General features: G+C 37.3%; 2 protein-coding genes across 2 annotated transcripts in view; both read right to left on the bottom strand.

Moving 5' to 3' along the window:
- Window positions 1–66,383: 66,383 nt before the first annotated feature.
- AK2_3 (Adenylate kinase 2, mitochondrial) lies at window positions 66,384–120,778 on the bottom strand (the record flags this gene model as incomplete). The annotated part of the gene is made up of 12 exons (XM_051219536.1): window positions 66,384–66,520; window positions 71,240–71,386; window positions 76,193–76,481; window positions 79,403–79,533; window positions 82,077–82,282; window positions 96,232–96,560; window positions 108,423–108,553; window positions 110,295–110,426; window positions 112,023–112,329; window positions 114,681–114,811; window positions 116,663–116,878; window positions 120,628–120,778. 12 exons carry the CDS (start codon window positions 120,776–120,778, stop codon window positions 66,384–66,386), a joined length of 2,307 nt encoding a protein of 768 aa, XP_051064859.1.
- A 14,685-nt stretch (window positions 120,779–135,463) lies between these two features.
- Window positions 135,464–144,179, bottom strand: part of MS3_00011123 (uncharacterized protein) — a gene marked incomplete at both ends in the record, with an annotated part of 41,473 nt that continues 32,757 nt past the window's right edge. Inside the window, 3 exons of the mRNA XM_051219535.1 lie at window positions 135,464–135,501; window positions 142,659–142,850; window positions 143,925–144,179. The exon at window positions 143,925–144,179 is cut by the window's right edge and continues 19 nt beyond it. Coding sequence (XP_051064858.1) covers window positions 135,464–135,501; window positions 142,659–142,850; window positions 143,925–144,179 — 485 coding nt within the window. The remainder of the gene's footprint in view (window positions 135,502–142,658; window positions 142,851–143,924) is intronic.

The raw sequence follows: 144,179 nt of genomic DNA, 5'->3' as shown, positions 1-144,179 counted from the left end.
GGCTACAAGTGGGATCCAGGATTCGGGTTTCGTCCTATTTGGGATTAGTCAGCTGGATTTGCCTGCATCTCTAAGTTAATGTTCATTATCAACACGTTATCTACTTAACAAATGAGTTCAGATAGTCACTCACTTATGTACCCTTTTCAGAAATGATCATCTTTCTGGAATAATATACTAAGCACTTAAAACAAACAGCACTACATTCAAATCCCTATGTGAACATCATCAAGGGTTAAGATACAATTCAAATGGAGTTTATCAATTGTTTTCCCGTATTAATTGAAGTTAACATAACATTTTAGGGTATCAAGAAACGACTACTTTGAAGTAGTATGTTAAACACTAATGTTTTTATGGTTTACGATATTATATGACCATTGTCGACTGTCATCAATAATATTTATCTCACATCTGATATCCATGGGTTATAGTTTCTCACTAAAACTCCATGAAAGTACGTGTTCATAACTAGGCATTTATATTATATAATTCTATGTGGACTTCAGATGTATTCTACTGTAAACTTGTGTATCTTTTCACTCATGTGACGCTTACTAACTAATCACCATATGTTTGTTTGCTTTTCAGTTTGAACCATGGGCATCTTAGTGGCTTCCTTTCTCAAGTTTAAGCAATAAAACAGTAAATATTAGATTGCTATCCATTGTATCCTCTGTATATTCGGTATCCAGTAGGTGTAATACTACGCTACTCAGATAACGGTAACATTCTTGTTTCAGAGAATGTAAATTTGAAGTCATCTTCAATTTTTATTCATGCCATTTTGATAAAAACACGTTTTTTTACTTTATATATTTTCATTCTGATAGGAGATTGAGCTCTATATTTCTTCATTAACTTCAAAAGGTAGCTGTTCCCAAGAAGCAATATCATTCTTGTTTTGTTTAATTTGTTGAATCAAATTGACTACATGAAATATACTATACTGAACTAAATAATCATTATCAGCTGCTATAGCTGACAAAATATGTATGAATTGTACACACTGCGATTGACTAATACTTTTTTACAAGAAGGTGTATCCAACTTCCAGCCGAGGAGGAAATTAAGAAAAGTCGCTGGAAATGAATAGGATAAACATTACGGAAATCATGAAATTGCATCACAAGGCAAGCGCCAATTTGGAATCCTGAAATGAAACGGAAAAGAGAAAGACCAGAGAGCACACTACGTTGAAACAGATATGAAAAGGATGAATATCAACTAGTGGGAATAACCCAGAACGGGGTTGAGTGGAGAGTGCTGGTGGATGGCCTTTACATTTCCACAAGGTGTAACAGGCTCGAATATATAAGTAAGGTGTATCTCGCAGAAGCTCAATATATCGACATATAATTCATAATGGTCGAATATTGCAAAACACTGAATAACTAATCAACATGTTTGAGTCATATGATGTACGTCTGTATAAAAGATCTGTCAAAAACATTTCAAAACCCACTATAAATTCTATAAATAAAAACTTAAAAATGTCATTTATTCATTTGGTTATTTTTAACACATGAACATTGGTACAAGAGGAGATCAAATACATACGCGCCACACACTATCAATGAGGCCAGTAGCAGTTATTATTGATTTGTGTGAGGGTACTCAAACCGAGGCAGGTGATGCTCATAGGTGTCCATACCCACAACCTTCGACCTAAAGATCTAATCCACAACTCAATGGAGGAATGTAAGGAGATGTAGTCTCATGGTAGCCGGTGACCAATAATTGGTTCATATGCCATTTGTTTTCTTAGGATCCTGGAGCCCAAGTACATCACTGGTTTGGAATCAGGGCTTTCCAACTCCCTAACCTGGTTAAAACACCGAACATTCGATTTTCGTCCTCTCAATTTCGTAAACAACACCATCTCCGCGAGAAGGCAGTAAGTAGGATATCCCTGCTAGTGGCTGTATACACGTTGCCATGAGAGAGCATTACAAGAGAGAAATTCGACTCTTTCTAATCTAGGCTGTATCAGGGTATTTAAGCGCTAAAATTTAACATTTTCTTCTTATTTCTTCATTTGAACATCAGACATTGAAAATTGAATATTTTATATGAAAATCAATAAACGAACTTTATATGAGCCTAAATAATGAATTTGTTCAGATTTGAAAACATCAGAAATTTGTTTTCAATTTTCTATTTTCTATCATTATGTATTTCATTTCATTGTTTATTTCATGGTTTATAGTCATGATTAACTTAAACTAATCATATTGTCATTATACTTATATGACTTATGTAGAATGTAAAAAGAATAAAATTATTTCGATTTTAACATACACTAAACCACTGAGCCGGCATCTAACGGTGTTAATGTTTAACTTTAACTAATCCACGAAATTGAGTGACACATCCACCATTGTCTTCAGTGAGTTACTCTATCCCAACAGACCTGGTTGAACTCCACTGGTCACTACTTTTCACTAGAACTCCAGGATGTTCACTAGTGAGCATCTGTTACGTGGTCGCGCGCGAAATCAGTAGGTCCTTGGTTTGAATATCGCAGGGGGCGAGGTCGTGGATACTCACTGCTGAGGAGTCCCACAATAGAACAAAACGGCCGTCCAGTGCTTCAGGTTTTCCATGGTGGTGTAGCTTCAATTGACTCACGATTTCAATCTGTGAAATAGAAGAATCATTGAAATTCATAGATCTACGTCATTAGAAATCAGAAAGTACATTTCTATAGCTATATCAAGGACCACTGAAATGACATCTAATTGTATGCATTTTATTCATTATTTCAAATGAAAATAGGATAGGAGAGAAATGTGACGAAAGTTTTGACGTTTCTGTCTGAATTTTCTAGTATTAAGTGATTTATTACGTTATAATATTTCTACATGAAGAGTACGAGTACATACACTTAACTCAATTAGACAGCCATTGAAAATCTTGGAATACTGGACGGCTGTCTCACTTTAGCATGGAATTTCTCACAATTTGAAATCCTGAATCAAGAAACCGAACCGTAAGCCTATCGTCTAACGTATGAACACTGAGTCTCTAGACTACTGAGACAAGATACGACAATGTACTGAAGATACTACTCAACCGTTCCCTTTTGTCTTTGGTGGGTACCTCAATCGTAACATATTATATTTGCCACGTTCTAGTCGTTCTATATTTAGTCATGAGTATTTATGCATAACCGATATCACATTAGCAGTGCTCAAACATGGCTAACCTATCTTTATTTTTATACTAAGGACATCATTTGTCTATGCGGTTGAATAGAGTTCCAAACAAGGCTCTTTTCTTTAGCTTATTAGACTGCTACGATTGAGCAAGTACCTATTTACCTAAACGTTGACTTCAATAGCGATGAAATATCTCAGAACATTGATTTTAGCTTAAGGTCAATATTATACAAATCTTGCTCAATAGCTCGACTGGTCACTCTATATTCAACGAAATGCTCATTGATAGAACCAACAGTGAATAAATTCCCACCTTGTACGAATCTAGATCTAAATTTTGATACCAAAATAACAGCATAACATTGGTAGATATGATGTCAAGTCACTAAGAGTAATCTGTACATTTGAACTCGATAGTTAGAATTCATTGAACACTAAGCGATTAAACAAATCTGACAATCATCACTACTTAGTAAACAGTCCATTGTTAATAACAGTTTAATGGTCTAGAGGTTGGGTAATCGTGCACGAGACCGAAAGCAAAAATATCATGCATTGTCATAGTGTGAATATATGCTACTGATGTTGACAAATATAAGTAGTATGTCACATTAATTGAAGATCAATTATCTGAAAGTAGAAGATTATATATAACTCTCTACTACTCTTTTTCATTTCCATTCATTTTCTGTGAATGGATTAATGACAAATTATTCAAAAGTATCTCTTTCATTCATAATTTATGAATAAATTAACTTCAAATTAATCATTGAATTAGAAATCACTTACGGGGTATTTTCTTTTTGTTTATTTCATTCAATGTCCATATACCGATTTGTATCGAGAAAAGCTTCTCTTCACTGATCGTTAATCATAACGTTAGCCTTGGTCGATAGGATTCAATCTACTTTAAGAAGGAAATGATACATCTGATATTGATCACCATCCAGTGATCAGTCAGTACTACATGTGGTCAGTCGCGACTAAGATAGCTTAGTGGTAAAGTCTCTGACTATGAAGCTGAGTGACACGGGATTGAATCCGAAAGAGAACACCAGTTTCCTCAAGATTACAGGTGCACCTTGCTGACGAGTGCCGAATAACACGTAACATCAGTCCAGGGTATCCTGTTGACTCCCTCAAACCACCATCTTATCCCAACTTATTACACGCAATGTCGATTCATCTACACTAGTAGCCACATTGCGATTCGGTCGATAGCATTTGATCTGTACTAAGAACGACCTGAAATACATGACATTGATCACCACTGAGTGATCAATCAATTGGAAATATAAGCCTTTTGTCTTGAAAAGCTGCCTTAATTAAATAGAAATATGGAAAGGATTGTCATGTATATTACAATATATTACTTTTTACTAACTTTTTCTGAATTTCATTATCAAACGATTAGAATGTGGTCTAAGTGAATGTCGTATGTGAAGCAGATAACACATGCCATCTAAGGACGTTGACATAATCTTATGAAATGATCGGCTTTAGAAGTGATTAAATTGTTTCACACCCTGGAATGGTTAGTTCAAAAGCATTGGAAAACTACTGAGTATTAGTCAATGTGACATGGGTGGGGGTAAAGTTGACTAACGAGTCTGAATGAATTCTTCGTTTTAGTACAAGTAGATTAGATGTCAATGAAATAATAATTAAGATTATGATATCGTGGATTGGTTGACTTCAAACTCCAACACTGTTGGATGTCGATTCAGTCGTCTAAACTTTTAGAGTTTACGCTCAAAACTGAAGGTATTGGGTTCGAATCCCGCATGAGAGAGTGCAAACGAGCACTGCTGTAGAGTTCCAAGTTTTTAATGATGGTCCAAGATTGATCGGTTCATGGTTCTTGGTTTATGGCCTATGCTCCTCCTATGCTCAAGCTAAACTTATAAATTGTGAAATGAATTTTGATGAAATACGCTGAATAACATTTTGTATTCACATCTGTAACGTTTTTACCTTTCAATCATTCTCATGTAGTAGGATTTCCCGATTTTCCATTTTTTCAATAAAACAAATAAACGATTTAGAGGGTTTCCCAAAAAATATGCGCTACATTATTTATTTATTTATTTAAACACTGAGACATTGTTACAAGGGGTCACCGAAAGATATGCGAGACACAAATCATTCGATTTGAGTAAGAGCTTGGAGACTACTCGCATGCTTAAACGAAACAAGCGGTTTTCGTAGGGCGCCGCAACCCGAGCTTTTAACCTAAAGGTGTAATCCACAAATCAGTAGAGCAAAGTAAGGAGATACTGTCCCATGGTAGCCGGTGACCAACTATTGGTTCATACGCTTTTCGTTCCTTCAGGATCCGGGAGCCCAAGTGCACGGTTAGTTTGAAATCAGTGTCTTTCAACTCCTCTAAGTGGATCCCCAATATATACACGAACTCGTTTAAAGTGCCAGATATTCACTCTTTGTTCTCTTAACTTCATCAACAACATCCTTGTCTCTAGAAGTGAATTAATAGGACTTTCGTGTTTTCAATTATTTTCAGTCATGTTTTTTTTACCTTATTTGCTAGATTTAAATAATAAATTGAACATAGAAACAGAAGAATATGATGTCCAATTTCCCTTCCATCCCCCAAGATAAACAAAATAACAAAATTCAATGATTGACAATCATGGAGATGATTATGATTAGGATCAATGTGTTCAATTGTTTGTTACTTTATTTAGTTTTATATGGTACACAAAAAATTCTAACATGCAATTACTTCTTTCATTGAATAAAATACTAAAACAAACCAAACTCAATTATGAATAGACTACAATCCGTTTCATTTAAATATACAAAAGTTGTATGATGTAACATTGGTCAATTCAATGTTGAATATTTCGTTATATGGATGTCATTAGAATTCTTTTCGGAAAAGAGAATATTCATAAACTTCAAGGTTCTTGAGATGAGTTAAGGTGAATCCTAGAGTGATATTGATTAGGTCTGTGTTCCAGATAGGATCGGAATCAGACAAGACTGATTACTTTGTGCCTTCTTGTTTCTTCTGATAGTCGACTGGATAATAAATATCTCTATATGTGAGAGGAAACATGGAATACAATGAACTGCTCGGGATGAATTAGAGGATTTGAACTTCGCAGATGATCTGGCCTTTCTTACATATACACACAAGCAGATGAAGTGGACTAGTGCAGAAGCAGTTTCTGCATCAGTAGACCTCAACATACATAAGGGAAAAAGCAAGATCCTCAAATGTAACATGGAGAACACCGGTTCAATCACACTTTATGGAGCAAATCTGAATGATGTGGAATCTTTCACTTAACTTCAAAGCCTCATTGATGAACAAGGAGGATCGGATACAGAAGTACATGCGAGGACTGACAAATCAAGGGCAGTATTCCTACAATTAAAGAACTTATGAAACTCAAAACAACTGTTAATCAATATCAAATTTAAAATCTTCATTAAGTTCGTCAACACAGTTTCACTGTATGGAGCTGATTGTTGTAGAACTACCAAAATCATAACCGAAAACGTACGTGTTGTTAGACCATTGTCCAATTAAGATATTCAATAACCGTTGACCGAACACGATCAACAACAGCCAGCTGATGGAGAGAACAAATCAGCTTCCATCTGAAGAGGAAATTTAGAAGAGACTGTTGAGATCGATAGAACATACATTACAGAAACTAACAAACAGTATCATGAAAAACAAACTTGGAATTCTGAGAGGAAATGCAAAAAAGGAGGGTTAAAGAACACGTTGAGTCGGGAATTGGAAGTAGATATGAAAAGGATGAATAACAACTAGAAATAATCGTCCAGGACGGAGTTTGATTGTGAAAGCCTATGCTCCTTTATGAAGGGTAACAGACGTGAGTAAGTAAGATCATATTTCATGTATTACAAAACTAAGGTAATTTCAGATAATTTACTGAATGATTAATATTTATGATGGTTTTATTTCGATGCTATTAGTGTTAGTTCATTAGAGTATTTGTTAATAAACTTCGATAAAATGGATTCAAATCGATTGAAGTGTGAAGTTTGTTAAAATTAAGGACAGATTTTCCTGCAAATAGACATCAGATAAACTATGGTTTTATGCTAGTTCTCATTAGGACAACTCAATAATCTCAATTTATAAGTCTTCACCGGCTTACATTCACGTCGTTGCTGAGGTAGTTCATACTTCACATACATATACGTGATGCTAGGATCATTCAGTTAAAATCATTAGGTTCGTATTTTCAATTTAAAGCAATTTGGGATATCAAACTACAATCATTCATTATGTTTGAAACGGAATTGCCTAATTACGTAATTACCTCATAGAATTACATAACGCGATTACTTTGATTGCAAATGAACTGAAATGTAGTGTTTTCACATAAATTTCTGACTTGTGGTAGGAGTAATAATAATATTAGTTTTAAGTGTAAAGGATATGAAAATCATTGAGTTTTAATGAAATCATGAATAGACGTAATTTAGACAACTCTTAGAAAGCTGGGAGTCTTTTGTTTTGCGCATCCACAAACCCAACGACGGGAATGAAATTCATCAGCCTAGGTCTCATATGCGAATATCTAACCTCTAGACTACCGTATAGGTATAACTTCAATCAATCAGACAATATCGTACAATCATCTTCCATTGACTTCGGTGGACTTTTTCAACCAATCATCTCAACAAAATAATTCAGCAATATCCACAACATCATACTGGTAATTATCATGTGTTCATCTGTGACTAGCTACAAGGTTAATTTTCAGGTGTTCTATTGTGAATACGAGATCAAAGGGATGAAATCGTGTTGAGAGTGAGTAAGGTATCAGCAGAAAACAACAGAAGTTGATATTGTCATTTCGTGAGCTACTTTAGATAGATTCTGGGTAAGTGGTCAAGAGTTCTCGTACTACGACGAAACAGTAATCCAGTGTTTCAAGGCTTTCGATAGTAGTGTAACTCAGATCGACTTGTTAATTCGACTATTAAAATAATTTACTAGTCAATCAGTAATGGTCGTTATTTTCAACATTATCAGTTTACTGGTTGTGGAGATTGTTTAGTTTTTGATTGAGATCATGAACTGATTGATGGTAGACCACCATTGAAAACCTGGAAGCACTGGACCGCCGTTACACCCTATTGCGGGAATCCTCAAAAGCGGATCCACAACCTCACCCCTGCGAGATTCGAACCCAGGACCTACTGGTTTCGCGCGCGAGCACCTAACCACTAGACCACTGAGCCGGCACCCAATGGTGTATGTATCTAACCTCAACCAATCCACGAAGTCGCGCGACCATCTTCCATTGTACTGAAGTAGACAACTGTTTCTACCCGACACGGATTAGCTCCACTGGTCACAGCTTCCCATCAGATCCGGCGAGCGGGATCGTTGATGCGCACTGCTGAGGAGTCCCACAATAAGACGAAACGGCTGTCCAGTGCTTCCACGTTTTCAATGGTGGTCTAACATCAATAGGTTCATGATCTCAATCAAAAATTTCTTATATTAATCGGAAGTTCATAATTTTCTTTATCCCTTATAATAACAGTTTTCATTTTGATCTGATTTTTCAAGCAAACTCAGATAAAGAAATATTATGATCTAATTGAAATCTATGATTGTATTTATTAAATCATATGTTCATTACATAAACCAATAGGTAGATCAGAAGCGTTTTAATTATAGATGATTTCCCTTGTGTTATATATATGTATAAAGTCAACATATGAGAATTTAGCTCGTTTAAAAACATCCTGAAACAGGAAATGTCAACGGTTACACTAACAATTGGAAGTTAACTGATTGATCGTGTTGACTAGTTCACTTATTATGAAAAGTTTTTGATCTTTAGTTGGTTGATTTCAAGTCACAGATTTAGAAAGTTTCATTTGTCAACTTACTTCACTATTAGTGTGTTGAACATGCCCTTCTTCCAACAAAATGACAAATATCATGCACAGAAATTCGTCCTGTGTTAATTTATTAATTCAAAACATGACTATTTAAAAGAAGGAAGATATCCTTACGTTACTAATATTTGATCCCAGATACCTTTGAACAATTCCTCACATATGTCGGAACCATAAAGATGATTAATGAAGTAGTGGATCTTTATTGACCTGGAGTGGTTATGACATGTATGTAGTAAACTTCAACGTCACTTAGCTTCATGCTCGTTATTTTCTGGTTTAGGAAAGAAAACCAAGATCGGTCTAGTCAAGATATGAGACTGACCCGTGAATTAACTGACTCGTGAGTTAGACTATGTCAATAGATTCATACTACTTGACTGGTGTCTGCACTGTTATCATAATTATGGATTGAAAATGATCGATGACAAAATTTAGCATAGATCTCAATCATACAGATTCATTTTGATATTCGCCTTGACATTTTCATCGAAATGTGTTGATGTAGTATATCAACTGTAAATTGTAAACAACTGAAGTATTATTGTTAAACTATTTTTGTTTGACTCTCTTTAGTTCAGTATACTATCCCTTTCTGATAAAGTTGTCATCTGATCATAAAAGAGTTGAATGAACTATGAAGATTTAGTGGTATCTGTTTGACAAAAAGAAAATGTTTTAAAAAAGCTTTTTTACATTTACAAATTTTAGTTTTGTATATATGTTACCTATATAGTTATATGCCTACTACTGACGAGACATACGATGTGACGAAACAACCATCTAATACTTTTTGCTTTTCAATATATTATCTCAAGATTGAAACAGATTTGTGATGAATGCAATCAAATCTCTATAAAAAAACCCGCCTTTTTTACGATTAAACACTCAATTGATCTATTCAACTTATCTCGATAACATTTGTTTAGATTGAATGAATTCAATTTGTAAAGAGAAAAACGAATATCAATCGGTAAGATGTTTTTATATAAAAGAAAATAAAAACGTGCCCGCTAACCAGAATCTTATCAAACAAACAAAAAAACACGAACAGACTAACAATAGACAGTTTGTAAACAGAAAAAAGTTCCACAATACTGATTAGCAGTACAAATGGTTTCTTTGATGTTGGTTTTCCTCTCTCATTAGTTCTTTTATCTTCTATTATTCCTTCATATAATCTACTGTGATAAGAGATGTATATTGTTTAATTAAGCAAATAGATAACTACTTATTAGATAAACATATTTTTGAATAAAAATGCAAATATATTTATGATGGGTTTCGTGGAGATTGTAGTAATTTCAATGGTTAAGATCATGAGTCAGTTGAAGCTAGACCACCATAGAAAACCTAGAAGCACTGGACGGCCATTTCGTCCCATTGTGAGACTAGTGGATTTCAACCAGGTCTGCTGTAAGATAGTAACTCGATGGTCTGGTGGTTAAGTCCTCGCACGCGATACCAGTAGGTCCTGGGTTCGAATCTCGCAGGAGGCGAGGTCGTGGACACGCACCGCTGAGGATTACCATAATAGAACGAAACGGCGGTCCAGTGCTCCCAGGTTTTCCATGGTGGTCTAGCTATATATTTATGTACTAACATTACTTAGTCTGGTTAATGTTTTTGTAGCAAGGTTGTTTTCTACGCGATAGTTATGCTGACTCCATAAACAGTCCTCCTCGTTTACTGAGGCTTGGAACCAGCAGTAGACCTAGAAGAGCTACAAGAGTAGTGAAGCATTTATGTGAGGATTATATGAATTATTATATGTATATTAACATGACTTTGATGGTCTTCTTTGGCAGGCAAGAGAAAAATAAATTATAAGCTAATTAGTCAATTCTAACACTTTGATGTGTATTCCTGATGTTGACATATATAAGTAGTATTTGTCATCAATCGAAAGTGAAATGCCTGGTGGTAGAAAGTTAGGAAGATCAAAGAGTGAATGATTGATGTAGAAACAAAAGAACAGTGAAGTCTGAGATGATTGATTGACATTGTGCAAATGAAGTATTAACTGTATGGTTCTCAGGTTTCACTAAGTTGTTCTGTAATTTTGTGTTTAAACAGATTCAAGTGTCCCCATTTGCGTTATTCTTTACTACAACACTAGTTGATGGTAAAGTTTATATATTAAACTTAATTATACTACCGTAGATAAACTAGGAATCATTCGACCATTATTTTTTCCTGATATAGAACCTCTTATAAATGGATATCCCACTGGGAGTCGGACTAAGGACATTCAGTTTTCGTTACAAAATGGTAACATTTTAGATCGCTGGATTCGGTAACATTCCAATGATCATGACTTATGTTTTAGTTCCGGAATTGGCTGCCCAAATTAGTCACTAGTGAGCATATAATTACTATGAATAGTAGAAATGTTTGTTTTTTGTAATCACAGCATTGATATTCGTTAGACAATCATTAAAAAAACCCGTAGGAAATGAATAGCTGAAGAGTTTTATAGGTTGACGAAACATCCATCAAATAAATTTTGGTTTCCAATGGTTGTTTAACTAGAATTAGGTTAGGAATGTAAACTATGAAGTTCATTAAGGTTGATAGACATTAATTTAGTCTGTTAATGAAAGAGAATTGACTATTAGGCTAAATTTTCATTTGTGATGTAAATTATGAATTCAACAATGTCCATCAACTTAGTGTACTACAAATGGACCAGGCTCTTTTATAACAATAAATATAAATATTTGACAACAATGAACTACTATAATATCTATAAGTAATATTTCTGATGAACTGATATCATTTCGGATAGGAAACTATATAGTCATTTCACCCCCAGTATGAAACATTTTAATGATGAACACCCAGCAACTAAGTTTATCGCGGTAACTAAATAACCTGGGTTGGTGTTAAGTGGTTTACATTTATGACATCAGTCAATTCATTTTAGTGTGTGACCATATTCTGTTGTTACCTGTCTTACACTAAACATGGTTTATAAGCTGATCACTCCGATGTATAATTGTCCATTGATTTGACTCTTTTCAGGGTTATGGGCGTACATTGTGGAGTGTTTGTTTTCACAGTTGAATTCTCTTAAAAATCAACTTCAAAAGAATGAAAAATAATAAAAAGTTTCAGTTGATCGTTTTCTTTTTTTGTAACCAAATTAACTTCTAAGCAAAGATGGATAGTAACTAACAGTGGAATCCAGAACGCGCGTTTCACCCTATTTAGGACTCGTCAGCTGGATGTATCTGCATCTCAAAGTTGATTTCCACTCCGAGACTTGAACCTATAATGTTCGCTTCAAATGCCAACAAGAATGTTAAATGTATCGAAGCGTTCAAGTCACCTGATTGAGATACACGCAAAACCGAAGTTTCCAAAACAACGATTTGTCTACAATAGCGGTTCTTTATTTAATAATAAACAAAATCTTGTTAAAAACCTCAACTTGTGAGGTGTCTGGGAGGTTTAAAAGCGTCCTTCACGTACGAAGAAAAGGTTTACTGTAACAGTAACATAAAGGATAATTATAACATACGATAGTACAAAGTGCAACTGATAGGTGTGTCTAGATTTGATAACAGTTTACGAACAACCGAAACCAGAACCAAGAGCAAACTGCAGTGTCAGTTATTATGGCAAGCCCATATACCTTATTCTGGCTTTCGGACGTCCCATTTTATTCATTCTCCTTGAGTCATATTTTGAGCTTGTCAATTATTCGCTTATCAGTCTTGACTGTTTTTATATGAGCGTATATGTGTGTGCCCTTCTTATTTCATTAATCACATGTCTGTAGCTTTATTTTGTCTGCCTATAAATATTGAGTAACGCTTGACTAAAATGGAGTTGGCTTCCCAGTCATCTTCCATACGTGTCAAAATTGTTTTTTTGTGCTTCATTCGCTTTATGTACGAAATATATGTATTCTCAAGTCAATCCTCGTTATTCGACTTATTTAATTCCGTTATTGGATAACGCGATTTAAGTCGACGATGATTTACGAGAAAAGGCGATAACAAACATCCATACGCTCTAAATAGGAGTCAGATTCACGGGCCACTAAAAACAATATGGAAACTGTTGCGTTTAGGCAAATGCACAAAACTGTGGATAACTGCTACAGTAATTAAAGTACAGTGATTATAATGATAAATGCAATGATTAGTACAATAAACGTTAAAGATATATGTGAACATTTCAGAACGTTACAGCACGATTTGCGTTACAACATTAGTTTGAAAATTGTTAGGAATACAACTACTTACTGAATGTAAATAAGTAGTACAAAAGATTGGAAAGTGAACGAGTAGGAACAATGTAAGACAAACTTAACAAAGAGACTGATCAATTGCAGTCCTAAACAACAATGAGAAGATACAGTCAAACAATTCCAATTGAAATAAATTAATTTGTAGCATCAAAACAATTCACCCATGAGGTCATGAGGAAAACTGGCGCAGGGAAACAACTCACTATCGGTTACCCTAATTAGTAAGACATGAAAATAATGAGGAAAAATGTAATAATACATTGATCATCTTAGCAATTTAGGGGATATACATGACAGACACTTTGTCGATGTCACTTTTTCGCATTTGGAGTAATTTGTATTGTAGATGATGTTCGACCTAAAAGCTTAACAATTAAACCACTCAGCATAGAAAGCACCAATCCAACGAAATCAATACCTATCTGCTGGTAGTGCTTCTGCATTGCATTATTGAAGTTTTAATTTATTTAATTTTGACCCAGGGACTCAAAGCATTTGCATTCGCCACAAAAACAATCGGTTTAGCTGTGCGGTGCGTGAATAATGAAGCAGTTAATTAACCACCAGACATATTCATTAATAATAATGCATGCGTTATTCGCGACAATATATATGACCACTGTAAAGAATTCCTAGAATAAAGTATCTAAAGTAAAACAAACTTTGATTTGTGGATATCCGAAAACGTTTTTTATTAATTTGAAATTGATCGATGACTTTTTACGATTAATCTTACTTCCGTAATATGCTTTCCTAGTCATAAAATATATCAGAGTGCAAACTGAGATTGTAGAACATAATGTTATTATTCCAAACCAAGATCCTGATGATAATGATACAAAATGAGATTATTTGAGTTTTATAAACAGAGATAGATGGTGATAGGCAGTGGAATCCATGACGCGCATTTCATCATAATCGAGACTCGTCAGCTGGATGAACCTGCATCCCATATTTAAGAAAATTTCACTCAGTACCAACTAAATAACTGCACTGTGTTTGAACGGAGTTCATGTTCTGTAATAAAGACTGTAACGATTATGACATATAATTCAGAATTGATATGATCACATTTACTAAGATAATAAATAATGCATATCAATGAATGCAACTCCGCCTGAAGTCCCTCCGGGGGCTACTGCCGGTCCCAAGCCCAGATAAACGAGGAGGGTTGGGCATGGGGTTAGCGTCCCCATCCCGTAGAAAACTAACTCGCTAAAAAAACGCTAACCAGAAAAAATTATTCAAACCTTTTAAACTCTGCCCTGGGAGTCAGAAGGTCTTCATTTAGAAGAATTATGACGCCTCATGATGAAAGCCGAATCCCTTCAGACGTTACGAGGCCGATGGCCCTTCTGACAACCAGAGCGACTATTTATTTAGGTACATGGAATATTCGTACAATGTGGGACACCGGAAGAGCCTTCCAAATTGCTGCAGAAATGAGAAGATACAACCTAGAGGTACTTGGGATCAGTGAAACACATTGGACACAAGTTGGACAACAACGACTAACTACAGGAGAGCTCCTGTTATACTCCGGCCATGAAGAAGAAAATGCACCACATACACAAGGAGTGGCATTGATGCTGTCCAAACAAGCGCAAAATGCGCTTATAGGATGGGAATCTCATGGACCAAGGATCATCAAAGCCTCCTTCGAAACAAAGAAAGAGGGCATTTCAATGAACATCATCCAATGCTATGCGCCTACCAACGACTACAATGATGAAGTTAAAGATCAATTCTACAATAGGCTGCAGTCAATCGTCGAGAAGTGCCCAACAAAGGACCTGACCATTCTGATGGGAGATTTCAACGCCAAGGTTGGGACGGACAACACTGGATATGAAGACATCATGGGACGACGCGGACTGGGAGAAAGAAACGAAAATGGTGAGAGATTTGCAAACCTATGTGCCTTCAATAAGCTGGTCATAGGCGGCACCATATTCTCACATAAACGCATTCACAAAACCAAAAGGACTTCACCGGATCACACCACGCAAAATCAAATCGACCATATTTGCATCAACAAAACGTTCAGGAGGTCTATAGAGGACGTGAGAACCAAGAGAGGAGCTGAAATAGCATCAGATCATCACTTGCTGATCGCCAAGATGAAATTGAAACTCAAGAAGTACTGGAAAACGGGACGGATAATCTCTCAAAAGTTCAATACGGCCTTTCTCCAGGATACTAACAAACTCAACAAATTGAAGATAGTCCTCAGCAACAAGTTCCAGGTCTTTCATGATCTCCTCAATGAAGAAGGAACTACTGTGAAGAGCAACTGGAAGAGGATCAAAGAGGCAATCACTTCAACATGTCATGAGGTCCTGGGTCACAAGAAGCACCATCACAAGGAATGGATCACTGTTGATACACTGGATAAGATTCAAGAAAGAAGAAACAAGAAGGCAGCGATCAATACCAGCTGAACAAGAGCAGAAAAACCAAGGCACAAACTGAATACACGGAAATAAACAAACAAGTGAAGAGGAGTATCAGAACCGACAACGTAAATATGTGGAAGATTTAGCAACGACGGCGGAAAATGCTGTATGAAAAGAAGGAAACATGAAACAACTGTATGACACGACAAAGAAACTCTCTGGAAATCGCCGCAAACCAGAACGACCAGTGAAAAGCAAGGAAGGCAAGGTAATCACCAACATCGATGAACAACGAAACAGGTGGGTAGAACACTTTAAAGAACTCTTGAATCGACCAGCTCCAGCACCAACGGACCTCCCAACCAATGTTGGCCCACCAACAATTGAAGAAATCAGCATGGCCATCAGACAAATCAAGAGTGGCAAAGCAGCAGGACTGGACAACATCCCAGCAGAGGCACTAATAGCAGACGTAGCGGCAACTACACGGATACTCCACATTCTCTTCAATAAGATTTGGGATGGAGAACAAGTACCAACAGACTGGAAAGAAGGACTACTGATCAAAATACCGGAGAAAGGCGATCTCAGCAAGTGTGATAACTACAGGGGCATCGCTCTTCTCTCAATACCGGGAATAGTCTTCAACGGGGTATTGATAAACAGGATGAAGGACTGCGTAGACGCCCAATTTCGTGACCAACAGGCAGGATTCCGTAAGGATAGATCGTGTACAGATCAAATCGCAACTCTACAGATCATTATGGAACAATCAATTGAATGGAACTCATCACTCTACATCAACTTCATTGACTACGAAAAGGCATTTGATAGCGTGGACAGAACAACACTATGGAAACTTCTTCGACACTACGGCGTGCCTCAGAAGATAGTCAATATCATACAGAACTCATATGATGGATTACACTGCAGAACCATGCATGGAGGACAGTTGACAAAGTCGTTCGAAGTGAAGACCGGTGTTAGGCAAAGTTGCTTACTCTCACCCTTTCTCTTTCTCCTGGTGACTGACTGGATCATGAGGACGTCAACGTCTGAAGGGAAGCGCAGGATACAATGGACATCTAAGATGCAGTTGGATGATCTAGACTTCGCAGACGATCTGGCCCTTCTATTCCAAACGCAACAGCAGATGCAGGAGAAGATAAATAGTGTTGCATCAGCCTCAGCAGCAGTAGGTCTCAACATACACAAAGGGAAAAGCAATATTCTCCGATACAACACAGCGTGCACCAATCCAATCACAATTGACTGAGAAGATTTGGAAGATGTAAAAACCTTTACATATTCGTGCAGCATCATTGATGAACAGGGTGGATCTGATGCAGATGTGAAGGCGCGGATCGGCAAAGCAAGAGCAGCATATTTACAACTGAAGAACATCTGGAGCTCAAAGCAACTGTCATCCAACATCAGGGTCAAGATTTTCAATACAAATGTCAAGACAGTTCTACTGTATGGGGCAGAAACCTGGAGAACTACAAAAGCCATCATCCAGAAAATTAAGGTGTTTATTAACAGTTGTCTACGCAAAATACTTCAGATCCATTGGCCGGACACTATTAGCAACAACCTACTGTGGGAGAGAACAAACCAGATCACAGTGGAGGAAGAAATCAGGAAGAAGCGCTGGAAGTGGATAGGACACACATTGTGAAAAGCACCTAACTGCGTCACAAGGCAAGCCCTCACATGGAATCCTGAATGGCAAAGGAAAAGAGGAAGACCAAAGAACACATTACGCCGAGAATTGGAGATAGACATGAGAAAAATGAACAAGAATTGGATGGAACTATCAAGAAGTCCCAGGACAGAGTGGATTGGAGAATGCTGGTCAGCGGCCTATGCTCCATTGGGAGTAACAGGCGTAAGTAAGTAAGTAAGTAATCAATGAATGCAAAATTTCTAGTAGCGTACACGCAAATACACAAGGATCAGTAATGATAGTTCTGAACAGATTGTTTACGTTTCACTCATGATCAAAATATAACAGCAGATTTCTCGAATCTAATCTTTTTCTGCACAACATGCAATACATGGGTTTCATTTATACCGTGAACGGTGATATGTTTTGTCTTCTTATTTCAGTTACATCTGACATACAGACCTCGTAACTTCCAAAGAATTTCTACTTTCACCATGAGAAGTCATGATTCTTTTAAATAAAGATTTTGCATAATTCCTAGCACTGAATTAATATGGTTTAAATGATATTTTTAGATCAGAAGATTTTAAACATAGTTATATATGAACAATGATGAACATTCTCATCTGTTACCATGGAAATAATTGAAGATGGTGTGATTTGTGAATTAAGAAGGTCACTTCATGAAGGTCAGAATGACTTGTAGTGAGGTTCCACGTTTTTATCAATATAATAATACTAATAATAATGGTGATAATAATAACAACGTTGTGTGAATATAATATGTAATAAAACGAGTATAGTCAAGGTAATTACGATGAAAAGAATCAATGTGGATTAGAAAAGAGATAATCACAAAGAGAATTGGGATAATAGGTTTATCACATGCATTTCAGGTGTCTGATGATTCAGTCGTGGACCACGGTAAACATGGAGGCTGGATATACCTCTTCTGGATATATTATTTCGGTTTTCAGGAGTTGATCCAGATGACTTCAGTTATGTTGAGTACTCGTAGTCTAGCTCCTGTTATGTCCCCATATAAATCGAGCTTTTGACTCAGACTTTCTTTACTGACCATGTCAGATGTGGATTTTCTCAAATTAACTCTAAAATTACTTGATTGAGAATGTAATATTATAAGCTCATCTATAGATATTTGGTGATGGAATAGTTTAACAGGAAAATGCATGGAAGTATCATTGTTTGGAGTAGCAATAGGAATAACTGCAGTAGAAACGAAATGACTATACTGAGTTACACAGATGAACAATGAATGATGATGTCTGATCACTGTGGTGGAGTTGAATTACCTGTGTTCCAATAGAGAAACCAAACACTTGGCACATAGAACATATAAGAGACCATCTTTATGGGGAAACTAATCAACAAGTCAGTTCAAAAATACAACATCATCAACATCAACCATGTGAGTAACAGATTTTCTCTCAATAATTTCAATATTTGATCACAGTTTGCAATGTTGAATATGTAGTGACATACTTGTATCAAGAGAACGCGATGGGTTTAATAGAAGTAATCATTATTATAACCAACTGTACGAGTGATTGTTTTACTGTGCTCGTTTGTTTGCAAAAGATAGCCATATTACTAGTACTCTATTGATTGTGAACTTGAACGGTTTCGGTTACGTTCGGTAACCATGCTCGTACTCCTTTGCCACGATCTCGGTATCCTTTTGATACCACGAGGTCGCTAAAATATGCATCTCGACAACAGCCATCAACTGCCTTCTGATATTTGGCTTAAAGGGGATTTTAGCGGTCAACTGGCACATAGTCCTATTCAAGTGGTGTTCATAGTCAACCGCGTCTCAGCACCACGATACAAATATCATTTTATCAAGTAAATCGTTACGTGACCGTCAGAAATCAAGTAACTGGAAAGACAGTTATTGATAATCAACATAATGAATGTTACACTTATATTTCAAGTTGAATTCATTTGTTCAAAACAAAAACCGAAATGTATACTTCTGTTAGATGAAATACAAAGAAAAACATGTGTAATAAATCATCAAGGAGATTGGTGTTTGATGACATGAATTATTGAATTGTGATTCATTGTTTTTTATTTTCATAGTTTACATTCTTAAGACTGAAAGGCTGAGTGAACAATAACATGTAAAGAAGAGCTGTGATTGAGTCCCGAATTGTAGCGAAATATAGATTGTTCTATATTTATCAGAATTTCTCCAGTTAGCATAAGTCATCAATGGGAAAAACGAGTAAGGTGGAATGAAAAATCATACAGCTGTGGTGTATACTACTTCTGTCTGTCGATATAAGTAGTTTGTAACACCGATCGGAAGTGGAAAACCTGACAGCAGAAGGCTACGAAGATCGAGTTGAAGAGAATATAAGGGAAAAAAGAGAGTGTGGACTGGAAGAATCATGCAGAATGTGATGAACAAATGATGGAAATTCGCAAATGAAGGATTCAATGCAATGGTTGTGATATTTTATCAAGGCTGCCAAATGCCTTGTTATGGCCCAGAGTGTATGTATGAATGTATGGAAATAGTTAACTATTTTAGCATTCCTAAGTTACTGTCTCAATCAATATTCATTGAATCGTAGATAAAGCGGCTTCATGAAGTTAATTATCACGAACACTTGTCAATCGCCTCGTTACACCAAACTTATTTCATACAAACACCACAAACCTGTATATCGTATGCATTGAGGAATAAGATTTCCAAAGAATTGACAATTCTGTCTGATTCTGCCCATGGAATATTAAATAACATCAACTTCTATCATTTCTGTAATATCCAATAAAATATTCAAAGTAATATTGATTACTTCTTCCTCAATCTCAGTGTAAACAACGTGTTTGTCTAATGAACAACAGCATATTTGTGTTGACCTCTCTTGTTTATAGAATCAGCCATGATTATACTTTGTTATCATTGATCACCTCATTACATCTCATCAATCAAATAATATGGTATTCTTTATTCTGTATCGCTTTCTAATAACATGTTGTTTATTTGGCCGATAATCACCTACATACAAAAATCAAAGATGAGTGATATTCTCATTTTACCCATTTTTACTTCTTTTCTAAACAGAAGATGAAGTGAAAACAAATTTCATGGTTGTCGATTCATAGAAGATCTTGCTGCAGCTATGAATGAACACTGTAACCATTCACCAATTAATTTCAAATGAATCTAGTGCTCGTTTTCTCATGAAATCATCCAGTTTCACGTCCGTGATTTATCAATCTATGAAACGTCCATTAATAAATTCTATTTTTTAAAACTAGACTAGTTATCTCGTCCTGTGTATATTGTTGAAGGAGACTGTGGAGGATAATCGTGATTAACTAATCCACAGCACGTTCTGTGTATCTTTCAATACCATTCACTGTGACGGATAAACTAATCATTAGCCGATACTCTAGATAAACACATTTGACTATTAACCAAATGTATGCTTTCATCGAGCATTAAATAAGGTTGGATATCATAGTTTATTGGAAGCAATCGAATTCTATATGTGGCTGGATTTCAATTCGACAGAATTAAAGTGGATCACCCCAAAAAGAAGCATTCTTATTACAGATGTTGGGGACGTTAGATCCCCACAACTCACCAGGAAAATGACGTCATTCTCTAATTTTATTTAGAAAATTTGTATATCTTTGTTTTCGCGCCAAGAGCGCTCTTGCCACCTTCATGCCGTATTTGGGAAATATCTTAAATGCTATTAGTCCGTTGCGTCTTTTAGTATGCTATTTGGTTACTCTCCTCGGGGACGATTTTGTGCTGTATATATACGTTTTGATTTGTGTTGATTGTTATCGCTCGTTTCTGGCTGTTTGCAGAATGCTTGGACTTCTTCCTCTAGTTAACGGAGCTGGGGCGCATCAGAATATATAGCTTATTGATCTTTGGTCACTGAGTCTTTGTTCTCGATCGCAGATTCAGTGAACTCGTAATAGCTTCAAACCTAGCAACAGAAGACTGCAGTTAACACGAAACTGCATTGACTAGACAGTTCACATAAATGTTTATTTAAGTTACCCCTGTAGCTTGTCTCAGGTTATTGCCGATCATATTTCCAAGTAAATGAGAAGGGTTTAATATGAAGTCAGCATTTCTATAGTTCAGAATGCGACGTCGTTAAAATTATGCTGACCACAATAAACAAATTATAGCATACGAACTGTGACCTGGAATTAATAGAATGTTCTTGCACCACAACTGTGATGCTTCATGACAAAGCCGAGAATATTTCAACGTCAAAAGACCAACTCCTTTCTAATAACCAGAACAACGCCTAATTAATGTAGATACATGAAATGTCCGGACAATGTGTGAGACCAGGAGGACCATTCAATCATTTTGTAAATGAAGAAGTGCAACTTGACAGTGCTCAATATCAGCAAAACCCATTGGACACAACTTAGGCAAATGGTTTGGATTCGGTAGAGATGCTAATGTACTGTATTTACGATGAAGAAGGTGCTCCACACACTCAAATGTTTGCTCTGATGCAATGTAAAAAAGCATCTCAAGCACTTGTGCGATTGGAATCTCATGAACCCATGAACACCAAAGCATCCTCCGAAACAAAGAAGTAGGGAACCACAATGAATGTTACTCAATGTTATGCACACAACGGTGATAGCAACGACAACTATAAAGATCGAGTTTTTGAGGTTGCGCAACCGATCATGGATAAGATCTCGGCAAGAGACCTGATCATCCTCATTGGAGACCTAAACGCCGAAGTAGCAATGTATAACACTGGGTTTGAAAATATCATGGGAGGACACTGACTGACTGGAAGAAAGAAATGATAGGGAGAGATTTGTAAATCCATGTGCAGTCAACAAATTATTTATAGACAGCACAACATCCCCCCACAAATGCATTCACAGAGCTACACGGGTCTCACCGGATCATACTACATAGAACCAGACAGATCATATTTGCATCAGTGAAAGTAGCTGGATAAATAGGAGGGTTGACATGGCTTCAAATCACCACCCAATTGTGGCCAAGATGAAACTGAAGTTGAGGAAGCAATGGACAACTGGATAAACGGCATTACGAAGGTTCAATACGGTCTTTGTTCAAGGTGCTGACAGACTCAACGAATTCAAGATAGCTTTCATTAACAGGTTATAAGGCCTACAATATCCACCCATAGGAGAATAATCGACTGTGGAGGACATATGGAAAGGAAACAAACAAGCACTAACTTCGATGTTTCGGTTGGTTCTGGGACGCAACAAGCATCATCATAATCAATGAGTTTCTAATGAAAACCTGGACAAGATTCAATATAAAAGGAACAAGGAGAAAACAATCAAAAACAGCCAAACAATAACATAGGAAATCAAGGCCCGAGCTGAATACACTGAAACAAAGCAGCAAGTGAAGAGGAGCATTACAGCCAACGAGCAAAAGTACGTGGAAGACTCTGTAACGAGAGCAGATAAAGCTGTAGCTGAAGGAAACATGAAACAACTATACGAAACGACAAACAAACTGGCAGGAACATATAGTAAACCAGATGACCGATAAAGGACAAAGTAGTAAAGTCAGTCAATGAGATTCAAGATCAGAGGAATAGATGGGTGGAATACTTCCAGCAATTCTTGGATAGACCTGCTTCGTTGAGTCCACCGGAGATCGAAGCAGCACACACTGACCTTCTTATATATGTCACTCCCGTTAATGAAACAAAGACCTCTGAACTGTGAGCATTTAGGAATATGATTTAATAATTCGCGAATTCTGTTCAATTCACCGCATTGAATACAACATAACACCAAGTTCTATTATTTCTCTTTAATATCAGTGTAAACAACGTGTTGATTTTGTTTCTGTTGAAATCAGTTGTTTATAGAAACAGTAATGATCATACTTTGTTGTCAACTATCACCTCATTCCATCTCGTAATCAGATAATATGGCATTGTCTATACTCTATTCTGTTTAGTGGGTGTAATATAAACCTTAGTTAGAATAAAATATTTCGATTCCTGATAATCTGTTCATGTGACTGACAAAATGATTAGAATTCTCATGTTATAGGAGATTACTACTTCCCTTAAGGAAATCAAGTGAAAACAATCACTGTTGTGTTATTTATAAAATTCTTGGGTCGTATGTAGTTATCGTATGTTTTTCAACTGCGTATCAGAGATCTGCATTATTGTATGATAACTTCGAAGCTGGCCAAACATAGGTATCAGACATATAGGTATCACATTGTATTTTAGCTGTTTGCTCATTCATTTCGTTTGGAATCAGCAAGTGAAACCAAGATCTCCAATACTTTAACTCTCTTCACTTACGGGAGGCTGGACGCTAATTTATTTCTTTTATCGATAAAGATTTGTGCATATGTCGTTTGATCCTAGATGAAAAATAACTGACTGTCTTCAGGAGTTACGGCAACTGAAACAGTGATCGCCAAAAAGCAGAGGGATCGATTCCTCATATATTTATAATAAATCCACAAGAGCATTTAAAATTTCTATTCATTTTACTACACGTTCGAAAGCGCAAGCATATTGAGGGAGCTAAGCGTATCCTCAAGAACGATGGACACATGATGCGTGATCTATTCCCTGATCATCTTTTCCATATGTCATACTGAGTCAACTCTGTCTAATTGTGGAATAAAAAAGCTTATCATCTTCCTCATTGTATCGATCCTGTCTTTTACCGTCAAGTAATGCAACTACGTATCGTTTGAATTTTCATAAGACATGTTTATAAAAATGAATAAATCGATGTGTAGGTGAAGGAGAAAAGTAGGCAGAGAGAAATCACAACAATAAAAATGTGCTGTAATTTTCTAAAATAGAACAGACTTACTCAATTCGTACGTCAAATATCATGGCTTGTTATTGTCGTTAGTAATGTTCAATTTTAATCAAAAATGTTTACAGGATGAAGAACGTGTACTGAGAATGGTGATAATATCAATCCACAACAAAAATAATCATAATCCATAAGAACAATCGAAATAGAAATGTAGTACGTTGAGTTTCGAATTTAGATCGTACCGTGGAGATCGGCGTTACATTCTCATCTATGCCTCATCAATTCTGTCGTTCAAAATATTCGAGATAAATCTTAAGGTTTCTTATGTCACTGGTCTAAATGACTGTTATTAAATGACTATCTGAGGTGTATGAATTTCAGAAATGCAATACGAAATATTGACTACAGTCTGACATTGTTCAGAACACTTCACGAAGCCACAATTACGCTAAGCGAATTCGAGAACAAATACAAATGCTGTCGAATGACAGCGAGCAAATTTAAACGTACCGTAAAAGCTTCAAGGAAAGTAATTTTTCTAGTTTCAATATTCAGTGAAACATATTCATTAAATGTAACTAGTCCGAAGAAATGCCCATTAAGAGAAACATCATGAATAAATGAATGTTGGTTAAGATGTCTCTGTTCTCCTTCAGACGAGTTTGATCCTGTTCGAATACATAAACGGAAGATTGAAAAGTAAAGAATATAAGCAGAGTAAATGCGTTTAACAAAGAAAAGTTGGCTTCAGTGGAATGGGATAATTATGATTCATTTTATATCTAGGAGATCTAAAGTACGGATAGAAAGCAACGTTGTGGCAAAACGTCAATAAAAAGATGACACTTCAGGAAAATGTATTACTTTTCTTCAATAATCAAGATTCCCATTGTGAAGATTAGAATAACACATATAAGCGAACAATATCGTTTTCAATTAGATCGTCATCAGGCTTTACTCTAATATACATGAATATTTATACGAAAATGTGAAACCAATCATGGTCATTTGAGTCGATAATGACAATGAAATAGAATAAGTCAGTGCACATAATAGGTAAAAGTAAAATTTGATAATTGGAAGACAGGTGTATGGATAGTAGTAAGAATAATGAATTACGATAACAATAGTCTTATCAATAGACATTGAATAATTATCACAAAATATTGAAATCATTACGTAATGAGTAGTGTGTAAATAATGAGATAGCACTTTTACCCATTATGTGCGGTGACGTTATCTATTTCATTGTGATTATGGACTAAAATTACCTTGAGGAGTGCACAAATGTATCATTCTGGTATTTCGGACGTCAGCAATGCTATGCAAATATCCCTGATTTTCTTAGGATGCCTGAACTTGCCTGTCCATAAAGTCAAAATACAAACGGTCAAGTCATCTGGAGTAGAGAGAAGAGAAACGACGCTGAGTGGAGATAGCTGGTAAGCCAACTCATTTTAAGCCAGGCGTTACGCGATATTTATGGGCAGTCAAAATAAACTACAGACATGTGATGAGACATGGGATATGAAGTGTACACACATATACGCTCATATAAAAACAGTCAAGACTGATAAGCGAATAATTACCAGGGTGAAAATATGACTGGAGTAGAATGAATAGATTGTGCTGTCCGAAAGTTAAAACAAAGTATATGGGCTTCACATAACAACTGACAATACACAGTCAAGTCTTCTAGATCTTCTCTTCCATAAACCTCATACTCCTCTACATTGCTTAAGATGTCTATCTTGATTAGCAGTACGTATCTTGACAAAAACAACAGTTACATCAGACAATAATTCGTTTGAAACAAAAAAAGATTAGTAAGTGAATTTGATTACAGACTCCATAATAATCAGGTCATACTACTCCTTATATCTAAAGACTGAAACTATGCATCGTTGTGAAATAATCAATAGCCAGACATTCCTCATTTGTGCACTTTTAAATTTCTCACTAATAATCTGGTGAAATGTCAAAAGACTGCTTGCCATATATATATTCTGTACAACGTATAGGTTGAAGTTATGATTAAAAGTACAACTGCAGTTTAATTAATCTGCTTTGACTTAAGCATGAGTGACACATCTCACCACATGGGAGAAATCAACGACAAGAAGTGAGATATGCGATGACTTTTGATCAATAATTGATGTTCATACAAGCGAAGATGGAGAGGGCACCCGAAATTGTCCAATGTAGTGATTTTCACAATTGACACAATCTATTTTGTAGATGATACTTGATTATTATTCGTTTGCCATTTCATCTTTTGATGTGCATAGTATTTGTTGTAGTGATATTGTTGTTTTGTGTGCTACGCCTATTCTTAAAGGCTTCAACACTATCGTTGTTGTTTCAGTATGTGGTCCATCTACATTAGAATATTAAGATACAAACAATTCTCTATCTGGCACAATGATAAATGATTGTAGGAAACAAAATGATTAAATATAAGTTTTACTTAAAAGAGCAGGTCAGTTACGATATGTTTTGAACTTGTTTGATTGATGACTACTTTTGTGTTTTCCACTCAATGCGTTTGACGCATATAAACATTAACGTACCGATGTTCTACATTGTAGCAACAGCATGACTTATCAACCAACACCGTTCAAGGACGGACATGACATCATGTCTGATTTTTCAACTAGTCTCCAATCTGGCTGACTCCATATATTAGTACACTCTAGTTTGATGTGAAGTTGTTGTCGAGTTTCCTTGCATGAAGTCATGTGATTATCTAACATTTGATTATCAAGCTTGATATTCTATTCACATATGAAGAGATCAATCTGCCATTCAAACTACGTTTAACTACGTTTACAGTCTGATTTACGGTTATCACCAAAGTATCTTGTATCAGCCTTCACTTACCGATGAATGAATAAATTTAAGGCAAACATTCAAAAATGACTAGCTATAGATATAACATGATCCGTTCATTATTTTACTGTTAATTTACTAATAACATTTAAGTATTCGGTGTTACTTTTATTCAAAGTGATATGTAAATTAATTGAATCATATATCAATAAAACAAGATTATTGAGTATAGCGACTCACGTGCTAATGGGTTTATTTTCATTTAACCCAGTTAAGCCCTTTTGTTAACTTATTTAGCGGACAAAGTCATCCGCATTATAGCAATTTGTTGTATCCTTATTATTATTTTGAGCTTGTATGAAATACGTATGCTTGAATATTGATAACTGCCTACGCATTTATTCATTCCGCTAATCTTACCACTAACCGCCTATTCGATTCGATTACTCATTCATTTCACATGGTATATATATGTCCATGTTATTCATATTGAACTCTCAATCACTCACTCGCTCACACGGTCTCGTCACGCTCTTGCTCTGGCTCTCGCTCGCTTGCTTGCCTTTCGGCACAACTCTTCTATGCTTGTTTAACACATCTGTACATTTGGATATATGTGTGTGGTTTCGTAATAAACGTCATCGACAATTAGTATTTGCCTTCTGATTAATATACCGTTGGTACGTTATATAGAACGGTTATCACGACGAACTGTATACGAAGTTTAAGGATTATATCGAATACCGACCACCACATAATTGGCGATCCCGACGCGCGAACACGAAACAATCTTGAACGACGTAATCCAATTCCTAAAATCCAACGTATTCGATTACAATTGTAACTATCATTTGGATTATAATTATAACTGTGGATTTATTATCTCATTATTTTAATTATACGTATATTATCTCACAAACATTATCGAACATAACGAGAATATTCATAATAAACAACGATATTTTTACAAATAATTGATATTTTGGTGCAATTTAGTAAGTCCGTTCTTTGTTATAAATTGTACCATTTGTTTTTATCATTGTTTTTATCGACTCACTTTTCTCTGTGACATTCGCATTATATTTGAGTAATTTTTTATCTTTATGAATATGTCTTTAAGCAACGATACAATAGAACTTTCCCAAACGCCGTCCGTGAGGTCCATTAATGTAACTATTCCTCCTTTTCAGGTCACAGATCCTCAACTTTGGTTTATCAGACTTGAACATTACTTTGTAGCTAATCGTGTTCATACACAGCGAGATAAATTTGGCCACGCGAGCTCGCTACTTCCAGATGAATTAGCAGATAATGTACGAGAGATTTTAATCAAGCCAGACATAGAAAAGCCATACGACGCATTAAAACAGGCAGTGATTAAAGCCGTCTCATTAAGCGACCGGCAAGCCATCGAACAGCTTCTCAGTCAGGTGCAGATAGGAGATAGGACTCCATCGCAGTTAAAAAACTATATGAGAAGCGTAATCGGAGACAGAGAATTAGATAAAAACATATTTTATCAGTTGTGGTTACGACGACTTCCAACGAATGTGCAACAGATCCTTGCAGTTGAGAACAGCGATGTCGATATAGACAACATTGCTAAAATAGCCGATAGGATTTATGAAAGAATGAACCAAACGAGTCCGCAAGGGCATAGTACCACAATAGATGGACGAATCGATGCATTACAAAAGGAGATTAATGTTTTATGCCACAAGCTGATGAAACTAAATCAGAGCGATACGCAAAGAGGATGATCACGAAGTAGATCGAGGGAAAGAAGTCGATCACGTTCTAGGAGACGCTCAGCTCCTACAATATGTTGGTACCATCAAACTTTCGGCGATAAAGCTCGAAACTGTAGATCACCATGTAAATTCAAACGAACACACCGATTGTCGATAACCGCCGCAACAACTACAACAGCTCCTAGAAACAGTCGTTTATTTTACGTTCAGGATAGAGTAACAGGCGCTCAATTCTTAGTGGATACGGGGGCAGAAGTAAGCGTCGTGCCTCCAGTAAGTAACGAAACACGAAATATCGATACAGCGCTAACGCTTAAGGCAGCAAATAAATCCGATATAAAAACATATGGCAAGCGAAAAGTAACCTTGAATTTCGGTCGTACCTTTCATTCCGCTGGGAATTCATTATCGCAGATGTATCCGTACCTATAATTGGTATTGATTTCTTAAAGAATTTCGACTTACTAGTGGATACCCGACGAAACTGGCTCGTGAACGGCGACCATTCAGTAGTGATAAGAGGAGTGACGACTGATCACGCATCCATGAATTTAGTAGTGTCAAAAGACGAAAACGAGCCATATAGATCGCTTCTAAACGAGTATGCCGATCTGACGAAGGTATCATACGATAACAGAGATCTTAAACATACGGTACAGCACCATATTATAACGAAAGGTCCACCGATTAAATCAAGACCACGAAGGCTAGACCCGAAAAGGTTGAATGTCGCGAAACGAGAGTTCGAAAAGTTGACGAAGCTTGGTATCATAAGACCTTCTAATAGTCCCAGGGCGTCCCCATTGCATATGGTTTCGAAGAAGAATGGGGAAATCAGGCCATGCGGAGACTATAGAGCCCTTAACAAGCAAACGATAGCAGACAGATATCCGATACCACATATCCACGACATTACTACCAATATGGAAGGTGCCACGATATTTTCGAAAATCGATCTCGTTCGAGCTTATTACCATATTCCTGTAGCGGCAGAAGATATATCTAAAACGGCTAAAACTACTCCATTTGGGTTATTCGAGTTTTTGCGAATGCCCTTCGGATTAACTAATGCAGCCCAAACCTTCCAACGATTCATCGATCAGGTCGTCAGGGTTTGACAGGAGTTCACGCATATATCGATGATATACTAGTAGCTAGCTCTACCAGGGAAGAACATCTACAACATCTACGACAGTTGTTTACGAGACTTCAAGAACATGGCGTCACTATTAACGTGGAAAAATGTGAATTTTGAAAGGAATCATTGCAATTCCTAGGTCATATGATAAATTCACATGATATCATGCCAGTTCCGACAGAAGTCGTTGCTATTCGTAATTATCCGTTGCCCGATTCACAAAGAAAATTACGAAGATTCTTGGGGCTAATAAACTATTATAGACGATTTATCCCAAACTGCGCAGCAATATTACAGCTATTGACGGACGCCTTGCGAGGACATACTCGAACATTCCGTCTTTCAGCGGATGCTATACAGGCTTTCGAGAACGCTAAGCGAGCGCTAAATGAGAAGATGATGTTGGTACGACGAAAGAACGAAGCACCATTAGCAGTAATGACAGACGCATCGAACTTAGCAGTAGGAGCCGTTTTGCAGCAGTTAGTAAACGGTGTATGGGAGCCACTTTCATTTTTCTCGAAAAGATTAAATCCTACCCAAACGAGATATAGTACGTTTGGAAGAGAATTATTAGCAATCTACTTGGCAATAAAACACTTCCGTCATATGGTCGAAGGCATAAGTTTTACCGTCTATACAGACCACAAATCGCTAACGAAAGCATTAAGCGCAAAGCAAGACAATTATTCCCCGAGAGAGATCCGACAACCAGAGTTCATTTCACAGTTCACGTCCGACATACAGTACGTTAACGGACAAGAAAACGATGTGGCCGACGCATTGTCACGAGCAACGATAAGCACACTTATGGCAAGTGGAATTGATTATAATGGTCTAGCAAAGTTGCAGGAGAGAGACATCGAGCTAAATAAACTCAGATCCGGTGGTTTAACATCATTAGTACTCGAAGAGGTGCGGTTTGGTAACACGAAAGTAATTTGCGATACATCAACAGGCCGACCGCGACCATTCATCCCGAAAACGTTGCGACACAAAATATTCGAAAGCATGCACAACATGTCGCACCCAGGAAAAAAAGCCACGATAAAGCTGATTAGTGAACGATTCGTATGGACAAACATGAATCACGATGTACGTAATTGGACACAAGCATGCATGAAGTGCCAAAAAGTTAAGGTACATCGTCATACTAGCTCTGCAGTAGGTCCGTTTTCGCACCCAGACACTAGATTTGAACATATACACATCGATATTGTAGGACCACTGCCCGTTTCAAATGGATACAACTATATCTTTACATGCATCGATAGGTTTACACGATGGCCGGTAGCAGTGCCGATAAAAGACACCTCAGCTGAAACGGTAGCTAAAACCCTAGTTGAAAATTGGATTTCTTACTACGGTGTACCAACGATTATCACAACGGATAGAGGAGCACAATTCGAAAGTCGACTCTTTCAGCAGCTTACTGAACTCCTCGGTATTAAACGAATCCGAATGACGTCGTACCATCCAATGGCAAACGGAATGGTTGAACGCCTACATAGGCAATTAAAAGCGTCCCTTACAGCTGTCATCGTTAACAACGATTGGTCTAATAAACTTCCCCTAGTAATGTTAGCCCTAAGAGCAACAATTAAACAAGACATGGGATGTTGTCCAGCAGAGTTAGTTTACGGAACTACTCTGCGATTACCCGGAGAATTCTTCACTTCAAGTAAAAGTGTTCCGACTGATGTAACCGACTATGTGCAACGCCTGAGAAAGCACATGAGCGATTTAGAAATAACACCTCCCAGACCACAAAACGACGGGTATTCATACCACAGGAACTACATAACAGCTCTCACGTATTCATCAGAAGAGATAAAGTACAACCACCTCTTCAACCGAGTTACGACGGACCATTTAAAGTGATAGAGAGGACAAATAAAACGGTTATCATAGAAAAAGCTGGGAAGACAGATGTAATTAGCATCGATCGAGTAAAGCCAGCTTTCATCGATAGCGATAATCAATCAACAAGTACAGACTCATCTAAGATGGTCATACCAGCGAAACACGAGTCCCAAAAATCAACAACGTTAACGCAACAAAAAGACAAGACCCCGATAACAACAAGATCCGGCCGCAGAGTAAGATGGCCCCAACAATACGTCGCTACGATTTTTTATTAATAATAATCTACTATTTTAAATATTAATTATAACTTCTACCTCATCGTATACAAATGCATTATTAAGCTCATGTTACGCGCTATAAAACTCAACGTATCTTATGTACCCTTACACTTATGCGTATAATTTTTGTTTAAAATGTAAAGACAATACCGCTTTCCTTCCATTTCTTGCTATTATTTTATGTAACCTCACGGACGGGCGCAAACCAAATGTACAGCACACACCAACTTCATCTTAATTTTGTATAAGCCATTTTTCTAACCTATTCAGTCTACTTTTTTATGCAAACACAGACATTTTCCATATATCTTTGTTTGCAGGGGGAGCTATTATAGCGACTCACGTGCTAATGGGTTTATTTTCATTTAACCCAGTTAAGCCCTTTTGTTAACTTATTTAGCGGACAAAGTCATCCGCATTATAGCAATTTGTTGTATCCTTATTATTATTTTGAGCTTGTATGAAATACGTATGCTTGAATATTGATAACTGCCTACGCATTTATTCATTCCGCTAATCTTACCACTAACCGCCTATTCGATTCGATTACTCATTCATTTCACATGGTATATATATGTCCATGTTATTCATATTGTACACTCAATCGCTCACTCGCTCGCACGGTCTCGTCACGCTCTTGCTCTGGCTCTCGTTCGCTTGCTTGCCTTTCGGCACAACTCTTCTATGCTTGTTTAACACATCTGTACATTTGGCTATATGTGTGTGGTTTCGTAATAAACGTCATCGACAATTAGTATTTGCCTTCTGATTAATATACCGTTGGTACGTTATATAGAACGGTTATCGCGACGAACTGTATACGAAGTTTAAGGATTATATCAAATACCGACCATCACAGAGTACATAACATTTCATTGATTTTTGATAGAATTTCGATCTGATATAAATAATATGGTTCATGATAGGTCGCTTTTCACCAGCCTAGCTGGACAAGTCTATTCAACTTCATGTTCAAAACGAATTGTCTTTGATCATTAAATCATATACATCTGTAATAGAATAAACAAGAATTATGTAAGATTCACTTGAGGGCAAACATGAAGTTGATCGATACCTGTTTCCATCCAATAATTGTTATTGAATACCAATGAAATAATCACCGCAAACCTTACGACTGAAATACATTTTATCCATTTCATTTCGATCATTTCAATCAAAGTAACAAGGAACCCTTAATATTGAATCCTCTCGTCAAGCGATAATGGCTACCTTGTTCATCAGTTGATACATGCTAAACAAGACTGATGAAGTTTCAACAAAACGACAGTTCAGATCTTTACAAATAGAATGAGTCACTTGGGTTGGTATTAAAGCTACGTTTTAACTGGTCATTTATGAGCATAAATTTACGTCGACATACGTTTGATTATTATCCTCAAAATATTCCATATTAACAGAATCTATTATCATCATCGTCCCATTCCGGTACATCTCTAACGCTGTCGTTAACATGAGCGCATTGGACGTTGTTCTTTAAAAAACATTCACCCACTTGACCCTTCCCTTCATTATTTCCATGATCAATATCGTAATGCTAAAAACATCCATCACAATCTTCTACCTTATTATTTGTGAACGAGAAAACACATTATACATATAAATAACTGTTTTTCTTGCATCTTCTAACCATTTTCTGATCAAGAAGTTCTGTTAAAGATGGATAATGACTAATCATAGTATCCAGGATGCCTGCTTCATCAGATTTGAGACTCGTTAAGTCAGTTATTCTGTATGTCAGTGTTATTGCTCACATTGAGATTAAAATCAAATATAGTTCATTTCAAACGTCAACGCATTATCCACTGAATAATGTATAGTATACTTCTGACATACCAGTGATATTAGGATAATCCTCTCGGGATAATCCTCAACATCAATGTTAATCGACAGACTGTATTCATAATGATGCACACGTTCATTCAGTGCAATGATCCTGATCATATGTGAATGTTTTAATTTCAATAAAACAGTTATTTACCTGCTATTCATAACTCATCTAGTTCCAACATACTCACACTCACACTCATATACACACTGACATATTTGTCTACAATTAGTCAACACTAACAAACTTTAAGACCTGGTCACACGTAAATAAGTATGTGTGTGTATGCGTTCATGCTGTCATTATCGTTGTCAACTTCGTTATTGTTATCATTGTTGTTTTATTCCATTCCGCCTTTCCTACTTCTATTCTGTCTTCTCACTGTTTTTCCCATCCACCGGAATTTTTATTTTGTTTGTTTGAAGTTGTTATTTTTAAAAAGATCCTCAATTAAGTAGTTTCCCTCGTTCCGGTTGAATGCGTTTCTATTGATGGATTGTTGTATTCTCAAATGTCAAATGAAGATTCACCGTTGAGTGTAATAGAACGACTGTGAATTTGCAAAGAAGAGTAGAGGTGAGGAAGATATTTCTTTTTTCAGACTATTTGTAAGGATATTAATATAAACCAATGTATTCGATAAATACCTTAAGTCTATTTTACACAACTAACAGGTATGACAATATTCCATTTTTCCAAAGTTTCTTTATTTATAATAGAACAGGTAGTCAATCTGTGCTTTTCATCGTAATACGTATGCACAAACTCGACCACGCACCACAGCAAACACAGTTGACTTCCACTGGTTACGGCTTCTCAGTAGAACTCCATGAAATTCATCTTGAAGCCAGTCAACAGTGAGCCAATGATGAAGAATCTCATTCTAGGACAACACGACCGTCAATTACTACCTAGACCTCCATAGTGGTCTAGCTTTGATTGACACATGGATTCCACTGTTAAATTACTACAATCTCCATAAACCACCATTCTGGTACGTTGATTTGCAATCAGTGTTTTATATTCTTAGCATATATTACAGTAGATTGACGTTATAAAATAGAGGAATTGATGGTCAGCTATGATGCTTAAAACTAACGGTTAAAACGTACACACAGAATATGCAAACACAAAGAATATTCAAACGAACAATTGATTACATGATCAGGCTCCACAGTTAAAGATGTTATGAAAAGAGTATAGTCAAGGTAAATACGATGAAGAGGAATCAATGTGAGTTGGGAAAGATGAATAGGAAGTTTAAGAAAGATATAAACATAAAAAGAATTTGGACAAGAAGTTTTGTATACAAGTTACTACCGAGCTAATTAAGCTCTTTGTGTAAGTGAGATTTTTATATCAATGTTATGTTGGTTCATTCTTTAGAGTTCGGACAATTCTCGGAATACCTAATGGTCTAGTTCCAGATGGAAAGGGACTTAGATTCTAATCTCACAACCACCGTTAGTTTCCTAAAATTAAGAGATTCATCTTTTGATCATTGTCAATCAACACGATTCATACGTTTATAGGCTCCTCTCAACTGCTTTCAATAACTGAAGAAAGAACCCTCTAATATGCAAGGAAAACACTGATGGTAACGCTACAATAAAAGCATTAAACAAACATGATTCAGGCAATCAGCCAGTTCACACATTGAATAAATAAGCTCATGATTTACATTTATTTTTAAATACAAATAAATCTATCCATTGACTATCAAGAATTATTGAACCTCATCTATAGATATTTAGTGATGGAATAGTTTGACCGGAAAATGCATGCAAATATCTGCGTTCGATGTAGCGATGTGAATACCTTCAGTAAAAACGAAATGATTATATTGAGCAACACAGATGAACAACGAATGACGATGTCTGATCACTGTGGTGGAGTTGAATTGCCTCGACTCCAATAGAGAAGCCAAGCACTCGGGACATAGAACATGGACGAGACCATCTGTATGGAGAAACTAATAAATAAGTCTGTTCAAAAGATACATCATCAACATCAACATTGTGAGTAACAGATCTTCTCTCCTTAATCTCAATATTTCATCACAGTTTGTAATGTTGAATGTCATCTTATCAAGTGAACTAAAATGTGATCGTTACAAATCAATTATTTGGAAGGAAAGCTTTATGATAATCAAATTGGTGAATGTTAATATACATTTCAACTCAGAATTCACCGCGTGTTAAAATACACTTCATTCTGCGTTCAACTAAGAATTTGTTCTTTGCTTGTTGAGAGAAGCTAAGGCCCTGTGTAATGACTAACATTCGTCTTCAGATTCAATCTTGATCATAACCAAAACCATCTTTCACCTAGGGAACAATGATTTTCAACTTATCAGGCAATAAATATGTATTGATAAATTGTCAAACTGCTCCTGTTGCGGTAGATCACGACGAAGCAACCTCTGACATGTGTGCTGCACTACTCCACTTAATATTCTGGATGATTTTCCCTAAGATCATTTTGAATCTGAATCTGAACACGACATCTTAATAGCATAGTTGAGTTAATCAGAACATTCGTATGCATTACATCATGTGTTGAACTATGGTGCTTTGATGCACTGTTTGAAGCTACTCATATTTGTATAAGTAGTAAAGTAATTAATCTTTAATGACAAGAACAACGTCAATTTGAGCCATAACAATAAATTAAAAAGTTAAGATTATATCAACAGACATATTTATAGTTACTTAGGTAACTATAATTATGGAGAATACAAGTCAATCAGCATGGATAATTAGGAGACTTATAGATTGCAGTCATAAAATTTGTTAGTTGTGGAATCGATAGCTGAATCACAACGTTTATCAACCATAACACTAAGGGACAATTGTTCCAGTGATATATTAGTTATCTGCACTTTCAATACTGCATTTCTTTGCAATTGGCGACTGTGATCTAGAGCAAAATTTTTGTTTCAATCTACCTGCCCATTTCATTCAACCATCTTACATCTTGTTCATTCATAACTTAGCAAAAATGACTAATTGTAGTCGATGTCCAGCGGAAGTGACTGAAGTCGGACTTCATGTTCATCTTTACTTTATAACAAATTATGTGTTACTTTGTGGTAGATCGAATCGCCCTTTTTGAAAGCAACCTAATCCTAAATGCCACTATGAACCTATTAATAAATGTTCCAGATCGATTCGTGAATCTCTACAATATTGAAGTCTGTAGGCGATTAGAACCAGATTAATTTCAGTTTAGAATTATTGGAATGAGGAAACTTATTGAATATTGTGACTTTTATGAAAAATTACACTTCCAAATCACATTAGCTTCATAACACCAATACTCTTTGAATGATACAATTTTCCAGGAATCGAACTATCATTCAACATATTGTTGAATGAACCAGACTTTTAAATGATGAGTGAATAGCAAAATATCACAGTATTCAATCTGTGTCGATTTCGATTATTCAAAACACAAGTCAAACTAAGTGATTAACACGATACCGCTTGAAACGAACGATTCTGGGTTCGAGTCACGGAGAGAACTTCAATTCTGGGATGCGGGTATATCCAGCTGACGAGTCACAAATAGGGAGAAAAGCGTGTCATGGATTCCATCGATAGTCACCAGCCATCTTTCCTGATGAAGATTGAGTTATATTGCGTGACAACTAGATGAGGACAGATGAACGTATTGTATTGGGGATTCGAAATCGGACATTCTTCAAGTACGAATGTATCATTGATTTATACAAACGACCTAGACCTGTAAATCGTATGCATTGGAGAATAATATTTGAAAAAATATTGAGAATTCTGTATGATCCATCGCATTGAACATTAAATAACATCAAGTTCTATCATTTCTGTAATATCCAATAATATATTCAAAGTAATATTGATTACTTCTTCCTCAATCTCAGTGTAAACAAAGTGTTTGTCTAATGAACAAGAACATATTAGTGTTGACCTCTTTTTTGTTTATAGAATTAACCATGATTATACTTTGTTTATCATTGATCACCTCATTCCATCTCAAATAATCAAATAATATGGTATTCTCTATTCTGTATTGTGGGTGTAATATCAGTCTTCGTTAGAATAAAACTACATCGCTTTCTAATAATAAGTTGTTTATTTGGCCGATAATCACATGCCAGCAAAAATTAAAGATGAGTGAAATTCTCATTTTACAAATTATTACTACTTTCTAGAAAGAAGATGAAGTGAAAACAAATCTTCTGACTGGCAATTCATAGATGGTCTTGCTCCAGCTATGAATAAACACAACAATCATTTACCATCTCTGTTGTATTGTTCAACTAACTTCATATTTTATGATAAGAATAAGTCTCTTTTGTGATTTACGTTTTGTCACACTTCTGATAGATTTACATACACTGGATGAGTTGCATAGCATAAAAGATGAAGTGTATCTCTCTGGTGATGTGAAATGAAATTACTATAGTGAACGTGACAATGCTCGAATCCATGTATCAATCTGGGCTAGGCGACTTTTAAAAACCTGGAATCAACGGAAGACCGTTTAGTACAATGTTCATGAATCCTAATGTTAAAATTACTGCAACCTCAACGGACACCCAATTTAAAGAATATCTGAATGACGACAAAAATAGGAACAACAAAAGGAACAAACTAAACATGTATACATGGAAGGATTTTCACACACACACAAAACTATCAAAATGGATCTCAAAGGAAGTAATATTCCATCCAAAACATCAGTGACAGATGTTGTGTAAACGAAATATTCTTTGTTAAATCAATGTTGGATAGATAGAAGAGTTAAAAGCGACAGTAATCAGTTTAAAAACGTTTATTTAAACTGGAGGGACAGAAGCTATGATAATTTACAAGACTAGTTATTTCACTTTAAGAATAATGATCTGAGTACCCATTATGGAAGCGGTTATTTCATCATTATCAGATTTGTTGTCCAATGTTAGAACCTGCTAAAATATCACTTACTATTTGTGAATGGGTATATGAGTCTGAGAATAATGTTATGCTTTGAACAAACTTCCATTAATGAAGTAGCTGCACAAACTTGAACTCGTTGTATTTATAAAAGAACTGTTGAATTCTCGGTTTGCATATTTTCTGTGACCCCTAGTAATGTAACAGTTATATATAATTGTTCATAGACGTTCGATTGTCGAAAGTGTTTGTGAAACGATTTTCTTGAAACCTGGATTAAATAGGGTGATGTTAGCGTTCACTGGTGCCTGACCGATCAACGAATTGTTGATGTACTTTACTTGACAGCTTTTTCGAATAACGAAGCAAGATTGTTCTAGTCAACACAATGTGAACTTCACGAGTAACGCACTGCGGATATATTTCCACAGTATTTATAGGTAAAATTCAAACCGAAATATCACCGTCAGAATCATCATGAAACGAAAATTTTAATTCATCATATAGTCTATAAAAGTGACTACAATAAACACGATGTGTGACGCTTTGCTAATGAAACTAGATGGATTCCAGGATATATGATTTTTGATTGAAATCATGGACCGATAAATGTTGGAACTGTATTAAGACAATAAACTGGTCAATCACACCTGAGTTCTCACTCAATACAGACACAGTGCCTAGATATCATCAAACACTGGTCCACGATACTAATTAACAGGAAGGTGTGACTTTGATTTAGGATACAAGTTCACAGATTTCGCAACTGACTGGAGTAAACAATGATCATTGATGCAGATTACAAAACGATGATGATCTACATGTTGATTGTGAAGAAGTGAATGACCAATTAAATTCAGTGATATAGAAAACTATAAACTGGAGTGATATGAAAGATAAAAGAACATGCATATTTCTCAATAGTTGCAAACATTTTATAAAACCGAGAGCAAGATAAAATCAAATATAGTTTTCCAAAGAATGCTGAATGAAGTTTACCTCTTTTTCCATTATTGTTGCTGATCGCTCATCCCTAAACTCCAATCCTGATATGACGGGAAACCTTTAATATAAAACACTTATTAGGAGCACAGTCTAGAAACTCTAAGGATCAGCATTATTTATTAGTCAGATTCAATCAGGTGTGGTGGATAACTCATCGATCCTGGCAAAGCATACCGAAAATCACCGTTTCAGATCACAATTTCAAACTGTTGTGACAGTCCATATTAAATATCTCAAGTATCAACGTAGAGTGTTTGTACGATAAATCAAATCCGAAATAAAAAGCAAATAATAATGAAGGGCATCTGCTATTTAGTATAATTCTGTAAGGCTTTTTAGGGATAGTGAAATTGTAAGTGAAGCTTATCGCCTCATATCTGGTCTAGAATCAATAATGTCAGCCAAATATCCAAGACAAGATAATGGTTGTCAAATCTGATCATCGTCTATCCGGAAGAATCCGAAGAAAGACGTACATCAAATCAGATTCACTGCACACTTTAGAACAATGAGCTGGAGTAAAAATATCTCCGGCATCACCTGTGGTGTGCGTTAGCTTCAACAAATGGGAGTTCAACGTTGGGAATGATTTCTTATCCATTCACAGCACTTAACGCAATCAGTCATGAAATGTTCAATCAAAGCATCGGAATGTTCTTTGAAAGCTATTGAAGGGACGTTCAATTTGTGACTTTGTATAGTCAAATCTTTGAATAAAATAACGAAACTGCATACTGCGTTTCTCAACAATCGAATTATGGAACGAACCAAAAGAGGTATGTAATCGCCGTTTTATGTGGAAGTAAAACCCTAAACATCATGATTAGTTTAGGATTATTATCATCTAAAGCTCCCATCTTATTAAGATTTAATAACGGGGTTTGGAATCATCATTACTGAGATGGACATTTCAAGCATTCAGCACGATGAGAAAGAAATGACGTTTGTGAATGCAGACTGCCACAGAACAAATATTTATCATGTCTGTGTTCTTACTTTACTTATTGTTCGTCTTCTCCTGCATTTGTTATTGCGTTTGGGATAGAAGGGCCAGATCATCTGGGAAGTCTAGATCGTCCAACTGCATCCTAGATGTCCATTGTATCCCATGCTTCCCTTTATATGTTGACGTCTTCATGATCCAGTCGATCACCAGGAGAAAGAGAAAGGGTGAGAGTAAGCAACCTTGCCTGACACCGGTCTTCACTTCGAACGACTTTGTCGACTGTCCGTCATGCACGGTTTTGCCTTGAAATCCATCATATAAATTCTGTATGATATTGACGATCTTCTGAGTCACACCGTAGTGTCGAGTGTTGTTCTGTCTACGCTGTCAAATGCTTTTTCGTAGTCAATGAAGTTGATGTAGAGTGATGAATTCCATTCAATCGATTGTTGGGCAATGATCCGTAGAGTTGCGATTTGGTCTGTACACGATCTATCCTTACGGAATCCTGCCTGTTGGTCACGAAATTGGGCGTCTACGCAGTCCTTCAGCCTGTTTATCAATACCCTGTTGAAGACTTTTCCCGGTATTGAGAGAAGAATGTCTGTGTTCACCTTAAATACATTACATCAAAGCTGTTTGTAGGAGTCAGTAGGTATCCATATTCAGTAGCTTTGGGTATGACGCGACGATGTTTGAAATAAACGACATCGAGTATGAGTTAAGCAGTGATATATCGACTGTGTGATGCAGATTCAGCTAGCTAACGAGTCTCAAACGTGACGGAGTGACGCGTGTCATGGATTTCGTTGCTGTCCACTAACAAATTCTGCTTTTATTTTTGTGACCTTTTGGCAATATCGTAGCAACTCGCACATGATTTACATATAACAAGAAAAGACTGCACACTTTTCAGTCCTAAACATTAACGAGAGCATTCCAACACCTAATGCAAATGATTTTTGTAGACTGGTTTCTCATAAATCCATGAGAATAGGACCGATGATTAGCCAAGTTTTGTTCAATAATGTGATCACTAATTGACGCAAACACTTCTGGGTTTTATTTTTCAGATCTTTCATCTTATTACCAATGCAACGGCAGAACTGTTACCAGTTCATCATTCACTCTACATCTTTTTCATTCCTACTTGAGTATGAGCTAGACCCTCGAAAATTATTTCATATTCAACACATTCATAACACCTAATTAACAACAGTCTGTCAACAAGCCTTCACTAGACGGTGAATACTCAAATAACGAAAGATTGAGGTGCCTTGGTAAATAATGATTCCAAATTCCGACAGTTTAGTTTAAAACAATGAACGACGTCAATTTCGATTGACATTTCTCAGTATTGAGACTTTAATAGAATGGACATTTTCAACGGACTCATTGCTGATTTCAATGGTCACATAATCACGTATACACGGTACTGTTAATTGACAAGTGCAATGTTGTAACCTCTTGTGAAATTACCCATGTTTCCATTGAATGAAAACAATGACACAAATACAAAAAAATATATTTTTATATTCTACCAACAAAGTGACATCAGTCATTACGTAAACAATCATCAATGTAATATGCAGTTCCATGAAACAATCTTCAATTTATTGAAATGATTGACAAAATAGAAAGTGTATTTCATAAAATACGAAAATGAAAATAACACAGTCAACTTGATGAACAAAATTGACAAGCTGTTTGTGGGGACTATGAATGAACTCTCCTTCTTCTGTAGAACCATAGCCAAATGCCACAGCCAATGCATACAATAAGGAAAGATATAACTAATGGTACAAAGATATACATATATTGCAGTGATTTTCTTTTCTCAATGTCTTCAGTTGTATCTGTAGTGATGTTCTGAAATGAACGAAATAGTATAATGCTTACAAAATATCAAATATTTACCAAATGTGATTCAGTGCTTGGACTAGTCTTCTTCAATTCATTTCTGAGATCAGTTTCATTAGTTGCTGGAGATGTTAGTTCAGTGGGAACCTCAACAATCGAACTCTTCAGAAGAAATAAACAGTAAAAATATAGTTAAATATCAAATATTTCATCATTCATTAAACACCATTGTCAGTATTGATGACACAAGTGAATTCAACAATTAGTTACATAATTTGCATTTGCATTATGTGATTAATGAATAATGATTCAGGATATCTGTTACCGATTTAACAGTCAATGTGATAAGTACACACTATCCAACAACTAACTGACGACTTTTGTTTGGGTAATGAAATTTGCTTGCTAGATGTCACATCTTATCACAATCTATACATTATTCAACAAACTTATGGTTGTCCGCTTTATTGATAAATTCATCCAAAGTACACATTTCTGAACAAGGAATGAGAAATACTGTACTTCTGTACTTCAACAATGGAACTACGAACTTTCACTCATTATCCGAACATGCTACACAATTTTCAACAGATTACGCTTCATCATTCAAACTGATTTTATCTGTATTCTTCAACAATTCACGTAGATACACAGTTTCATATTGAACATCGGAAATCACTACACATTCTATGAGCTAAAGAATTAACATCTTTCCAGGCATTAGTGTTAAACAACTCTTCTATTCATTTTTGAATATCCACATGGAAATAGTGCATTGCATTCATATGTGCTTAAATATCGTATGAGTTACTTTGATTTATGCACTTACGGTACAATAGAAATCACTACTAATTCATAATCACACAAGTGTTCTTCCGAAAAAGATTGCAAATTGGAATATCGTTAAATTAAGAACGATCTTTGAAGTCTACCAATTGCTTACTTTCATCTGGCAACCATTCACTTCGATGACATGAACATCCTTATCGTTTCTTGTAATGCATGTATTGGCTCTTTCACACCAAATGCACTTTGTATCTGATGTCCCTCTGCCTAGACATGCTTCAGTCGAATTGTATTTGGACAATCTTCAGTGAAAAGAAGAATGTGATTGCATTTCAAGTTATCAAACGAAATATAAATGAATTACAAAAGAAATGTAACTGTAACTCAATGATGGCGATTTCGGAGTTAGATGAGTATTTCATTCTCTGGACATTTGTCATCACACACTTTCAATGTCATTCACATTTCCTGAAAACAAGTTGTAATTGAATAAAACTACGTTGTATGTTGAACGATGAAATTTGTCAGGCGAATGTCACGGATGACAATGACTGTTAATATTAGAAAAGAAATGTACACGCTAGACGGTTGACGAATCTCGTTCTTGCTTTATGATTAACATATTTCGTGTATACCATCTTTACATATGCAAAACGGAGAATAACATTGTTATGTAACTCTAACTGACTATTAATAAGCCGATGCACGAACGTCAGTTGTACTAAGGGAGAAACTTTACTCCTTCGATCTGTCGCATTTGTAGGATAAAGTAGAAATTTTGGAAATTAAGCTATTGTTTCCAAGGCAATTACAGTTTCATGAAGTGTTTCTCCAATGTCGATTCCTCGGAAAAATCCGATATTGCATGAACCAAATGAAAATCAAATGACACTTCCCAGTCAATGCACAATCAACTAACAGACTGACATCATCTCATCCATCGTTTTGCGACATTTTGTTCAAGTAAATTTAATCAAACTGAAGACTTCTGTTGTAGTTCATAATGTGTCTTTAATCATTTTAAATATTCAGCAGTGAGTCGTCGTTTGATGTAACGTCAGTTGAGACTAATGGCTTGATACCATTTAATAACTGTCTGAAATCATACATGAAATTTTCAATTTTGTGAAGCGAAAGTGTTGCATTCAAGTGTGAAAATAGTAAACTCTGATAAAATATGGTTTGACATACCCCCGAGAACTTCATATTCCACTAACGTTTTACTTCTGATCCATTCATCAGGAACAATTATTTGAGGCCCTCTCGAAGCTAATGTGATTAATTTTACAGAAGATAATAGCAAAAATTCTGATTTCCATTTTGGATATAACATGTTGTTTGTTCGTTTAAGAAGCAATCAAAACAAGAAACTGTTTATTATGTGATTACAGATACAATGACGGTCAAATGACATAATTATGAAATATGCTCTACATCGCTTAAGGTTCCAATCACAAGATTGACGTTGAATTTTCAATAGACAGAAGCATTGGGACAGTGAGTTTGCCTGATTATTCAGACACTATTACACACAATTTTCCTCAGCACTTCATCGACACTTCCATCAATTGATTGTACAAACAAAAACAACTGAATACCGTAGACTGTAAGAAACACAAATTCGGTCACCATTATAAAGTACAGAAAATCTCAACGTTGACATAGTGATGATCGTGTACAAACAGAAGATAACATAATGCTAGCAAATGATTATTCATGTAAGTCAATGTAAATCAGAATGTAAATTGCATTTGTTACCTTGCCCACACCGGATATAATAACCAATGCCCGATACAACATCGCCTTTCTTAAGTCCTCTAGGAATCTGAAAACGAGTAATGGAAGTCTGAGTCAAGATCTGTCAATACACAACCACCTATATCAGAACCAACCAAACATTGAAGAAATGTATCGTCATTCACATTATGACACTATGGGTTACTTTAATTATCCGAAAAACTGCATTCACATTATCTTATTCAAAGACAACTAATCACACTTACAGAACTCTGACACACACTTTGTGTTTAATTGGCCCGAAGGTATCAGAATTTCTTAACATATTACACCAATTCATTTTTATTTTTATTTTAAAAGGTGCTAGAATAAACTGTGTCATTAACGGATTATTAATATTTTCATTAAGTCTGTATGCACAATACAAAATGTTGGTGTAGTTTTATGCTTTTCAATATATTTTGATGTATTTGGCAGTACTGATATGCATGAAATAATAGAATAGTCCATTCATATGCTCAACTTACGTTCTCATAATAGAAAGATATCTTCCAATTCGAGTGTATCACGTGAATTATCTTGATTGCATCAACTGCTGTTTGTACACGATCATCACTATGTCAACGTTGAGATTTTCTGTACTTTATAATGGTGACCGAATTTGTGTTTCTTACAGTCCACGGTATTCAGTTGTTTTTGTTTGTACAATCAATTGATGGAAGTGTCGATGAAGTGCTGAGGAAAATTGTGTGTAATAGTGTCTGAATAATCAGGCAAACTCACTGTCCCAATGCTTCTGTCTATTGAAAATTCAACGTCAATCTTGTGATTGGAACCTTAAGCGATGTAGAGCATATTTCATAATTATGTTATTTGACCGTCATTGTATCTGTAATCACATAATAAACAGTTTCTTGTTTTGATTGCTTCTTAAACGAACAAACAACATGTTATATCCAAAATGGAAATCAGAATTTTTGCTATTATCTTCTGTAAAATTAATCACATTAGCTTCGAGAGGGCCTCAAATAATTGTTCCTGATGAATGGATCAGAAGTGGAACTTTAGTGGAATATGAAGTTCTCGGTGGTATGTCAAACCATATTTTATCAGAGTTTACTATTTTCACACTTGAATGCATCACTTTCGCTTCACAAAATTGAAAATTTCATGTATGATTTCAGACAGTTATTAAATGGTATCAAGCCATTAGTCTCAACTGACGTTACATCAAACGACGACTCACTGCTGAATATTTAAAATGATTATAGACACATTTTGAACTACAACAGAAGTCCTCAGTTTGATGAAATTTACTTGAACAAAATGTCGCAAGACGATGGATGAGATGATGTCAGTCTGTTAGTTGATTGTGCATTGACTGGGAAGTGTCATTTGATTTTCATTTGGTTCATGCAATATCGGATTTTTCCGAGGAATTCACATTGGAGAAACACTTCATGAAACTGTAATTGCCTTGGAAACAATATCTTAATTTCCAAAACTTTTACTTCATCCTACAAATGCGACAGATCGAAGGAGTAAAGTTTCTCCCTTAGTACAACTGACGTTCGTGCATCGGCTTATTAATAGTCAGTTAGAGTTACATAACAATGTTATTCTCCGTTTTGCATATGTAAAGATGGTATACACGAAATATGTTAATCATAAAGCAAGAACGAGATTCGTCAACCGTCTAGCGTGTACATTTCTTTTCTAATATTAACAGTCATTGTCATCCGTGACATTCGCCTGACAAATTTCATCGTTCAACATACAACGTAATTTTATTCAATTCCAACATGTTTTCAGGAAATGTGAATGACATTGAAAGTGTGTGATGACAAATGTCCAGAGAATGAAATACTCATTTCACTCCGAAATCGCCATCATTGAGTTACAGTTACATTTCTTTTGTAATTCATTTATATTTCGTTTGATAACTTGAAATGCATTCACCTTCTTCTTTTCACTGAAGATTGTCCAAATACAATTCGACTGAAGCATGTCTAGGCAGAGGGACATCAGATACAAAGTGCATTTGGTGTGAAAGAGCCAATACATGCATTACAAGAAACGATAAGGATGTTCATGTCATCGAAGTGAATGGTTGCCAGATGAAAGTAAGCAATTGGTAGACTTCAAAGATCGTTCTTAATTTAACGATATTCCAATTTGCAATCTTTTTCGGAAGAACACTTGTGTGATTATGAATTAGTAGTGATTTCTATTGTACCGTAAGTGCATAAATCAAAGTAACTCATACGATATTTAAGCACATATGAATGCAATGCACTATTTCCATGTGGATATTCAAAAATGAATAGAAGAGTTGTTTAACACTAATGCCTGGAAAGATGGTAATTCTTTAGCTCATAGAATGTGTAGTGATTTCCGATGTTCAATATGAAACCGTATATCTACGCGAACTGTTGAAGAATACAGATGAAATCAGTTTGAATGATGAAGTGTAATCTGTTGAAAATTGTGTAGCGTGTTCGGATAATGAGTGAAAGTTCGTAGTTCCATTGTTGAAGTACAGAAGTAAGTATTTCTCATTCCTTGTTCAGAAATGTGTACTCTGAATGAATTTATCAATAAAGCCGACAACCATAAGTTTGTTGAATAATGTATAGATTGTGATAAAATGTGACATCCAGCAAGCAAATTTCATCACCCAAACAAAAGTCGTCAGTTAGTTGTTGGATAGTGTGTACTTATCACATTGACTGTTAAATCGGTAACAGATATCCTGAATCATTATTCATTAATCACATAATGCAAATGCAAATTATGTAACTAATTGTTGAATTCACTTGTGTCATCAATACTGACAATGGTGTTTAATGAATGATGAAATATTTGATATTTAACTATATTTTTACTGTTTATTTCTTCTGAAGAGTTCGATTGTTGAGGTTCCCACTGAACTAACATCTCCAGCAACTAATGAAACTGATCTCAGAAATGAATTGAAGAAGACTAGTCCAAGCACTGAATCACATTTGGTAAATATTTGATATTTTGTAAGCATTATACTATTTCGTTCATTTCAGAACATCACTACAGATACAACTGAAGACATTGAGAAAAGAAAATCACTGCCATACGTGTACATCGTTGTACCATTGGTTATATCTTTCCTTATTTTATGCGTTGGTTGTGGCATTTGGCTATGGTTCTACAGAAGAAGGAGAGTTCATCCATAGTCCCCACAAACCGTTTGTCAATTTTGTTCATCAAGTTGACTGTGTTATTTTTATTTTCGTTTTTTATGAAATACACTTCCTATTTTGTTAATCATTTCAATAAATTGAAGATTGTTTCATGGAACTGCATATTACATTGATGATTGTTTACGTAATGACTGATGTCACTTTGTTGGTAGAATATAAAAATATAATTTTTTGTATGTGTGTCATTGTTTTCATTCAATGGAAACATGGGTAATTTCACAAGGGGTTACAACAATGCGCTTGTCAATTAACAGTATCGTGTATACGTGATTAAGTGACCATTGAAATCAGCAATGAGTCGGTTGAAAATGTCCATTCTATTAAAGTCTCAATACTGAGAAATGTCAATCGAAATTGACGTCGTTCATTGTTTTAAACTAAACTGTCGGAATTCGCAATCATTATTTAACAAGGCACCTCAATCCTTCGATATTTGACTATTCACCATCTAGTGAAAGCTGGTTGACAGACTGTTGTTAAATGGGTGCTATGAATGTGTTGAATATGAAATAACTTTCGAGGGTCTAGCTCATACTCAAGTAGGAATGAAAAAGATGTAGAGTGAATGATGAACTGGTAACAGTTCTGCCGTTGCATTGGTAATAATATGTACAATTCTTTTTAAACAGACTTCTCATCATGTTCCTTTGAAACCTGTCAATGGTGATGAATCTCTGTATTCGTTTATCTACAAATGAAATGATAGAACGACCTAATGTATCCAAACGTATGTCAATTATTCATTAAGTTTCCATCAAATATATCTACAAACAATCAATGAATTCTATGTGTATTTAGTGTCTGATTTTGTAGAATGGTTACACTTTTATACTTCTGTTAGTTTTTTAAGATGAATTCAATGACTCAAACTGTATAGAAAACATTTGAGTAATAACAATCAATAATGATGATGTAAAGTGTTAGTAGTTCACATGTGATCAAACAATCATGGATATGGATACATACTTGTATTATCAATGTTTGTAGGAGAAGACTTTCTGACAGCGAAAAAGTCCTCTGAAATAATGAAAGCAAAGTAAATTTGTGTTCATGTATGTGTATAATAAATATTTACCTCTTTCAATAAACACCCACTTTTTAACACAAAATGTGTTTGAACACAAATTATGATCTTCTTTTCAAGATTTAAGTGAATTAGTTCAACTAAATGAGAGTCTCAGTGATCTGCATTATAATTTCACTCATATGATGAACGTTTAAATCCAATCAACTGAAATGTTGGGCTTGTAAGCTTTTGGCCAACTAAACAACCGTTAATGCATATTCGACAATAAACATACAAAATCATTTTGTGAAATTCTGTTATTCCAATTGAACAGTACGTAGTGGAAATTCCCATTTTGTCATTTTGTCAATAAAGGAGGAATGAATTGAGCGAAGAAACTTCTTTTCAATTAGTTTTTCATCATAACTCTACACTAATATACATAAGTATGATTTGCACTAATGATATAATACTCATCCAGTGGAGACGTTACGTAATAATAATAATAACGTAATGACATTGAAATTCACATTGAGTAATTGGAAGAAAGAGGATTATTAATATTCAAAATTGCTACGTTGTGTAATATAAGAAAAAGAGAAGGAACAGGATTTTATAATTGATGGTCAATAGAATAGTAGTTACGTAAGAATCTGTTATGACCTTGGATCGCTTTTACCCCGTCGATATTTTGTTATGGCTTGACCTTGATTTGTCTAGTCTAGATTATGACGATGACGCGATAGCCTGAGCGATTTAACCTTGAGGCTAGTACGCAGGAGTTCAAGATGTGGTAGAGAGAAATCTATTCTAGAACCTGACTGGCTGGCAAGCACGCAAGTAAGAGAAGACAAGACAGTTAGAACACTCTGAATTCTGAATTCGGGTTAGTGCAAAAAGGTACATGAAGAAATAAGTGAATATCCTGACCACAACGTACGATAATTTGGGAAAATACAGTTATGTCCAAAACTGGGAATTAGGGTAGAAAATAAGGTGCAAAATATTATGTTTAAATTACAATAGTTTCGTAACATAATGGGGTATGAAAATGAATGATACAACGAACGAAAGCTCATGTTCTGTGGGATAAAATAGGGACAAAAATAAATGTCAGTATTTTACAACGTTTGAATAAAATGAAATAGCGTCCCAAGAAATAGCTTTCGTAGTTTGTCAAGGCTTCTTATTTCTCTGTACACAACAGAATCAAGAGAAGAGTGTTGAAAATTTACAAAGTTCAAAAACAACAGAAACGAAATTACAAAAATTAGAAGAAAAACTTGAAGAAGTATGGGAAATAGTTCTTTTGAAGGAAATCTTATACTGATGACCAAGGCAGAGAAAGTGGTTGTACAAATCTCTTTTCAGTGCAAAGGTTAGGTTTGTGAACATGGATTGCGATGGCATTCGCAATGAACAGTATATTCTTAACTGAACTAATTATTGCCAGGAAATGTTACCCCAATGACATCAATTTCGGTAAGTGACTAAAATGAATGCCATTCATTTTGATGTTCTAGGTGTTCTAATTCGAATCAATCATGTTGTACTAGCACATTATTTGTGATTGTTAGTTGATTGGATGTTTGAGATGGTGCATGAGGTCAAACTTCATGATCAAACGATTATGATAATCGAGACGGTGCCTAATATCCAATAGTTCAACGACAGTGAATAAGAGGGACTGAACTTCTAAGAACCAAGTAATTGACAGAAAGATTTGGAGGACATCAAATATAAATTGATAGTTAATGTGCTTCAATAATCCAAAATGATTTCCCACACAACATCGCTTATTATTGCACCTGTGATCAGCTTGATTCGTTCAATCTATCAAGAAGTATCGTATTGATGAAATATGAGTTTTGTGGTAGTTCGAAGAGCTTGAAGAGTAGATAATTTCCACCTTAGCAAATACATTGTGTGTCTGTTTTGGAGTGAATCACTTCACAGTAATGAATACGTGTTGTGAACGCAGTTTACAGCATTATATCACAGAAATAAAATAATCACTGTGTACTAGTCAGCTCTCATGAAATAATCAAGTTAGATGCCGAATCATTTATGCAAAATAAAAATGAGGAATGAAAACGAACTCACCTCCAACTAAAGTCTCAGTCTGAACCAAAAAATTGACGTTGATCTTATTATAAATTACTCCAGTACCGTCTTGAATTGTTAAATGAATTGCACCTGTGTTTATCAAATGAAAACATGCAATTTGATTGATAATCTACTGTGATTGAATGAAAGACTTTGAAATTAACTAGAGACTAGAATGAATTGCATGAACTGTAATTAGTTTGCTACAACGCATCAAACTATTTACAACTTGAACAAGGAAATACATCGTTAGATGTTCTGAATGTTAAAAAACTGCATAAAACTGATCTATTGAAGTAATGAAAGCGACTTTGTTTCATGGAATTGAAATGTGAGTGAACAAATCTCAGTAAAAACTTTAATTCGAGGAAAATAATTCTCTTACCAGATGAATCTAAACGGAATTTTTCGAGATCAGCACCTTAAAATGTAAAGGGAATTCCACATCTCTTTCCTAGAAATATGTAAACATATGGATTAGCATCTCTGTTGCAAAATGTAGTTAACTCACCCAATCAATAACCAATTTCTCAAAATTTCCACTAATATATGGAAAGGTCTGATTACGGCGAATTAACTGGGAATAGTGATAATAATGAGACTGAATATTTGTATTGGAACCTGATTGATGACTTACATATTTGTATGTATCAGTTTGGAAAATTACTTTTCCATTATTAAGAACTTCAGATTTTTCACAAAATTCATGGCAGTCAAAAAATTCCGATGTGAAGACAATGATTGAACAGATCGCTACCAACTGACCAAATGAAAATGTATATCTGAAATAGTTCAGATGAATAGAACAATGTTATGTCATTAGATCAAATTGAAATTGATATAATACACTCATTTGCCTTAACTGTACAGTCAATACTCACATCATTTTCTTGTTTAAAACGTTGGTAGAACGTGTTGAGTTTATATAGAATTTTTTGAGTGTTTGTATGTCTCTTTCAGATTGGATGATTCAGATGAACCATTAAGATAATCAAATTTCATAAAATCATTTAATAATTATTAAACAATCGTCATAGGAGATGAACTCATTGTTATGCAATATTCATACATTATTGAGGTAATAAGCCTGATATTGATCCACAGTTGGTTGAAAATTCCTGACCCCTATTGGTGAAAACTATTTTGGATAGGACTGACAATAATTTAAACTAAGTAATTACTGCTCATATTTTGATGAACAAACATTGTGTTACTTCTAATAAACTGTGAATTGGTTTTCAACGATGCATAGTTTTGATTTGATTAGTTAAAATCAAAGTAGCACACACTGCTTACATCAGATGACTAAATTCACATTTTTATGTTTGAATTTCATTTCAATAAAATGAATTCTTTCACTGGTTGAAATTACGAGTCAATTGTAGCTAAACCACCATGGAAAACATGGAAGCACTTGACGGCCATTCCTCAGCAGTGCACATCCACATCCACATCCAGACAAATATGGGTAAATAGACTAGGAATAGTCAACACCAAAACATTAACATCATTACGTAATAAGATGTGTGTAAATAATCAGATAGTAAAGAATACAAGGTTAATGATAACAAAATAGAATAAAATAAATAAGTAATGATAATAGTAAAAAATCTAAAAAAATTAAAAAATATATATGTCGTTAGTTAAGTTATAACTGGCCATGGAAGGGATAGGAGTGTTACGAATTTCTTCTGTACACATAAATTCGGGTTATATGTACGAATTCCCATGGCTTCAGCTATATGTAGGAGGCGGGAACGAACTCCGTTGGGGAACGATGGAGGTATGCGACAGATAACTCGAAATGATTTCGATTTATTTACGGCATGACCGCTATCAATAAGATGTGCCAAGATGGAACTGCGAATTGCTTTTATCTGGCCCTTTATAAACCAAGCTGGTTTGAGTTTTGCATAAACATCAACGTTTGAATAGTGAGATTACGAAAACCATTATGATTTTACTTCGGACAATCTTCCTCAACACTCTGATGACAATTTGGTCAGTTTAGTATGATAATATGATAGTTTACAGCAAATTTATGACGGTTGTTGAATTGAAGACACAGCTACACTTATTTCATTCCAGACAACCTCAGTTGTCTATTATTCGAATCATTCCATAATCCAATGTTCAGATTGGCTTCAATATTCGTTGAATAAAGTATTGTTCATCATGGATGAATTTCCTTTAATAGAATCATTGAACGTTTTAATATAATCAATTAGCACACCACGAAACGTTGGCTTCTTTCTATCGTGTAAAATCTTATTTGTCAACCAGTGTTTTACGCAATTCGGTTTATGCCTGTCAGTCAAACTGAATTTCATACACATTCCACAATACGAACTGATTCAATTTAACTAGGAAAAAAATTATGTACATATTAGTGGAGTTATATAATCCTGATCGAAAAAGACCGATCTCTCCATCGGAATTTGTCATAACTGTAACTGATCCTAATGGAGTTCGACTCAAGAACCCAGACGAACGTAGTTGACAGATGACAGTCCCCTCAGCATCCACAGACAACCAATCCAACCGTTCATTTCTCCTTGATTTTAATAACATACTTCTTTCGACAATTTGTAAATGTCACTCATTACTTTCGCCTCCATCTGATCTATATTCAATATGAGGACAATTATCTCACAACAATCGACATTATGCAAAAATATACTGCAAAGCAGAACAACGAAAACGGTTGCACGCAATCGCAAATGAAATGTTCCAACTTTAGAATGTATCTCGTTTGATCAACTTTCTCTCATTGGCCTACTGATGCGATGGCTTTGAATGCTGCGCATTCAGGAATAAGACTTGAAAAATTGGAAATTCTGTCCGATTCCCTTGATCCACTATAACATTACACCAAATTCTATCATTTCTGTTACATTGTGTGCAAATATTTAAAGTAAAATATATTATCACTTCTTTAATCTCAGTGTAAATTATCTGACCATTTAATTAACAAAAACATATTTCTGTTGACCTCAGTTATTGACAGAAATATCAATGATTATAACTGTGTTGTCGTCAGTCACCTCACGCCATCTCATTAATCAAATATTATAATATTATTCTATATCATCTATTATGTATAGTGGGCGCAATATGAATCATATTTAGAGCAAAAAAACAACGATTTCTAATAATAACTTGATAATTAGCCACACGTTCAGAAAAAAGATGAGTGAAATTATCATTTTTCAAAAGATTACTACTTTCTATAAACAAAATGAAGTGAAAACAAATCTCTCGGCTGTCAATTCATAGAAGGCTGTGCTCCATCTATGAATAAACACTGTAGCCATTGACCGTCTAATTTCAGATGAATTTAGTGGTTGATGATCCTGATTCTTTGAGACTCGACTAGTTATTACTTCCTGTGTACATCGGTCTATGAGACTGTGGTGAATCATCCTGGTGATAAAATCCACATCACCTTCTGTGTTCCATTTTATATCAATCACTGTGGCGGATAAACTCATCCTCATCTGATATTCTGAATAAACACATTTTACTATTGACCAAATGTATGTTTACACTGAATATTGACTATGGTTGCATATCATGGTTCAATGTGAGCGATCAAATTTTACGTGAGGTTGAATACATTTTGACGTGTCATTTTGTGCTGAAGTTTGCCCTCACTTTCCAACAGATTTGAAATGCGCTCTTTTGCAAAGAAGCATTCGCAGTTGAATATTTAAATAGCAAGTCAGGTTTGCACTGTCTCGCCAATTTCAGATTCATCGTTTTGAATGATTTTATTAAGGAGATAATTTAATTGAGCTAGACAATGTTCGGTGTTTGTAGACTGTCGGCAGAAAATCGTGTAGTCCGGTTTCATAGTAGTTGGTACAAGTCGGTATGTTATACTCTCAATCTTGAAGAAACCAATACTCCTCGTGTAATTCAAACTCATATCAGTCAATTTCGCAGTATGAAAATTTGCTGCTACGTTACTGTAAACACAACTGACATCTTGTAGGACAGAGATGTTTATATTTATTGATCAAAGCACATTTTTTGATGTTCTGTTTGTCTAGGAATTAAATGCTGATGGAATTCCATCAATGAGGTCTATCATCAAGTATTATTTCTATTGCAGTCAAACAAGTGGTGAGCATCCCACAGGAAGTAGTCTGCTCACCAGATAGTGAATTCAAAGTTCTGCGTACACTTCTTATTAATATTTTCCACATTTCTCCAGGATGACTTGCGTGAGGTTCATTGTAGTGCATTCTATGTTCCGTCTGATCAGTTCTTTGGCCACTATTTTATTTTTTAAGTTCGGCAATAGAAGTTGTGACTCCTTCTCTTACCCAACAATGTTAATTCGTCTATCACTGTATATCTTCTTCCGCAAATCTCTGCGAGTTAAGAATCGCAACAATGCCGCTTAAATAGGCTTCGGATCTGTTACACTAATGCTCAAAGCTTACTCAGTAAGCGACCGGAACTAGGTGTACAGATTGATTCTTCAAAGCCAGACATAACTACAGTCACAGGACAAAAGAAGAGGAAATATTCGTACACTATGAAGGGACAGTATTGCTGCATCATTAGTGCAGGACGACTTTGGTGAGGCTCAAGTTTTCTCGAACTACTTTACCATAGAAGCACCGTTCACGTCAGCGCACACAAATCCCCACACATACACTATATAGCGTGATCATTAAAGAACTCGATGTCTCTGGTCTGCTAAATAAGCTTGACATAGGTAATCTACGGAGCCCGATGAATTTAATCCTAGTCTACTGAAGGAATTGTCTAACTTCGTTGCAAACTCTTCAAGTATATGTTTTAATCTATCCGTAATGCAGGATCGTTGACTGAAAGACTGAAAGAACACCATAGTTAGTCCTGTCTTCAAAACAGGTACGAAACACAAACCTGAGAATTACCTCCCCGTTAGCCTAACTAGTGTGGTTGTTAAAATTTGAGAAAATATTATTCAGAAGGAGCTTTTTAGTACCTCGGTGAAAACCGGATCCTTTCGGAGAAGCAGCACGGCTTCAGAATAAGTTATTCTTGTCTCACTAACTTACTAGTCGCTCGTGAAAGCTGGTGCGCTCTTAAGGACTAAAAGCTGCCTGTAGACGTAGCCTGATGTTTCGTCCAGACTGTCTCTAAATAAGTAGGAAGATGACGATTACTGAGTACAGATGCCATGAATAAACAAATGTTGCATAACGAGAAAATAAATTCATTCTACCAAAATTATGACTTTAAACCTATGTCTATGATAGAGTTGCTAACCGTTGCCAATGCTGAGACGGTTGCCACCATGCCGTTATCAGAATGCAGGAGGTTTGCTTGACTGCTTAGACTAACGCTTTGTGTGCCCACGCGTGCTGCTAGACCGCCAATTTATTTACCAGGTTGTTCAGTGTACGGGCAGTTTATAAATATGTCGGAGATATATGACATGTGATAGCCATAATTCCACAAACATGAACGATGTTAATTGAACCATTTATGTGATAAATGATCCAGAACATAATAAACGAGGTAAGTACTGGAAGGAATGAAACTGAAAGACGTGACTGAAATCTACTTCTGGACTGGCTCCATGTTGGTATTAAACTACATACTCAGTACAACCTCACGCTTCAGGGCATATGTAGCTGATAGAATCAATTTCATCCGCGAACAAATAGGGCCATCACAATGAACGTACGTGCCATCAACTATAAACTTTGCTGATTTAGCTTTCAGGACACGAATTTCTAATAACCGAAAAGAATATATGATCTGGATCTAAACGAAATGAGATATGAGGATTCCCTTTCGAGCTGGAGATGAAGAACGTTGCAGCCTTGAACACCAAGACTGTAGTTTTTCCTTCAGATATATTTGTATCGTATTTTTCGTCGAGGACCAAACTTAAACAATGTACAGCTTGACTCACTCTATTCAAGCATTACCTCTTCAAGAGAGCAATAAGGAGTGAACCTTTTTCGCTTAATAGACTGGTAAATGCCGAGAAGGATTTGTTAGAAACGCAAAAAAGCGAAAATTCGAGGAAGTTGAATAAAATGACACAAGACTTCATACAATATGACTGCTAGGAATCATGTGATCAGTGAGTTACGATCGATCGTAATTGACAACCTGGTTCGTGCAGGCGGATATTTTGACACAACTGATCGGAGACCTACCATCCACGCGGACGACGCTCGGTTTTTTATTCGCAACAACGGGGATAGATTATTTTGACACGATTATGGTTAAACTGGGGCGAAAATTTCGAAAGCATTACGTTTGCATATTAAAAAGCTTTAACATTGGAACAATCCATCCCTTAAGAGTAGAACACACCCGTAAGCTTCTAGTATTTGACCACAGATGCCTTGGAAATATTGCTGGCATCTGCTGGGATCACCGGGTAAGGAATAGTGAGGTTAGACGCAGGGTATTAGGGAATGATGGTAAATCAGTTGATGAGGTTATGAATCTTCATCGACTGAGATGGTTGGGCCACGTATTACGTATGCCTGAACACCAATTACCACGACGTGCAATGCTAACCGGGGTAGGGGATGGTTGGAAGAAAGTTAGGGGCGGCCAAACCAAAACGTGGCATCAGTGCTTGAAGTCACTAACTTCTAGTCTGAGCCATGTTGGTAGATGCAGACTACTTGATTGGGATCTGCGTGACTTTCTTAACCAATGGTTGGAGACTCTTGGTGACATGGCTCAGAATCGATCACAATGGCGTCGATGTATATACTCCTTTTCTTCCCTTAAACTAAGAGATTAAAATCACTTCATATCTTTCATTCTACTAACTAATTCTTTCTTCCTGTACCGTATCCTCATTTTCAATCTTTCTCTTATATATTATCACCTTTGACCTAACCACTTCTATGAATCCAGTGTTCATCTTGATGTGCTAATTAGGTATGGCAACCTGGACCGATGCACATATGTGCCTGGTCCTACGTTGTAGCTGACTGACTGACTGAATCCATCTACAAGTTCCTTGCGCACTATTAACAGACGTCTTTCCGACGGCCTGTGTTAGTCCCGGCAATGGTGGTCTCCAAGTTGATTCAACTTTATCTTGCAAGAGTCGACAGAGTGAGCCTCAACCACGTGCTGAGGTAATTAATTCCACGGCAGTGTGCAGTAGTCTTTAAGTCTTGGCTAGGGATGACTACTAAGTCTGGACGACAGGTAGCTCAGTGTTATTCATCGTGTATGTTTTTGAACCTTGATGACCGATATGCATCACAACACGCATGGAAGTATTTATCCGCAACTGCCAGGTTTAAGATCATTCAGGTAATTTCTTCAGGTCATTAAGGAGTTCCAAACTATCACCCTTAAATCATATCGTTCTACATATCTTGACATCGTCAACATATAGCAAGATCGATGATGATGATGGGAGACAAGGAAGGTCATTTACATACAAGAGGAATAGCACTGGTCCCAAAACTGTTCCCTGGGGCACTCCACTAAGCACAGTTTCCCAGATAGATAACTTCGAGTTCACCCGTACTCCTTGTTGGCGACAACTAAGAAGTCTTTTATCGACATCAATAGATTGCCTCCAATACAGACATTTCTTAGCTTATATAACGGCCGGTTGTGCTGAACTTTGTCAAAAGCTTGGCTGGAATCAATGTAGGCTACGTCCACAGGCAGCTTTTAATCCTTAAGAGCGCACCAGCTTTCACGAGCGACTAGTAAGTTAGTGAGACAAGAATAACTTATTCTGAAGCCGTGCTGCTTCTCCGAAAGGATCCGGTTTTCACCGAGGTACTAAAAAGCTCCTTCTGAATAATATTTTCTCAAATTTTAACAACCACACTAGTTAGGCTAACGGGGAGGTAATTCTCAGGTTTGTGTTTCGTACCTGTTTTGAAGACAGGACTAACTATGGTGTTCTTTCAGTCTTTCAGTCAACGATCCTGCATTACGGATAGATTAAAACATATACTTGAAGAGTTTGCAACGAAGTTAGACAATTCCTTCAGTAGACTAGGATTAAATTCATCGGGCTCCGTAGATTACCTATGTCAAGCTTATTTAGCAGACCAGAGACATCGAGTTCTTTAATGATCACGCTATATAGTGTATGTGTGGGGGATTTGTGTGCGCTGACGTGAACGGTGCTTCTATGGTAAAGTAGTTCGAGAAAACTTGAGCCTCACCAAAGTCGTCCTGCACTAATGATGCAGCAATACTGTCCCTTCATAGTGTACGAATATTTCCTCTTCTTTTGTCCTGTGACTGTAGTTATGTCTGGCTTTGAAGAATCAATCTGTACACCTAGTTCCGGTCGCTTACTGAGTAAGCTTTGAGCATTAGTGTAACAGATCCGAAGCCTATTTAAGCGGCATTGTTGCGATTCTTAACTCGCAGAGAGTTGCCAAAGAAGATGTACGGTGATAGAGGAATTAACTTTGTTGAGATGGGAAAGGAGTCACAACTTCTATTGCCGAACTTAAAAAATAAAATAGTGGCCAAAGAACTGACCAGATGGAACATAGAATGCACTACAATGAACCTCACGCAAGTCATCCTGGAGAAATGTGGAAAATATTAATAAGAAGTGTACGCAGAACTTTGAATTCACTATCTGGTGAGCAGACTACTTCCTGTGGGATGCTCACCACTTGTTTGACTGCATTAGAAATAATACTTGATGATAGACCTAATTGACGGAATTCCATCAGTATTTAATTCCTAGACAAACAGGACATCAGCAATTGTGCTTTGATCAATAAATATAAACATCTATGTCCTACAAGATGTCAGTTGTGTTTACAGTAACGTAGCAGCAAATTTTCATACTGCGAAATTGACTGATATGAGTTTGAATTACACGAGGAGTATTGGTTTCTTCAAGATTGAGAGTATAACATACCGACTTGTACCAACTACTATGAAACCGGACTACACGATTTTCTGCCGACAGTCTACAAACACCGAACATTGTCTAGCTCAATTAAATTATCTCCTTAATAAAATCATCCAAAACGATGAATCTGAAATTGGCGAGACAGTGCAAACCTGACTTGCTATTTAAATATTCAACTGCGAATGCTTCTTTGCAAAAGAGCGCATTTCAAATCTGTTGGAAAGTGAGGGCAAACTTCAGCACAAAATGACATGTCAAAATGTATTCAACCTCACGTAAACTTTGATCGCTCACATTGAACCATGATATGCAACCATAGTCAATATTCAGTGAAAACATACATTTGGTCAATGGTAAAATGTGTTTATTCAGAATATCAGATGAGGATGAGTTTATCCGCCACAGTGATTGATATAAAATGGAACACAGAAGGTGATGTGGATTTTATCACCAGGATGATTCACCACAGTCTCATAGACCGATGTACACAGGAAGTAATAACTAGTCGAGTCTCAAAGAATCAGGATCATCAACCACTAAATTCATCTGAAATTAGACGGTCAATGGCTACAGTGTTTATTCATAGATGGAGCACAGCCTTCTATGAATTGACAGCCGAGAGATTTGTTTTCACTTCATTTTGTTTATAGAAAGTAGTAATCTTTTGAAAAATGAGAATTTCACTCATCTTTTTTCTGAACGTGTGGCTAATCATCAAGTTATTGTTAGAAATCGTTGTTTTTTTGCTCTAAATATGATTCATATTGCGCCCACTATACATAATAGATGATATAGAATAATACCAACTTATTTGATTAATGAGATGGCGTGAGGTGACTGACGACAACACAGTTATAATCATTGATATTTCTGTCAATAACTGAGGTCAACAGACATATTTTTTTGTTAGTCAGATGGTCAGATAATTTACACTGAGATTAAAGAAGTGATAATATATTTTACTTTAAATTAATGCACTGAATGTAATAGAAATGATAGAATTTGGTGTAATGTTGTAGTGGATCAAGGGAATCGGACAGAATTTCCAATTTTTCAAGTCTTATTCCTGAATGCGCAGCATTCAAAGCCATCGCATCAGTAGGCCAATGAGAGAAAGTTGATCAAACGAGATACATTCTAAAGTTGGAACATTTCATTTGCGATTGCGTGCAACCGTTTTCGATGTTCTGATTTGCAGTATATTTTTGCATAATGTCGATTGTTGTGAGATAATTGTCCTCATATTGAATATAGATCAGATGGAGGCGAAAGTAATGAGTGACATTTACAAATTGTCGAAAGAATTATCGGTAGGACTTTAATTTATGGACGAGCTAATGAGAAGGGTTTAAGAAATTTCAAGGTCATGGTGCTAAGTTCAGTGCGGGATGCTCACATTCGATCGTTTTACAGCAGATTTAATGAATAGGTGATCGTTGAGTGATTTCAGCAGATGGGACTATTAGGAAGTCCCTGTGTCTGTGACTGCGGCAATTAAATGACTGCAGCACGATGTGCAGACTGCCGCGATGACATTGTATTTCGTTGTACTATATGTTGTAGAAAAAATCTGCTCGAACTGGCACTTTTTCTGCACGGTCACGGCTAAGGCTAAGACAAACCATGATAATCGTTGCAAATTAGGATCATAAAGTCTCCAGTAACAATAGCTGCGGCTATACCGATGATTGGAAAGCGTATAGTTGCCTCTCGAGACTTGGTTTTGTGCATCGTGTTGTGGTGCACAAACGTCATTTTGTTGACCCAACGACGGGGTTCATACAAACAACATTGAGGGCATGTGGTCTAGGCTGAAGTATTTTTTAAGTTCCTACCACGGCTCCAGAGGACGATTATCATGGAGTCATATGGACGAGTTCTTATACCGCATCCACTATGATTTCAAAACTTCTGAACCTATATCAAACCTCAACGAGTTCTTAAATAATGTAAAAGAAGAATATCCATTGTAATTCATCACCTTTTTATAATATATTTTTACTTTATACTAACTCTCTTCTGATTGGCTAATGTCCTCAAGGTCACTTAACAATTCGTCCAAAGGTCGTCCATAAACTAGAGTTTCACCGAAGTATCTTACTAAAATCAAGGAGAAATGAACTGTTGGATTGGTTATCTGTGGATGCTGAGGGGGACTGTCATCTGTCAACTACGTTCGCACTCCAATGAACGTCATTCAATGCTATGACGCTACCAACAATTACGGTCAGTCGTAGAGAATTGCCTACAAAAGACTTGACCATTCTAAAGAGTATCTCAAATGCCCAGTTTAAACTGAACAACGGATATGAAGACATCGTGGGACGATATGAACTAGTAGAAATATGAATGAAAATGGTGAGAGATTTGCAAACCTATGTGCCTTCAATACACTGGTCATAGGTGGAATTATATTCTCACACAAGCGCATCCACAAAATCACATGAACTTCACCGGATCACACAACACTAAACCAAATCGACCATCTCTGCATCATCAAAGCGTTCAGGAGGACGATGGAGGACGTGCGAACCAAGAGAGGAGCTGAAATAGCATCAGATCATCACTTGCTGATCGCCAAGATGAAATTGAAACGCAAGAAGTACTGGAAAACGGGGCGGACGATATCATAAAAGTTCAATACGGCCATTCTTCAGGATATTGACAAACTCAACAAACTCAAAATAGTCCTAAGCAATAAGTTCCAGGCTTTTCATGATCTCCTCAATGGAGAAGGACCTACTATGGAGAGCAACTGGAAGGGGATCAAAGAGGCAATCTCTTCAACATGTCATGAGGTCCTGGGCCACAAGAAGCAACATCACAAGGAATGGATCACTGTTGATACACTGGATAAGATTCAAGAAATGAGGAACAAGAAGGCAGCAATCAATACCAGTCGAACAAGAGCAGAAAAACCAAGGCACAAGCTGAATACACGGAAATAAACAAACAAGTGAAGAGGAGCATCAGAACCGACAAACGTAAATATGTGGAAGATTTAGCAACGACGGCGGAAAATGCTGTATGAAAAGAAGGAAACATGAAACAACTGTATGACACGACAAAGAAACTCTCTGGAAATCGCCGCAAACCAGAACGACCAGTGAAAAGCAAGGAAGGCAAGGTAATCACCAACATTGGTGAACAACGAAACAGGTGGGTAGAACACATCAAAGAACTCTTGAATCGACCAGCTCCACTGAACACACCCAACATCGAAGCAGCAACAACGGACCTCCCAATCAATGTTGGCCCACCAACAATTGAAGAAATCAGCATGGCCATCAGACAAATCAAGAGTGGCAAAGCAGCAGGACCAGACAACATTCCAGCACAGGCACTGAAAGCAGACGTAGCGGCAACTGCACGGATACTCCACATTCTCTTCAATAAGATTTGGGATGGGGAACAAGTACCAACAGACTGGAAAGAAGGACTACTGATCAAAATACCGAAGAAAGATCTCAGCAACAGTGATAACTACAGATGCATCAATCTTCTCTCAATACCGGGAAAAGTCTTCAACGGGGTATTGTTAAACAGGATAAATGACTTCGTAGACGCCCAACTTCGTGACCAACAGGCAGGATTCCGTAAGGATAGATCATGTACAAACCAAATCGCAATTCTATGGATCATAGTGGAACAATTAATTGAATGGAATTCATCACTCTACATCAACTTCATTGACTACGAAAAGGCATTTGACAGCGTGGACAGAACAACACTATGGAAGCTTCTTCAACACTACGGCGTGCCTCAGAAGATAGTCAATATCATACGGAATTCCTATGATGGATTACACTGCAGAACCGTGCATGGAGGACAGTTGACAAAGTCGTTCGAAGTAAAGACCGGTGTTAGGCAAGGTTGCTTACTCTCACCCTTTCTCTTTCTTCTGGTGATCGACTGGATCATGAAGACGTCAACATCTCAAGGGAGAAACGGGATACAGTGGACATCTCGGATGCAGCTGGACGATCTAGACGTCGCAGATGATCTGGCCCTCCTATTGCAATCGCAACAACAAATGCAGGAGAATACGACCAGTAAATATTGTCGGAAAAGTCGCCTCTTTATTTTCCCGCTCTCATTCACTCGGATTCACATTTCCACTAGAAATCGCTTTGTGTGCTTGTGGCTTAATGATCTAGGTTGTACAATGGTAAATTGTAATCAACGCTGAGTATTGTCTTCCGAAATTTACACACCGTTATTAGTTATTTATTGACAATTATCAGGACGAATGATATACGAAGCCATAAGAATAATTCACTTCAAACTCTCAAAAACAATACACAGTGTTTAGGTTTTAAGTTTGGCGACTACACTAAATCCCCGGTGTATAACATACATTGAAATTTCAACTATATAATGTAATTTGATTTGAAATTTCATTTAGAATATTATCAAATAAGAAGTATGTAATTTTGATGAAAATTCTGTTTAACAGATAGTCACTTTCGAAATAGCCTAGTTGTAACGTTTCTAGATTTGAAAAATGATGATGTTATTTCACTTCCGTTAAGAAGAAATAATTCTCTCAAGATTAAAGGTATACATTTATTGACAAGTGTCAACCAACATGAAACTTAGATCGTCTAGTGTTTCCTTTGAGCTACTTTTAACCAATTTACATTAAGTAAATTTTAACAGTTTCATTCACGAATCTATCTAAGCCATACTATCACTGAAGACCTGGAAGCACTGGACGACCGTTTTGTTTAGTATCGAACTCCGCAGCAGCACACATCCATTATCCCGTAAGTAGGAATCAATCTCAGGACTTTAAATGGTGGTCGACTGTTCTAATACTACAATCTCCGCAAATCCTCATACTGAAAACAATCATGTGTTCACTAGTGACTAGTTTCAAAATGTAACTCCCGGAGTTCTAGTAGGTAGCTGTGACCAATGGAGTCTAATCCGTGTCAGTGGTGAGACGGTTGTTTACCTCAAACAATGGAAAAGGGTTGTGCAGACTCCTGGATTGATTAAAGTTAAACATTAACACCGTTGGATTCCGGCCAAGTGGTTTATAGGTTAAGCGGTTACGTGCAAGACCGAAGGTCCTAGGTTCGGGCCTTGCGTGTGCTGAATCAGTCAGCTGTCAGAGTTGTGAGGGAGGTCATCGCTTCCCGGTTGCTCACACCGTGGAAGGGTTCTCCTGGAAATACCTGAAAAGGGAATCGGGTTGGAGGTGATCTTAGTGACCTGAGAGCGTGACCGCAGTGTACAAGGGACAACTGCTTGAGGTCGGTCATACACGACCTTCTTGTGAGTAATTTTTATGTCAGTTCCGTACTTGTTGGGACCTTACCATCGAAGACGGATATCCGTGGGATAAGACGAGGTTTTCATTTTTAGGACCAACCTTTTCTAACCGCACCCCTTCTTTTGGGAAGGCAGTATCGCTGCTATGCTAGTTTTCTGAAAGAAACACCTTACTGCCGTCACACCTTTGTACAGTTATCAGTACAACTTCTCCTTCGGATCTTGAGTTTACTACTATTAGTCTTACCTTTCTTCAGCCGACCTGTCTTACATGACAGGATCTTGAGGAACGATTGTTTCGGCCAATATAACTCGTTTGGTTCATCACGATAGGTAAGCCCGACCACCACATCAAGGTGCGCTAAATAATCCCATACTATTACGAAACAATCGTTCAGTGTTTCTAAGTATCCAATAGTAATCTAAGTAAAGTTGACTCATGAATTCATCTATTACAATACTACAATCTCTATAAATCCCCAACTATTAATAATTAAATGAAAGAAGTAACAATCATAATGAGAATATAATTTTTAACTAATGATATCTATAAATTGAATTCATAAACTAATATAGTAAGCATTAAAATGTATGATATAACAATTCAATCTAATATAAATATAGAAATTCATATTAGGTAAACACAGAAACATTATTGTTATTAATAACTTTGTCATTGAACATAATGGATACCCATCAATCTGTATAGTTTTTAAGTTGATTGTGTATTTGTTTTTAATTTCATTTTTTTCACTTGATTTGTTTTAATAACAAAGAAGATAATAGCAATTATAGCTAGGATAAGTAATATTCCAGCGAATACAATTAATGCAATTGTTCCAGGATGTACTATGAAAAGAAAATAAACGACGAGGGGAAGGGTGTTGTTGTTGTTGTTGGTGGTGGTGGTTGTGGTAGTGGTAGAAAGAATCAATAAAATTAATATATAAGACGCTTTCGTTTAAATTTGATTAAATAGTTGATATGAAGAATGAGTGAAATTATAATTTATAGACGATCTTTGAGTGACGCTAGAGGGACCTTGAGAGTGTTCACTTAATAACTAGGACCAAATAAGGGTTATAAATCAGCGTGAGGAATTATAATTATGGTTTAGAGTTGTTGGTATTATGCCCTGATAAGCATAATGGATGGTAACTTTGGGATCCATTTATGGACCAATACTATGCGTATATTTTTATCGTATAATTGTTATGTAACTAAACTATTCATATTCGTGTCCCTCTTATTATGAGCTTTATTTTGACCTGTGAACCATTGTTATACGTTTTACCATTCTTGAATTATGCCCTGTCTATTAATTACTACCTCCCAACATTCACAGACACATTGGGCCAAATCTTATATAAATGTTGTTTCCTATTTTATGGTACGATGTGGTCTGTTTGGTTGGTATATAAACCCAGTATGCTTGAAATACATTATTCATATATCAGAGGCTGATATTGGTGTTCTGGACTTAATAGGTGTGGCTAGGCGGGAAGTAGAACCAATAAGGGGACTCTAGACTGCTTGTACGTGTTTTATGCGTCATAAGTCCGATCGATAATTCACTGCTCCCTAATTGGCGGTCACAAGTAAAACAGACTGTTAGGGTTAGGAATTAGATTTAGAATTTTCATCACGAACTGACATTAGCTATAATGTCAAAACTCTATTTTTAACCAAATGGATGGGTGAATTTCACGCCAAAATCGGAGACCTGTTATCTTATACCTGATTGTTTCACTTGATATGGTTTTACTTGAATATTCCCATTGATGTTTTAAGACTGAAATTGATCAGTCTCTTATTGGCATATGTGAATACTGTGCGTATGCCTCGATATTGCCTTAATTTACAAGCATTATAAGCAAAGATGGATAGTGGCTAGCAGTGCAATCCAGGACGCGTGTTTCGTCCTGTTTGCGACTCGTCAGCTGGATGTACCTGCATTTCAGAGTTAATGTTCACTCTGGGACTCGAACTCAGTACCGTTCGCTCCAAACGCCATCGCGTTATCCACTTGGCTACTGAGTCCTGCTTGCCACTTGCTTGTGCAATGGGTTGAGTAGCGATTTGGTCTAATCTTGTTCAAGCAATTATAAGTTTCATTAAAATAGTTTGAAAAAAGCTTGAACTAGATTGCCAAACAAATTGTTGGATTTACTTCAAATTCATCCAGTGAAATTTTATAAATACATTCTTTCATAGTAAAATCAAAGTAAATAATATGTAAATGTAATGAATATTCTATATTGACTAACAGTTCTATAAGCTTACAAAATAGATGTTAAGTCTTTCTGAATTTTTAATGGTTATCATCTGACTAGCTAATTTTCATCATTAGGCTCAATAGTTTTAAGTTCATAATTATTGTGGTCAGGTTGGTGGATATGAAGGATTCGATTAGGGGAGTTGGAAAACCCTTATTTCAAACCGATGGTACATATCGGCTTCAAGATCCTGAGGGAATAATTATGTATGAATCTATTGTTGGTCACCGGCTACCATGAGACTAAATCTCCTTACGTTGCTCCACTTACTGTCTTGTATATTAGACCTCTAGGTCAAAGGCTCTGGATGTGGCTCCTTATGAAAGCCACCTTGCTTTGGTTTGAGCACCCGGGCAGTATTACAGCCCTCACATGAATCAATGATAACTACTACTAACCTTATTTTTATTGTGTGGTACATATGTATTTGGTACCTTCTTGTATCAATCTTTATGTGTTCAAATAAAATAAAGCTGTAACAATTCTATACAAATTGAAATATTGTTTTTTATTTTGTTAGATGGAATGACTTTATATTTCATTGAAATTGTAGGTTGATCAGCTTGTATATGAATAACATTAACCAATGATTTAGAGAGATTTGATGTAATGTGTGAATAGCCTAAACGTTTTAGCATTTGTCAAGGACTATTTTTTGTTGGGGAGGTCCAGAAAACTCTTTGAAAAAAGCCAAGAAGTGCTCTGAAAACATTGAGAAGCATCTTATCCAATCAGAGTTCAATAGAGGTTTTGCCAGAAACTTCTTGAAAGTGAGAAGTCTCATGTCGAGTTCCTGATTGGATGATTACTTGCAATGCTAATATGTCCAGTAGCATTCCAGAGTTTTCCGGAAACCCAAGGATATCCAGAATACTATAAAATCCCTAGATTTTCTGTACACAAACGAACCTTTGGAGTAAAGCGTTTTCTTCCATATTTCGCATCTTTTCTCTCGTGTTCAAGTCGCTGTGTAGAACTAGCCTGGGGGTTACTAGAAGAGTTTAGGAACAGAATCTAGTGTTCAGTTAGAAAACTTATCATTTTTAGTCACTGATTCTAGGAAAGATGTTCAAGTTATCTACTGTTGCTAATAAATACTGTTTTTTGACTGTGAAGGAAGTCCACTTAACTATCAAGGATCTTTTCAAGTTACCAATGTCTCTCCCTCTTTATTAATCACAATGGGAAATATTATTGTATTAATTTCCCGGTCCATCTTTTTTATGTAGATCCCGTTTGATATTAGAAACATGTAATCTTATTTTTTTTCCGAGTTCATTTACCGTTATATAAGAACGAAGATTGAAAGAATCGTAACTTCCAGAACTAAATTATGGCTTATCATTATAGATACACTTATTGTAAAATCATTAAGAAATTAGATTATTGTGGACATATATTCCATTTGTTATAAGCGTTCAGTTGTTTAATTGACTACTGTTGTATGATTTACAATTGTTAGTTTATTATTTATAGTCTTCCCTACTGACAGCCACATTTGGCTTGTTCATATATAATTGCTATTTCTTGTTTTATGGTGTGGTACAGTCCGGTATATCTGTATATAAACAACGTCTGTTTAAAATATGTGTATTAGATAGGTTGGTTACTACTTTTGGACTCAAAGTTTGAGGGTAGTCGAGATTTCACGAGTAATGGACGAATAGGTTAGGGATGTAGTTGATCAAGTCAGAGACATTAAACTATAGGGTAAAAAACTAAATGAATTAGAATCAGAATTCCGATCGGTAACTGGGCTGGTTATATTGGTCAGAGGTCACATGACAACATTTACCAACCAATCAAAATAATGTAAGAGGAGTGATAATAAGAAAGATGGAACATTGAGAACATGACCTTAGAAGACATAAATACATTGTATGTATGAAACGTTAGTGAAACTTAAGATCTAGGGTATAATAAGGAGTGAATGATTCTCTACCATTATGACCGATTCTGAACCTTGTAACTCGACGTCTCCAGCCACAAAGACATTAAATAGACTTCAACTAGGTAGTCTATGTCTGTCTGCTCGGCTCAGACTAAGAGTCGACGATTCCAGAGTCTACCTACATGTTTTGGTTTGACCGATTATCTTTCTTTCAAATAATTCTTACACTAGCTAACATCATGCATTGAAATCGGCGATGGTTTAGAATACGAAATACACGATTCAACCACCTCACTCGATGAAGATTAATAATCTTACTATACGAATTATCATTTCCGCCTAGCACAGTACACTTAATGTCAACATTTTTCACTGGAAAGTTCCAGAAATATCAAACAATGTTTTAACTGTCATAGACTATATTTTAGTGTCATAGAATATTACGAAGCATAATGCTACATAGAATATTCGTTGACAAATGGTTATCATATCTATGTTACTACATATAAATCACACAACAGATGATAATAACTACAAAGTGAAACAAATGATAATAATATCATCCTGTAAAAATCAAAATCTCTACTCTTCAGCGACCCTCTAATAATCTTACAGTTTCCAGATTAGATCATTAAACTATCCAGCTTAATTATCATCGTCAGCTTTTAGTATATTAATCTAGAATAAATTTTTGTAATTTATAAAATTTAATTCAATTTAAAGATCATTCCTGATCACAGATAAAAGTCAAATAAAAAATCACTGTAACAGAAGCATCACAAAAAATCTATCCTTCTGTGAGTATGAGCGGGTATGGGACTGTGGTACGAAATTGATAAGATGCTCCGAATTGAAAGACAATGCTTGATCTTAAAATTGATCCAAATTAAATTCATGAATATGAGAAGAGAGTTTTGTGGAAAATTTAGCAATTTAATAGTTGGATTCATGAGTCAATTGAAGCTAGACCACCGTGGAAAACCTGGAAGCACTTTGGTGAACGGTGACGCAATTTCGTGAATTGGTTGAAGTCAGACAATAACATCGTCTGATACTGGCTCAGTGATATAAAGGTTAAGCGTTCGATAAGTCCTGGGTTCAAATCCCGCAGGGCGGGATCGTAGATGTGCACTGCTGAGGAGTCCTATACTGAGACGAAACGGTCGTCCAGTGCTTTCAGGTTTTACATGGTGGTTTAGTTTCAATTGACTCAGGCATTCAAATATATCATTATTATGTTCTAAGAATATTGTAAAATTAAACGACCTATGGACATTTGGTTTGATTGTTTTATCACAATATTCAGACATATTATATTTGTCTATTGAAGGGCAAAAATTATCAAATGTATCATTCACTATTGTAGTATTTATATATGTATATGAATTATCTAAAACTTACATGTACAATTCTTTCCAGGATCAGATGGATTCACATCTTTCCACATTGGATCACATGTACATGTTACACCATTATCAGTATTTCGACATGATGCATGTTGACCACAAACTAATTGAGTATTTGAACAAGTAAGTACTGAAGAAATACCTATTATATGAATAAATTACAAAGCAAGAAATTGTATGAAGGTGAATATATACCAACAGTAACTAGTTAAAACTCAATAACGAACATCTACAGTTGAATGATAATTACTCATACAAATAATAACCATTTACTTGCTAAACAAATTTGGGATTATCGGAACTTTACATTCTTTAACACTTGATACGTTTGAAACAACGGTATATCAAGGGTTGAATATGATAGTGATTCTGAATACATGTGTTTTAGACAGCCTTTAACGCGGATTGACGATAAGAGACATGGATAGATGAAGGCAAACAGACCTACTCAATTTAACTAACACATGGAAGATACTAGTGTGCATACAAACACATACGTACTAACATATACATATGCCCATAACCATAGATATAAACAACAAGATGACTGAATAGAATAAAATAGTTCATCTGTTTAAAATTTAGGATAAACCATCAAGGTATATAATAGAAGCAGCTAGATTATCCTACAGTGTGCTATGTACTGTGATAAAAATAGAATTTTTACACTCAGTAAACAGTAAACGTACACTTTAGGGATGAGCCAATCAGAATCGAGTACTCGTGTATTGAACAAGAACACAAGCGAGGACAATAGAATGTAATCGAGCACAAAATTACAGAGCATCTCACTAAAATCTGTGAACCATATAGTCAATCGTTAATTTGCAAAATATCAATTCATCGTCTCAAACTCCACTGTTCCTGTTGCAAACATCAATCCATTGTAATTGTTCATGCATTTTCATACCAACTGCGTTCCGTTCTCGTTCTTTCATCATCGACATTCTACTGAAATACATTCTATGCCTGATCACCGTTATATACTACTCATGTGCATATAAGAAACCCACACCACACTCGGCTTTTAGTTTTCTGCGAGAAATTCAAGTATCAAGTATAGCGAGCAGTAAAATTACCTTTGTATTATGATCAAAACCCTTAACATGATAACTGAAAGTTATTTCTTACTATCATATAGTGGAAATTATGGTTTAAAACGTATCAAATGCTGAGCTCAGTCTCTGTAAATTGTGTGCAACAGGCGAATGGATGGTATCTTTAAATATTTACCACAAACCCTCAATCCTGCAATGAACCATAGAGTGGAGGGTCTACATTTTATGGTTACAATAATCAGAAAGCCGGTCTTGCATGTTTCAGAGAAATTTGTTCATAATGAGCTCATTTACTTACTTACTTATGCCTGTTACTCCCAATAGATCATAGTCCGCCGACCAGCATTTTCCAATCCACTCTGTTCTGGGCCTTCCTTTCTAGTTCTGTCCTATTTTTGTTCATTTTTCTCATGTCTGTCTCCGTTCCTCGACGTAATGTGTTCTTTAGTCTGCCTCTTTTCCTTTGGCCTTGAGGATTCCATGTGTGGGCTTGCTTTGTGACGCAGTTGGGTGCTTTTCTCAGTGTGCGTCCTATCCACTTCCTGATTTCTTCCTCTGCTGGGATCTGGTTTGTTCTCTCCCACAGTAGGTTGTTGCCGGTAGTGTCTGGTCAACGGATGTGAAGTATTTTGCCTAGACAGCTGTTAATGAACACTTCTATCTTCTGGATGATGGCTTTCGTGGTTCTCCAAGTTTCCGATTAAGGCCTGCTGTGTTGTATCAGAAAATCTCGCTTTTCCCCTTGTGTACGTTGAGACCTACTGTTGCTGAGGCTGCTGCTACACTGCTAATCTTTTCCTGTATTTGTTATTGCATGTGTGATAGAGGAACCAGATCATCTGTGAAGTCCAGATTGTCCAGCCGCATTCTAGCTGTCTAATGTATCCCATACTTTCCCCCAGATGTTGACGTCTTCATGATCCAGTCGATCACCAGGAAAAAGAGAAAAGCTGAGAGTAAGTAACCTTGCCTAACACCGGTATTTACCTCGAACGAGTCTGTCAGCTGTCCTCTATGCACGATTTTGCAGTTTAATCCACCATAGGAATTCCGTATGATATTGAATATCTTCTCAGGTACGCCGTAGTGTCAAAGAAGCTTCCATAGTGTTTTCTGTCCACGCTATCAAATCCTTTCTCGTGGTCAATGAAGTCGATGTAGAGTGATGAATTCCATCCAATCGATTGTTCCACAATGATACTTAGTGCTGCAATTTGGTCCATACAAAGCAACTCTATATTATATCTGATGTCAGTTTATGATTCAAAGTATAACTTTAAAGCTATGATCCCAACCCCAGTTACTGAAACCTATCTAGGAACTATATAAGAACTCTTCGAAATCTATTTGATTCTTATTAAGGGTTCGAGAAGATGAGCAAATCATAAACTCCGTTGCCTCAGCAGCAGGACCCACTGATACGACTAACATGTACGATGTATATATAATCTAGACATAGATCTGATATCTCCCAAGGTAACATTAGAATCCTATATCTAAACGCCTAGTTCTAACGTGAAAGCTCTTCGAAACACTGTTAAGATTATAAAGTCCAAACCATATGGGAATACAGTATATCCAGAAGTGTCTGGTTCCAAAACTAGTACCAAAAATATTACAAAGGCTCAACCATACAAAAATATACTCCCTGATACTAAGTTTTACCCTGATAAACCTAAAGGTGATTATATGAGCATACAACAAGAACTGGTCGGTCCACGATTTTATCACTCCAGCTTAACCTACGAACAATAGGTACTTGTCAAAACCTCACTTCCTAAATCAAAGAAATATACTTGGCGGAAATGACGCGCAAAACGGCCAACCCAACCTTTGTATAAGCAGGTCCAATATTGGACAAACTTCAAAGAAATCAATGTGTCCCATAGTTGCCTCCAAAATTTGTACATACTGAATCTACAAGATATGACTTTCCCAACATGCGAGATGGACTGCTACGTTACGCACCAATAATTCAACCCCAACAAGCAGGTGACTTTCCTAACTGTCAGCTAACTCAATTTCAACAAATAAGTTCACCTTATCAAAATAATAATTTTTTGGTCTTCAGAAATCCTCGGGCCCTCTAGCTCTACAGATTGTTCAAACCATAGTGCATACGATCAATTACCCTAATAAATCGTAGTTCAGTCACCTTAAAAATATATAATATCGATAAGAACGTTCTCGGTTTTTTCCTAACACTCCATAGTTCTTCTATAGACTCACTATTGATCAATGGACGTTCTCTTCTAAATAAAATTTCGACCTTACAAACCTTAGCTTTACCAGCTAATCCTTTTTCCATACTTGTCACTGAAACATGATGCTTTTCTGCAATATCTGGATCAGAATTAAATATCCAGAACTACCGACTCCATCACTGCAGCAGAGAAACTAAACGTGGGTGTAGCTGCATTATATTTGCCTTGGACTCTAAAACCACTGAGAACCTTTTCAGTGGTATTTTTGCGAGAAATAATGAATTCCTAAATGGCACTATTTTGAAAGTCACGTATATGACTAGTAACTCAGTAAAATCTATCTCCTTCACATACCCAAAAGTTAGTAAGGCTATACACTCCCTTAAGGTTCCAAGCGTTAATGGAATAGATGCGATTTCATTGTTTATCTACAAATCTAGTAGACTAGATATTCCACTTCTTCTAAAGCCGTTTACTCTCTCTGGAAACAAGTACTTACCCTAACTGTTGGAAAACCGTATATATCACACACAAATCTCGAGATAAGACAGACATGAGCGATTGTTGACCTATAAAAAGTTGTTGGAAATGAACTTTCTAACTACTTACCCACTAAAGAACATATCAATGATTCTCAATATGGCTTTCCTAAAAAACGATCTTGTTTGACCTGCCGATGACTTCTTTAATTTAGTCTTTACTCAACGTAACCGGGGATATCTAGTCTTAGTGCCGTACCTTAAGGTTCCTAAAGATTTCGAAATGGTTAACCATCAGCTTCTAATAAACACACTCGCATCCTATGGGCTCAAAGACCCTCTGCTTGGTTGGTTTGATTCCTTCCTCATCCAGCAACATTAAGTAGCCAAAATTAACATGTCCTTTTCGGATTCTGTCCTGGTCAAAAGTAGTGTAATAAGAGGTAGTATCTTGGGCCCTTTGCTCCTTTTACTTTTTATCAATGACATTTGTGAATGATTTTGTGTGAGTAAGCCCCTTCTGTACGTAGATGATCGTATAGAATTAAACGTTCCGGGCTGATGTCTTTGATTTCTGTAATACGTGTGAAAGATGTAATACGTAAACGAATACTTAAAACAATCTAATTATCATGTCCTCACTAATGACTAACATCGTTAGGGAATTCTCAGAGTTCTAGTGAGAAGCTGTGATCAGTGGAGCTAAACCATTTCAGGTAGAGACAGGTATCTATCTCAGTACAATGGAAGATGGTCGCGTAATTTCATGGATTGGTTGAGGTTAGACATTAACACTGTTGGATTCCGATTCAGTGGTATAGAGGTTAAACGAGACCGGAGGTACTAGGTTCGAATTCCGCTCTCGGGATCATGGATGGCACTGCTGAAGAGTCCCACAATAGGGCATAACGGCCATCCAATGCCTCCAGGTTTTCATTAGTGGTTTAACATCAATCGATTCATGATCTCAATTAATCTTCACAACCCCGTAACTGATAATATCACATATCTGTTTTCTACATTTGTTATTACTATTCATATCAAGCTGATCATATTTGTAAAATGGTATGAATTATGTCATTATTATTTTCAGAATAGTAATTGTTATTATTACTAATTCAAATAAGAGGGACCAAGAGAGTGGATTGCAAAAATGGGACATTTGTCAGAACAATGAAGTTATTAAAACGATATGAAAAAGACTTACGTGTTGACTCTAAGTTATTTAAAAATACACTAGATGTTTTATCCGATTGATTATGACCATCATTTAATAATTGAGTAAAGTGTTCTTGACTCAATTGTGAACCAGATAATGTTTGTAATTCAATTGTTGCACTACCTTGTACTCCATCTGTTGAAGTGTTGTTGTTGGTTACACCATTGACAACTTGTCGTTTACCTCGAATAATGATAGTGACTCTTATAAAAATGACTGTTGTACATTTAGCACCTTGAAATATTGGTGTATTTGCAGTTAATAAACTACTTATAATCTGATGATATAAAATAGAATGGTAGAAAGATTAGTTAAGATGTTGAGAAAAAAAATTGAAACAAAACATTAATAGGCTTAAATGGTTGTGGAAATCGTACAATTTGAAGTTATTTTAGATTGTGGATTAGATACTAGAATATATTTAACAATTTGTTTAATACCACCTCTCAGATAGGCACAGTTACAAGTTTAAATGAAACTGAGGCGAATGGATTAACTTCACACAATAAGTACAATATCTGTAGATTTCTAAAAGATGACAGGTTGAACGTAAGCAAGTTATGAACTCAAACAAATGTAATCAATGGTGTGATAGATAATCGTAGTGAAATATCATGGAATAAAGAAATTCGGTAATCTGGATGATCGAACACCAAACCGGATATCTAACAGCCGGGTGCCAATATCAAGACCACAATGTTTCGGTTTAGATTTTATGTATAATTGTAGGTGTGAGCTGATAGAATGTCTAAAATTATGAAGAAATAACTGTCAGATATCCAGTGTTTTTCAGGAGATCTTCATCTAATGACAATTTATAGTCATAACGTATTCAGCGTACATTGTTCTAATAATGAAGAGTTTAATTGAGTTGAGATATAGTTTTGTGAGACACCAACAGTAAAAAGATGTAAGGAAGCTCCAGGTACCACTGAAATTTCTTCAGTATAGTAGATAACCCATTAGTGTCCATAAACAAAGCTAACCTAATTTAGCTAATCTACGTTGTTTAGTCAGAATATTTAACAATGAATATGAAGAAATTTTGTAGCGATTTGTACCTAAAATCACTTGGGATTAAGATAATTATTTTTTATCGCTACCTAAATGGTTTCAGGTTTGATGATATACACTGTCAGACTGTATTCAATTTACAGATTTAGTTAGTGGGTAGCAGTGAAATTGTAAGCTGGATTTCTTTTTATATGTGATTAGTTTGATGATTATGCCCACATCTAAGTATCAGTTTCTACATTAAGATTCGACGCTAGTAACTTTCACTTCAAACACCAGTGGCTTATCAACAGAGCCACAAAGTCTTGATATTCACTGTCCTGTGCAGCGTGTACGAGTTTGATCTATCAGAGTTCGCGGTTGATCATACGGAGTGCAACTAATCAGTTTCTATTGTGGTATATGTATCTTTAGAAGATTGTCTTAACGTTGCCATTCAGTCACAAGTATAAATATAAATTCTTCAGATATTTTCTTATTATATGATGATCTCCTAAGCTTGTATTCAAAATATTTAAAGATCATATATTATAAACTATGAAAACGCTATATAATTATTTATATAATATACCCTTGTGGACTAGGGTAATTTTAAATTGGTTTCCAGGAGAACCGGACACCATACAGACTTTCACATCATAAACCGAGCAGTACAGTTCAACCCTGCTTCATAGGAGAACCAGACACCATATGTGTATGAACAGTCATCAAAACTTCCCAAAGTAATGCCGAACCATCTACAATATCAATAGCAAACTTTCAATCTCATATGAGACCTTCAGCTCTACAACTTTTTTCAAGAGATGATCAATAAATTTCTCATTACACAATCTACTCTAAATTCATGATTGATTTATGAATACTTAATTTAGTTATCTATAACATGATTTCAAGTTAAGTAGTTAGGGTAACTTAAGTAATTAATAATGAAAGTGATCTATTACACATAAACGTTCAATAGATATTATAAGTCTATAGCGACTCACGTGAAAATGGGTTTATTCTCATTTAACTCAGTTAAGCCCTTTTGCTAACTTATTTAGCGGACAAAGCCATCCGCATTATAACAATTTATTGTACCCTTATTATTATTTTGTGCTTGTATGAAATACGCATGCTTGAATATTGCTTACGGCCTACGCATTTATTCACTCTGCTAGTCTCACTACTAACCGCTTATTTGATTCGATTACTCATTAATTTCACATGCTATATATATGTCCATGTTATTTATATCGTTGACTCTGCTTTCTCGCTCGCTTGATCATACTCGATTACTTACATTCGCTCAATCGCTCGCTTGCCTGTTTGCCGTTCGACACAACTCTTAATGCTCGTTTAATGCATCTGTAATTTTGGACATCTGTGTGTGTGGTCTCGAAATAAACGTAATCAACGCTTCGTATTCGCCTTCTGAATAATATACCGTTGGGGTTAAATAGGACGGTTATCAAGACGAATTGTATACGAAGTTTAAGGGATATATCGAATACCGACCACCACAAGTCTCTATAATGTAATATCAATGATTTGGGTAATTTCAAAGGAGGATATTCTTTTCTTTCAAAAACTACATACATGAATATTTCGAAAATGAGAAATGGATAAAAGAATACAATTGCAGATTTCATTATTATTGACTAGACAAAATAGAAGTGATATATTTAGTTAATCGACTATTGCATAGATATGTAAAAAATACATACAAAGTATACTGAAATCTAGCGAAGTCATGTAATTTTTAACCATTAAATTTTATTGTTCTTTCAAAAGTGGTGACTGATAACTCGATCGTTCAAGTATCTAATGTGGTCAACTAAAAAAATATATTATGGATAGTGGCTAGCATTGGACTCCAGGACGTGCGTTTAACTCTATTTGGGATTTGTCATCTGGATTTACCTGCATTCCAGAGTTGATGTTCATTCCGGGACTGACGAGTCTCAGATAGGACAAAACGTGCGTCTTGGATTTCATTGCCAGCCACTATCCATCATCGCTCATAAAGCTTGTGACTTAAGGCAATATCGAGGGAATACGCACAGGATACACACATGTCAACAAGAGACTGATCAATCGCAGTCCTAAACATCAATGGGAAGATTCAAGTAAACAATACCAAGTGAATTACAAAACGCTCATATTGTAATTAATTATATACAATCTTAACAATTAAATACATACCAGATTACAGAATACTGTAGCTAAATCATTGTAAATTTTCGATTGATAATTATTATAATCATCGGACCATGGAATAATTCCTTCACTTTCTGATTTATATAAAACACCTTTTACACCAAATTGTGTAAATACTGGAGAGAATTTTGAAAAATGCAAAAAAATTACAATATAATCATTAAAGAAAATGTTTGATACAATGGACTAATCAGGCATCAACAAAATGACCAATACATACGATTGGCCAGGAAATAACATATATGTGTGAGGAATGAGATATGAGCCATTGATGACTTATATATGTATGAGTGTATGAGTGTATGAGTGGATTGCCACAAGACTTCAATGACTGACCGAATTTAAACTAGTACACTATTAGATGCAGGCTCAGTGGTTTGAAAGTTAAGCGTTCGTGCTCAAAATTGAAGGTTTTGACTTCGATCCCTATTTACGCGTTGTTAATGTACACTGCTAAAGAGTCTCATGCTAGAACTAAATGCCCATCTAGCATATACAGTGGCTGCATAACTTAGATCAGTTTAGGGTTATAGTCGAATCCATGAGAGAATCGTTACTTAGATCATTTATACCTGTAAAGTAGCTTGTCAGTAAATTTCGCTATCATAGACCAGTCTGATCGGTGAATTCAATTTCCTGAATTTATGTAAAACACCTCTATACCGTATGCCTGTTTATCCGACTTGGGTGAACTTGTGCTATTCATGTGTAACTAGACTAAGAATGAATAATCTAAATTAACATTATACACCTTGGATTCCCAAGTACATCTTTGTAAACTACGGTGAAGTTACTAGATAAGATTGTACTATTTGTATTAATTCATAAATACATATTTTCTTGGAATATTCAATTAGATACAATCCATTCATACGTTCATATGATTTTGCCCAATTTTCATTAATTGGTCAGTTCATGTCTATTGTAGTATGTTTTAAATAGATTTATGAATGATTATCTCGTTATTATTGATTAATCTGCTGATCATCATAAGCAAAATAATATGATATAAATTTAAGTAATGAAGTATCTACATAAAGTAAATGGCTCTTTTTGAAATTAATTTTGCCATTAGAAAAGTTGTCCGTGATATAATTTTAGCTTATATTATCGGTAGAGACTTTTCTTGGTTAGAGAAAACATGACATTTACTGACAAATTGATCCATTTATGTTTTTGATTGAGATCATGAATCGATTGATGTTAGATCACTATTGAAAACCTGGAAGCACTGGACATCAGTTCCGTCCTATTACAAGAATCCTCAATAGTGCGCATCCGTGACTTCGCTTGCGGGATCCGAACCCAGGACCTTTGGTCTCGCGCGAGAACGTTTAAATCTTAGACCACTGAGTAGCTATCCAACGGTGTTAATGTCTAACCTCAGCCAATCCACGAAATTGGTGGTCTAGCATTAATCGACTCATGATCTTAAACAAAAAACTTCATAATCCCCACAACCCCATACTGATAATTACTATGTGCTCACTAATGACTAACATCGTGAGGGAATTATCGGAGTTCTAGTGAGAAGCTGTGATCAGTGGAGCTAAACCATTTCAGGTATAGACAGGTATCTATCTCAGTACAATGGAAGATGGTCGCGTAATTTCATGGATTGGTTGAGGTTAGAGATTAACACTGTTGGACTCCGATTCAGTGGTATAGAGGCTAAACGTTCGTGCACGAGACCGGAGGTCCTAGGTTCGAATTCCACTCTCGGGATCGTGGGTGCGCATTGCTCAGGGGCTTCGTAAAAGGAAGAATCGGCCGTCCAGAACTTTCAGGTCTTCAATGGTGGTCTAACGTTAATCGATCCATGATCTTAATCAAAAACCTAATAATTTTCACAACACCATACTGTTGATTCATTTACCATAAAACTTTTTATATGATTTATTACCAAGTGATGTCAAATTTTATGTACAGAGAAAACAAATATACACAGAAATGATCGGATGATAAAGAACTTCATATACGAAATCTATAAGATATAGAGAAGTATAATTTAGGTGAGAGAATGTATGTCTAGTCCCATGATTACTTAGCTGTTAGGATTAATAAAACTATTTTTAAATCAGTATCTTTACAACCATAGAAGTTTTCATTTGCAAAGATGATGTGACAGACAAATGAAATTAAACTTTTTTTTGTAATGATATACTATTATAATAACCTAATACGACAGGTGATTGAGATTTTGTAACCACTCGACTGGATACTCAAACGACATACTATACACAGACTGGATCACGTTACATCAAGTATATAACTAATGAATAAAAATATAGAACCAGATTATATGACAGACCATACTTTCTTCAACACATTTACAGGCAATTACACTCAGTGAGTCTATACTATAAGTCAATGATAGAAAGAATATCACATGTTTAATATTCAATAAGTTGTATCTTTCAATCCACGTTTGGTCGCCAATCCCTACTTATTTTCATAATTTTTTTTTTGGAAAAAAAGGTCATTTAACAGTGCAAAACATGGTAAATCTGACTAATTAGGCACTAATAAATTTTTGTAACAAGAAGAAAACTGATGCAATTCCTAAAAATCTGGAAACGAAATCCGGAAAATAAATAAACCTAACCATAGAAAGAGTATGGATACAAAATTCAATAAACAAAAGTAGATAAATTCTTACCTCTACCGATAAAAGTAGATTCCGTTGTAATAGTCGTTGATGAAAGCTCAGTTATTATATCTGTTTCGGATACAGGAGCAATTGAAGAAGAAGAAGAAAAAGTGTCATTCGATTTCAGCGTAGAATAATCTGAAATGGTTATGAGAGAAAATGTTGAGAAAATGTCAAAGGCAAAGTGAAAACTACCAGTTGTAAGAAGACGAACACTGATAGAAAATATTGTCAGAAAATATGAAGTGAAACATTTAAAAAAATGAAAAAAATGGGAATAACAGGAAATAAAACTGAAGCAGAAAAATAAAAAGAAAAAAAGAAAAAGAATACAGATGGATGACGCGAAAACAGAAATTGAGAAATCAATCTACACATCAAACAATGAAAAATTCAGAAACCAGATAATAACCTGCTAAGAAAATTACTGAAATTACATACAAAAAACACACAAGTAATGAGAAGAATTATAGAAAGAAAAAAACACAAAGAAGATTCGGTGGAACTTAAAACTCATAAGTTTCAACGTGCTAACAAATAGTCTGAATCAGTCCTCGCATCCACAACACCACTGATCATGCTGATGCATTCAGCTACAAAACAACATAAACATGCTGTCGCCACTCACCTTCACACTCACCATCGACACATTTGCATTGCGAACACTCTCCAACGCAATCACTGTCATTCAGTCAGTCAATCTCTGCCTTAACCAACCAGTCACTCAATCACTTCTCAACCACTCCATTATTCAATCATCAATCAATCATTCAATCAATTAATCAATTAATCATTCATTCATCCATTCACTCATTCTCATTCATTCATTCAGTTCGTCGATCAATCAACACGTTGTTCAAACAGTCAATCGGTCGATGTGTCAATCAGTGGAACAGTGAGTCAATGCACTCAACACAAGCACACAAGTCATGTGAACACGTGTTGAATGAGGTGTGGAGTGCATTTGGTGTCTTGCAAAACAATTCGGACCTACCGAAAGTAGCTGCAGCAGTAGTTGATGACAGCTCGGTCATCCGCATGGTAGCCAATGTTGCTGCCGTGGTCATCGTCATCGACGGCGTCAATGTTGTGCTTGTGGTCGCGGTGGTGCTAGTGCTAGTGCTAGTGCTTGTGTCCATGCTTGTGCTTGTGTCAATGCTCGTGCTCGTGCTCGTGCTCGTGCTAGTGCTAGTGCTAGTGCTAGTGCTAGTGGTGTTCGGTCGACTGAGTTCTGACGCCGCACTTGTGTCTGTGTGCTCCACGCTGCTGGTCTCAGTCGCAACGCCTGTCGATGTGTCTGTACAGAAACAGAGAGAACACACACAAACACACAAACAACCACAATTAGTACACTCGTCACAAGTCAACATCATATCCACATTGTCTCGCAATATGCCAGTCACATCCTCTGTCTCAGATCACACAACCAAAATAACTATCAATGCAACACTAAATACCGAAACTTATGCCACCGTCTCAACCAACATCATCACACCAATATCTACGCACACACAAACAACTACATACAATACTACAACAACTAACAATGTGTCGACCACTGCAACACCATCTACACAACTCAGTGACAACAAACAACACAGTGCTTTCACACTAAGTCACAATTACACACACAAACATACACATCACACTCTCTCGTCATCCCACATCCGTGTCACTGTGCCTACAATCAGTGTGAATCTATGCTCGCATCCACTACACCACTCCACTGATCATGCTGATGCATTCAGCTACAAAACAACATAAACATGCTGTCGCCACTCACCTTCACACTCACCATCGACACATTTGCATTGCGAACACTCTCCAACGCAATCACTGTCATTCAGTCAGTCAATCTCTGCCTTAACCAACCAGTCACTCAATCACTTCGTCAACCACTCCATTATTCAATACATCAATCAATCATTCAATCAATCAATCAATCAATTAATTCACTTATCCATTCATTCATTCATTCATTCACTTCATTCTCATTAATTCATTTATTCATTCAGTCCGTCGATCAATCAACACGTTGTTCAAACAGTCAATCGGTCGATGTGTCAATCAGTGGAACAGTGAGTCAATGCACTCAACACAAGCACACAAGTCATGTGAACACGTGTTGAATGAGGTGTGGAGTGCATTTGGTGTCTTGCAAAACAATTCGGACCTACCGAAAGTAGCTGCAGCAGTAGTTGATGACAGCTCGGTCATCCGCATGGTAGCCAATGTTGCTGCCGTGGTCATCGTCATCGACGGCGTCAATGTTGTGCTTGTGGTCGCGGTGGTGCTATTGCTTGTGCTTGTGTCCATGCTCGTGCTCGCGTCGTGCTCGTGCTCGTGCTCGTGCTCGTGCTCGTGCTCGTACTAGTGCTAGTGGTGTTCGGTCGACTGAGTTCTGACGCCGCACTTGTGTCTGTGTGCTCCACGCTGCTGGTCTCAGTCGCAACGCCTGTCGATGTGTCTGTACAGAAGCAGAGAGAACACACACAAACACACAAACAACCACAATTAGTACACTCGTCACAAGTCAACATCATATACACATTGTCTCGCAATATGCCAGTCACATCCTCTGTCTCAGGTCACACAACCAAAATAACTATCAATTCAACACTAAATACCGACACTTATGCCACCGTCTCCACCAACATCATCACAACAATATCTACGCACACACAAACAACTACATACAATACTACAACAACAACAACTAACAATGTGTCGACCACTGCAACACCATCTACACAACTCAGTGACAACAAACAACACAGTGCTTTCACACTAAGTCACAATTACACACACAAAATACACATCACACTCTCTCGTCATCCCACATCCGTGTCACTGTGCCTACAATCAGTGTGAATCTATGCTCGCATCCACTACACCACTCCACTGATCATGCTGATGCATTCAGCTACAAAACAACATAAACATGCTGTCGCCACTCACCTTCACACTCACCATCGACACATTTGCATTGCGAACACTCTCCAACGCAATCACTGTCATTCAGTCAGTCAATCTCTGCCTTAACCAACCAGTCACTCAATCACTTCGTCAACCACTCCATTATTCAATACATCAATCAATCATTCAATCAATCAATCAATCAATCAATTAATTCATTATCCATTCATTCATTCATTCATTCATTCATTTACTCATTAATTCATTTATTCATTCAGTCCGTCGATCAATCAACACGTTGTTCAAACAGTCAATCGGTCGATGTGTCAATCAGTGGAACAGTGAGTCAATGCACTCAACACAAGCACACAAGTCATGTGAACACGTGTTGAATGAGGTGTGGAGTGCATTTGGTGTCTTGCAAAACAATTCGGACCTACCGAAAGTAGCTGCAGCAGTAGTTGATGACAGCTCGGTCATCCGCATGGTAGCCAATGTTGCTGCCGTGGTCATCGTCATCGACGGCGTCAATGTTGTGCTTGTGGTCGCGGTGGTGCTATTGCTTGTGCTTGTGTCCATGCTCGTGCTCGCGCTCGTGCTCGTGCTCGTGCTCGTGCTCGTGCTCGTGCTCGTACTAGTGCTAGTGGTGTTCGGTCGACTGAGTTCTGACGCCGCACTTGTGTCTGTGTGCTCCACGCTGCTGGTCTCAGTCGCAACGCCTGTCGATGTGTCTGTACAGAAGCAGAGAGAACACACACAAACACACAAACAACCACAATTAGTACACTCGTCACAAGTCAACATCATATACACATTGTCTCGCAATATGCCAGTCACATCCTCTGTCTCAGGTCACACAACCAAAATAACTATCAATTCAACACTAAATACCGACACTTATGCCACCGTCTCCACCAACATCATCACACCAATATCTACGCACACACAAACAACTACATACAATACTACAACAACAACAACTAACAATGTGTCGACCACTGCAACACCATCTACACAACTCAGTGACAACAAACAACACAGTGCTTTCACACTAAGTCACAATTACACACACAAAATACACATCACACTCTCTCGTCATCCCACATCCGTGTCACTGTGCCTACAATCAGTGTGAATCTATGCTCGCATCCACTACACCACTCCACTGATCATGCTGATGCATTCAGCTACAAAACAACATAAACATGCTGTCGCCATTCACCTTCACACTCACCATCGACACATTTGCATTGCGAACACTCTCCAACGCAATCACTGTCATTCAGTCAGTCAATCTCTGCCTTAACCAACCAGTCACTCAATCACTTCGTCAACCACTCCATTATTCAATACATCAATCAATCATTCAATCAATCAATCAATCAATCAATCATTCAATTATCCATTCATCTCATTCATTCATTCATTCATTCACTCATTAATTCATTTATTCATTCAGTCCGTCGATCAATCAACACGTTGTTCAAACAGTCAATCGGTCGATGTGTCAATCAGTGGAACAGTGAGTCAATGCACTCAACACAAGCACACAAGTCATGTGAACACGTGTTGAATGAGGTGTGGAGTGCATTTGGTGTCTTGCAAAACAATTCGGACCTACCGAAAGTAGCTGCAGCAGTAGTTGATGACAGCTCGGTCATCCGCATGGTAGCCAATGTTGCTGCCGTGGTCATCGTCATCGACGGCGTCAATGTTGTGCTTGTGGTCGCGGTGGTGCTATTGCTGTGCTTGTGTCCATGCTGTGCTGCGCTCGTGCTCGTGCTCGTGCTCGTGCTCGTGCTCGTGCTCGTACTAGTGCTAGTAGTGTTCGGTCGATTGAGTTCTGACGCCGCACTTGTGTCTGTGTGCTCCACGCTGCTGGTCTCAGTCGCAACGCCTGTCGATGTGTCTGTACAGAAGCAGAGAGAACACACACAAACACACAAACAACCACAATTAGTACACTCGTCACAAGTCAACATCATATACACATTGTCTCGCAATATGCCAGTCACATCCTCTGTCTCAGGTCACACAACCAAAATAACTATCAATTCAACACTAAATACCGACACTTATGCCACCGTCTCCACCAACATCATCACACCAATATCTACGCACACACAAACAACTACATACAATACTACAACAACAACAACTAACAATGTGTCGACCACTGCAACACCATCTACACAACTCAGTGACAACAAACAACACAGTGCTTTCACACTAAGTCACAATTACACACACAAAATACACATCACACTCTCTCGTCATCCCACATCCGTGTCACTGTGCCTACAATCAGTGTGAATCTATGCTCGCATCCACTACACCACTCCACTGATCATGCTGATGCATTCAGCTACAAAACAACATAAACATGCTGTCGCCACTCACCTTCACACTCACCATCGACACATTTGCATTGCGAACACTCTCCAACGCAATCACTGTCATTCAGTCAGTCAATCTCTGCCTTAACCAACCAGTCACTCAATCACTTCGTCAACCACTCCATTATTCAATACATCAATCAATCATTCAATCAATCAATCAATCAATCAATTAATTCAATTATCCATTCATTCATTCATTCATTCATTCATTCATTCATTCATTCATTCAGTCCGTCGATCAATCAACACGTTGTTCAAACAGTCAATCGGTCGATGTGTCAATCAGTGGAACAGTGAGTCAATGCACTCAACACAAGCACACAAGTCATGTGAACACGTGTTGAATGAGGTGTGGAGTGCATTTGGTGTCTTGCAAAACAATTCGGACCTACCGAAAGTAGCTGCAGCAGTAGTTGATGACAGCTCGGTCATCCGCATGGTAGCCAATGTTGCTGCCGTGGTCATCGTCATCGACGGCGTCAATGTTGTGCTTGTGGTCGCGGTGGTGCTATTGCTAGTGCTATGCTGTGCTCGCTCGTGCTCGTGCTCGTGCTCGTGCTCGTGCTCGTGCTCGTAGTGCTAGTGGTGTTCGGTCGACTGAGTTCTGACGCCGCACTTGTGTCTGTGTGCTCCACGCTGCTGGTCTCAGTCGCAACGCCTGTCGATGTGTCTGTACAGAAGCAGAGAGAACACACACAAACACACAAACAACCACAATTAGTACACTCGTCACAAGTCAACATCATATACACATTGTCTCGCAATATGCCAGTCACATCCTCTGTCTCAGGTCACACAACCAAAATAACTATCAATTCAACACTAAATACCGACACTTATGCCACCGTCTCCACCAACATCATCACACCAATATCTACGCACACACAAACAACTACATACAATACTACAACAACAACAACTAACAATGTGTCGACCACTGCAACACCATCTACACAACTCAGTGACAACAAACAACACAGTGCTTTCACACTAAGTCACAATTACACACACAAAATACACATCACACTCTCTCGTCATCCCACATCCGTGTCACTGTGCCTACAATCAGTGTGAATCTATGCTCGCATCCACTACACCACTCCACTGATCATGCTGATGCATTCAGCTACAAAACAACATAAACATGCTGTCGCCACTCACCTTCACACTCACCATCGACACATTTGCATTGCGAACACTCTCCAACGCAATCACTGTCATTCAGTCAGTCAATCTCTGCCTTAACCAACCAGTCACTCAATCACTTCGTCAACCACTCCATTATTCAATACATCAATCAATCATTCAATCAATCAATCAATCAATTAATTCAATTATCCATTCATTCATTCATTCATTCATTCATTTACTCATTAATTCATTTATTCATTCAGTCCGTCGATCAATCAACACGTTGTTCAAACAGTCAATCGGTCGATGTGTCAATCAGTGGAACAGTGAGTCAATGCACTCAACACAAGCACACAAGTCATGTGAACACGTGTTGAATGAGGTGTGGAGTGCATTTGGTGTCTTGCAAAACAATTCGGACCTACCGAAAGTAGCTGCAGCAGTAGTTGATGACAGCTCGGTCATCCGCATGGTAGCCAATGTTGCTGCCGTGGTCATCGTCATCGACGGCGTCAATGTTGTGCTTGTGGTCGCGGTGGTGCTATTGCTTGTGCTTGTGTCCATGCTCGTGCTCGCGCTCGTGCTCGTGCTCGTGCTCGTGCTCGTGCTCGTACTAGTGCTAGTGGTGTTCGGTCGACTGAGTTCTGACGCCGCACTTGTGTCTGTGTGCTCCACGCTGCTGGTCTCAGTCGCAACGCCTGTCGATGTGTCTGTACAGAAGCAGAGAGAACACACACAAACACACAAACAACCACAATTAGTACACTCGTCACAAGTCAACATCATATACACATTGTCTCGCAATATGCCAGTCACATCCTCTGTCTCAGGTCACACAACCAAAATAACTATCAATTCAACACTAAATACCGACACTTATGCCACCGTCTCCACCAACATCATCACACCAATATCTACGCACACACAAACAACTACATACAATACTACAACAACAACAACTAACAATGTGTCGACCACTGCAACACCATCTACACAACTCAGTGACAACAAACAACACAGTGCTTTCACACTAAGTCACAATTACACACACAAAATACACATCACACTCTCTCGTCATCCCACATCCGTGTCACTGTGCCTACAATCAGTGTGAATCTATGCTCGCATCCACTACACCACTCCACTGATCATGCTGATGCATTCAGCTACAAAACAACATAAACATGCTGTCGCCACTCACCTTCACACTCACCATCGACACATTTGCATTGCGAACACTCTCCAACGCAATCACTGTCATTCAGTCAGTCAATCTCTGCCTTAACCAACCAGTCACTCAATCACTTCGTCAACCACTCCATTATTCAATACATCAATCAATCATTCAATCAATCAATCAATCAATTATCCATTCATTATCCATTCATTCATTCATTCATTCATTCATTCTCATTAATTCATTTATTCATTCAGTCCGTCGATCAATCAACACGTTGTTCAAACAGTCAATCGGTCGATGTGTCAATCAGTGGAACAGTGAGTCAATGCACTCAACACAAGCACACAAGTCATGTGAACACGTGTTGAATGAGGTGTGGAGTGCATTTGGTGTCTTGCAAAACAATTCGGACCTACCGAAAGTAGCTGCAGCAGTAGTTGATGACAGCTCGGTCATCCGCATGGTAGCCAATGTTGCTGCCGTGGTCATCGTCATCGACGGCGTCAATGTTGTGCTTGTGGTCGCGGTGGTGCTAGTGCTAGTGCTTGTGTCTATGCTCGTGCTCGCGCTCGTGCTCGTGCTCGTGCTCGTGCTCGTGCTCGTGCTCGTCTAGTGCTAGTGGTGTTCGGTCGACTGAGTTCTGACGCCGCACTTGTGTCTGTGTGCTCCACGCTGCTGGTCTCAGTCGCAACGCCTGTCGATGTGTCTGTACAGAAGCAGAGAGAACACACACAAACACACAAACAACCACAATTAGTACACTCGTCACAAGTCAACATCATATACACATTGTCTCGCAATATGCCAGTCACATCCTCTGTCTCAGGTCACACAACCAAAATAACTATCAATTCAACACTAAATACCGACACTTATGCCACCGTCTCCACCAACATCATCACACCAATATCTACGCACACACAAACAACTACATACAATACTACAACAACAACAACTAACAATGTGTCGACCACTGCAACACCATCTACACAACTCAGTGACAACAAACAACACAGTGCTTTCACACTAAGTCACAATTACACACACAAAATACACATCACACTCTCTCGTCATCCCACATCCGTGTCACTGTGCCTACAATCAGTGTGAATCTATGCTCGCATCCACTACACCACTCCACTGATCATGCTGATGCATTCAGCTACAAAACAACATAAACATGCTGTCGCCACTCACCTTCACACTCACCATCGACACATTTGCATTGCGAACACTCTCCAACGCAATCACTGTCATTCAGTCAGTCAATCTCTGCCTTAACCAACCAGTCACTCAATCACTTCGTCAACCACTCCATTATTCAATACATCAATCAATCATTCAATCAATCAATCAATTAATTCAATTATCCATTCACTTATCCATTCATTCATTCATTCATTCATTCATTTACTCATTAATTCATTTATTCATTCAGTCCGTCGATCAATCAACACGTTGTTCAAACAGTCAATCGGTCGATGTGTCAATCAGTGGAACAGTGAGTCAATGCACTCAACACAAGCACACAAGTCATGTGAACACGTGTTGAATGAGGTGTGGAGTGCATTTGGTGTCTTGCAAAACAATTCGGACCTACCGAAAGTAGCTGCAGCAGTAGTTGATGACAGCTCGGTCATCCGCATGGTAGCCAATGTTGCTGCCGTGGTCATCGTCATCGACGGCGTCAATGTTGTGCTTGTGGTCGCGGTGGTGCTATTGCTAGTGCCATGCTGTGCTGGTCGTGCTCGTGCTCGTGCTCGTGCTCGTGCTCGTGCTCGTACTAGTGCTAGTGGTGTTCGGTCGACTGTGTTCTGACGCCGCACTTGTGTCTGTGTGCTCCACGCTGCTGGTCTCAGTCGCAACGCCTGTCGATGTGTCTGTACAGAAGCAGAGAGAACACACACAAACACACAAACAACCACAATTAGTACACTCGTCACAAGTCAACATCATATACACATTGTCTCGCAATATGCCAGTCACATCCTCTGTCTCAGGTCACACAACCAAAATAACTATCAATTCAACACTAAATACCGACACTTATGCCACCGTCTCCACCAACATCATCACACCAATATCTACGCACACACAAACAACTACATACAATACTACAACAACAACAACTAACAATGTGTCGACCACTGCAACACCATCTACACAACTCAGTGACAACAAACAACACAGTGCTTTCACACTAAGTCACAATTACACACACAAAATACACATCACACTCTCTCGTCATCCCACATCCGTGTCACTGTGCCTACAATCAGTGTGAATCTATGCTCGCATCCACTACACCACTCCACTGATCATGCTGATGCATTCAGCTACAAAACAACATAAACATGCTGTCGCCACTCACCTTCACACTCACCATCGACACATTTGCATTGCGAACACTCTCCAACGCAATCACTGTCATTCAGTCAGTCAATCTCTGCCTTAACCAACCAGTCACTCAATCACTTCGTCAACCACTCCATTATTCAATACATCAATCAATCATTCAATCAATCAATCAATCAATCATATTATCCATTCATTTCATTCATTCATTCATTCATTCATTTACTCATTAATTCATTTATTCATTCAGTCCGTCGATCAATCAACACGTTGTTCAAACAGTCAATCGGTCGATGTGTCAATCAGTGGAACAGTGAGTCAATGCACTCAACACAAGCACACAAGTCATGTGAACACGTGTTGAATGAGGTGTGGAGTGCATTTGGTGTCTTGCAAAACAATTCGGACCTACCGAAAGTAGCTGCAGCAGTAGTTGATGACAGCTCGGTCATCCGCATGGTAGCCAATGTTGCTGCCGTGGTCATCGTCATCGACGGCGTCAATGTTGTGCTTGTGGTCGCGGTGGTGCTATTGCTTGTGCTTGTGTCCATGCTCGTGCTCGGCTCGTGCTCGTGCTCGTGCTCGTGCTGTGCTGTACTAGTGCTAGTGGTGTTCGGTCGACTGAGTTCTGACGCCGCACTTGTGTCTGTGTGCTCCACGCTGCTGGTCTCAGTCGCAACGCCTGTCGATGTGTCTGTACAGAAGCAGAGAGAACACACACAAACACACAAACAACCACAATTAGTACACTCGTCACAAGTCAACATCATATACACATTGTCTCGCAATATGCCAGTCACATCCTCTGTCTCAGGTCACACAACCAAAATAACTATCAATTCAACACTAAATACCGACACTTATGCCACCGTCTCCACCAACATCATCACACCAATATCTACGCACACACAAACAACTACATACAATACTACAACAACAACAACTAACAATGTGTCGACCACTGCAACACCATCTACACAACTCAGTGACAACAAACAACACAGTGCTTTCACACTAAGTCACAATTACACACACAAAATACACATCACACTCTCTCGTCATCCCACATCCGTGTCACTGTGCCTACAATCAGTGTGAATCTATGCTCGCATCCACTACACCACTCCACTGATCATGCTGATGCATTCAGCTACAAAACAACATAAACATGCTGTCGCCACTCACCTTCACACTCACCATCGACACATTTGCATTGCGAACACTCTCCAACGCAATCACTGTCATTCAGTCAGTCAATCTCTGCCTTAACCAACCAGTCACTCAATCACTTCGTCAACCACTCCATTATTCAATACATCAATCAATCATTCAATCAATCAATCAATCAATTATCATTCAATTATCCATTCATTCATTCATTCATTCATTCATTCATTCATTACTCATTAATTCATTTATTCATTCAGTCCGTCGATCAATCAACACGTTGTTCAAACAGTCAATCGGTCGATGTGTCAATCAGTGGAACAGTGAGTCAATGCACTCAACACAAGCACACAAGTCATGTGAACACGTGTTGAATGAGGTGTGGAGTGCATTTGGTGTCTTGCAAAACAATTCGGACCTACCGAAAGTAGCTGCAGCAGTAGTTGATGACAGCTCGGTCATCCGCATGGTAGCCAATGTTGCTGCCGTGGTCATCGTCATCGACGGCGTCAATGTTGTGCTTGTGGTCGCGGTGGTGCTAGTGCTTGTGCTTGTGTCCATGCTCGTGCTCGCTGCTCGTGCTCGTGCTCGTGCTCGTGCTCGTCTCGTGCTCGTACTAGTGCTAGTGGTGTTCGGTCGACTGAGTTCTGACGCCGCACTTGTGTCTGTGTGCTCCACGCTTCTGGTCTCAGTCGCAACGCCTGTCGATGTGTCTGTACAGAAACAGAGAGAACACACACAAACACACAAACAACCACAATTAGTACACTCGTCACAAGTCAACATCATATCCACATTGTCTCGCAATATGCCAGTCACATCCTGTGTTTCATATCTTACAATCAATCTGAGGAGTATTTGAGAAGTATTCATACTCTTACTCTACACAAAGGAAGAAATATTATTTCGTTTTTCATTCATTGCATTATTGAATCTGCATTGCTTCGACAGTTGATAATGAAATTCACGCGAAGAAAATTAACTTTAAAATTCAACACATGATAACTATACTCAAACATGTTCTGGAAGATAACAATCAGCAGGCTTCCGATTTGATCCGTCTTAAATAATCTTAAGGCAAAGACCGAATCCAGCAATCAGTCAATCACTCAATCAATCCGTCGAACAATCAACACGTTGATCAAATAGTCAATCGGTCGATGTGTCAATCAGTACGACAGTCAGTCAACACAACACACACATGTCATGCGAATTGGTTTTTTATACATCCTTCAAGTTTATATCGAACTCATGACATCTTGGTCGGATTCCTTAGCAATCACTTCCGGCGTGGACTTTTCTTGTGACTCATTATTCCACTTTGGAATTACTGATAATTTGGAGCGAATCATTTTGGAATAAATAAGTCGTGACATAGTTATGTTTCGGATGAATTCATATCCAATGTTGTTTTTCCTCATAATGCAGCTACTACGTGTGACGCTTTCTCGTATGCTTGCATATAAACAACGCATGACTGAAGGAAATAATTCAAATAGAGGAGGCTAGTACGTGTGATCTCGACAAGATGCGCTGCACTAGACGAGGAGCTACTGCACACAGTAAAAATAGACTCAAGGTTGCACAGACACAAATAGCAATGGTTTAAGACAGATGTAATCAGCACAGAAAAAGCATCAAAGAAATAATAGTCGCGAGAAAAGTAAAAGCATGTTGAAAAAATGAACGAACGAAGGGGAAAAATAAAATAAAACATAACACATGATAATAGTCCATAAACTAATGCTGGACGTTACCATTCCTTTAGAGTTCGGTGCATATGACAGTCAGTAGGTCAGTTAGTTCAATGATCTGTCAGCAACTAAATAAATAAACAAATCAGTCAAACAACCAACAGACACTGCACAGTAACACATCTCGTGTGAGCGTATGTAGGAAAAGATATGCACAGCACTTGATGTTATGCAACATAATGTGAACCTACCGAAAGCAACTCCAGTAGTAGTTGATGACGGGCTGGTCATCAGCACAGTCGATCTTGTAGTCATCGTCTCCGTCGACGTGATCCTGGTCGGCTGCCTCGATCCTGTCGACACACTTGTTTCCGTTTGTCCGAGACCGTCAGTCGACGTCACAGTGCTTGTTCGTGGACCTGTTGAGTTAAACGGAAAACACATGTAGTTGTATTCATCGTTCAGAAATATCTTCCTGTCAGCTTCCATACAGGACTACGGTGGTTGATATTTCGATCATCTAATTATTATTATTATTATTATTATTATTATTATTATTATTATTATTATTATTATTCTACTAACAAGATGTTGTTTGTCCGACTCAACAGAACATCAACTCATGCACAACAACACTTCGAATTGCATAGTCTACACGTTTACTTAAGGTAGAGAAAACTGAGTCTTCATTGCTGCTCTAAATTCCGGACAGAAGCCAAAACTTCAAATAAGACAACTACCTTCATATAGTGACACTCAGTGACCATAGCACGCATTGCGAAAATGACAACCACAATTCAGGCAGTAGCAAATGTCATTGAAGAAGTGTGAATTCCAAGAATCTTATCTGGGTTATCCTTCAATCGATAAACTAACATGCAATAACAAACACCCATAAATACTCATCTCTCCTTAACACACCGATTCACTCTTCACAATTTAGAAAACCTGCACAAATCAATGCTACACAACATGGTCTCACACTACAGAAATGCTACACCGTACATTGTAAACAACAAACAATCGACATCATCAACATTACCCCGATGCATGTGACCTGTGAAAGAAAACTGGAGAGTCTCACACCTCCCTATCCATCAGTAAGTCAGTCACTATCTCCACGTATACGTTTTCCATGGTGTATTGATCTCTCTGCTGGATGGTTCCACTACGGGTGTGCACATCCGAGATTGGGAACAGTCGGGTGATAAACAATACTGTCACTGTTCTCCTATCTCAATGGCGCCACAGTCAGTGTCTCGTCTAACTATCATCTCATCTCATCTCATCTCATCTCATCTCACATCACATCATATCATAACATATCATTGGCAAAATGGGCAACAACAATTGACGACTTACGATATGCTGTTATGTTTCTCAAACTTGGTCCACTCTTGATATTGAGGAGTGTGCATCCACGAACCAGAGTCTCCGTGAGATCAGTCTCAGTTGGTTGTGATCCACGAGACAAATGCAACTGCACACTCGCAATTGCTCGAACAGCTTCCATTGAGACACGATTGACACCCGCGTCTGTGTGAGCTTGGCCAACAACGTCAATCCAGATCATGATCCGAATGAAGACAACACGGACACAAGTAGCATCTCGAGAGAACTCTTCATTACCCAGACGTAGTCCGCTCAATAGCTACAACGTGCAAAACAAAATCACACAGAATACACAATCAGTCGATTAGTCAGTCTCTCGATCCGTCGTTCGCTTGCTCATATATCAACACCACAACTACAATTTTCAATTAGACCGGTGTCGACCAGTGCTCATCATCGCTATCATCATTATGATGACTAACTGCATGACCACCACTTCACAAATGGACAATCATTAACAATCACTGGCTTACTCACTCAACTAACCAACGCTCACACTACCAATGTGAACACCACACTCAATACACCAATTCATCACTACTCGATTCAATCTCACACTTACATGACCACTAACTCACTACCTGCTCACCTACTTACTCACCACCTACTACTAACTTCTTACCTACTCACTAACTCATTGCCTTCTCACAAACGTCCGTTCTCTCTCACACACACACACACACACACTTCCATGCCTACTTACTAACTCAGTCTGTACATTACACATTCATCAATTTAATTCAAACTATGCCCCCTCTCTCTCTTGGAGATTTCCACTCCCGTCATTTCACAGAACCATTTGTCCACTACACTGGTGTCATTCGAACAATTCACACACTGCTTCTCTGATTATTGCATACCAGTACACTAAGAACACAATAACCATAACCAATGCACACCTACCAGGTCACAAATCGACATCGACAAATTTCTGTACATGACACTTGACTCATTCGACAGATCAGTTGACCAATTCATGGGCACTGACCGTTCTTCAATGTAGATCACAATATCCACCTCGAACACGGAGATCTCTACAAATGGAAAGGAGTGAAACATTTCATATCGATGAAAGTAATCATATTAATATTCATGTCATGAATACTACTACTATCACTACTACCATTATTAATATTATTATAATAATCATTATTATTATTTGTAAATATTATGATTATTATTTTTGTTGATAGTGGTATTATTGTCAATGTTAGTAATTTTATTAGTATTATTATCATCACACTTGTCATTAGCTCTATTATCAGAGTGTTATTAGCATTTACGTCAACAACGATGATAATAGTGCAACAAACTGTACCAACACCTGCATAACGATGTTGATAATCCTGAACATGATGAAGATGATTAGGGGAAGGATTTAATCACCGAATCGATGTTGGAGCTGATGGTTGTTAGTATAATCTTGACAAATGTTTTCATTTTACTGGTTTTCTACCACTCGTCACAGTTCGCTCAAAATTGTAATTAAATGACAGATAAATGCACAGAAAAACGCACTGGATAACAGTAGTGTAAGCAGACGAAGAAGAAATGACAACTTAATGTTAGTATCGCTGTTTTGCACTATGCCAACACGATCGCATTCAAAATCGTCTCCAGAAGATGGGTCTGTTCCTCAGTCAACTTCACTAGGTCAGCATTATGAGTTTCAGCCAGCTGTCCAATGCCCCGTGACAGAACCACCAATCCGAATTCATCCAGCTTCAATCATCTTAAGGAAAAGACCAAATCCATCAATCAGTCAATCACTCAATGAATCCGTCGATCAATCAACACGTTGATCAAACAGTCAATCGGTCGATGTGTCAATCAGTACGACAGTCAGTCAACACAACACACACATGTCATGCGAATTGGTTTTTTATACATCCTTCAAGTTTATATCGAACTTATAACATCTGGGTCGAATTCCTTAGCAATCTCTTTCGGCGTGGACTTTTCTTGTGACTCATTATTCTTCTTTGTAATTACTGATAATTTGAAGCGAATCATTTGGGAATAAATAAGTTGTGACATAGTTATGCTTCGGATGAATTCATATCCAATGTTGTTTTTCCTCATAATGCAGCTACTTCGTGTGACGCTTTCTCGTATGCTTGCATATAAACAACGCATGACTGAAGGAAATAATTCAAATAGCGGAGGCTGGTACGTGTGATCTCGACAAGATGCGCTGCACTAGACGAGGAGCTACTGCACACAGTAAAAATAGACTCAAGGTTACACAGACACAAATAGCGATGGTTTAAGACAGATGTAATCAGCACAGAAAAAGCATCAAAGAAATAATAGTTACGAGAAAAGTAGAAGCATGGTGAAACGATGAACGAACGAAGGGGAAGAATACAATAAAACATAACACATGATAATAGTCCATAAACTAATGCTGGACGTTACCATTCCTTTAGAATTCGGTGCATATGACAGTCAGTAGGTCAGTTAGTTCAATGATCTGTCAGCAACTAAATAAATAAACAAATCAGTCAAACAACCAACAGACACTGCACAGTAACACATCTCGTGTGAGCGTATGTAGGAAAAGATATGCACAGCACTTGATGTTATGCAACATAATGTGAACCTACCGAAAGCAACTCCAGTAGTAGTTGATGACGGGCTGGTCATCAGCACAGTCGATCTTGCAGTCATCGTCTCCATCGACGTGGTCCTGATCGGCTGCCTCGATTCTGTCGACACACTTGTTTCTGTTTGTCCGAGACCGTCAGTCGACGTCACAGTGCTTGTTCGTGGACCTGTTGAGTTAAACGGAAAACACATGTAGTTGTATTCATCGTTCAGAAATATCTTCCTGTCAGCTTCCATACAGGACTACGGTGGTTGATATTTCGACCATCTAATTATTGTTATTCTACTAACAAGATGTTGTTTGTCCGACTCAACAGAACATCAACTCATGCACAACAACACTTCGAATTGCATAGTCTACACGATTAGTTGAGATAGAGAAGACTGAGTCTTCATTATTAGCTGTAAATTCCGGACAGAATCCAAAACTTAAAATAAGACAACTACCTTCATATAGTGACACTCAGTGACCATAGCACGCATTGCGAAAATGACAACCACAATTCAGGCAGTAGCAAATGTCATTGAAGAAGTGTGAATTCCAAGAATCTTATCTGGGTTATCCTTCAATCGATAAACTAACATGCAATAACAAACACCCATAAATACTCATCTCTCCTTAACACACCGATTCACTCTTCACAATTTAGAAAACCTGCACAAATCAATGCTACACAACATGGTCTCACACTACAGAAATGCTACACCGTACATTGTAAACAACAAACAATCGACATCATCAACATTACCCCGATGCATGTGACCTGTGAAAGAAAACTGGAGAGTCTCACACCTCCCTATCCATCAGTAAGTCAGTCGCCAACACCACGTATACGTTATCCATGGTGTATTGATCTCTCTGCTGGATGGTTCCACTACGGGTGTGCACATCCGAGATTGGGAACAGTCGGGTGATAAACAATACTGTCACTGTTCTCCTATCTCAATGGCGCCACAGTCAGTGTCTCGTCTAACTATCATCTCATCTCATCTCATCTCATCTCATCTCACATCACATCATATCATATCAAAACATGTCATTGGCAAAATGGGCAACAACAATTGACGACTTACGATATGCTGTGATGTTTCTCAAACTTGGTCCACTCTTGATATTCAGGAGTGTGCATCCACGAACCAGAGTCTCCGTGAGATCAGTCTCAGTTGGTTGTGATCCACGAGACAAATGCAACTGCACACTCGCAATTGCTCGAACAGCTTCGATTGAGACACGATTGACACCCGCGTCTGTGTGAGCTTGGCCAACACCGTCAATCCAGATCATGATCCGAATGAAGACAACACGGACACAAGTAGCACCTCGAGAGAACTCTTCACTACCCAGACGTAGTCCACTCAATAGCTGCAACGTGCAAAACAAAATCACACAGAATACACAATCAGTCGATTAGTCAGTCTCTCGATCCGTCGTTCGCTTGCTCATATATCAACACCACAACTACAATTTTCAATTAGACCGGTGTCGACCAGTGCTCATCATCGCTATCATCATTATAATGACCAAGTGCATGACCACCACTTCACAAATGGACAATCACTTACAATCACTGGCTTACTCATCCAACTAACCGACGCTCACACTACCAATGTGAACACCACACTCAATACACCAATTCATCACTACTCGCTTCAATCTCACACTCACATGACCACTAACTCATTACCTGCTCACCTACTTACTCACCACCTACTACTAACTTCTTACCTACTCACTAACTCATTGCCTTCTCACAAACGTCCGTTCTCTCTCACACACACACACACACACTTCCACGCCTACTTACTAGCTCAGTCTGTACATTACACATTCATCAATTTGATTCAAACGATGGCCCTCTCTCTCTCTCTCTCTCTCGGAGATCTTCACTCCTGTCATTTCACAGAACCATTTGTCCACTACACTGGTGTCATTCGAACAATCCACACACTGCTTCTCTGATTATTGCATACCAGTACACTAAGAACACAAAAACCATAACCAATGCACACCTACCAGGTCACAAATCGACATCGACAAATTTCTGTACATGACACTTGACTCATTCGACAGATCAGTTGACCAATTCATGGGCACTGACCGTTCTTCAATGTAGATCACAATATCCACCTCGAACACGGAGATCTCTACAAATGGAAAGGAGTGAAACATTTCATATCGATGAAAGTAATCATATTAATATTCATGTCATGAATACTACTACCACTACTACCATTATTATTATTATTATTATTATTATTATTATTGTAAATATTATGATTATTATTTTTGTTGATAGTGGTATTATTGTCATTGTTAGTAATTTTATTAGTAATATTATCATCACACTTGTCATTAGCTCTACTATCAGAGTGTTATTAGCATTTACGTCAACAACGATGATAATAGTGCAACAAACTGTACCAACACCTGCATAACGATGTTGATAATCCTGAACATGATGAAGATGATTAGGGGAAGGATTTAATCACCGAATCGATGTTGGAGCTGATGGTTGTTAGTATAATCTTGACAAATGTTTTCATTTTACTGGTTTTCTACCACTCGTCACAGTTCGCTCAAAATTGTAATTAAATGACAGATAAATGCACACAAAAACGCACTGGATAACAGTAGTGTAAGCAGACGAAGAAGAAATGACAACTTAATGTTAGTATCGCTGTTTTGCACTATGCCAACACGATCGCATTCAAAATCGTCTCCAGAAGATGGGTCTGTTCCTCAGTCAACTTCACTAGGTCAGCATTATGAGTTTCAGCCAGCTGTCCAATGCCCCGTGACAGAACCACCAATCCGAATTCATCCAGCTTCAATAATCTTAAGGAAAAGACCGAATCCAGCAATCAGTCAATCACTCAATGAATCCGTCGATCAATCAACACGTTGATCAAACAGTCAATCGGTCGATGTGTCAATCAGTACGACAGTCAGTTAACACAACACACACATGTCATGCGAATTGGTTTTTATACATCCTTCAAGTTTATATCGAACTCATGACATCTTGGTCGGATTCCTTAGCAATCACTTCCGGCGTGGACTTTTCTTGTGACTCATTATTCCACTTTGGAATTACTGATAATTTGGAGCGAATCATTTTGGAATAAATAAGTCGTGACATAGTTATGTTTCGGATGAATTCATATCCAATGTTGTTTTTCCTCATAATGCAGCTACTACGTGTGACGCTTTCTCGTATGCTTGCATATAAACAACGCATGACTGAAGGAAATAATTCAAATAGAGGAGGCTAGTACGTGTGATCTCGACAAGATGCGCTGCACTAGACGAGGAGCTACTGCACACAGTAAAAATAGACTCAAGGTTGCACAGACACAAATAGCAATGGTTTAAGACAGATGTAATCAGCACAGAAAAAGCATCAAAGAAATAATAGTCGCGAGAAAAGTAAAAGCATGTTGAAAAAATGAACGAACGAAGGGGAAAAATACAATAAAACATAACACATGATAATAGTCCATAAACTAATGCTGGAAGTTACCATTCCTTTAGAGTTCGGTGCATATGACAGTCAGTAGGTCAGTTAGTTCAATGGTCTGTCAGCAACTAAATAAATAAACAAATCAATCAAGCAACCAACAGACACTGCACAATAACACATCTCGTGTGAGTGTATGTAGGAAAAGATATGCACAGCACTTGATGTTATGCAACATAATGTGAACCTACCGAAAGCAACTCCAGTAGTAGTTGATGACGGGCTGGTCATCAGCACAGTCGATCTTGCAGTCATCGTCTCCATCGACGTGGTCCTGATCGGCTGCCTCGATTCTGTCGACACACTTGTTTCTGTTTGTCCGAGACCGTCAGTCGACGTCACAGTGCTTGTTCGTGGACCTGTTGAGTTAAACGGAAAACACATGTAGTTGTATTCATCGTTCAGAAATATCTTCTTCCTGTCAGCTTCCATACAGGACTACGGTGGTTGATATTTCGATCATCTAATTATTATTATTATTATTATTATTATTATTATTATTATTATTATTATTCTACTAACAAGATGTTGTTTGTCCGACTCAACAGAACATCAACTCATGCACAACAACACTTCGAATTGCATAGTCTACACGATTAGTTGAGATAGAGAAGACTGAGTCTTCATTATTAGCTGTAAATTCCGGACAGAATCCAAAACTTAAAATAAGACAACTACCTTTATATAGTGACACTCAGTGACCATAGCACGCATTGCGAAAATCACAACCACAATTCAGGCAGTAGCAAATGTCATTGAAGAAGTGTGAATTCGAACAATCTTATCTGGGTTATCCTTCAATCGATAAACTAACATGCAATAACAAACACCCATAAATACTCATCTCTCCTTAACACACCGATTCACTCTTCACAATTTAGAAAACCTGCACAAATCAATGCTACACAACACGGTCTCACACTACAGAAATGCTACACCGTACATTGTAAACAACAAACAATCGACATCATCAACATTACCACGATGCATGTGACCTGTGAAAGAAAACTGGAGAGTCTCACACCTCCCTATCCATCAGTAAGTCAGTCGCCAACACCACGTATACGTTATCCATGGTGTATTGATCTCTCTGCTGGATGCTTCCACTACGAGTGTGCACATCCAATATTGGGAACAATCGGCTGATAAACAATACTGTCACTGTTCTCCTATCTCAATGGCGCCACACTCAGTGTCTCGCATAACTATCATCTCATCTCATCTCACACCACATCACATCTCACACCACATCACATCATATCACAACATATCATTGGCAAAATGGGCAACAACAATTGACGACTTACGATATGCTGTGATGTTTCTCAAACTTGGTCCACTCTTGATATTCAGGAGTGTGCATCCACGAACCAGAGTCTCCGTGAGATCAGTCTCAGTTGGTTGTGATCCACGAGACAAATGCAACTGCACACTCGCAATTGCTCGAACAGCTTCGATTGAGACACGATTGACACCCGCGTCTGTGTGAGCTTGGCCAACACCGTCAATCCAGATCATGATCCGAATGAAGACAACACGGACACAAGTAGCACCTCGAGAGAACTCTTCACTACCCAGACGTAGTCCACTCAATAGCTGCAACGTGCAAAACAAAATCACACAGAATACACAATCAGTCGATTAGTCAGTCTCTCGATCCGTCGTTCGCTTGCTCATATATCAACACCACAACTACAATTTTCAATTAGACCGGTGTCGACCAGTGCTCATCATCGCTATCATCATTATAATGACCAAGTGCATGACCACCACTTCACAAATGGACAATCACTTACAATCACTGGCTTACTCATCCAACTAACCGACGCTCACACTACCAATGTGAACACCACACTCAATACACCAATTCATCACTACTCGCTTCAATCTCACACTCACATGACCACTAACTCATTACCTGCTCACCTACTTACTCACCACCTACTACTAACTTCTTACCTACTCACTAACTCATTGCCTTCTCACAAACGTCCGTTCTCTCTCACACACACACACACACACTTCCACGCCTACTTACTAGCTCAGTCTGTACATTACACATTCATCAATTTGATTCAAACGATGGCCCTCTCTCTCTCTCTCTCTCGGAGATCTTCACTCCTGTCATTTCACAGAACCATTTGTCCACTACACTGGTGTCATTCGAACAATCCACACACTGCTTCTCTGATTATTGCATACCAGTACACTAAGAACACAATAACCATAACCAATGCACACCTACCAGGTCACAAATCGACATCGACAAATTTCTGTACATGACACTTGACTCATTCGACAGATCAGTTGACCAATTCATGGGCACTGACCGTTCTTCAATGTAGATCACAATATCCACCTCGAACACGGAGATCTCTACAAATGGAAAGGAGTGAAACATTTCATATCGATGAAAGTAATCATATTAATATTCATGTCATGAATACTACTACTATCACTACTACCATTATTAATATTATTATAATAATCATTATTATTATTGTAAATATTATGATTATTATTTTTGTTAGTAGTGGTATTATTGTCATTGTTAGTAATTTTATTAGTAATATTATCATCACACTTGTCATTAGCTCTACTATCAGAGTGTTATTAGCATTTACGTCAACAACGATGATAATAGTGCAACAAACTGTACCAACACCTGCATAACGATGTTGATAATCCTGAACATGATGAAGATGATTAGGGAAGGATTTAATCACCGAATCGATGTTGGAGCTGATGGTTGTTAGTATAATCTTGACAAATGTTTTCATTTTACTGGTTTTCTACCACTCGTCACAGTTCGCTCAAAATTGTAATTAAATGACAGATAAATGCACACAAAAACGCACTGGATAACAGTAGTGTAAGCAGACGAAGAAGAAATGACAACTTAATGTTAGTATCGCTGTTTTGCACTATACCAACACGATCGCATTCAAAATCGTCTTCAGAAGATGGGACTGTTCCTCAGTCAACTTCACTACGTCAGCATTATGAGTTTCAGCCAGCTGTCCAATGCCCCGTGACAGAACCACCAATCCGAATTCATCCAGCTTCAATAATCTTAAGGAAAAGACCGAATCCAGCAATCAGTCAATCACTCAATGAATCCGTCGATCAATCAACACGTTGATCAAACAGTCAATCGGTCGATGTGTCAATCAGTACGACAGTCAGTCAACACAACACACACATGTCATGCGAATTGGTTTTTTATACATCCTTCAAGTTTATATCGAACTCATGACATCTTGGTCGGATTCCTTAGCAATCACTTCCGGCGTGGACTTTTCTTGTGACTCATTATTCTTCTTTGTAATTACTGATAATTTGAAGCGAATCATTTGGGAATAAATAAGTTGTGACATAGTTATGCTTCGGATGAATTCATATCCAATGTTGTTTTTCCTCATAATGCAGCTACTACGTGTGACGCTTTCTCGTATGCTTGCATATAAACAACGCATGACTGAAGGAAATAATTCAAATAGAGGAGGCTAGTACGTGTGATCTCGACAAGATGCGCTGCACTAGACGAGGAGCTACTGCACACAGTAAAAATAGACTCAAGGTTGCACAGACACAAATAGCAATGGTTTAAGACAGATGTAATCAGCACAGAAAAAGCATCAAAGAAATAATAGTCGCGAGAAAAGTAAAAGCATGTTGAAAAAATGAACGAACGAAGGGGAAAATACAATAAAACATAACACATGATAATAGTCCTTAAACTAGTGCTGGAAGTTACCATTCCTTCAGAGTTTGGCGCATATGACAGTCAGTAGGTCAGTTAGTTCAATGGTCTGTCAGCAACTAAATAAATAAACAAATCAATCAAGCAACCAACAGACACTGCACAATAACACATCTCGTGTGAGTGTATGTAGGAAAAGATATGCACAGCACTTGATGTTATGCAACATAATGTGAACCTACCGAAAGCAACTCCAGTAGTAGTTGATGACGGGCTGGTCATCAGCACAGTCGATCTTGTAGTCATCGTCTCCGTCGATGTGGTCCTGATCGGCTGCCTCGATCCTGTCGACACACTTGTTTCTGTTTGTCCGAGACCGTCAGTCGACGTCACAGTGCTTGTTCGTGGACCTGTTGAGTTAAACGGAAAACACATGTAGTTGTATTCATCGTTCAGAAATATCTTCTTCCTGTCAGCTTCCATACAGGACTACGGTGGTTGATATTTCGATCATCTAATTATTATTATTATTATTATTATTATTATTATTATTATTATTATTATTATTATTATTCTACTAACAAGATGTTGTTTGTCCGACTCAACAGAACATCAACTCATGCACAACAACACTTCGAATTGCATAGTCTACACGATTAGTTGAGATAGAGAAGACTGAGTCTTCATTATTAGCTGTAAATTCCGGACAGAATCCAAAACTTAAAATAAGACAACTACCTTCATATAGTGACACTCAGTGACCATAGCACGCATTGCGAAAATGACAACCACAATTCAGGCAGTAGCAAATGTCATTGAAGAAGTGTGAATTCGAACAATCTTATCTGGGTTATCCTTCAATCGATAAACTGACATGCAATAACAAACACCCATACATACTCATCTCTCCTTAACACACCGATTCACTCTTCACAATTTAGAAAACCTGCACAAATCAATGCTACACAACACGGTCTCACACTACAGAAATGCTACACCGTACATTGTAAACAACAAACAATCGACATCATCAACATTACCACGATGCATGTGACCTGTGAAAGAAAACTGGAGAGTCTCACACCTCCCTATCCATCAGTAAGTCAGTCGCCAACACCACGTATACGTTATCCATGGTGTATTGATCTCTCTGCTGGATGCTTCCACTACGAGTGTGCACATCCAATATTGGGAACAATCGGCTGATAAACAATACTGTCACTGTTCTCCTATCTCAATGGCGCCACACTCAGTGTCTCGCCTAACTATCATCTCATCTCATCTCATCTCATCTCATCTCACATCACATCATATCATATCAAAACATGTCATTGGCAAAATGGGCAACAACAATTGACGACTTACGATATGCTGTGATGTTTCTCAAACTTGGTCCACTCTTGATATTCAGGAGTGTGCATCCACGAACCAGAGTCTCCGTGAGATCAGTCTCAGTTGGTTGTGATCCACGAGACAAATGCAACTGCACACTCACAATTGCTCGAACAGCTTCGATTGAGACACGATTGACACCCGCGTCTGTGTGAGCTTGGCCAACACCGTCAATCCAGATCATGATCCGAATGAAGACAACACGGACACAAGTAGCACCTCGAGAGAACTCTTCACTACCCAGACGTAGTCCACTCAATAGCTGCAACGTGCAAAACAAAATCACACAGAATACACAATCAGTCGATTAGTCAGTCTCTCGATCCGTCGTTCGCTTGCTCATATATCAACACCACAACTACAATTTTCAATTAGACCGGTGTCGACCAGTGCTCATCATCGCTATCATCATTATAATGACCAAGTGCATGACCACCACTTCACAAATGGACAATCACTTACAATCACTGGCTTACTCATCCAACTAACCGACGCTCACACTACCAATGTGAACACCACACTCAATACACCAATTCATCACTACTCGCTTCAATCTCACACTCACATGACCACTAACTCATTACCTGCTCACCTACTTACTCACCACCTACTACTAACTTCTTACCTACTCACTAACTCATTGCCTTCTCACAAACGTCCGTTCTCTCTCACACACACACACACACTTCCACGCCTACTTACTAGCTCAGTCTGTACATTACACATTCATCAATTTAATTCAAACTATGCCCCCTCTCTCTCTTGGAGATTTCCACTCCGTCATTTCACAGAATGATTTGTCCACTACAATGGTGTCATTCGAACAATTCACACACTGCTTCTCTGATTATTGCATACCAGTACACTAAGAACACAATAACCATAACCAATGCACACCTACCAGGTCACAAATCGACATCGACAAATTTCTGTACATGACACTTGACTCATTCGACAGATCAGTTGACCAATTCATGGGCACTGACCGTTCTTCAATGTAGATCACAATATCCACCTCGAACACGGAGATCTCTACAAATGGAAAGGAGTGAAACATTTCATATCGATGAAAGTAATCATATTAATATTCATGTCATGAATACTACTACTATCACTACTACCATTATTAATATTATTATAATAATCATTATTATTATTGTAAATATTATGATTATTATTTTTGTTAGTAGTGGTATTATTGTCATTGTTAGTAATTTTATTAGTAATATTATCATCACACTTGTCATTAGCTCTACTATCAGAGTGTTATTAGCATTTACGTCAACAACGATGATAATAGTGCAACAAACTGTACCAACACCTGCATAACGATGTTGATAATCCTGAACATGATGAAGACGATTAGGGGGAAGGATTTAATCACCGAATCGATGTTGGAGCTGATGGTTGTTAGTATAATCTTGACAAATGTTTTCATTTTACTGGTTTTCTACCACTCGTCACAGTTCGCTCAAAATTGTAATTAAATGACAGATAAATGCACAGAAAAACGCACTGGATAACAGTAGTGTAAGCAGACGAAGAAGAAATGACAACTTAATGTTAGTATCGCTGTTTTGCACTATACCAACACGATCGCATTCAAAATCGTCTTCAGAAGATGGGACTGTTCCTCAGTCAACTTCACTACGTCAGCATTATGAGTTTCAGCCAGCTGTCCAATGCCCCGTGACAGAACCACCAATCCGAATTCATCCAGCTTCAATCATCTTAAGGAAAAGACCAAATCCATCAATCAGTCAATCACTCAATGATTCCTCCGTGCTAGCTGGAGATGGTTCTGTTCCTTAGGCAAATTCACTACTTCAGTATTTTCTGTTAGATCATTTATATGTATATGTATATAGTGACTATATCAATTGCGTTTATGAATTTTGAATTTGTATCAGTAATTCAATGCTTGATCCGAAGCATGTTGAATGTAATTAATTCAAGTATATGTGGTATGTAAGTTAATAATGCCCATACACTTACATAAACATAGTCAGGTTTGAATGGTGAATAATTAACAAGTTGAAAATGTAGCTTGTTGAGAATGGATAGGTTGTTTTGTCCTGAAGTTAGAATAAGCTATGTGAGCTCGACATATAACCAGCCACTACATAGTACGTGTCATTACGAAGGTTTGACTTGATAATCTCAAAAAAGTGAGCATGAGGTAATTGGTTTTTATTAAAAAATAATATATTTTTAATATCTCAATCAGTAGAAAAATCAAATTTTTAAATTTTCTGACATTTCGTGACTCAGTGTAAGCCACCTCTTCAGAGAATAAATAAAAAAATTAACCCAAATTTAAATAATGCCTTCTATAGATAGATACATTCATTATATTTAGTCTTATAAGTGGAAATTTTTCTTTCATTTCACAATAAATGAATTGGTCTATTCTATTAAATTACGTCCACAGTTATTTTGTGTATTATTACAGTTTACAAGAAATCTTGGTATGTCATGATATTAGCTAGCTCATTTGTTCATCTTCTATCAATTGTCTCTTACATACTTTATCGTTCCGTCATTCCAGCTGTTATTACAATTACTTTCTGTTTGTAATTCTATTCCCCTCGATCTTCTCAACCATCTACTGCCAGGAATTGCACTTCTGATTCGTGTGACATACTATTTATTTCTGCTAACATAAGTAGTATACATCAAACTATTATAATTTATGAACAAATTTATTACTTAATTATTAAAAAATAAACTCAAACTTATTCATAGATTATTTTTTGTTGTTGTCATAATCTACCTTCTAAATTGTCTAATGTGGTATCAGTTGTTGATTTTATCATAGGTGACGTAGTTGTTTGATTGATTTTCATCTTTTCTGTAATAGTCATTATTGGTAATGTTGGAATGGTTTTAAGATCAGTTGATATACCTTAAATATAAATTGAATTGTATAATCTAATTAGTAAAACAAAAACCGAATCCATCTGTATAAAAGTGAACAATTTCTCATTTCTACTTGAAGTAATCCACAGTAAATATATCAAGAAAGAATTACTTTAGATAAGAAATGTATTGGAAATATATACTATTCAGTTAGGTTACTTGGATAGATTGAATTGTGGTTAGTAACATACAATCTATCATGTTACAACTTTAAGTCCAGCTAGTTATCACCTGATTTACTCACCAAACGAAATACGACTTATTCAATCTTATCACTGTGCCAAACCAATTACGTTCGAACAGTATGAGCAGCCTAGCGTCTTACTGGTCCTTTTTGCGTCTAGACCGTCCAGTTGAATCCAGAACGCCAACAGCTTTCACTATGCAAATAATTTATTTCAAACATACTTAGTTTATATACCAGCCAAACGGACTGCATCACACCATAAAGTAGGAAATAACAAGAAGCTGTGAACGTTGGAGACATTAATTAGTGAACTGAACATAACTTAAGAACAATCAGTCGTGCAATAATAATTCATAGGTCAAAATGAAGCTTATAATAAGAGGAATATAAATATACAAAATCCAGTTACTCAACAATAATACAAATGGAATATATATATATATATATATATCATATTAGTCTACTAATAGTTCTGTGAATTTACCCGTAGTTTAATCATCCCTAGGATCCAACATACCAGTGTATTAAAAAATTCACTACAACTATTACACTTAAGTTACTATAGATAGTTTGTTTGGATTGGCGAATATTATTGTTTACATCATGGACAAGTCTTAAACGAACACTGGAAATCAGGAAGCGATGAACAAGCTTCTTGTCATAGTATAGAATTTCGTTTTCAACAATGTTTATATAAAATATCATCAAGAATCAAACTTGATACTCTATGATCTCACGATGAGTATTTAACCTTGTTTCATATCTGAGTTGGCATCTAAAATCTTACATATTTAGCCTCAATCAATTCTAGATATCATGCAATCATTTTTTAATGCCTAAGGTGACTAACTGCTTCATAACGAACATGGCACTTGATGTGATTAATTTTTGCTTTGGGAGAATAGAAGTGCGCACATTATGTAAACTATCATAGTGAAATGACTATCTACTGCATTTGCCAAACTTTATTTACATTCATAATATGACCTTTGTAATACCATTCCACCAAGATTTAGTGATATGCCTGCTGCAAACTATATGAATCTTACTAAAACTATTTAAGTATTCACAATTGATTGATCATGGCGTAGTGATAAAGATTTCACATATTTCAAGGCGTTCTTAGTGCAGATCGAATCCTATCGACCAAGTTTCAATGTGGCAACTAGTCAATTGTGAATATATCTCAGTCGTAACGTCTTGGACTGTGAAGCTTATTGAGACAGGATCGAATGTGTCATGGAGCTGACGAGTGTCAAATAGCACAAAACCCGAGTCCAGGGTTTCCTGTTGACTACCTCCAACCACCATCTTACTAGTCAACTGTACTCATTAATAAAATCATATTCAAACATTAAACTGTAATTCATGAAATTGTATAAATTAAAATCTTACTTGAAAATTGTACATCAATTAAAATGAATTGTGATATGATTGTTAAGTGCTTCCATCCTTCATTTAAAATCTCTGTCATCCTATTGTCTATAATTGGTAATGGTAGTAGTAATTTCGTTTCTAATGTAATTGTCACTGAGATCTGACTACTAATATTAGAGGTTACGGTGGAATTTCGAAGATTAGTGGTATTATTATTATTATCATGCATACTTTGCATTGTTACAGGAATTTTAGTGAATTTAATGTTAAGAATCTTGAGAGATAAAGTAAATTGTAAATCTAATATTTCCATTACATTGTTGATCTATAACGTAACAAACAAAAGAAAAAAAGAAAGAAATTATCAGAATATGTGCTTTGTGGAGATTGCAGTAATTGAACAGTCAAAGTGATTAGTCGATTAAAGCTAGATGACCATGGAAAACATTTAAGAACTGGACACGGTTCGAATCCTGTGGGCAAGATCATGGTTGCACAATGCTGAGGAGCCGCATACCAGGACGAAACGGCCATCCAGTGCTTCTAGGTTTTCAGTAGTGATCTAGATTTAATCAACTTATGAATTCAACTATGAAAGAAATTACTTTGATTTAATTCATATTCAAACTGTGTTTGAATAGACTTCGGTAGCAGGACAATAACCTCATAATAGAAACATAAAAATAGAAATTGATTAAGGATAAGTCTTATCATCAAAAATTAGGAATTGTAATCCCTTACACGTATGTTTAGTTTATTGATCATACTTCCCATTAAGACACAATTATTCACCGTCCTAAATTTGGATAATATAACAAAAAGACGAAGTTTACCAGGTCTATGCTTGACGTATATCAGCACAATACAAATAATCTAGTTATACATATATACTTGTCAAGATAATCTTAGATGCAAAATTACAGGTCAACTATACAACATAGGTTAGAAGAAACAAAGTGATTCACATAACAAAGTGATTTCGAATACATAAGGGTGATTTGAAATTTCGTTTAGTCGAGGCATCAATAAACCACATATGCAACACTAGGATGGTTGATCTGATATAAACCACCCATGGACCACTGTAACTGTTTATAAATGATCTAAGAAACTTGTCTCTCCTATGTTTTTATTTGACCATTGGAATTCATTTGTTTCTGTAACCACTTCGATATGAATTCAGTCACTATTAATTTGAGATCACGATTATTTGTCTCCTGTAAGTATATATGCACATACATATTAACTGATAAACAAAGTGGGATTTAATACACTTGTTTACATGATGTTTAGGATTTTGTTGGAACCCTGATCCACAATTTTCGATGAGGATGAGTTGGTCTGAGTTAAAACGCCTATTAATCTCTAGTTTAATTCTTCATTTAAAAACATGACCACTTCAATCACCTCTAAATAGTAGGATAATCTGGCCCCCTTTAGTTTAATCCCAAAATGTAATAAGTGTCATCATACTGTGGCATATCTATCGGCTGATGTTGTGAACAGGAAACAAGAAGCCCTGACAAACTACTAAAGCTGTTTATCGGGACGTTATTTCATTTTATTTAAAGCTTGTAAAACACTGACATTTATTTTTGTCCCTATTTTATTCTATAGGACATGAGCTTTCGTTCGATTTGTCATTCATTGCCATACCCCTTTTGTTCCGAGGCTATTGTAATTTAAACATAGTATTTTGCACTTTATTTTCTACCCTAATTCCCAGTTTCGGACATAATTGTATTTTTCCAAATTATTGTACGTTGTGGTCAGGTAAATCACCTATTTATTCATGTACCTTTTTGCACTAATCTGAATTCTGGGATTTCACAGGGAATCAGTATATCGTAATAGTGTTCCAACTGTCTTGTCGTCTCTCATTTGCGTGCTTGCCAGTCAATCAGGTGCTAGAATAGTTCTCTTCTCTCTACCCCACCTCGAACTCACGTATACTAGCCTCGAGGTTAAACCGATCGGCTTATTGCGTCAAGGTCTTCATCTAGAGTAGACAGATCAAGGTCATAATAGCTGATAAGTATCATTATCCTTGTTATCTCTCGTCTCCTAATTTCTATAGTTAACCTATTATTTTGCATCTGAGTGTCTCAGCAAATCTGTATATAAATATGATCAAATTATTCATAGTGTATTGAGCTAATATACATCAGGTATAGTTATGGTAAACTTCATCTTCTCATTGATTTATTCAAATGATCTCAATATTTTGTATATAACCAACGGCACTTCGTCCATCCACTAACCCAATATATATATATCATAATTGTAAGGATGAGACCTGTATATTAGGATTTTTCATTTGTTGCTTATATGAAATAATGGAAATTCGATATATGAGACATCTCTCAATGATTTGTCCAGATTTTAATCAATGTTCTCTTTTTCAATTATTACCAGTTTAATAATAAAAGAAAGCGATTTTATGGTTGAATTCATGAGTCAATTGAAGCTAGACCACCATGGAAGACCTGGAAGCACTGGATGGCAGTTTCGACCTAGTATAGGCCCTATAGTACTTCGAAGTGCTACAAACTACGACGAAACAACTGTCCAGTGCTTCCAGGTATTCAATAATGATGATCTAACATCAATCTTTTACAGATCTATTGTAAATATCACAAAAATACATCAATTATATCCTATAAGAAATTAACATACTTGATTTTGTATATCTAATGAAAAATTTTGATAAATTTCACTTGAATTATCAATTAAATCATCTAACCATTCCATTGGTTGAAATGATTTTGAAAAATAAATTATTCCACTGATTCGACATAGAATTGGATCTGTAAATTCAAGTGAAGTATTTTATAATCAAATAGAAATAAACAGGTCAGTTTGATTATATTCAATATAATGGTAGATAAACATTCATGTTTGAGTGAGATTAGAATTTATGGATGTTAGGTCCCGATAAACATAATGAATGGTAACTTTGGGATCCTTTCATGGACCAATACTAAACGTATATTTTTATCGTATAATTGTTAAATAACTCAACTATTCATATACCTCTTATTATAAGCTTTATTTTGACCTGTGAACCATTATTATACGTTTTACCATACTTGAATTATGCCCTGTCTATTATTAGTCATTGCCACATTCACAGCTGGATTTGGCCAAATGTTGTGCAAATGTTATTTTCTATCTTATGGTTCGTTGTGGTCTGTTTGATTGGTATATAACCTGAATATGTTTGAAATATAAGGAGTCATAAAGCAGAGGTTGAGACTGGTGTTCTTGACTAAACTGGCTGGGCAAGGCGGGAAGCAGGACCAATTAGGACTCTAGGCTGCTCGCAAGTGTTTTACGAGTCATTGGTCCGATCGATAATTCTCTGCTTCTGATTGGCGGCTTTGAGCTGTAACAACGGAGGACCTTTGTGTGATTTTGAAATGACGTTGACAATCTCAATCTACTTACTAGGACTAAATCAGGGTTCTAAAGCAGTTTCAAGATTAAGGATTATGATTAATAGTTGAGGGTTATGGTTAAGTGTTAGATTTAGGGTTGCTTTCATTGACTAGACCAGTAATATTGAGGGATATAGTTCTTTGTAATTCCCAAAATGCCCCACTTATTATGCAAATTATGTTAAATGTTTAAGCTATTCATTAAGCTTCAGTATTGTTTGATAAATATTTATTGACCTTATCCTTCATACTTTTGAATCGTTGATCACGAACATATACAAATATATCTTATGAACCTTCAATGTTACTCATGATTGATTCATATCCTAAATTATGTTGAGACTACTCTATATAAATGTGCGCATACACTGAATACCTTTCAGGCATCTTGAGTTATGAAATAGAATTAGGATGGTGGTTGGAGGTAGTCAACAGGAAACCTTGGATATAGGTTTCGTGCTACTTGGCACTCGTCAGAAAGGTGTACCTGTAATCTTGAGGGAACTGATGCTCCCTGTCACCCAGCTACACAGTTACCACTGATCTATCCGGGCCGCGACTGACCTCCTTTAGGACTGAGATGTATTATCAATTGATTGATCACTGAGTGATGTACAGTCACCAAGGCTGGTGGCCACATTGCAACTTGGTCGATAGGATTCGATCAGCACTAAGAAGGACCTGGCATACATGACATTGATCGCCACCCAGTGATCAATCAATTGGAAACAGAATTAATTGTTTTCATGAATCAGAATAGAGATAAATAATCGTATTAAATTGTTCACGTCGTTCACATCGTGTAGATTATCATATTGTTCATATTTGGATTGAATTTTAATCAATAAACAGGATAATCTAAATCATGACAGGTGAAATCAAAATTCATAGTCAATATACAAGTAACCGGTTTTATGAACTCATTAGTGAACTGGATAGCATGTAATGTTTTTAATGAGAAAGCTACTAGGTACAAATCTTGCAGTAATTAACAAATCGAATACAGGTATATCCAGTTGATAAGAACAAATAACATGAAATATATATCTAAAATATAATTACTAGCCATATCGCATATTTCCTCTATTTTCAAATATTCTTGTTGAAATGAGTTAGAATAAACAATGGCAAAAGTTTCATTTAAAGAATACTTGATGAAATTTAATTTCTTAGGTAATCATGATAATATTACTAATCCTATCCTATGATGTATCAACTTACAATCAATTTGTGGTTTTGAAGTAGTTGTAGAGTGTATTCGTGTAAATTGATCATCAGTTCGATTATGAACTACTGGAATTGTTGAAGCAGGCAAAGTTATTTTAGATTGTGTGGTTATTTCTTTATATTCAGATGAAGTAGATCTTTGTGTAGTCAGTGTTGTTGAACTAGAGGTTTCTGTAATGAAAGAATTATATATATTATTAGACGAAGAATCTATTTTTCAATAAAACTAAAGATATTTCTGTTGGGGACGTTAGATCCTCAGAAATCACTTAAGAAACCATCTAATTTTGTAATTTATTTACAACATTTGAATTTCTTTGTTTTCGCGCCAAAGGCGCTCTTGTCAGCTTCATGTCGTATTACCCACTGGGAAATATCTTCAATGCTATTGGTCCGTTGCGTCTTTTAGTATGCTACTTGGTAACTCTCCTCAAGGACAGTTTTGCACTGTATATATACGTTTTGAAATGTGTTTGTTGTGATCGTTCATTTCTGGCTCTTTACAGGATATAATTCCCCATTCCAAGCTTGGACGTCTCTGTCTAGTTAGCGGGGCTGGGACGCATCAATAGCTAGCTTACTGATCTTTGGTCAACGAGTCATAAGCTCGTTCGCCAAGTAAGTGGACTAGTGATAGCTTCAAACCTAGTAATTTCTCTCAAAGGGTATTACATGATGAATTGTTATATCATGGTTCGTTATTTATGATTGGTACATATATGATTTACATGAGCGTGCATCCATAAAAAGTTACATATTCACATGACATCATAAATAATACATCTATGAAATTTTATGTGGTCGCATTCACATGGCCACTGTAAACTGATGTTAATTTAAATATATGTCATTAATGGGCAGGATTGCATGTGAATGATGTTAATTCAACAGAGATAGAAAGTAGATTTGTCGGATATTAAGTAAGTTATCAGTTCAAATTAAAATGACAGAAAACTTAATCACACAATCATAACCAATATCAAATACCCGAATTTAAAAAAACCAAACACATTTTGTAGGTTACAAAGACACTAACGGCGAACAAGTAAACCAACAAGAAAAAAACAATTGATCAAACGTAAATGATCATAAATGAATAAAGATGGATGAGATTGTCGCATAAGTCTAAAAGATAAAACAAAAAAACTCGTGTGAGCGTATGTAGGAAAAGATATGCACAGCACTTGATGTTATGCAACATAATGTGAACCTACCGAAAGCAACTCCAGTAGTAGTTGATGACGGGCTGGTCATCAGCACAGTCGATCTTGTAGTCATCGTCTCCATCGACGTGGTCCTGATCGGCTGCCTCGATCCTGTCGACACACTTGTTTCCGTTTGTCCGAGACCGTCAGTCGACGTCACAGTGCTTGTTCGTGGACCTGTTGAGTTAAACGAAAAACACATGTAGTTGTATTCATCGTTCAGAAATATCTTCCTGTCAGCTTCCATACAGGACTACGGTGGTTGATATTTCGACCATCTAATTATTATTATTATTATTATTATTATTATTAGTATTAGTATTATTATTCTACTAACAAGATGTTGTTTGTCCGACTCAACAGAACATCAACTCATGCACAACAACACTTCGAATTGCATAGTCTACACGTTTACTTAAGATAGAGAAAACTGAGTCTTCATTGCTGCTCTAAATTCCGGACAGAAGCCAAAACTTAAAATAAGACAACTACCTTTATATAGTGACACTCAGTGATCATAGCACGCATTGCGAAAATCACAACCACAATTCAGGCAGTAGCAAATGTCATTGAAGAAGTGTGAATTCGAACAATCTTATCTGGGTTATCCTTCAATCGATAAACTGACATGCAATAACAAACACCCATACATACTCATCTCTCCTTAACACACCGATTCATTCTTCACAATTTAGAAAACCTGCACAAATCAATGCTACTCAACACGGTCTCACACTACAGAAATGCTACACCGTACATTGTAAACAACAAACAATCGACATCATCAACATTACCACGATGCATGTGACCTGTGAAAGAAAACTGGAGAGTCTCACACCTCCCTATCCATCAGTAAGTCAGTCGCCAACACCACGTATACGTTATCCATGGTGTATTGATCTCTTTGCTGGATGCTTCCACTACGAGTGTGCACATCCAACATTGGGAACAATCGGCTGATAAACAATACTGTCACTGTTCTCCTATCTCAATGGCGCCACACTCAGTGTCTCGCATAACTATCATCTCATCTCATCTCATCTCATCTCATCTCACATCACATCATATCATATCAAAACATGTCATTGGCAAAATGGGCAACAACAATTGACGACTTACGATATGCTGTGATGTTTCTCAAACTTGGTCCACTCTTGATATTCAGGAGTGTGCATCCACGAACCAGAGTCTCCGTGAGATCAGTCTCAGTTGGTTGTGATCCACGAGACAAATGCAACTGCACACTCGCAATTGCTCGAACAGCTTCGATTGAGACACGATTGACACCCGCGTCTGTGTGAGCTTGGCCAACACCGTCAATCCAGATCATGATCCGAATGAAGACAACACGGACACAAGTAGCACCTCGAGAGAACTCTTCACTACCCAGACGTAGTCCGCTCAATAGCTGCAACGTGCAAAACAAAATCACACAGAATACACAATCAGTCGATTAGTCAGTCTCTCGATCCGTCGTTCGCTTGCTCATATATCAACACCACAACTACAATTTTCAATTAGACCGGTGTCGACCAGTGCTCATCATCGCTATCATCATTATAATGACCAAGTGCATGACCACCACTTCACAAATGGACAATCACTTACAATCACTGGCTTACTCATCCAACTAACCGACGCTCACACTACCAATGTGAACACCACTCAATACACCAATTCATCACTACTCGCTTCAATCTCACACTCACATGACCACTAACTCATTACCTGCTCACCTACTTACTCACCACCTACTAATAACTTCTTACCTACTCACTAACTCATTGCCTTCTCACAAACGTCCGTTCTCACACACACACACACACACACACACTTCCACGCCTACTTACTAGCTCAGTCTGTACATTACACATTCATCAATTTGATTCAAACGATGCCCCTCTCTCTCTCTCTCTCTCGGAGATCTTCACTCCTGTCATTTCACAGAACCATTTGTCCACTACACTGGTGTCATTCGAACAATCCACACACTGCTTCTCTGATTATTGCATACCAGTACACTAAGAACACAAAACCATAACCAATGCACACCTACCAGGTCACAAATCGACATCGACAAATTTCTGTACATGACACTTGACTCATTCGACAGATCAGTTGACCAATTCATGGGCACTGACCGTTCTCCAATATAGATCACAATATCTACCTCGAACACGAAGATCTCTACAAGGAAAAGTTAATGAGAAAAGTCTTAAATACCATAGCATGTAATTGGTAATGATAATAATAGTTTCATTGCAAGTTCCTGTTATTTTGAAGGCCCGCTCGCGGTGATGTTCTGAGTAGGAATCGATGTTGTCACTGATTGTTACTGGTTGGTGTCTTCACGACTAACTTCCGTTTGATTCACTTTTCATCATTCTGCGGAAGATGTTATTAATGCTTACAAATAGACGAAACGATAAGTGCACACAAGAACGCACGGAATGACATTAATGAACTGAATTGTAAGAGTGACTGCGATCTAGTCGAACACCGCGAAATGAAAACACAATGGTCGTCAGTTGTCATTACGCCGTTCAGATACTGTCACCAAATCTAATATAATCACGATGTGGGTCTGTGCCTCAATCGATGCACTCACTCAAGCAGTCGGTCAGTCGATCGTTCAACCAATCAGTTTATCAATCAACTGAACACTGAGCACAGCACAAACTCAAATCTCATGTGACCATGTATGGAAATAGATGCGAACAACACGTGACTTCTGACGAAACAATATGGACCTACCGAAATCGTCTGATGTAGTAGTTGATGATGGGCTCGTCGTCTTCACTGTTGATGTCGACTTCACCGTCTCCGTTGTCCTAATCGGTTGTGCGAATTCTGTTGAGACACTACTTCTGTCTGTCTGTTGAAGGCTGCTAGTCGAAGCTGACATGCTTGTCGGTGAACCTGTTCAATTAAGTATGAAAACACACATATTTATAATATTTGTATTTGTCGTTCATTCACTCGTCGCAACCGAGAACACCTTCACAAATCAATGCTACACAACACCTAATACTTATATCAGATATAAAAGTTGTTTTAATTTTCAGTCTTTAGTTGCGGTATTTTGTCAGTAAAATATAAGTATTTCTCCTCAAATGCTCTCGCACACAACACACGTTATCAGCAAGTGTGATAACTATAGGGGCATCACACTTCTCTCTATACCGGGACTAGTCTTCAACAGAGTATTGTTAAACAGGATGAAGGGCTGCGTAGACGCCCAACTTCGAGAAAAACAGGCAGAATTCCGTAAGGATAGATCGTGTACAGACCAAATCGCAACTCTACGGATCATTGTGGAACAGTGAATTGAATGAAATTCATCACTCCGCATCAACTTCATTGACTATGAAAAGCATTTGATAGCGTGGACAGGACAACACTATGGAAACTTCTTCGACACTACACCGTGCCTCAGAAGATAGTCAATATCAAGGGTGAATACCTATGATGGATTAAACTGCAAATGTCAAAACAGTTCTGCTGTATGGGGCGGAAACCTGGAGAACTACGAAAGCCATCATCCAGAAAATACAGATGTTTATTAACAGTTGTCGACGCAAAATACTTCCGATCCGTTTACCGGACACCATCTGCAACAACCTACTGTGGGAGAGAACAAAACAGATTCCAGTGCATGAAGACATCAGGGAGAAGCGTTAGGATTGGATAGAACACACATTGAGGAAGGCACCCAACTGCGTCACAAGTCATGCCATCATATGCGTCACAAGTCATGCCATCATATGGAAGACCAAAGAACACATTAGGCCGAGAAGAGAGAGAGATAGAGAGGAGAAAAACGAACAAGAATTGGATGGAACTAGAAAAGAAGGTCCACGACAGAGTGGGTTGGAGAATGCTGTTGGGCTGCCTATGCTCTTCTGGGAGTAACAGGCGTAAGTAATTATTATATAGCCAGAGAAATATACAGTAATGTTTAAGAGTAGATGGATAATCACTAGCAATAGAATGATAGGATTGTCATTTCGTTTTATTGTTGATTCATCAGCTGAATATATTAATTTCCACACTGTGACTTAAAACCATCACCCCTCACTTTAAATGCTAAATGCACTGTTCAATAAAAAAATGACGAGTCGAGATAGATAGTGAATTACTCAAAAAGATAAAGAGTTAGTCGTTTAAATCGAAAGATATTGAGTTCGTATCAATGGGAGAATATCAGTGTTGGAATACAGGTAAATTCAACTGGTGAATCCTAAATAGAATGAAATTCATATCCTAGATTTCACAGCTGACTACAATCCATCATCATGACCATATCGAGGAAATGCCAACAATTACTGTGATCAACTTTCATCTATGAATACCAACGGTGGTTTCTTATAAAACTGTAATCATAATGATGCGTTTATAGTTTAGAATATCATCTACAAATAAAGTAGTTTGGTGAGACTATAATCTAAGGACGGCCTTTGAATGATGCTAAAGTGATTTTGTCAGTGTGCATCTAAAATAACTAGGACGAAATGAGGGTTACAAACCAGTGTGAGGAATTGCAATTATGAATTATAGTCTCGCCAGCTCTTTTAAAATTATGACTAATATAAAATTATTAATATATTAAGTTATAACGTCATTGCTCAGCATAATGGAAATATTCAAAATACTGTGGCGGATGGTACTATACCAATCCCATATAGATTAATCTAGCTTCTGGACAGATCAATTTACTTATTCTGCTCAAGTCACATTTTGATCTTGTCCATAATCGGCTTAGTTAATCTGAATGTTTTTATATGAGCGTATGTGTGTTAATTGTTTAGATTATTTGTTATAGCTTATGTGCTGTGTACCCTGCTAATGTATGACGTGACGACACGGCCAATCAGAGAGCAGTGCCTTGTCGAAAGGATCAATGACGCGCACGCCCGTATGACCTGTCAGCAACTAAATAAATAAACAAATCAATCAAGCAACCAACAGACACTGCACAATAACACATCTCGTGTGAGTGTATGTAGGAAAAGATATGCACAGCACTTGATGTTATGCAACATAATGTGAACCTACCGAAAGCAACTCCAGTAGTAGTTGATGACGGGCTGGTCATCAGCACAGTCGATCTTGCAGTCATCGTCTCCATCGACGTGGTCCTGATCGGCTGCCTCGATTCTGTCGACACACTTGTTTCTGTTTGTCCGAGACCGTCAGTCGACGTCACAGTGCTTGTTCGTGGACCTGTTGAGTTAAACGGAAAACACATGTAGTTGTATTCATCGTTCAGAAATATCTTCTTCCTGTCAGCTTCCATACAGGACTACGGTGGTTGATATTTCGACCATCTAATTATTATTATTATTATTATTATTATTATTATTAGTATTAGTATTATTATTCTACTAACAAGATGTTGTTTGTCCGACTCAACAGAACATCAACTCATGCACAACAACACTTCGAATTGCATAGTCTACACGATTTGTTGAGATAGAGAAGACTGAGTCTTCATTGCAGCTGTAAATTCCGGACAGAATCCAAAACTTAAAATAAGACAACTACCTTTATATAGTGACACTCAGTGACCATAGCACGCATTGCGAAAATCACAACCACAATTCAGGCAGTAGCAAATGTCATTGAAGAAGTGTGAATTCGAACAATCTTATCTGGTTTATCCTTCAATCGATAAACTAACATGCAATGACAAACACCTGTGGAGATGGGCCTAATAAACATATGTTGTAAAGAGCCTTTGATAGCTTTTGCATTTACTTTGTTTATTTTTCACAATCTGTACATTTATCACCAAACGTTTGTACTTGTTGTTTAATTATGTGACCTTGACAACAAATCTCCTTCCGTTTTGAATTACACATAGCACGACATTATTAACTGTGCATTAATAAATAGACTCTCATATACACATGTCTCGTTCTATCATGCCTGTGGATATAATAAACAAACTATTGATTAACTATCAACCGACAACACCGTCATTAAAACCTATGGCCAACAATCACCAATCCCAGATCTCGGTCTCCGCAGACGACGTACTTGGGCTTTCATCGTAGCTGAAGTCAAACAACCCATTCTTGGAGCTGACTTTCTCGGTGCTCACAACCTACTTGTAGATATGGGTAAAAAGAAACTAATTGACAAGAGCACAAGCTTACAGGTCAGCGGCACAACTATCTCCAATTACGAGACTCATGGAGTCCGAATGATAAAACCTGAGAATAAAATTTTCACCGATATCTTGTCGAAATATGAGTGTATAACTATAGCTGATTATCAAAGCGAACGCTCCACACACCATGCTCAACACAGTATCACTACCACAGGTCCACCCATTTGCGCCAGAGCGAGGAGGCTTTCCTCAAACAAGTTGCAAGTCGCCAAGAGAGAATTCGAACATATGATTCAACTCTGGAAAATTAGACAATCTAACAGTCCTTGGGCCTCGCCATCGCACATGGTTCCGAAGAAAACCAAGACTGGCGCCCATGTGGAGATTATCGACGTTTTAATAACCAGACTATTCCGGACAGGTATCCTATCCCTCATCTACACGAGTTTTCTCTAAATTTCCTTGGAAACATCTTTTCGAAGCTAGACTTAGTAAGAGCTTATCATCAAATCCTGAAGGCACCAGAAGATATTGAGAAAACAGACATAATCACGCCTTTTAGTCTGTTTTAATTATTGGGAACGCCATTCGGGCTAGAAAACGCCGCTCAGATGTTTCAGAGGTTCATGTATGAGGTCACATGAAGTTTAGATTTCACATTCGCCTATATCGATGATGTTTTGATCGCCAGTTCATCACTAGAAGAGCACATCCAGCACTTACAGACCCTTTTAGAACGTCTCAAAAAACAAGACGTCGTTATTAATCCTTCTAAATGTATATTTGGTGTTCCGGCCTTGGAGATTTTAGGATATTACATCGACACTCAAGGCATTAAACCACTTCCAAAAAACGTCAAAGCCATTACCAGTTACCCAGAACCAAATTCAGTAAAATCACTAGGTCGTTTCCTTGGAACATGCAATTTTTACCGACGATTTCTACCAAATTGCACTGATGTACTACAGCCGCTGACAGATTTACTGAAGAACGATAAAACATGTACAAAGAAGGAAAAGAACCAAATATTCAAGTTACCTCCTAATGCCAAAACGGCATTTGAAAAAGCTAAATCCATGATTGGCAATGCTATCATGCTCCAACACCTAAATACTGACAACACAACCCGGTTGATCCTGTGTACGAATGCTTCACAAAAAGCTGTCGGAGCAGTATTACCACAGCGGGTAAACAATACGATTACTCCCATAGCCTTTTTCTCCAAAAGATTATCACCGACCCAAGAACGTTGTAGTACTTTTGGACGTGAACTCCTAGCTATGTATTTAGCCGTAAAACATTTCAACTTCTTGCTACAGTGCCGTGACTTCATCATTATGACTGATCATTAACCTCTTCGTCATTTCTTTAGCACATCGTACGACAAACACTCTCCACGAGAAGCCAGACAACTGGATTATATCTCTAAATTCATTACAAACATCTGGCTTAATTAAGGCCACACCAACATTATCGCAGACGCACCATCTAGAAAGGATATCAATATGATGGTACTCAACCACGACATCAGCCTCGAAACCTTGGCTAAATTACAAGTAGACGATGCAGATTTGAAAGTCTGCAAAGAAAAGTCGAGCTTGAATCTCAAACCTATACCCATTCCTTTTTCAGATGCATCCATCATTTGCGACACCACAAGGGGTAATCATCGTCCCTTTGTCCCATATGCTTGTCACCGAAAAATATTCCAACACCTATATAGTCTGTCTCACTCAGATATCAGAGCTACCACAAAGCTCATAACAGAACGTTTCGTTTGGCCGAGAATCAATTCGGATATAAAACGTCGGACACGTAGTTGTCTTCAGTGTCAACGCAGCAAGATCCAGAAACATACTATCAGCCCATTTAGGGAATTTTCTAGCCCCGACAAACGTTTCCAACATGTTCATTTGGATTAGTTGGGCATCGGTGGACAGGTTCACCAGATGGACCATAGCATGCTCCATAAAAGACACGTCTACAGAAACAGTTGCATCAGTTTTCCTTGATCGCTGGATATCAAACTATGGAGTACCGTCGATAATCACTACAGATCGTGGCCGCCAATTTCAATCCGTCCTATTTCAGGAGTTCACTAAACTTCTCGGCGTAAACCACATCAAAACGACAGCTTATCATCCTGTAGCTAATGGCATGGTTGAAAGATTCCGTCACCAATTAAAAGCTCACTAATGGCTCAAGCTGACTCATCCAAATGAAGCGATGCCTTTCCGCTTGTACTCCTCGAGATTCGTTCAACTACAATGGCAGACATTGCATGCACAGCCGCCGAATTAGTCTATGGCACAACTCTAACGTTACCTGGTCAACTGGTCAACCATGAAGCTATAACTCCAGGGTATTCTACTCGCTTCGTAAGCCGTCTATTACAAACGATGCCGAACATTAAAGCAATGCCTCCTTGCAAACACAACAGTCGTGTCCAACTTGATAAACACCTTGAAACGTGCAATTTCGTTTTCGTCCGATTAGACGCGGTTAAAAAACCATTGAAAAGACCATACGAAGATCCGTATAAAGTAATTAAACACACACAAAAGTACTTCATCATCAACAGAAATGGCAACAAGTAGACCATTTCTATGGACAGAATAAAACTTGCTTTCTACGAAGCTACTCCAGTCAAAGAAGACAACATTGTCGACAAGCCAAACCCCTCCGATCAGTTACTGAAAAACCAGTGGAGGATGAAAAACTTAATACTAAGCCTTCTTAGTTAACACGCTCCGGTAGTCATATAAACAAACCTAAACGTTATGTACATTTTGTAGACTAATAAAAGCAAAAACATTCAGGGATGCATATTACAAGATTAAATTAACTCCATTTTTCTAGTAAAAACTATTTACCTTCTTCACTTGTGCATATAATTAATTACATTTCTTCACGATCACTTGTTTTGTCAATTCTTTTTAATGAGAGAAATTGTTATCATAACAAACGGGTGAACTGTAGTTCATTATTTATTAATTACACATAAAAATAAACAAGCCAATATTTTATTTTACCAGCTTATTAACAGTCATGCACATTATTAGTGTTATTAGCAAACCAAGACTTTGAATATTTGTATTTTCATTTTGTTCTCTGTGGTTGCTATGATATGCTGCACTAATACGATTTTACACAATAACACATGGTATATTACTAAGGTGCATGTCATACCTATCTCCACTATATTTTTGTTGTTTTTGTTATTTCTTGTTATTATAACCAGTGGTACCTCTGGACACACTGCGGGGAGCTATGTGCAGATAGACTTATTAAACTTATTTTGTAAATAGTTTTTGATAGCTTTTGAATTTATTTTGTGTATTTCCACAATTTGTACAATTATCGCTAAACGATTGTACTTGTTGTTTTAGTATGTGACCTTGACAACAAACCTCCTTCCGTTTTGAATTACACATAGCACGACATTGTTAAGTGTGCATTAATAAATACACTCACATACACACATGTCTCGTTCTATCATGCCTGTGGCTATAATAAATAAACTATTGATTAACTATCAACTATTTTTATAGTTGCATTCAACGTCGAGAAAACTGGCTGGAGCCTGATATATTGACTTCATTGGAATTAATAATTATCTACAATTTTGAATCTTTGGTACCAAGCACAACGGAACACGCAACATCCCTGAAATTAGATTTTGCGTTATAAATTTTTAAGTTGTTTATTGACATATTAAATTTTGAACGTAATAATTTTATTGTTATTCCTTTGTGGTTAATATACTGTTTGGCCTACCACTCACCAGTATACACACCGATTCACACTTCACAATTTAGAAAACCTGCACAAATCAATGCTACCCAACATGGTCACATTACGGAAATGCTACACCGTACATTGTAAACAACAAACAATCGACATCATCAACATTACCCCGATGCATGTGACCTGTGAAAGAAAACTGGAGAGTCTCACACCTCCCTATCCATCAGTAAGTCAGTCACTATCTCCACGTATACGTTTTCCATGGTGTATTGATCTCTCTGCTGGATGCTTCCACTACGAGTGTGCACATCCAACATTGGGAACAATCGGCTGATAAACAATACTGTCACTGTTCTCCTATCTCAATGGCGCCACACTCAGTGTCTCGCCTAACTATCATCTCATCTCATCTCATCTCATCTCACATCATATCATATGAAAACATATCATTGGCAAAATGGGCAACAACAATTGACGACTTACGATATGCTGTGATGTTTCTCAAACTTGGTCCACTCTTGATATTCAGGAGTGTGCATCCACGAACCAGAGTCTCCGTGAGATCAGTCTCAGTTGGTTGTGATCCACGAGACAAATGCAACTGCACACTCACAATTGCTCGAACAGCTTCCATTGAGACACGATTGACACCCGCGTCTGTGTGAGCTTGGCCAACACCGTCAATCCAGATCATGATCCGAATGAAGACAACACGGACACAAGTAGCACCTCGAGAGAACTCTTCACTACCCAGACGTAGTCCACTCAATAGCTGCAACGTGCAAAACAAAATCACACAGAATACACAATCAGTCGATTAGTCAGTCTCTCGATCCGTCGTTCGCTTGCTCATATATCAACACCACAACTACAATTTTCAATTAGACCGGTGTCGACCAGTGCTCATCATCGCTATCATCATTATGATGACTAACTGCATGACCACCACTTCACAAATGGACAATCATTAACAATCACTGGCTTACTCACTCAACTAACCAACGCTCACACTACCAATGTGAACACCACACTCAATACACCAATTCATCACTACTCGATTCAATCTCACACTTACATGACCACTAACTCATTACTTGCTCACCTACTTACTCACCACCAACTACTAACTTCTTACCTACTCACTAACTCATTGCCTTCTCACAAACTTACGTTCTCACATACAAACTTCCATGCCTACTTACTAGCTCAGTCTGTACATTACACATTCATCAATTTGATTCAAACGATGCCCCCTCTCTCTCTCTCTCGGAGATCTTCACTCCTGTCATTTCACAGAACCATTTGTCCACTACACTGGTGTCATTCGAACAATCCACACACTGCTTCTCTGATTATTGCATACCAGTACACTAAGAACACAAAAACCATAACCAATGCACACCTACCAGGTCACAAATCGACATCGACAAATTTCTGTACATGACACTTGACTCATTCGACAGATCAGTTGACCAATTCATGGGCACTGACCGTTCTCCAATATAGATCACAATATCCACCTCGAACGTGGAGATCTCTACAAGGAAAAGTTAATTAGAGAAGTCTTAAATACCATAGCATGTAATTGGTAATGATAATAATAGTTTCATTGCAAGTTCCTGTTATTTTGAAGGCCCGCTCGCGGTGATGTTCTGAGTAGGAATCGATGTTGTCACTGATTGTTACTGGTTGGTGTCTTCACGACTAACTTCCGTTTGATTCACTTTTCATCATTCTGCGGAAGATGTTATTAATGCTTACAAATAGACGAAACGATAAGTGCACACAAGAACGCACGGAATGACATTAATGAACTGAATTGTAAGAGTGACTGCGATCTAGTCGAACACTGCAAAATTTAAACACAATGGTCGTCAGTTTTCATTACGCCGTTCAGATACTGTCACCAAATCTAATATAATCACGATGTGGGTCTGTGCCTCAATCGATGCACTCACTCAAGCAGTCGGTCAGTCGATCGTTCAACCAATCAGTTTATCAATCAACTGAACACTGAGCACAGCACAAACTCAAATCTCATGTGACCATGTATGGAAATAGATGCGGACAAAACATGATTTTTGAGAAAACAATATGGACCTACCGAAATCATCTGATGTAGTAGGTGATGATGGGCTCGTCGTCTTCACAGTTGATGTCGACCTCACCATCTCCGTTGTCCTAATCGGTTGCGCGATTTCTGTTGAGACACTACTTCTGTCTGTATGTTCAAGGCTGCTAGTCGAAGCTGACATGCTTGTCGGTGAACCTGTTCAATTAAGTATGAAAACACACATATAATATTTGTATTTGTCGTTGATTCACTCGTCGCAACCGAGAACACCTTCACAAATCAATGTTACACAACACCTAGTACTTATATTAGATATGAAGGTTGTTTTAATTTTCAGTCTTTAGTTGCGGTATTTTGTCAGTAAAATAAACTTATTTCTCCTAAAATGCTCTCGCACACAATACACGTTATCTGTTTTTGTATCAACATTTTGATAAAGCATCATTAGATTTCGTATACTCACAATGGAAAATACCTGTTTTTGACGTTATTGATATTATGTTATGATCATTTTTAATACTGAGTCAACCGGAGAACCATATTTCCATCTATAAATTCGATACTTTCTCTGTATATTCTCATTTCTCTCGCATACTCGCACCAGATTGCCAATGGAAAAGTTGGATTTACTTAAGACTGATTTCTAATATTTAGGTTGCTTTCGTCACTAATTAACCGTTGTCCGTGAATAACTGAACATCAGGAATTAATTGAATGCTGTTCAATCCTCGTATAATAAGCAACATCAGTGCACATTCATGACTTAAATTAGGATCAAAACCAAATCTTTCGAGTCTAGGGATGAATGTGTAACTATCAAGACGATCGACTCGATGTCTACTGCTAGAATTATCACTTCAATCAATTTGAACTACAAAATGATTATCCTTCCCTGATATTCTACACAATTGTTCTACTTCTGACATGACCAAATTTTACTAGTCACGAATTCTCACTGGAACATGAGGGAATTGTTTAAATTAATATACTAGTGAGCAGACATTTACAGTCTATCAGAAGACGTTTTCTCGCATAATATGATATCATCAACTTACGAGTGAATTCAATGTCAACCAACTTTGGTCCACTCGTAACATTCAACTTTTCCCATCCTTCAATGAAAATCTGCGTTAATTCCTTATCGGATAATAGTGAAGCTTCCAATGATCTCATTTCCACCGTCATTTTCATGAAGATACTGTTGATTAATCGATATTCGTATTTTTCAGTATTATTAACTCTGTAGACAGTTTCAATTTGAACTATGACTTTTTCGAACGTGACGTTCAGAATTTTGAACGAGAATGAAATTTGAACATTCGCTAATTGTACACTTTTAGTAACCTAATCATTAAGGAAAGAAAAAGATATTTCAGTTATGCAATCAAATGTTCAAATGATCGATCAGTTTAAAATAATTCAACTAAAAACTAAATACAAAAAGCAAAGATGGATATCGAGGCAATACGCAAAGTATGCACGTATACCAATTAGTGACTGGTCAATTTCAATTCTAAACAACAATGGGAAGATTCAAGCAAAACATAATCAAGTGAATTAAATACAAAAAGTCTATGCTTCCCATTAAATCACTGACAGCCCTAAAACAATATACCAAAGCTTAAAGTGTGCCATCAAAACATTGTCGTTAAATAACCCTCATGATTTTGAACATCAAATTTGTTCAATACTATTTTCGAATAAAGAAAATAAGCTTATGAGAATAGTAGAAGAATCAAAGCCGCATATCGTGAATGTACCGAAGTGAGGCATTCACACCGTCGGACTCAAGGTTAGTGGTCTGGATGTTGAGCATTCGCTCGCAAGTCTGACGGTCCTGAAATCAATTTCTTGTAGTGCGTTTGTGGATTTATTAGTACTGAAGAGTTACATTTAAGGACGAAACAGCTACCCAGAGCTTTCACGTTTTGTCGCTTATATACCATGAGATTTCAATGATCTCCAATAATTACCCCTATACTAAAAATATATCAGTCCATGAAAAATAGGAAAGTTATTTATTCTAAAGTATCCGGAGATTTTCGGCATCATAGGCGGATTGCATGACGCCTGTTTTACAACAGTATGTTTATATTAGAACATATTCACCACATTATCATGATCGTAGATAATTTAATTTGTAGTTATTCATCAACATGGCTTAACTTCAATACTGATGGAATTGATGCTCCCTGTATGATTCGAACCATAGTCACTCAACTATCGGAGAAACAATCTGCTTTCTTAAGAATTTCGATATTTAAAATGGAATAATAGCTGAATCATAACCAATGTTATTTCATTCGAGATTGAGATGCAGTCGGATGTCTTAAACATAATTCTTCAACTTTATACATCGTTCGTCCTGATTACTTCTAGTAGATATCTCCTACGGTGTATAAATTTCAGAAGACTACATTAAGCGTTGACTTCAGTCTTCTATCGTACAGCACAGTTCACGAAGCCCCCAAGAACATGAAGCGACTACGAACGAAAATGAGAATGGATGAATGAATAAAGTTTCAATAGCACAAAAACATAAGCAACAGACTGAATCATCGACCACTTTAGGCTGATATGAGGAATATGTGTATGAGCTGTAACAAGTGATCAAGCATACCTGATCTAAGAAGCATGGTGATAACAACTTAAAGATGTAAGCAATTCGTTGATGCCATGAATGGCTCATTAAATTCGAACGTGTATAAACTTAATTATAAGTGAGTATGCTATAGTTTATACGTGATGTGGTTATGTAGTATCGGTTACTACACCAACTCATATAGCTTATTCTAGACTCCGGATAGGCCAATCTATCCATATGTTTAGTCACATCTTGATCTTGTCGATTATTCAATTATCAACCTTGACTGATTTTATGTGAGCGTATATGTGTGCACTTCTTATCCTATTCATCACATGCCTGTTACTTATTTTGTTCGGCTATAAATATCGATTAACGCTTGATTAAATCAAGTTGGCTCATATGCCTTCTTCTTTGCTTCGCTCTCTTCTCTTCACTTCGTCCGTCTCACTGTCTGTCCAGGTCAGTGAATGTACAAAATATACGTATTCAAAAATCCATTCTCGTATTTGACTTATTTAATTCCGTTATTCATTAACGGGGATTAAGTCGATAATTATATAAAAGGATTGACTATATGTATTTCTCAATAAGATTCATGCGATCCAAATGGAGTCAGATATCAGACATCTAAAGTTACATAACATCCTTATAGATATATTCCAGTCAGTAGTAAATATCAGACAAACATAATCTTGCTTCACTTGGTATTGTTTGGCTTTTATCTTCCCATTAAGGTTTAAGCCTGCGATTGATCAGTCTGTTATTGGCATATGTGCATGCTGTGCGTGTGTCTCAATATTACCTTAATTCACAGGCGTTTCGTAAGCATTGATGGATAGTGGCTAGTAGTGGAATCCAGGACGCGCGTTTCATTCTATTAAGGACTCGTCAGCAGGATTTACATGCATCTCAGAGTTGATGTTCACTCTGTGACTGGAACCCAGTACCAATCGCTACAAACGCCATCACGTTATACACTCAGCCACTGACTCCTTACTTATTACTCATAAATCATCTTAAGTAATATGTTAACGTAAACTCGAAAAACAATTAGAAATGATGATTTACTTGAATATTCAATTTAAAAATACAAAAAATTAATATTGATGCCTACCAGATATTGAATTTGTGATGATAAATTTAAATAAAATGCACTTGTAGGTATACTTAAATTATCTGACCATTCCATTAAACCCCTTGATTCTACTTTGTAGATTAATGCCTCAATTTGTCCTATCGTAAGTTCTAAATGAGAAGTAGAAATTGGAATATCAAATATTTTAATATAAAATGAAGTCTGAAATATTTATATATATATATAGATATGCAAGCGTGGGAAAGATGAGAGATCTGTATGACACGATAAAGAAACTCTCCGGAAATCACCGCAAACCAGAACGACCAGTGAAATGCATGAAAGGCAAGGTACTCACGAACAGTGAAGAACAACGAAACAGGTGGTTAGAACACTGCAAACACTCTTTAATCAACCAGCTCCATTGAACCCACCCAACATCGAAGTAGCACACACGGGCCTCCAATCGATGTTGGCCCACCAACAGTTGAAGAAATCAGCATGGCCGTCAGACAAATCAAGCAAGACCAGACAACATTCCAGCAAGGGCACTGAAAGCAGACGTAGCGGTAACCGCGAGGAAACTCCACATTCTCTTCAAAATGAAAACACAATGGTCGTCAGTTGTCATTACGCCGTTCAGATACTGTCACCAAATCTAATATAATCACGAGGTGGGTCTGTGCCTCAATCGATGCACTCACTCAAGCAGTCGGTCAGTCGATCGTTCAACCAATCAGTTTATCAATCAACTGAACACTGAGCACAGCACAAACTCAAATCTCATGTGACCATGTATGGAAATAGATGCGAACAACACGTGACTTCTGACGAAACAATATGGACCTACCGAAATCGTCTGATGTAGTAGTTGATGATGGGCTCGTCGTCTTCACTGTTGATGTCGACTTCACCGTCTCCGTTGTCCTAATCGGTTATGCGAATTCGGTTGAGACAGTAGTTTTACATGGGATGAGGAACAAGAATCAACAGACTGAAAGCAAGAACTTCTCGTCAAAATACAAAAGAAAGGCGATCTCAGCAAATGTGATAACTATAGGAGCATCACTCTTCTCTCTATACCGGGACTAGTCTTCAACAGAGTATTGTTAAACAGGATGAAGGACTGCGTAGACGCCCAACTTCGAGAAAAACAGGCAGAATTCCGTAAGGATAGATCGTGTACAGACCAAATCGCAACTCTACGGATCATTGTGGAACAATCAATTGAATGAAATTCATCACTCCGCATCAACTTCATTGACTATAAAAAGCATTTGATAGCGTGGACAGGACAACATCATGGAAACATCTTCGACACTACACCGTGCCTCAGAAGATAGTCAATATCATTCAGAATTCATATGATGTATTAAACTGCAAAATCGTGCATGGAGGACAATTGACAGACTCGTTCGAGGTAAATACCGGTTTTAGGAAAGGTTGCTTACTCTCACCCTCTCTCTTTCTCCTGATGATCGAATGGGTCATGAAGACGTTAATATCTGAAGAAAAGCACGGGATTCAGCGGACATCTAGGATGCAGTTGGACGATCTAGACTTCGCAGATGATCTGGCCCTTCTATCCCAAACGCAACAACAAATGCAGGAAAGACGACAAGCATAGCAGCAGCCTCAGCAGCAGTAGATCTCAATATACACAAAGGGAAAAGCAGGATTCTCCGATACAACACAGAATGCACCAATCCAATCACAATTGACGGAGAAGATTTGGAAGATGTAAAAACCTTTACATATTTGGGCAGCATCATCGAAGAACAGGGTGGATCTGATGCAGATGTGAACGCGCGGATCGGTAAAGCAAGAACAGCATATTTACAATTTAGAAACATCTGGGACTCAAAGCAACTGTCAATCAACCCCAAGGTCAGGATTTTCAATACAAATGTCAAAACAGTTCTGCTGTATGGGGCGGAAACCTGGAGAACTACGAAAGCCATCATCCAGAAAATACAGGTGTTTATTAACAGTTGTCTACGCAAAATACATCGGATCCGTTGGCCGGACACCATCTGCAACAAAAATATATGTCAATGTTTTACAAGCTTTGAATAAAATGAAATAATGTCCCGATCAACAGCTTTCGTAGTTTGTCAGGGCTTCTTGTTTCCCGTTCACATCAGTTAGTCGTTTAAATCGAAAGATATTGAGTTCGTGTCAATGAGAGAATATCAGTGTTGGAATACAGGTAAATTCAACTGGTGAATCCTAAATAGAATGAAATTCATATCCTAGATTTCACAGCTGACTACAATCCATCATCATGACCATATCGAGGAAATGCCAACAATTACTGTGATCAACTTTCATCTATGAATACCAACGGTGGTTTCTTATAAAACTGTAATCATAATGATGCGTTTATGGTTTAAAATATCATCTACAAATAAAGTAGTTTGGTGAGACTATAATCTAAGGACGGCCTTTGAATGATGCTAAAGTGATTTTGTCAGTGTGCATCTAAAATAACTAGGACGAAATGAGGGTTACAAACCAGTGTGAGGAATCGCAATTGTGAATTATACTTAATGCTTAAGGTCAGGAGTAAGATTTACGGTTCTCATTACCCACTGACATCAGATATGATTCCAAAACTCTATTTAGCCAAATGGATGAATGAATTTCGTGACAAGATCCGAGACCTGTTATCTTTAATGTGATTGCTTCGTTTATAATTTATACTCTCGCCAGTTTTTTCTAAAATTATGACGAATATTAAATAATTAATATATTCAGTTATTACGTCATTATCCAGCTTAATGGATATATTATATATACTGTAGTGGACGCTACTATACCAATCCCACATAGATTAATCTAGCTTCTGGACAGATCAATTTACTCATTCTTCTCAAGTCACATTTTGATCTTGTCCATAATCGGCTTAGTTAATCTGAATGTTTTTATATGACCGTATGTGTGTTAATTGATTAGATTATTTGTTATAGCTTATGTGCTGTGTACCCTCTTATTGTATGACGTGACGACACGGCCAATCAGAGAGCAGTGACTTATAGATCCGACCAAGGACACGTATAACACGTGCAAGCAGCCTAGAGTTCTGATCGGTCCTTCTTCCGCCTAGCCTAGCCAGTTTATCCAGAACACAAATCAGAGCCTCTGCTATATGAATCCCTATATTTCAAACATACTCAGTTTATATACCATACAAACAGACCACAAGGTGGCATAAAATAGGAAACAACATTTGTACAAGATTTGGCCAAATGGGGATGTGAATGTGGGAGACAGTGACTAATAATAGACAGGGCATAATTCAAGAATGGTAAAATGTATAATAATGGTTCATAGGTCAAAATAAAGTTTATATTGAGAGGAATATGTATATGAATAATTTAGTCATATAACAATTATACGAAAAAATAAACGCATAGTATTGGTCCATAAATGGATCCCAAATTTGCCACTCATTATTCTTATCAGGACATGACAGTATACATGAAGTGTTTTTATATTATTTTCTTCTGAATATAGATATTAAGTAACGACTGATCAAAACGATTAGGCTCACTTGCCATCTCAGCTGCATATCACTATGTTTCGGTTTGTTTCGTTTCGGTTGATCTCTCTCAATTCGTGTCTGAGATTGTCTGTCTGAATCAGTGAGTGTGCAAAATAAACGAATTCAAAATTCATTTTCGTATTCGACATATTCTATTCGGTTATTCTCTAACGTGGAATTAAATCGATGAAAATATACGATGGTTGATAGAATACTGATTTCAGTAACAGTCGAAATACGATTTAGCTGAATTTAGATATATTTGACCACTAACAACACTAATTTATGCTCATCACATCAAGGATAATTATCATATCATACATGTATTCAATTATATCGATTGAAATAAATAACTAAATACTGTTTTATTATTTGAATGGTGATACTATAATTTATAGAAGATTTTTGTGCGACGTTAAACTAAGCTTCAGAATGTCCACCTACTAACTATTACTAAACGATGGTTATGATTTACAGTTGATGGTTATGGTTAAGCGTAAGATTTATGGTTTATATCACGAATTGACATTAGCTGAAATACGTAAACGCAATTTAACTAAATGGATGGATGAATTTCGCACCGAAATCCAAGATCTTATAGTGACTCACGTGCAATCGAGTTTAGTTCAGTCAAGGTCTTTTGTTGACCTATTTAATGGACAAAGTGATCCATGACATAACAACTTGTTGTACTATCATCATTATTATGCTTGTATGAAATACATATGCTTGAACATTGTTTAGCGCCTACGCATGTATTCATTCTGCTAGCTTCATTATTAACTGCTTAGTCTATTCGCTGACTCATCCATTTTCCTATACATATATATATGTGTACATTTGCACCCATTAACTACTACAACTACTTGCTACTGCTACAATCGTAGTTCGCTTGCTCATTCATTTTGCCTCTCTGCTGTCTGGTCCGAATTATCTACTAAATAAACTGTAGTAGCTGCTTCTTTTGCCTTCTGATTTCAAACATAGTTGAAGATTATACGATAACGGTTCGAGGGTGATTAATTATCGAAGCACAGCCACTACAGAATTGGTAATCCCGACGTGAGAACGGGAAGCGAATTTTGACGAAATAATCAAATTCCAAAATCCGACTACCTTCATCTCCATTTGGATCATCAAATGAACTCTAATTACAACTGTGGATTTATATTGTTATTTTAGTTACACTTACATTATTTCGCAAACATTATTAAACGTGACGATTATAATCATAATAAATAACAATTATCCATAAACAATTGATATATTGGTGCAATTTAGTAAGTCTGTTCCATTTTATAAATTGTGCCATTTTTTTTTATTATCATTGTTTTTGCCCATTTACTCTTCCTTGTGACTGTTAAATTATTTTCGTGTGCTACTTAATTTTTATAAGCATGTCTTACGAAAACACAGTTTCAAGCGTACAGCAAACCTCGTCCGTGAGGTCTCTTAACCTTCCTGCCCCTTCTTTTAAAATCACAGACCTAAAACTTTGGTTTATAAGACTTGAAAATTATTTTCTCGCTAACCTCATTCTTTTGCAAAAGGATAAGTTCGGTCTGACAAGCACACTACTCCCAGACGAAGTAGCTGACAGCGTTCGAGAGGCACTAGCAAAACCAGACACAGAAAAACCATACGACGTGCTAAAAGAGGCAGTAATTAAAACTCTCTCTCAGTGACCAGCAAGCCGTCGAACAACTCCTTAGCCAAGTACAAATTGGAGATAGAACCCCATCACAACTAAAAAATATATGAAAAGTCTACTTGGCGATAGGCACATTGACAGTAACCTCTTTCATCAACTGTGGCTCCGCCGACTCCCGGCAAATATACAGCAGATCCTAGCCGTGGGAGATACGGACGCTGATTTAGACAATATAGCAAAGATAGCCGATAGAATATACGAAAGAAGCAAGCAAGCAAGCCCTCCACTACACAACGTGACGGTAGACGGCGAGACTCTAATTTAGCGACGAGCCAATCAGAAGCGCTTGAGCAATTTCAAGGTCACAGAGCCAAGTTCAACACGCGATGCTAACATACGGTCGGTTCACAGCGGATTTTAGAGAGGAAGTGATTAATGAGAGGTTAAAACAGATGGGACGGCAAAACTCTAATTTAGGGACGAGCCAATGAGAAGCGTTTGGGCAATTTCAATTATTAGCCAATCAGAAGACAGTATAAAGTAAAAATATATTACAAGAAAGTAATGAATTACAGTGGATATTCTTCTTTTACATGATTTAAAAACTTGTTGAAGTTTGATAAAGGCTCATAAGTTCTGAATTCATAATGCATATTGTATAGAAACTCGTCCATAGGGTTAGGGTTAGGGGTTAAGGTTATGGTTAAGGGTTAGGTTAAGGTTAGAGTTTAGGGCTAAGGTTAGGGTTTAGGGTTATGGTTAGGGTTAGATTAGGGTTTAGGGCTAAAGTTAGGGGTTAGATTAGGGCTTAGGGTTAGGTTAAGGTTAGGGTTAGATTAGGGTTTAGGTTAGGTTAAGGTTAGGGTTTAGGTTTATGGTTAGGTTAGATTAGGTTTAGGGCTAAGGTTAGGGGTTAGATTAGGGTTTAGGGCTAAGGTTAGGGGTTAGATTAGGGTTTAGGGTTAGGTTAAGGTTAGGGTTAGATTAGGTTTAGGTTGAGGTTAGATTTAGGTTAAGGTTAGGGTGAGGGTGCTAACATGCGATCGGTTTACATCGGATTTTAGAGAAGTGGTGTCTATTGACAGGCTACAACCCTAACCACTAACCCTATGGACGAGTTTCTATACAATATGCATTATGAATTCAGAGCCTCTGAACCTTCATCAAACCTTAACAAGTTTTTAAATCATGTGAAAGAAGAATATCCACTGTAATTCATTACTTACTTACAATATATTCTCACTTTATACTAACTGTCTTCTGATTGGCTAACAATTGTCAAGGTCATTTTAGATTCGTTCAAAGGTCGTCGCTAAATTAGAGTCTCGCCGCCACGAAGGTCATCGCGAGATCTCTCGCGTGAAAGGACCCGGTCAACTTCTAGACGACGCACAACTCCCGCGATATGTTGGTATCATCAAATGTTCAGCTACAGGGCTAGAAAGTGCCTACAACCTTGTAGATTTAACAGGGCTAGTAACCGATACTCACGAGTATCAATGGCAACGGCATCAACACACATAATGCCTGAAAATAGTCGCCTCTTTTATATACAAGACTGAACCACTGGCGCACAATTCTTAGTTGACACTGGAGCGGAAATTAGCGTAGTACCTCCATTTAACGAGGAAAGAAAAAACATTAATCCGTCATTAGTGCTAAGAGCAGCAAACAAATCACATATTCAGACATATGGCAAACGGAAATTGTCCCTAGATTTTGGACGTGGCGCTTCATACCGCTGGAACTTTGTCATAGCAGACGTATCGATGCCCATAATAGGCATAGATTTCTTATGTAACTTTGACCTGCTAGTAGACTCTAGACGACACAGACTTATAAACGGCAGTCAAACCACTTCGATAAGAGGAATACTTACGGAAGCCGTTTCAATGAACCTCGTGATGGATAAAAGTCGTGGTGATCCATATAAATTGTTGTTAAAAGAATTCCCTGAACTCGTAAAAGTAACATACAATAAAGCGGATCTCAAACATTCTATTCAGCATCACGTCGTAACGAATGGTCCACCAATCAATGCAAGACCAAGAAGGTTAGATCCCAAAAGACTAGCCATCGCAAAACAGGAATTCGACAAGCTAATGAGGCTAGGCATTATAAGGTCATCGAGTAGCCCGTGGGCATCCCCGCTACATATGGCCCCGAAAAGAATGGAGAGGTTAGGCCATGTAGAAATTACAGAGCACTGAACAAACAAACAGTAGCTGACAGATACCCTATACCGCACATTCATGATTTCACCTACAGTATAGAGGGCACTACTATCTTCTCGAAGATCGACTTAGTCAGAGCATACTACCACATCCCTGTTGCCCCACAAGACATACCGAAGACAGCAGTAACAACCCCATGCACGCACAACATCCTACCATCCGATGTTGAATGGTATGGTAGAGAGATTGCATCGGCAACTTAAAGCTTCTCTTACAGCTGTCATCAGCAATAACGATTGGGCCAGCAAGCTACCGTTAGTCATGTTGAGCTTAAGATCAACAATCAAACAAGATATAGAATGCTGCCCATCAGAATTGGTTTATGGAACCACACTACGTCTGCCAGGAGAGTTTTTCACCGCAGGTAAAAGCGTTCCAACTGATATAGCGGACTATGTACAGCGTCTTAAGCAGCATATGAGTAGTCTAAGGATAACGCTTCTAAGACAACATCAACGCCGTGTGTACATACCCAAACAACTAAGTGACAGTACCAATGTGTTTATCTGAAGGGATAATGTGCAACGTCCCTTACAACCGGCCTACGATGGTCCATTTAAGGTGATTAAAAGAGACGACAAAACTATTACGGTAGACAAAGCTGGAAAAACGGATGTAATTAGCATCGATCGAGTCAAACCAGCTTTCATCGAAGCCTACGATCAGCCAGTACATACAGATACTGCGAAAACCGTTGAATCATCGAAACGTCAGTTCCAATCATCAACGACATCGACAAACACAAACAAAGAGAATCCAGTAACCACACAGTCTGGTCGAAGAGTAAGATGGCCCCAACATTATGTCGCTGCAATCTTCTATTAATAATTTTCTACTATTTTAAATATTAATTATAACTTCCACTACATTGTATACACACGCATTACTAATTTCATGTTATACGCTATAAAACTCAACAAATCTTATGTACCCCTACACTTACACGTATAATTTTTATTTAAAATGTAAAGCAATACCGCATTCCTTCTATTTATTGCTATTGTTTTTTATAACCTCACGGACGGGCGCAAACCAAATGTACAGCACACACTAACTTCATCTTAATTTTTGTACAAACCATTTTTTTCAAACGATTGTAACTACCCTACTCAGTTTACTATTTTTTGTGCAACCACAGCCATTTTTCCATATATCTTTGTTTGCAGGGGGAGCTATTATAGTGACTCACGTGCAATCGAGTTTAGTTCAGTCAAGGTCTTTTGTTGACCTATTTAATGGACAAAGTGATCCACGACATAACAACTTGTTGTACTATCATTATTATTATGCTTGTATGAAATACATATGCTTGAACATTGTTTAGCGCCTACGCATGTATTCATTCTGCTAGCTTCATTATTAACTGCTTAGTCTATTCGCTGACTCATCCATTTTCCTATACATATATATATGTGTACATTTGCACCCATTAACTACTACAACTACTTGCTACTGCTACAATCGTAGTTCGCTTGCTCATTCATTTTGCCTCTCTGCTGTCTGGTCCGAATTATCTACTAAATAAACTGTAGTAGCTGCTTCTTTTTGCCTTCTGATTTCAAACATAGTTGAAGATTATACGATAACGGTTCGAGGGTGATTAATTAATGAAGCACAGCCACTACAATCTGTTATCTCAACTCCGATTGGTTCGTCCACAAATTATAGTCACGCCTAAATATGTAGCATTCTATCACATAAATGATGGAAATATTTTTTCCAAAAGAAAAACAAACATACAAACAGAACAAGAGAACTCACTATCAAATAATGGAGGTAGAGTATTTTCAAAAGCTTCAAAAGATATACCATCACTAATGAAATTATATTCTGGACTGGTAACGACTGACATAAATCTTGGAGTTGATGTTGTTACTGATGAAATATCTAGTTTATTTTCGGTGGATTTACTTGTTGACATTTCGGTAGATATTGTAGTTTCATTAGAGATGACTAAAATAACGAGAGAAAAAGCAGATTGGAAATAATGAACAACAAAGCTAAGAGATTCAATTACCATGTAAACAATAAACAACTCAGTTACCATGATGTGACTGGTCTTATGTTCAGCCCATATTGGTTATTCTAGTTTTTGGAGCGATCAATCTATTCATTCTTCTCAAATCACATTTTGACCTTGTCATTTGTTCGCTTATGTAAGCACATCTTCTTGTCTCTTACCTTTCATTGTTTGCGTTAAGCTCTGATAATATTCAAGTCATATGGATGTTATGATTTCTATGCATAGAATTGATGTAAACATTCACTAGAATAAATGGACATATTTCTGGGCAAATATCACGCTACCAAACTCCGGTTATCTTACATTTACTTAAGGCTATAACTATCAACTACCTGACGTCGATTGTATGTATTAAGAAGTAGAAAATATTAGTTTACGTTTGTCCAGAAAAAAATAATCCTCTACTGGTTAGACTATTTCAATCACTGCTCTCGTTAACGAGTTAAATGTTCCCACGACAGATGATATTTACGGGTGTTTGAGTGTGTTGGACAAAGGATAGGAGCTTTTAGATAAAATCACCGCATCAGTTCATGAAGTCACTGACATTTCTTCTATGCCATATTGGTAAATAAAGATTACCATATTGCGGTTTATGCAATCAGGGCGATTAGTTGCTGGAAACTGTAGGAAATTGTTTAGAATCATTTACAAAGACAAAGATGCTCTATAAAATGCTTTATAGATGCTTTTTAAACAAAAATGGATAGTTTCTAATAGTGGAATCCAGGACACGCGTTTCGTCTTATTTAGGATTCAACAACTGGATGCACCTGCATCTCAAATTTAGTGTTCACTGTGAGTCTCGAACCCAGTATAATCTACCTAGCTACTAAGTCATGATAGCCACTTACTTGTGCAATGGAGTTTAGTTTTAAATTCACTTGTTATTTACTCGTATCTTCTCATCTACATTAGTTCATCAAATATAGTTTATACTCATGAGCTAATACATTAGAATAAAGTATGTTTAAGAAGATAATAATGTGCATAGAATCACTTACGATTAACTTCAATATTCAATAAATAGATATTAAAAGTCCTACTCATATTCATTCCATGATATATTAAAGCAGTAATAAATAGACTTTCATTTATATTTGTAGTATTAATAAGTAATAATTCAATATCAGCAATTCCTTGAACACCTTGAATGAGATTTGTATAATTGATTTGTCTTATTTGTAAATTATTCACATTTATTGGGATGAAGATTACTTTAGAACATTTTGCATTTTTAATTATAGAAGAATAACTTT

Source organism: Schistosoma haematobium, chromosome 5, assembly GCF_000699445.3.
Source record: "Schistosoma haematobium chromosome 5, whole genome shotgun sequence".
NCBI classification, from domain to species: domain Eukaryota; kingdom Metazoa; phylum Platyhelminthes; class Trematoda; order Strigeidida; family Schistosomatidae; genus Schistosoma; species Schistosoma haematobium.
Note: the sequence above shows the minus strand (reverse complement) of the source record. Positions and strands in the feature narration are given on the sequence as shown.